Below are 136,272 nucleotides of genomic sequence, written 5' to 3' on the forward strand. Positions count from 1 at the left end.
TCTCTCACAAATAAATAAAACATTTTTAAAAAGTTTTAATAAAAGAAATAAATATTTAATATTTTCCAGTGATAAAGACTTGTTTTAGACATTATTTTTTGACTCAAAAATTAATTTCAAATGTGTTAATAATTTTGTTTAAAAGACATGATTTTGTTTCCTTTTTTTTTAGCATTAGCTGTTAGCCTTTCTCTAGTGCATTCAAGACTTAAAGACCATTCAAGCTTTTGCCAAGAACACAAAAATTCAAGGTAAGAAGAAACGATAATAGTATCAACAATAAAAATAATAATGTTTATAGATTTAAAAAATAGCTTCACAAATATTTCATACAGGGCTCATTTGACTTTTAAGAAAAAAAATAGAATGTAATAATGGCAGGGTTTTTTTTAGCTCTACTTTGTGGGGGAGACACTGAGACTCAGAGAGGTAAATATCTTGCTCAGTATCACATAGCTACTAAATAGTAAAATCAGAATTCAAATCAAGATCTTCCATATCCAAGTACTGTAATTTTTCCTATAGAGTATTAACGGGAAACCATGAAAACTATGCCTTGTCCACCTTGTTAAACCCTTCTCTGTACTGACAGAAGGGCCGGTTAATCTTGTCACCTTTGCCTGGTCCCATGACCCTGCCAAGCTCCAGACTCTCACTGTGGTCCATCCTGCTCCAAGCTAGGGAAACCCAAAATACAACAAAGGAGAATAGATAACAATAAAAAAATGAAAAACAAAAACAGAAACCAAAACAAAAAAGACCTCTTTTGTTAAGGAAAAAAACCCACTGTCTTTCATTTCTTTGAGGCATATTTGGCATTTTAAAATTTGTACAATGGTTTGCATATAAATCCTTCCTAAAATGAATACAAGAGTAACGGTCTGAGACAAATAATGGAAATGACTGAAAATTCACAAGTTTATTAATGCAATAAGTCACATCCACCAGCAGAATAATTGTTTATGTATGAATCTTTTACTTAAAAGTTTTTTTAATGTTTATTTTTTTAATGTTTGTTTATTTTTGAGTGAGAGTGGGGGAGGGGAAAAGAGAGAGGGAGACACAGAATCTGAAGCAGGCTCCAGACTGAGCTGTTAACACAGAGCCTGATGTGGGGCTGGAACCCACAAACTGTGAGATCATGCCTTGAGCCGAAGTCAGATGCTTAACCACTTAACTGACTGAGACACCCACGCGCCCCTTTAATGTTTATTTTTGAGACAGAAAGAGAGACTGAGCATGAGTAGGGGAGGGGCAGAGAGAGAGGGACACACAGAATCTAAAGCAGGCTCTAGGCTCCCAGCTGTCAACACAGAGCCCGACATGGGGCTCGAACTCACGAACCATGAGATCATGACCTGAGCCGAAGTCTGATGCTTAACCAACTGAGCCACACAGGCGCTCCTGCATGAATCTTATACTTATCATTAATGGTTAAAAGCGGGGCACAACTCTCTTGGATGACCTGAAGCAGAACTTCAAGAATCAGCTTCAGTTCCACCTGGTTATATCCTCAAAATTAGTTTTCCCTTCATACTTCTTTTATATGATCCCATTTGGCAGTTACGCTCACTTGCTGGAAGAATTTCTCGTTGTTCTGTGATCAAGGGTATCATTTGTCTTCACTGATACTCTACTGTTCGTCATGCAAACATGATTTTTGCTTTGAACACAACTTTGATTTGATTTGTTCTCAGATTGTTCTTCAGGCATGCATGGGTTCTCTGTATGTATCATTTTTTTCTGCCTGAATTATTAACTTCGCAAGTATACTATTTGGGTATTTGTTCATGCTTTTATGCTAACACCCATACCGCTTTGTTCAGTAAAGCCTTATTGTTGGATAATTTGGATATACTAGCAAATAGCTCATCTGTCACTCTACTATTTTAAAAGTAACCACTGCTTTCTCTAAAGTTTATAACATTATAACATTCTCTAAAGTTTAAACATTTTTCAAATGAATCATTAAATGGATACTAGCTAAGAGGTAGTATAGACAAATTCCAATGGGATGTTACAAAAAAGTAGGAGATTCTAATGTGGTTTTTTTGAGTAATAAAAATAGTTAAAGTCTAGTTGTAAGTTAGAATGTGAAATATTTTAAGATACCAAGTGTAAGCAATAAAAGATAAGCTTAAAGAAGAACTTGTAAAAATGACCAGACTTGATAACGTCTCAGAGAAAGCAAAGAACATCCTCCTGCCCAAAGCCAATCCCTCCTGTATTATTTATCTACTTATGCAGATGGGGTTCAGAACACGCTATCCCAAAATATGAGTACTGAGTGTTTTAAGCTGAAGGAGTTTGAGAAAACAAGCAGAAGCAAGATCACTCTGACCTTCTTCCTACCCTTCTGCCTTGAAACGGGTCATAAAGCCCTCATGTGAGAGGCGCCTTCCCTAAATGTGGTGGAAAGGAGCATCTTTATCTCCAAAGACAAAAGGACACTAAGAAGAATCCGAGCAAACAGGCCTTGCTAAGTATGCTACTACAGTTACCTCATACTCCCTTCATCTATCGTATTCCTCCACAACAATCCACTCTCCAGCAAACCTAGCATCAAAATACTGAGGTCTGTTTCTTTGGGTCTTCATTTCCTTATGAAGGCTCCTGTGTCACATAACACTTGTATTAAATTTGTATGCTTTTCTCTTGTTAATCTGTCTTTGCCGGTTTAATTTTCAGACCCAGCCAGGGACCTTAACAGGGTTGAAGAAAACTTTTTCCTCCCCTACACTGCATAGCAAATTACGGAGACTTAGCAGCTTAAAACAATAAACACTTATTATCTCACACCATTTCAAATGGTGAGGAATCTGGGAACAGCTTAGCTGAGTGTTGCTGCCTCAGAATATCTCATGAGGTTACAGCCAAACTGTCACCAGCGCCGCGGTCATATGAAGACTTAATGGAGCTGGAGGATCCCCTCCCAAGCCTGTCACTTGGTTGTCAGCAAGAAGCCTCAGCTCGTCACCATGTGTGCCCTCTCCATAGGATTGCTTATGCAATGGCAGCTGGCCTCCCCCAGAGCAAATGACGAGGGAGAGAGAAGGCACCAAGATGAAACTACAGTGTCTTTTATAACCTCATCTCAGAAGTGACATAGCACCATTTTTCTTGTATCCAATCGGTCACAAAGACCATCCCTGATACTATATGGGAGGAGGTGACACAAGGGTGTGAATCCGGGGATGCAGGGCTCATAGGGGGACATCCTGGAGCCTGGCTACCTCCCTTCCCTTGTATCCTTTATTCTCTTCTCTGGCTCCCATCACCCTTGTGCTCTTTCAACTTAAACTACTTTGTCCTTACTAGCTCTTCTTCTATCTTGGTTCTAGACACTCTGACACTATCCTCTGAAACTTCACTTGTATACCTTCTTGGGAAAAAAGAAAAAACAAAGTCCTTCCTAAACTGTTCTTCCTAGTTCAACTCTAGTTACCAGTCAGTCTCCATGGCTGAATTCCTGAAAGAGAAATCCACACACGCTTACACTTCTTCACCTGGTCCACAGAAATCTGACCTGCACCCCAACCTGTCCAATGGAACTGTAATCCCAGGTCACTGGAACATTACTAGGCGTTCTTCATTTAAAATTCTAATACATTTGGGGCGCCTGGGTGGCTCAGTTGGTTAAGTATCTGACTTCGGCTCAGGCTGTGAATTCACTGCTCGTGTGTTCAAGCCCTGCATCGGGCTCCGTGCTGACAGCTCAGAGCCTGGAGCCTGTTTCAGATTCTCTGTCTCCCTCTCTCTCTGCTCAAAAATAAATAAACATTTAAAAATGTAAATTTCAACACATTTTCAGTCCTTACTTAATCTCTGCGTCATTTGTTTTCCATGAATTTCTTTTCCCTTGGCTGCTGTGACACCATTCCTCCCTGGCTTTTGTTCTAATTTCATGACTTTCTTACTTCCATTGCTGACCTTTTTCCTTTACCTCTCTGTAAGTATTGGTATTCTCTGCAATTCAACCCTCACCTCTTTTTCTTATTATTTTAAACACTCTCCCTTTTTTCTATTCCAGTGGCTTTTGCTACCATCTGTATGCAGCTAACTGCCAAATCTAAATCTCCAGATTCCTTCTCTTTCTTGAACTTCACACCATTATAACCAACTCCTTGCTTAAGACTATGAAAGCCCCACAGGTTTCTCAATAGATAGATGTGTTGACTCAGTTTGAGGAGATCAGTTACTTCTGAGAACTTGTAATTGGGAGGGGAAACCTTAAGGGGAAACCTTAATAAAAAAACAAAGTATTATATATACATATAGATATAGATATAGATATAGATATAGATATAGATATAGATATAGATATAGATATAGATATAGATATAGATATTTTTTTTTTGAGAGAGAGAGAGAGAGAGATAGAACACAAGTGGTAGAGGGGCACAGAGAGAAAGGGACAGAAGATTCAAAGCAGGCTCCCTGCTGACAGCAGCAAGCCCGATGTGGGACTCGAACTCACAAACTGTGAGATCATGACCTGAGCTGAAGTCAGACACTCACCCAACTGAGTCACCCAGGCATCCCAAAAAAAAGTATTCTAAAGGAAACCTTATCTCCAAACAGAGTTTTATCCATTTGGCACAACCTTTAGTGCAAAGGCATGATGGAGTGTGATCCCAGCAAAGGCTTTCCCTGTCTTCCTAGGAGAAGCCACCAATTTATCCACCAAGCCATTATTCACCATTTTAGTTCAACATAAAGAAGAGTCAGCAGCTCACTGTCAAAATCAGTTCATGCAGAGATTGGTAAAATCAAGAGCTGCATGCAGCTTCATAATCAACTCCCATTCGCCAGCACCACCTTCAGATACTTCACGGTGGCTGTGCCAAGGCTCCCAGGACCTTGCCACATTCTGTCCTCCTGGACAAACTGTCCAGCGAAGACCAGCTTCTCCCTGGAATGCTCAGGGTTTCAGACCTAAACTGCTCCCAAACTATTGTCACGAGACCACACTCTGAGTCACGTCCCACCGTGTGTTGTTAGCACAGACGCTGGGTCCACAACCCGCAGCTGTTGTTACTGCACCTACTCGTGCCGTCCTCACATCCTCACATTTCCACCATATAAATGTGCTATAAGCAAGAGTTCATCATGTTCAATAACGTCATGATGCCCAGACACATGGTCCCAGGCAGCAGCCTGCTGTACATATGCCCACAGGGTCAGAAACATTGAACATTTCCACGTTGGTATGTGCTCCTCTCACGGGCAAAACTAGACGTCAGATGCTTAGGTGTTTCCTTTTATTCAAGCCACAAACCTTATTTTTGCCAGTGAAGTCACTGGCATTGAGACTGAGCACCCAGAATTTCTTCGTATCTTGGAGCCTCCAGAGCCTCATTCTAAGGCTAATGTAACCATCTCTGTACTTTAAGCCCATCTAGTCAAGAGACTGCCAGAAACCAGCCAGCAAGTGCTACTGTGGTTCTAAGGCATAAAACTGATCAGGGATCACAAGAAAAACTCATGTTTCAGGGTGCCTGGGTGGCTCAGTCCATTAAGCATCCAACTCTTGAGTTTGGCTCAGGTCATGATCTCACAGTTCCTGAGTTCAAGCCCCACATCAGGCTCTGCACTGACAGCGTGGATGGAGCTTGTTTGGGATTCTCTGTCTTCCTCTCTCGCTGACCCTCCCCGCTCATGTTCTTTCTCTCTCTCAAAAATAAATAAACATTTAAAAAAATAAAAAGAAGAAGAAAAATTATGTTTCATCCAGGGAAAAATATGAAAACATTGAAAAACTTTAGTAGTTGTGGGGGGAGAGAATTGTAAAATAAAACAAAATTTTAAATAGAAAAAATGTGATGGGGTGCCTGGTTGGCTCAATTTCAGCTCAGGTCATAATCCCAGTGCCATGGGATCAAGCCCCATGTTTGGCTCCATGCTCAGAGTGAAGCCTGCTTGAGATTCTATTCTCTCTCTCTCTCTCTCTCTCTCTCTCTTTCTCTCTTTCTCTCCCCGCCCCCCCGCCCTTCTCCCCTGCTTGTGCATGCATACTCTCTCTCAAGTGGGAAAATAAATAAATAAATAAACAAACAAATAAATAGAATATTTACAACATATGTACTGAGAAAATGCCATGTCTAACAAACTTAATGCTAGCTCTAGATTATTTATGGTGAAAAGGCAGAGAAGAAGAAAGGAAGGAAGGGAAGAATAAGGAAAAGTGAGGGGGAAGGGAAGGAAAGAGAAAAGTATATACAAAAAGCTTCTTTATCTAGAAATTAATAAGAAAATACAAGGTTTGGCTCTAGATACTCTGAAACTACCTTTGGAAGTCAGTCAGGATTCCTTTCTCTTATAGCACTATTTTTTTACTTATTGAGATTGCATAAATTTATGGCTGATGTTGTTTTACACTGATATGCTTGTATTTTTATTATTTTGAGAATGCTTTATAGACTCTTATAACCAAGACATAATTCACAGGTGAAATATAAAATATGAAATATTAATAAGGGGATTAAGAGTATACTTATCTTGACCACTGAGAAATGTACAGAACTGATGAATCATTATATTGTACACCTGAAACTAATACACCACTGTATGTTAATTATATGTCAATTAAAAAAGACATAATTTGCATCCTTTACTACATTAATTATTTAGAGCCACATGTAATCTTGATATTCTGATGTTTGGGAAAAAGGCACAAAAAGTTTCCAATAGTGTCTCTAGTACTGGAATAAACCAGGAGCATTCTGATCCTAACAGCTGTTCAAAGACTGAATAGTACTGACTTCCACACATACCAGAAGCCTACGTTAGAAGGTAAGCTAGCAGATATGACCTTCAAGTCCACCATCATCAAATTAAGAGTAAGAATTTCAACAGCAGAGCAACCCCACTCCATCCATCTGCCCAGTCTAAGTCTGCATATTGCACAGTGGTACCTATATGCCAAAGGAACCACTGAAGCACTCCAAGTATTACTTATTATAGGATGTAGGTAATGGAAAGGAGACTCTTACCATTGTTGTCATCAACATTGTCAATCTGGAATGGCTTTGATCATATATGGTTTTTCAAAAGTTTATTCTCACGAGCTAGGTTTGAGACATCACAACACTGGCATGAATCACAAGATCAATAAAACCTTCCAAGGTTCTGCAAACCTAGTACCTCTGTCTCCTTGACATTCTCCTGTTATGCTTAAGACAGGCTGTTGAGACTGAGTGGGAGGCTAAATGGGCAGCTTGAAGAAAATTATAAATGTTTGTAAAATCTGCTGAGGGAATTTTGGAGAAGCAGATGGCCCAGAACAAATAAAGATTGCCAAGCTCTGTTGGAGTTTCACCTGAATTTAGAGGTCATGGATTTATTGTGGCTCTTACATGCCAGAACCATTAGGTTTGTTTTCACATTTAATGCTCGTGACATCCATGTATGTATATGTAATTTGTCTTGATTACACAGAATTTAAGGCACTAATATAAGCTTCTACCGCTAGCACATTAGGGTCTCATGGTTGCAAACAACAGAAAATTATTCTGGCTAATAGAAGATAAAAAGCAATTTCATTGAAAGGATATGTGCAAGCTATCAAAACAAAGGGGAGGCTAATGAACCAGTATGTAAAGGACAAAATGTTTTCACAGGTCTTGGTAGTAGAAACAAATAGCTGCCTATGTGAATCACTTAATGCTTTGGATCACTCCATTCCAGAGTCCAGTTCCAGAGAGACAGAAACTGTTTGTCCTAGCAAGGCTCATATGCTTAGGGGAGCTGCCTCCAAGCCTAGAGGGTTGGACAGGTAATTCACTAAAGAATTGTGATGCTGTTGCCAAAAGAAAAGGGGTTGGATGATGGTGAGCAAAAATTAATAAATGTCTGCTGTAGATAAAAGAATAAAAGCTTCAGAATTAAGATCTGAATCTATATTTGTCACATGTAAAACCTAATATGGTATGTTCTTTGCCAAGTTGCCTCCTAATGGGAATGAAGAAGACAATTGTCTGGGGGTTACAGTACAGGTGGAACAGGAGAGTAAGAATGTGAGAGGGTCAGGAAGCCTGCAAATGATGATGGGTGGTAGGGCCTCCAAGCTAGGGATGAAAGTGAGGCCAGGGGTGCCTCGGTGGCTCAGTCAGTTAAGCATCTGACTTTTGATTTTGGCTCAGGTCATGATCTCACCATTCGTGGGTTCGAGCCACACATCGGATTCTCTGCTGGCAGCACGGAGCCTGCTTGGAATTTTCTCTCCCTCTCTCTCCCTTTCTCTCTGCCCCTCCCCTGTTCACATGCTCTCTCTCTCTCAAAATAAATAAATAAACTTAAAAAAAAAAAAAAAAAAAGAAACGTAAGGCCAGAAGGGGACTTCAAAACCAGGAGAACTGGAGGGACAGGGTGGTGAAACAGGTGGGGTGAGGGTATTTCTGGGAGTCTTCTGAGATGATTCCAGAAATTCTATGAAGTAAACCCAGTGAGAGACATGTCCTGAGAAACTGAGGTATGTCATGATGGGTCCACAAAGAAAAAATAAAGTTCTAATTGTGTTTTAGTTTCTGATACAATCAAAGAACACTATTTAGCTATTGAAGACTTAAGCAGGAGGGAGACAGTTCATTTTCACAACCATCTTAAAAATAAAATCTGCTCCAGAGATTGAACAAAGGAAAAATGAAATCTATATTGATCATGGTATTTACAAACTTAGTGAAGAATGTCTGAAGGATATTTTATGAATGAACTTATTTTCCTACCCACACCTTTCCCCAGAGAAATGTTTTATGACTGTAGGTAATATGACTAGGTAATATGACTCTCAAACAAAAAGAGTGTTAACACAAGCCTAGAGGCAAAACGTTTTTGGTGCCTAAAGACAGTCCTACTGATACAAAGAAATTGAAAGCAAGTGTCTTTATTTGCTGTGTATTAAAAGGAAGGAAAATACATCAGAGGAAATCTACCATTTATGAAAACAGTAGAGCGCATTAAACCAACCCTTTCTGGAGTGTGGGGGACAAGAAATGAGCATGGTTATAAAAGGGCGAGATGAAGGGTCCTTGTGTTGATGGAAATAATCTGTACCTTGACTGTATCAATGTCAATATGTTGGTTGTGACATTGTACTACGGTTTTGCAAAATGTTACCACCGGAGAAAGCTGGATGGGATCTCTCTGCATTATTTCTTACAACTGTATGTGAATCTACCATTATCTCAAAAAAAAAGTTTAATTAAAAAGAAAAACAACAGGGGCACCTGGGTGGCTCAGTCAGTTGAGCATCTTAGCTCAGGTCATGATCTCACAGTTCATGAGTTTGAGCCCTAAATCTGGCTCTCTGCTGTCAGCGAGGAACCAGCTTCAGATCTCAGATCCTCTGTCCCTCTTCTCTGCCCCTCCCCCACTCATTCTAGCTCTCTCTCTCTCTCTCCCTCTCTCTCTCTCTCAGAAATAAACATTAGGAAAAAAGAAGAAAAACAACGCACACACAAACACAAAATGAGCTTTCCTAGATATAGGGAAAAAGAGTTCTCTCCACCCCTTGTGTTTCCATACACAGTAATTTGAACTAGACCAAAACGATTTTCTAACCTGGCTGCTCATTTGTTCCCTGGTGACCTCAAACTTCCTGGAAAACTGAGAATTACTGAGCTTCTCTCCACCCCTCATTTACTCCTCCCTAGGGAAGCTGGGGAGAATAAACAGCTCAGCCCTTCCCCCACCCTCTCTAGTCCAGTGTTTTGCAGACAGCGTGTCAGCTTTCCTCTCCGGGGACTTTATTCCACTGGGAAGACTGTGTTGTTCCACTGTGCCAGTGACTACTGGATAACTCTGGGAAAAGTGTGAGAGTGCCCACTTGGCCGTGTCTTCCAGTCAGCTTTATGAAGCTGATAGTTTGACCTTCATTTGTCTGATTCTGTATCTCTTTCAACTGATTCTGAATTGGAGAGGAAGAAAGGGATGATTTTTTTTAGGTACTTGGTTCCTGCAAGAAAAGGGGTTTCAGCTGGTCTGAACTCCTACATCAGACCAAGGGACCCTGGGGATATGACCTTAGATTTGCCTTCTTGCCACTCAGCTCTCCAGAATGTAGCAAAGTAAGATAAACGTGGAATGTTAGCAGGTCAGATTGCACCTGGTTTACAGAAGCATTCATTGTGAAATCTCACTGATGGGTTGCAGCTGCACTGGGAGGCATGTGACTTGGCATTTGCTCCTGAAGAGACTGTGTAACAAGCAGGGGATTACACACGCGTAACACGGGGAGGGAACAGATGGGGTGGCTGTCCTAAGGTGAAACTGTCTGCATCAGGTTTGCCCTCATCTCTTGTGACTCAGCCCTGAGGAGTGGAGGAGAGTAGAAGCCACACCTAACCTGTCACCAGGTATTACCTAACACATGTAGCAAGTCGTCCACTAAAATTCTAGCACCTGGTCCCTGCTCTTCAGTAACCGGACAAAGTTCTTTGTTAAGTTCATCTAGTTCTTGCAGTCATTCTGGTAGGTTAGCGCATCTATCCCTTGTTCCAACACGGATCTCCATTTTCCTTCCCTTTTTAGAGATGTAAGAAAGCTAACTTACCTTCTCAGATGTCCTTGCCATTAGAGGTGGTCCTATAACTCAGTTCTGGCAAATGAAATGTAAGCTGAATACTATTTCTGGTACCGCCTCTTCCATTTCATGCTTCTTGCCTGGAACACATGCATGATTCTGGAGTCTGACCGGTCATTGCCAAGTATGGTATACAGCAAGACAGAAGGGTCAGTTGGTGGTGGTGTTGAGCTACCATACCAGTCTTGGACCTCCCTTCAACCAGATTTGGGGAGAATGTCCTGGATTGTCCAGTTGGACCCAATGTGATCATAAAAGTCCCTATAAGGGAAAGAGAGAGGTAGAAGGAAGGATCAGAGAAATATGTGACAACGGAAGCAGAGTCAAAGGAATGCTATGTTGCTGGCTTTGGAGGAGGAGGAAGGGGGCGGTGAGGCAAGGAATGTAGGCAACCCCTAGAAGCTGGAAAACGAAACAGCATCTTCCCCTGAGACCAGAAGGAATGCAGCCTTTCCGACACCTTAGTTTTAGCCTAGTGAGGCCTGTGTCAGATTTCTAACCTACCGAACTATAAAACAGTAAATTCTTGTTGTTCAAACCACTAAATATGCAGTAATCTGTTACACTGGCAATAGGAAATGAATACACTGTATTAAGACCTTTTAATAACAAATTATGGTTAGACTAAGGAAATTGTTTCCTTTTAGTGTAAGATAACCTCTAGTTTTTAAATCCAGGGCAGGCAAAAAGAGACATAACTTATTTTTTTTTTTTTAATTTTTTTTTTTCAACGTTTATTTATTTTTGGGACAGAGAGAGACAGAGCACGAACAGGCGAGGGGCAGAGAGAGAGGGAGACACAGAATCGGAAATAGGCTCCAGGCTCTGAGCCATCAGCCCAGAGCCCGACGCGGGGCTCGAACTCACGGACCGTGAGATCGTGACCTGGCTGAAGTCGGACGCTTAACCGACTGCGCCACCCAGGTGCCCCATAACTTATTTTTTAAGAATAAAAAAATATCCCCAGGAACCTAGGAAAAGATGGATATTTTTATAGCCATGGTAACAAACACCAAAGCTGGTTTTAAAAACTATTTAACTGACAAGTGACAACTTCAGTAAACACACCTCAGGAACAGGAAACATGCTTCTATAACCCATGTCTCTAAGGCTGATTTTCAGCTACTCCTTCCTCAGTGACCAATACCTCCCCAAACAAAATTTCCCATAAAACCTGTATTTGCTTTGCTCAGTGAGACTGTGTCTGATCAGCACAGCCTTCCCTTACTTAAGTAAACAATAAATTCAGTGTCTAGGTTTCACATTTTGGTTGATGATCTCATCCTTTGAAATATTATACATTCTTCTTAAGACAAACTTATTCTTAATTTATCAAGGGTCAAGGAAAACACAAAGTGCCAAGTTTTGATACTGTTAAGTGAAGGTTGTTGGAAAAGCAGTATATAAGAATTTGTTTTCATTATGGGAAGAAATAATTTTATGTGTTTAATATTTATTTATTTTTGAGAGAGGGAGAGAGAGAGCGAGCACACGAATGGGGAAGGGGCAGAGAGAGAGGAAGACACAGGATCCAAAGTGGGCTTTGCAGAGAGCCCAATGTGGGACTTGAACCCACAAACCGCGAGATCATAACCTGAGCCAACATCAAGAGTTGGACTTTAAATTGACTGAGCCACCAAGGCACCCCTTCTATTTGTTTTTTTTAAAACTCTTGATTTGTTCCTATGTTTACATTTGAAAAACAAAAATCCTAAAACTAAATGAAATCACTCATGATGCCACCATCTTCATTTTCTTAATATTTAAAAACTTACAAGTCCTGATCTGCTTCCTACTAACCCCACCCAATAGAGGTAATTGCTAATAACAATTTTATGTATATCTTCTCAGGTGTAAACTTAGGCACAGAGGTGTTATAAAAGGCTATTTTAGCCAGTTGCCATGGTGTTGCTAGGATCTTTGGAACGTATTTTATATGGCTAAGTATAGTTTGGTATTTTAGCACGGTTGTGGGCTTCTTAAGAATGGTAGCCATGATACATTCATCTCTCCATAACAAGTTACATTACGTAATGGGTTTTCAACAAATATTTATTGAATTGAATTAAGAACTAAATTTCTCTAAATAAGATCCCATTTAATTTCTGGTATAAGAATATAATACTTAGTCCTAAGGCAATATAGACAGATCCTGAGTCCATCTGTGGTGGACTCTTTGGGATCTTAATGTTTAATGTTCTAGGACAGAATTGCTCAAAGAGTAGTCAACTAGTGGTGGTTTATCAAATATTCAAAAAAAGTTGGCCATTTCAGGGGGAAAAAGCAAAGAGGTAATTTTGTTCACACATAGTTCATAAATGTGAGGTTAAGATTAATTACTTCTTGGGGGCACCTGGGTGGTTCAGTCAGTTAAGCGTCTGAGTTTGGCTCAGGTCATGATCTCATAGTTCGTGGGTTCTAGCCCCAAGTCAGGCTCTGTGCTAACAGCTTAGAGCCTGGAGCCTGCCTGCTTCAGATTCTATGTCCCTCCCCACCCCCACCTCTCCCCCTCCCCCATTCATGCTCTATCACACTCTCAAAAATGAACATTAAAAAAATTTTTTTAAAGATTCATTACTTATTTTTACAGAAATCCTCTTATATTCTTAGTTCATTATCTTAAAAATAGATTATGATTTTCATGATTCAAAACTGAAAACAGTTGGGGCACCTGGCTGGCTCAGTCGGTAGAGCACATGACTCTTGATCTCAGGGATTGTGAGTGAGACCCACCTTGGGTGTAGAGATGACTTAAAACATAAAATTGAAAAAGGTCAAAGGATAAACAGTAAAAAGTCTCACCACAACCACATCCCCTAGCCAATATTGGTCAGTTTGTTATGTATCCTTCCAGAGATACTTTATTTAAAAAAACATTTTTTTTAATGTTTATTTAGTTTTGAGACAGAGAGAGAGCATGAATGGGGGAGGGTCAGAAAGAGAGAGGGAGACACAGAATCTGAAACAGGCTCCAGGCTCTGAGCTGTCAGCACAGAGCCCGACGCGGGGCTCAAACTCACCGACCACGAGACCATGACCTGAGCCAAAGTCAGATGCCTAATTGACTGAGTCACTCAGGAGCCCCCAGAGATATTTTACAACATGTAAGAAAACACACTCACACATACACACACCACAGATCATTTTAGACAAGTGGTTTAGGCTATAGTCTTCTGCACCTTACTTGTTACCTACATGCAACAGTATGTCTATGGCAGCCTTCCATTTCAGTACACAGAGTAGTCTCATTCTTTTATACAGCTCAGAGAATTCTTGAATGGACATAAAGAAGTTTTCTTTTTTAAACTACTAAGATCTTAATAAATAACTTTGTACAAATGTAAGTTCATACACATTTGAATCTATCTGTAGGACAAATTCCTAGAGACAGAACTGTTGGGTCAAAAGGTATGTGAATTTGTAACTTTTAAAGTTACTGCCAAAATCTCTCTTCATGGGGGCAATTCATCCTCTCATGGAAATTAGAGTGCCTAGTTCCCCACAGGCTCAACCACACAATACATTATTATCAAATTATTTTCTCTGCTAATCAAACAGTTCAAAAATGATCACTTAGCAGGACATTAACTAGCATTCTACTGTGAAAGAAGTTTACTTTTTTTTTTATGTTTGAATCATTTGTATTACCTTTTCTGTGAATTATCTGGTCATATGATTTGTCCATTTTTTATTGGGTTGTTTTTTCCTTTAGTTATTGTAGGTGCTCTTTTATATTAGGAAAATTATCCCTTTGTGATACAAATATAAAATGAATTTCCTCAAGTAGCCATTACCTTTCGACTTACTTTATGGTAACTCTTCCCCTGCAGAATTTTTTTAAAATGTGACTTGAAAACACTTTATCCCATTCTTTGGTTGTCTTTTCACTTTCTAGGTAATGTTCTGGAAGCACAAAAATTTCTAATGTTAATGAAGTCCAATTTATCTATTTTTTTTCTTTTGTTGCTTATGCTTTTGGTGCCATATCTAAGAAACCATTGACTGATGCAAGGTCACAAAGATCTATATCTATGTTTTCTTATAGCTTTAGCCCTTATATCTAGGTATTAATCCGGTTTCAGTTAATTTTTGTGTATAGTGGGTGGTACTTAAGTTCTAAATTCATTTGTTTGTAGATTCCAATTGTCACAGAACTATTCATTAAAGACTATTCTTTCCCCCCATTGAATTGTCTTGACACTCTTATTGAAAATCATTTTACCATAAGTGTATGGGTTTTTTTCTGGACTCTCAGTTCATTCCATTCATCTGTATGTGTATCCTTATGCTAGTACCACATAGCCTTGAATACTGGAGCTTTAAAGTAAGTTTTCAAATGGAGAATTGTGTGTTTGAACTTTGAACTTTTTCTTTTGTTATACATCTGAAAGTCTTTTTTATTGAAAAAATAATTTACATACAATGTTGTATTAGTTTCAGGTATATAACATGATTTGATATTTATATACAAAATAGTCACCATAATAAGTCGGTCATCATATAAAATTGTAACAGTGTTATTGACTATATTCCCTACGCTGTTCATTATATCCCTATATCTTATTTATTTTTTTAATGTTTATTTCTCAGACAGACAGACAGACAGAGTATGAGTGGGGAAGGGGGAGAGAGAGAGGGAGACACAGAATCTGAAGCAGGCTCCAGGCTCTGAGCTGTCAGCACAGAGCCCAATGTGGGGCTCGAACTCATGAGCCACAAGATCATGACTTCGGCTGGGTCAGATACTTAACCAACTGAGCCACCCAGGCGCCCCTATCTTACTTATTTTTATAACTGGAATATTGTGCTTCTTTTTCAAGATGTTTTAGCTCTATAAGGCCCCTTGCCCCTTGAACTTGAGGACCAGCTTCTCCATTTCTGCAAAAAGGCGATTGGAATTTTGACAGGCATTGTATTGTAGGTTAATGTGGGGGAGTAGTGTCATCTTAACATTAGGTATTCCAATCTATAAACATGAGTGTTTGTTCAATTTCCAGTCTTCTTTAATTTCTTTCAATGATGTTTTATTTTTTAACTATGAGCCATTCACTTCTTTTGTTAAATTTATATTAACTTTCTTGTTCTTTTTAATACTATTGTAAATGGAAGTATTTTCTTCAATTTTGGATTGTTATTACTAATGCATAAAAATACAATTATTTTTGTATATTGATGCTGTATCTCTGAAACATTGCTATACTCATTTATTAGCCCCCATGGATTTGTAGATTCTCTAGGACTTTCTATATATATAAAACTATGTCATCTGCAGATAGAAATAGTTTTACTTCTTTTTTAATCTAGATGCCTTTTATTTTATTTTCTTGCCTAATTGCCTTGGCTGAAACCTCTAGTACAATGTTGAATGGGAGCAGCATACTTATTTCCAATATTTTTTAACTTCTAATTTTTCCCCAAATTATAAAGATAATTGCATTAGCTAGGAAAACGTTGGTGAAAATAGTAGTCATTATTTTTTAAACTTTTTGTTAGTGGGAGTGCTTCTAACATTTTTCTATCAAACAGAAGCTGTCTTGGGCATTAAAATAGATTTATGTTAAAGTAGTATATTCTATTCTTATTCTTTTATTAACATTTTGATTCAAAAGTAGATTTTAAGTTTTGATCAAATCCTGTTTCAAAGTCTGTAGTTGATATTCTTTGTATCTATTCATAAAATGTATGTCCTAATATTTAATCACCTTTGTATTCCTGAAATAAACCCATTCTGTCATACTGTTCTTTTAAGATATTGCATGATTCCATGTCCTAATATTTTATTTAGTATTATTTCATCAATAAGTGAAATTAATGGGCATTTCCTTTCCTTATAGTCTTTATCAGATTTAGTATCTAAATTATTCTTGTTTCATATAAAGAACTTGGAAGGTTTCTTCTTTCTCTGTGTGCTGGAATACCTTAAATAATTTTGGAATTATCTATCCTTTAAGGTTGCAGTGTAACAGCCTATAAAAAGTGTTTTTGTGTGTGTGTGTGGGATAGCTCTTTATACTTTCTTTTAAGTAATTAATTTGTTTAGACTTTCAGTTTCTTTGCAGATCAGTTTGGCATATTACAGCTACTTTCTTTTTTTTAAGGTTTATTTATTTATTTTGAGAGCAAGTGAGTGAGAGCATGGGGAGGGGCAGAGAGAGAGAGAGAGAGAGAGGACCCCAAGTAGGCTCCATGCTGTCAGCACAGAGCCCAATGTGGACTCAATCTCATGAACCATGAGATGATAACCTGAGCCAAAACCAAGAGTCAGATGCTTAATTGATTGAACCACTCAGGCACCCTGGGTATATTATAGTTTCTTAAAACAAACCCATTTTACCTAGAATTTCCAAATTATTGCATCATGTATATTTGTGCTTTTTTTCTTAATTAACATACTTAAAAGTTTTTTTTTTTTTCTTTTTTCAAGCAACCAGCTCTTGGATTATTTAATTCTACCATTTTTATTTTATAATTAAGTAGTTTCTACTTTTATCTTTTTAATCTTCTCTGTTTTCTTACATTTATTTTGCTGATCTTTAATTTCATTTGGATGCTTCATTCTTTCTTATTAGTTAATACGGTGAAATATTCTAGCTGCTTTGTAATTTAATGACCTGTGGATAAGACCTACTTTGGAACATTTATAGAGCTATAGTCTAGGATATGTTTGTATCAACATGACCTGATACATATGCAATTTATATCCACTTAAAAAACAAAATCATTTAAGCAGCCACTGATAGCCAGTGACAAAACTGGTCAAACTTAATGCTTGACGTAACGTTAGTTTGCTAAAAGACAGTTAGACACTGACCTTTATGCAAACTTTCTGCACTGTAATTGTTTGCTCCGTCTCAGATGCAAACTCCACCCCATGTGCCTAACCACCAACTAAAATTTCCTACCTTGATCTTTCTGCTTTTGCAATATTTGACACAGTTAATTAAGTTCAAGACCCACCCTCCTTGCAATTTTAGTGTCCCCCTTCCTCTTTCCACAGTCACCTGTCCCCTGGTCTGTGCATATAAAAATTTTGCTTGCCCACACCTTCTCAGAGATGTTTCTCGCTTAGGTTTTGAGTATCTCCCTATTGCAATAGTCCCCCTTAATAAATACTTGCCTTGCTAATATCCAGACTCATATTTTTGTTTTGACATCGTAAGAGTTTGAAAGACACTTTGATTTCTAGAATTCCATTGAGTTTTGGATTATAATTTTGTTGCCAGTGATTTTTGCTTATTAAATAGGATATTTATGTATGTAGTAGGTTTTTGAAATCCCCTAGTACAATCCCTAGCTATTCTAACCAAATTGTGATATACTATAAAAATATTTAAAATACTTTCCTCTGAACACTCTTTTAGCAGTAACACATAAATTCTGATATGTAATGTTTTTATTACTGTTTTATCCAAATAGTCTGCAATTCCATTTTTCCCTTGGGCCCAAGAGCTGTTTAACCCAAGATATTTTATTTTCCAAGTGGGGCTTTTGTTTCCTTGTGATGCTATTGCCTTCTAGTTTTCTTGTATTGCTTCTAGAGAAAGTTGTCTGTACTGTTTGGTTTTTGTTTGTTTTTGGAATTTATTAAGGTTTCCTGTTTAATTGGGAAAATATGAGATATATTCTCTGTTTTCAGAATCACAAAATTGATTAATAACTCTACTATATTATGTTATTTAAGTCTATGATATCCTTATTTGTTTCTTTGTATATTTAATCTGTCATGGACTTGGGGGATGAATTGAAGTATCCTGCCATTAATGTGCTTCTGTCTACTTCTCTGTGTAGACCTTAACTTTTGCTTTAAGGACTATGCTTATATTGATGCTATGTCATATGTACATAGATATCCCTAACTCTTTTTTTTTTAATTTTTTTTAATCTTTATTTATTTTTGAGAGAGAGACAGAACATGAGCAGGAGAGGAGCAGAGAGAGAGAGGGAGACACAGAATCCAAAACAGGCTCCAGGCCCTGAGCTGTCAACACAGCCTGACGTGAGGCTCGAACTCATGAACCGTGAGATCATGACCTGAACTGAAGTCGGACACCCAACTGACTGAGCCACCCAGGCGCCCCTAGGTATCCCTAATTCTTATCTCTGTGAATTGTACCCTTTTGCATATGAAGTGTCTTATTTAATGCTTTTTTTCTTTCAGTTTTAAGTTTCTCTTTCTTTACAGTGTAGAATTACTTTTATTTTGTATACAATCCGACTCTTCCCTTTTACTGGATGAGTTTAACTCATTTATAATTATTACAATTATTTACAATTATATTATAATTATAATTATTACAATTATTTAGTCATAAGAATGCCATGACTGTTTAGTTGTTATACTGTGATATCATTCATGCTCTTAAGGTTAAAAAATTATTTCCTGTGTGGTATTTTGCTTGGTTATACATGCAATTCTTTTTTTTTTTTTTTTTCAATATATGAAGTTTATTGTCAAATTGGTTTCCATATAACACCCAGTGCTCATCCCAAAGGTGCCCTCCTCAATACCCATCACCCACCCTCCCCTCCCTCCCACCCCCCATCAACCCTCAGTTTGTTCTCAGTTTTTAACAGTCTCTTATGCTTTGGCTCTCTCCCACTCTAACCTCTTTTTTTTTTTCCTTCCCCTCCACCATGGGTTTCTGTTAAGTTTCTCAGGATCCACATAAGAGTGAAACCATATGGTATCTGTCTTTCTCTGTATGGCTTATTTCACTTAGCATAACACTCTCCAGTTCCATCCATGTTGCTACAAAGGGCCATATTTCATTCTTTCTCATTGCCACGTAGTACTCCATTGTGTATATAAACCACAATTTTTTTATCCATTCATCAGTTGATGGACATTTAGGCTCTTTCCATAATTTGGCTATTGTTGAGAGTGCTGGTATAAACATTGGGGTACAAGTGCCCCTATGACATGCAATTCTTCTGATAATTATGACTTGGTATTTTTGTCAATGTCTAATCTTCTTTAGACAGGATTATAAATGCCCAATTTTAAGCAACAATTAATTAGTAGTTTGCCTCATCATTCCACCTCCCTTTCTTCTCCATAACTTCCCAATTTTAGTTAATTATATTATCTTTCTTAATGTTTATCTTTGTTTAGTAAATATAATACCCATATTTGTTTTTTACCTTTAATCCTATTTATCAGCAATCCTTAATGTTACCTACCTTATGCTTTCTAGTTATCTATTGTTTGATAAAAAATTGTTCACTGGCAAAATCTTCAAATGAGTCAACGGAAACATTATCCCTAGGATCTTGTGTTTTCAGAACTGTTTACCTTTATACTTCAGCAACAGTTTGACTGGATATATAATTCCTGGGTCACATCTCTTTCCTTGAGGATTTTATCTGTATTGCTCTATCTACAATGTCTTCTAGGAATGAATATTGTGGAAAAATGTGAAGTCAGCCTGTTTTCCTCATTATAAGTGATTTATTTTCTTTCACTTTCAAAGAATGCTAATTTTTGAAATCTAAGAATTTTATGAGGACATATGTTGGTATTGACCATGTGGGACTATTTTTGTAAAATAGTATTTGCCCTTTTATATTTTCAGACTCAAGTATCTTTTTATTTCTGTGATTTTTTTCTTGAATTAGATTTTTAATTTTTTCCCTTTGCTTTTAAGATCTGTGGATTTATGGTTTTTCATCAGTTCTAGAAAAAAATTCACAACCATTATCTCTATATATTGTTTCTCCTCCTTTCTCATTCTTTCTATGTGGAACTCTAAGTGTTAGATCTTATCATTCCATCTTCCATATCTTCTAACCTTTTTTTTTTATTCACATTTTCCATTTCCTTGTTTCTCTTTACTACATTCTGGATCAGATCTTCAGACAGATCTTCTGGTTCATAAACTCCCACTTGAGTTATCTAGTTAATCTCTTTACAGTTTATTATTTGTTTGCTTATTTGTTTTTGCTGCCAACAATTGTATTTTTTATTTCTGGTTTCTTTTGAATTGTTCCCAAAATGTTTCTGTTCATTCCTGGATGTTTTTAATTGAATGATCACTTTTTAAATTACATGCTTTATTTAAACAGTTCACACAGCTGCTTTTTTAAAAATGTTTTATTTTTGAGAGAGCACGTGCACACAAGAACAGGGGAAGGGCAGAGAGAGGGGGACAGAGGATCTGAAGCAGGCTCTGTGCTGACAGCAGAGAGCCGATGCAGGGCTCAAACTCATGACTGTGAGATCATGACCTGAGCTGAAGTCAGATGCTTAAAGGACTGAGCCACGCAGGTGTCCCTCAAAAATATATAAATACATATATTTTATTTATACATATTTATATATGTTTTTATACATATGTTTTATTTATACATGTTACATATATATATATACATATATATATATATATATATATATATATATATATATATATATATATAAAATTCCAATACTTGAAATCTTTGGGGAATCTAAATTGATAGTTTGTTTCTGCTGACTCTTACTCATGGTTATTGCCTTCTTGTGTATTTGGTAATCTTGTTTCTGAGTTCAGTGCTTAGTCATAATCTGTGGGAGTCCTCTGAACCGAACTTGGAGAGCTCTCCTCCAGATAATGGTTGTTTCTATTTCTGTCAGCAGCCAAGACCACTTCAGTCTTCCTTGGGTTTTGGCTTAAGAGTGTCCCAGGTTCAGCTTGTCCACATAGCTGCCATTCCAAGGGTTGGTACGCACAACAATTGTGTTGCTATAGGAACACTTCCTCAGGCCTACACGGTTCTTCCTGGCTTCCTGCGCATTCAGGCAGCTTCCTGTTACTCTGGCTATCTACTGTTTTCCAAACCAACAAGAATTTTGCTTATGACCCAGTATTTTGCTTGACCTTAACTTTTCCCCAGCAAATGGATATAGGCCATATAGGGATATTCACAGTGCAGTCTCTTCTCCCCAAGTGTCACAGACAAAGACTGTTTTCTGAAGGTACAACTTGTCTATGTGATACATATGTTGCTGCACTTTCTCTGATTCTTGAAGTCATGTGGATCCAGGGAAGCTCCTACAACCAACCTGTGAATTGCATTCCTACCTTTGAAATGAAAGATTTAGGCTCTATACAAGAGATTTAAGCTATGTCCTTAACTTTTAAGTAGTATATTTTGCTATTTAATCCTAACCCTGACCCCAATCCAATCTGAAACCCTAAATCTAATAAGATCTTTCTAAAATCTGCACTCTTAACAACCTCCCATACTCTCACTCCCATCCACTTATTTTGTAATTTAAGGATTTGTCTCATAGTTTTTCTTATTCTGTTCTTTACTTTTGAGTGATTTACCCCCCAAAAGGAAAAATACTAACTTTATACTACTGTCTTCAAATAATAAGTCCTGCTACATTCTTTGTGATTATACCATTTTTGGCATACCACATGAACTATAAGAACTGTGTTTGGCAATTTGTCTCCACTAATATTCAGTTATCAGGTGCAATTCATTTCGATTTAAAATATTTTCACACTTTAAGTTTTGTGTGGTTACTACTGTGTGGTCTTATATCTCCAATGTTTAAATGTTATCAAGAACTCGGGAAGCACTAAAGCAAAACTTTAATGATGAAAATAGCAATGTAAATATTAAAGTTCATAATGGCATAAATATAAAAAATGAACAGGATGCCCATTTTTAGAAGGAGACCAATGTGGTAATTTCACAGAAACAAGTAAAAAAATATATGGATAGAAGTGTAAGGGTGAATATATGAAAATCAGCAATGCAGTTATTTTTTCTGACACTGTGCTATCTATCTTCTAAGAAACTTTGTCAGGTTTTGGCATGAAGTTAATGATGCCTTCATTTCAATTTCTAGCGTAACATTGTGACCTCCGGTAAACCAATTAAATTTTTTACTACTACAACAAAGCAATTTAGTACAGAATTTAATAATTATTTTTGCTAAAGTCAGAAACAGACCAAAACTACCAATATTTCATTCAGAGCTGCATTCCTTATTTACTAAACCAGGTGGTTCTCACTGTTGTCAAAAGGTTTGTAAAAGCCAGCTAGAAAGTTCTTGAAAATATGCTCAGAGAAAGCAAAACAAGCTGCTGGCAAAATTCCATGTCAGTGCATTTGGCATCATATAATGTCAATGGCATTTAATGTGAAAGAGGAATTACTGCTCTGTGTTCATGCTAGCAAATATTCTATTTAGAGTTGTATGATGCCACTAATCACAAATGTCTAGAAAATGAGTCAGTTCTAGGCATATATGTGGTATAAGGAGAAGTACTAGAGGACTTTTTGTTCTGCTCATTATTAAAATCCAGTGCTTAAGGAGAACTCTTTTTTTTTTTTTTTTTTTTTAAGATTATCACTATTTTGTAACTTGGACTGGAAAGGGTATGATGGATTTAGTTCTGATACCAGCTAGCTACATGTAAGAAGGCATACGTGCACTGCTTTATAAAGAATTGGTGGTCAACAATATGTCTCTTGATATTTTTTCAGACAAACCGTAAAAAAGAAGAAAGTGAACAAACTAAATGGTGGCCCCTGAGCATTCAACTCCCCAGTGTGGCTAGGTAAAGTCAATCAGGCTTTTGCCTGCTTCCTCCACAAAATATCCCTTATCAAACCTGCCACCCATCTTCACCTTGCCAAATCTAATGATTTGTTCTCCATCTAAATCATAATTGATCTCTGAGCAGTATCTCTTTGAAACACCTTCCTCTCTAAGATTTCCTAAAGCCACACTCTTCTGTTCCCCTCCCTTCTCACTGGCTGCTCCTTCTCAATCTCCTTTTGAGGACCCACCCCTTCCTCTGTCTGGCTTTTAATTACGAACACTCTATCCTGAGTCCCTGGTGCTCTCCACTGTCTCCCTACATAATGTTTGCATTACTACTGTCAAAGCTCTTTGATAATATCAGATTCTTTTTTTCTACTTTTAACAATCTGGTGGCTTATATGGGTATTTGTGTGTGTGTGTGGTTTTAGCATATTTTCCTGGTTGACTAATGAGACTGAACATTTTTTACATGTTTATTGACCATCTGGATTTCCTCTTTGGGGAAACTGGTGACTCAGGGATTTTGCTGATTTTCCAATTGCATTTTTTGGCTTTTATCATATATCTTGTGGGAGTACTTTTTATACTCTAGATACTAGTCTTCTTCAGTTAGTCGTGTTGCAGGTATTTTACCCAAATTTATGGCTCTAAATTGATCTGTTTAAAATGCCTTCCAGGTCTTGTCATGTCCTTGTTTCAAGACTTCCAGTGGCTCCCAACTGCAGTTAGCTGTCAAGGCCCTAAATGATCCAGTCCCGCCTATCTCTCTGTCCCTGAACTCCAGCAACACTGGCCTTCTTTTTGTTCCTCAGTTATGTTTAGGAGATAGATTTGAGCTCCCTCTCTTGCACAGCTTTAGACAAATGCTAGTTCTTAGTAAATGCTCATTTGCACCTCTGCAGAGTGTTAGAAAAGGCCCAGCTGCAAGGTGCAAAGCACTGGCTCTGATAAAAATGCTTTCTTTTTGTATAGAATTGTTGAATCAGTGTGTTTTACCCTGAAACTAATACAACATTGTATGTCAACTATATTTCAATAATTTAAAAAAAAATTTTTTTTCAGATTCTCATGCTGCCATTTATTAAACACAAAGAACAGTTACATAACACTTGTATCAGCTTCCTCATCTGTACAAGGCACTGTACTCCTATCAATGATGAGCACAGTGTTTTCAAAAAAAAATTTTTTTAACTTATTTTATTTTTTTTAATTTATATCCAAATTAGTTAGCATATAGTGCAATAATGATTTCAGGAGTAGATTCCTTAGTGCCCCTTACACATTTAGCCCATCCCCCCTCCCACAACCCCTCCCATAACCCTCAGTTTGTTCTCCATATTTATGAGTCTCTTCTGTTTTGTCCCCCTCCCTGTTTTTATATTATTTTTGTTTCCCTTCCCTTTTATGTTCATCTGTTTTGTCTCTTAAAGTCCTCATATGAGTGAAGTCAAACGATTTTGTCTTTCTCTGACTGACTAATTTCACTTAGCATAATACCCTCCAGTTCCATCCACGTAGTTGCAAATGGCAAGACTTCATTCTTTTTGATTGCCAAGTAATACTCCATTGTGTACATATATATACCACATCTTCTTTATCCATTCATCCATCAGTGGACATTTGGGCTCTTTCCATACTTTGGCTATTGTCGATAGTGCTGCTATAAACATTGGGGTGCATGTGTCCCTTTGAAACAGCACACCTGTACCCCTTGGATAAATGCTTAGTAGTGCAATTGCTGGGTTGTAGGGTAGTTCTATTTTTAACTTTTTGAGGAACCTCCATACTGTTTTCCAGAGTGGCTGTACCAGTTGCATTCCCATTTAAAACTTTTTTTTTAATGTTTATTTATTGTTGAGAGAAACAGAGCAGGAGTTGGGGAGGGGCAGAGAGAGAGAAGAAGACACAGAATCAGAAGCAGGCTCCAGACTCTAAGCTGTCAGCACAGAGTCCAATGCGGGGCTTGAACTCACAAACCATGAGATCATGACCCAAGCCGAAGTCGGACACTCAACCAACTGAGCCACCCAGGCGTCCCTATATTTCAATAATGTTAAAGTGATTTTTTAAACATGTTTTCTTATAATTGTGTTAGGACCAAAAAAAACAAAAACAAAAACAAACAAACAAAAACTAATCCCTGAACAGCAAAAATAATCTCAGCCACAAAAGAGAAAGACAGAAACTAAGCTGGGTAATATCTATCATTGAAGCTTGTATCCAATGGAAAATGATCATCTGAATTAGTAGACCAGATGTTACATGTAAGGAGAATGTAACATCTCCCTCTATAAGCCACAGAAGCAGCCCTTTGGATGAGACAAGATCCCACCTGCTAGTGGCTGCAGGTCTGTTGGAGGCCATCCATGCTGAGTGGTTTGAAGCCTAGGAAAACTGCATTCTTGGGGAAAAAAAAAACAAAAAAAAAAAACACCAACAGGGAATATCACATCTGAAAATACAGGGTATTTCTCTACCTTTTATTAAAAGTTCTGACGCAGCTCTTCCAGCCCATGGGTCCTGTCCCCACGTTTTAATAAAATCACCTTTTCGCACCAAAAAACATAATAATAATAAAATAAAAGTTCTGAAATTGAGTTTCATACCCTTTGTTAATGAATGAATTATAACTAAAGTTTGCTATGAGAATTCTCCACTGAATCTGGCCCAGTGAATCAAACAATTTTTGTGATTCATACCAAGTTTGTCTAGTCTCAAGGCATTGCATTTATTGTTCTTTTAGAAAATAACATCTTTGAGATATCATTCATAGGCCATATAATTCACCCACTTGAGGTATATAATTTAACACATTTTAGTATATTCACAGAATTGTACAAAAATCACCACAATCAATTTCAGAACATTTTCATCACCCCAAAAAGAAACCCTATACTCAGTGCTAGTCCCCAGATTTCCTAAGACTAACAACTACTTCTTGACAAGACTCAAACAAGCATTACCATCTTTAGGGAGGTCACATTACCCTTTCTAATTATTCCCTGCCTCTTTGGATGACAGTTTGTTGCTTATGGTCATTCCCTCTCTCTTTAACAGAATCATCATTTTGTTCATGTATCCAATACCTACATGCTACAAGGGTGGTCAGGCCCATGTCCAACCCCAAGGGATAAATCATGACTGATCTACATCAAAGATGATGTCTCGTTCCCCTTGGCAAGGATGGTTTAGTAAGGATAGAGCTGGAGGGTTCTTCTAGGCAAAGATTTCTATGCCCTTAAAAGAGAGATGTGAGAAAAAACAGATTTTCCCTGCCTACACCTTAGTGCGAGGAGGTATTGCTTAGACCTGTAGAATCATCTTACAAGCGTGAGAAGAAAACCTGCGAGTCACAGAGATGCTGAGCTGGAGCCATGATGTCATCGAGCCACCGAATAACCAACTGTGGAACAATCCTACTCTGAGTTTTCCCATGACATAAAACTCTTAACGTTCACGCCATTCTGAATTGGGTTTTCAGCCAAATATATCCTACCTAATAACCTGTTACATTGTACTCTTTTGTCTTCTTCTTAGCACTTGACATTCTTTGCAATATCTTGCTTGTTTATTGCTTGCCTCCATCAATCAGAACATGAGCTCTTTAACATCTTGTTTGCTCTGCACCTAAAGCATCTTAAATAGTACCTAGTATCTAGTCAATAGCCAATAATTATCAGTTGAAAATGAATGAATGAACAATGCCTTGATTTCTCTCTTTCCCTCATTTCCAATACTTCAGCAAGTCTATTGGTTAAACCCTCAAAATATATCCAAATTTGACTATTCTGACCATACCTGGGACTATCAACAGTGAGTGTCCAGGTTGAAAGTGTTTTACCCTCCTGTTCACCTGGTAATCTCCTTACTCCTTTTCCTGTTTTCATTGATTCCATGTTTACTGAGGTGCATGCAGGGCACTGGACTGCCCTCATGAACCCATAGTCTAGTGGAGGAAGTAGAGAGAGATCCTGTACAGGTCATAACTGCATAAGAAATAGGGGATGCAGGGGTGCTGGGTGGCTCAGCCAGTTAAGCATCCGATTCTTGATTTCGGCTCAGACCACGGTCTCACCGTTCATGAGTTCAAGCTCTGCACTAACAGTGTGGAGCCTGCTTGGGATTCTCCCTCTCCCTCTCTCTCTGCCCTTCCCTCACTCGCATGTGCTCTCTCTCTCTAAATAAATAAATAAACAAACTTAAAAATATATAGGGGATGCAAAGGTAGGTATGGTGATCTGAGCAGGTAGAGATCTGTAGTCCCCATTCACATTGCACAGAAGACTAGGCAAAAAACAAGGAGCCACTCCTCTGTGCTCTGCACAGGGATGAAGGTGAGGTTTTGTATTGGGGTTGGGAGCATTTCCTTTGTGTATATAAGAAAAGGTCAGGCACAACTTACATATGTTCTTCCCCTTTCCAAATGACATTAAAACAAAAATAATCCTTCAGTCTCAAGTACACTTGTCATACCTCTCCTCTCACATATTTAGGTAGGAGGGATCAGCTAGCCCCATCTGAGAGATCAAGAAAGTGAGACTCAGGGGTGCCTGGGTGGCTCAGTTGGTTAGGTGTCCAACTCTTGAGCTCAGTTCAGGTCTCCAAGTTCCTGAGATTGAGTCTGTATCAAGCTCTGTGCTGACAGTGGAGCCTACTTGGGGTTCTCTCTCTACCTCTCTCTTCCCCTCCCCAACTCATGCACTCATGCACCTGCACACTCTCTCACTCTCAAAATAAAAAACTTAAAAAATAATAATAAAATTTAAAAAAAAAGAAATTGAGACTCAGCAAGAAGCCATTTCCCTAGGGTTGTGCACCTCTTCAGCAGTAAGGCCACAAGCAGACCCTATGTCTTTTCACTCACAAGCAATTCACATTATAGCTCGCTGAACACCCAGCCCAAACCTCCCCAGAACAGGGGCTCAATAAACAGAAGTTATTCCCCCAACTCTCTTTCTGGTCTCCGCTAAGAAGCCCTCCTGTTAGAAATGGGGAAACTTGAGAAGCAACTTACAAGGAATAACAGCAGAGAGGCTGACCTGTCCCAGGAGCTCCGATTCTAATCATAATAATAGTCAATCATAGTTTATGGAGTACTTCTTATGTGCTAAATCCTGTTCCAAAACCCTTAACACAGTATTTTTTTCCATTGCCCAGCAACCCTATAAGGTTATATGGTACAAGTCTAAGATCTCTTATCTTAATTTGGAAGCCCAAAAGACCCTGAAAACCAACAGACTTTTCCTATATTTGCTGCCCAAACTCTCCTGATAGCAAAATTTGTCCTGAACAGATGTGAGGCTATTTAGATTACTTATAATGTTTTTTATTTAAAAAATTAAAAATCAGGAAAAAAGTATGAATATCCATAACTTTATTAGTTTTCTATTGCTATGGAACAATATTACTACAAATTTAGTGACTTAGACCAACACATTTACTATCTCTAAGTTTTAAATTTTTTTTATTTTATTAAAAAAGTTTTTTTTTTTTTTTACATTTATTTGTTTTTTGAGAGACAGAGAGAGAGAGAGAGCACAAGTTGGGGAGGGGCAAAGAGAGAAGAGACACAGAATCCGAAGCAGGCTCCAGGCTGCGAGCTGTCAGCACAGAGCCTGATGCAGGGCTCGAACTCATAAACTGTGAGATCATGACCTGAGCTGAAGTCGGACGCTTAACCGACTGAGCGACCCAGGCGCCCCTAATTTTTTTTTTAATGTTTATTTATTTTTGAGAGATGGAGGAAGACAGAGTGTGAGTGGGGGAGGGTCAGAGAGAGAGGGAGTACCAGAATCTAAAGCAGGCTCCAGGCTCTGAGCTGTCAGCATAGAGGCCCACACGAGGCTTAAACTCACCAACCGCGAGATCACGACCTGAGCCCAAGTTAGACACTTAACCGACTAAACCACTCAGGCGCCCCTACTATCTCTAAGTTTCCATTGGTCAGGAGTCCAAGCTGGGTTCTCTGCTGAGGATCTCACAAGGCTTCTATCAAGGTCAGCTGGGGCTGCAGTCTCTACTGGGTTCAAACAGGGAAGGATCCACTTCCAAGTTTACTCATGTTATTGGCAGGATTCAGTTCCCTGAGGTGGTAGGACTGAGGGCTTCAGTTTGGTGTGTGTGTGTGTGTGTGTGTGTGTGTGTGTGTGTGTGTGTGTGTGTGTTTTGTTTTGTTTGCTGCCTGCAAGTCGGAGGCTGCCCTCAGCTTAGAAGTCATATTCATTGCTGTGTGGCATCCCCTACCATGGCCATTTGCTTCCTCAAAGCCAGCAAGGATGAGTGGTAGGGAGAAGAAAAGACGGAGACTGACACTCCAGCAAGACGGATACTACAATCCTGTGTAATGTAATCACATAATCATGCACTTGCAATCATACACATCTTATCTCTGCCATATTCTTTCAGTTAGAAGCAAGTCATAGGTCCTACCCACACTTGAAGGGACAGGATCATATAAGGGAGTAAACACCAGGAAGTGGAGAGTGTGGGGTCACTTTAAGAGTCTGTCCACCATAATACCTTTCAATGCAGAAATATTAAGGTTTGATTTGCCCTAGAGCCCCGTGAGGGTGTCTCATAATATCTGGTATATGTACCATGACAGCATTCTAAAATCTTAAAATTTAGAAATTCTCAGATATATCTGTCCTCATGGATTTTGGATAAGATACTATATTACTATCCTCATTTTACAAGTGAAGAAACTGAATTACCAAGGAGTTAAGTGACTCAATTTAAGGGAAACTCACTTCTGTGTGTTTCTCCTCTAGTCTCAATATTCTGCTACTATGTATCTTCCTTAACTTATGATGGGGTTACACCTTGATAAAGCTACATGTGCTGAAAATACCATGTCAAAAATGAATTTAATACACCTAAACTACTGAGCATCATAGCTTAGCTTAGCCTACTTATTATTATTTTAATGTTTATTTATTTTGTGTGAGAGAGAGAATGCAGGGGAGCGGGGGAGAGGGAGAGGGAGAGGGAGAGGGAGAGGGAGAGGGAGAGGGAGAGGGAGAGAGAGAGAGAGAGAGAATCCCATACAGGCTCTGTGTTGACAGCACAGAGCCTAATACGGGGCTCAATCCTATGAACTTTGAGATCATGACCTGAGCTGAAATCAAGAGTCAAACGCTCAACTGACTGAGCCACCCAGGCGCCCCCTAGCCTAGCCTACCTTAAACATGGTCAGATCACTTACATTGGGCAAATCATCTAACACAAAGCCTGTTCTATAATGAAGTGTTGAATATCTATGTAATTTATTGAATACTGTACTGCAAGTGAAAAACAGAATGGTTATAAGTGTATTGGTTGTTTACCTTTGCAATCATGGCTGGCTAGAAGCTGTGGCTCATTGCCACTACCCACATCACAAAAGAGGATCCTGCCACATATCGCTAGCCTGGGAAAAGAACAAAATTCAAAATTTGAAGTACAGTTTATACTGAATGCATATTGCTCTCATACCACCATAAAGTCAAAAAATCATCAGTTAAACACTGTAAGTTGGGGACCATCTGCACACTACTTTACTTCTGACAGCAGATGTGTGAGTTTTCTTCACATCAAGCAATTCTGCAGCACCAGCTGGGTGTCCTACAATTTCACTCAGATCTGACACTATCTACCTGGGGATAGCACCGGATCTCACAAGTTAAAGGCTCACAAATCCCCTCCCACGCTCACATATGATGCCAGTCACAAGTCCAGGTTGTCACCTGTGTTTCTGACCTACTGGCTATAAATTGGAAATTCCAGGGGCACCTGGGTGGCGCAGTCGGTTAAGCGTCCGACTTCAGCCAGGTCACGATCTCGCTGTCCGTGAGTTCGAGCCCCGCGTCGGGCTCTGGGCTGATGGCTCGGAGCCTGGAGCCTGTTTCCGATTCTGTGTCTCCCTCTCTCTCTGCCCCTCCCCCATTCATGATCTGTCTCTCTCTGTCCCAAAAATAAATAAACGTTGAAAAAAAAAATAATTGGAAATTCCACGAACCCCTTCTCCAGTTTAATTACTTTGCTAAAGCAGCCCACAGAAGTCAGGAAAACATTTTACTTAATAGATTACCAATTTATTATTAAGAAATGTAACTCAGGAACAGCCATATGTAAGAAATGCATAGGGCAGGTTTTGGGAGAAGGAGCATGGAGCTTCCATGTTCTCTCTGGGTGCAACACCCTCCCCAAATCTCCATGTGTTTGCCAACCCAGGAAGCTCTCCAAACCTGTTCTTTTGAGTTTTTATGGAGGCTTCATACACAGGCATGATAGACTCAATCATTGGCCACTGGTGACCTCCAGCCCTTCTCCCCTCCCCAGAGATGGGGGGTGGGACTAAAAATTCCAACCTTCTAATCCAGTAGCTTCCCCTGGCAACCAGCCCCCATCCTTAGAGCCTTTTCAAAAGTTACCAAATTAACATAAACTCAGGTGTGGTTGAAAGGGGCTTGTTATGAAGAACAAGACACTCCTTTCACCTTTAAGGATCTGGAGCTATTTCAGGAACAAAGGACAAAAGACCAAATATTATAACAAAGGCTACTCCCATTGCTCTTAAGAAATTCCAAGGGTTGGGGCGCCTGGGTGGCGCAGTCGGTTAAGCGTCCGACTTCAGCCAGGTCACGATCTCGCGGTCCGGGAGTTCGAGCCCCGCGTCAGGCTCTGGGCTGATGGCTCAGAGCCTGGAGCCTGTTTCCGATTCTGTGTCTCCCTCTCTCTCTGCCCCTTCCCCGTTCATGCTCTGTCTCTCTCTGTCCCCAAAATAAATAAACGTTGAAAAAAAAAAAAAAGAAATTCCAAGGGTTAGGGCATCTGGGTGGCTTCGCAGGTTAAGCACAGGACTCTTGATTTCTGCTCAGATCGTGATCTCACAGTTCCTGAGTTTCAGCCCCAAATCAGGCTCTTCAGAGACTGCTTGGGATTCTCTCTCTCCCTCTTTCTCTGCCCCTCCCACATGCACGCACATTCTCTTTCTCTAAATAAATAAATGTAAAAAAAAAAATTCCAAGGGTTTTAGGAGCTCTGCCAGAAACAAGATGAAGACCAAATATATGTGTCCTATTGATGAGGAAGCTTGCGGCAAACTGAGGGCAAAGTACAAGTTAGCCCACACCCCCTCCCGAGGTAGGAAATATATGATATTCCTTGGACACTCCCAGCCACACCAAAACAGGAAACGACAAGAAAACAAAAACAAAAACAAAAACAAAAACAAATGGTTAAACTGATAAGAGTCTCCACCAGTTTACCAGAAAAAGGCAACCTCATCACAGCCTAACATCCAGGAACTCCCTACCGTCTTAATGTTAATGACTTGAGAGAGAGAAGAGGAGGGGCGGGGAACCTTACCTTGATAATAGCTAGGCCTCCAGTAAGTCTTTAGTATATGAAAGTCTCTTTGGAAACTCCCTCTTGACTTTATCTCCCCTCTTAACTTCATCTCCCCTAACTCCATAAAATGGTCACTCCCCACAACCCCAGTGCAGCTCTTCCTGCCCATGGGTCCTGTCCCCATGCTTTAATAGTCACCTTTTTTTGCCCCCTAAGATGTCTTCAAGAATTATTTCTGGGCCATCGGCTCCAGACCTCATGAACCACCCATCACCCCAAAACTTCACCATTGTTACAAATCACATTACATTCACCGTGGAATAAATAAGCGTTCCAACTCTGAGGTTACAGCCCAAGCTCTTCCCATGCAGGCTTCATGGCTCTGAGATTTAACAGTCTCAGATTCTAAATGCTCTCCTCAACACCATGACCCCAACCCAGAATTGAAATCCCAGAAGTCCCAGGCATGAAGGTCCTATGGATGTTCGTGCTCACTATCACCACAGTTCTTCTCTTTCCCTGGGGCACCTTCCACCTGGCTCCTTCAATCCTTCGAACTTTACCAAGCACATTTTTTGCTTCAGAGCCTTTCTTTTCCTTCTGTCCCCAGATCCCTTCATGGTTAGCTCCTTTCATCCTTCAAGTCTGTTAAACTAATTAAACAAGGAGGCCATTAGACTGAGGTGGCTCTAATGCCATGGTGGCCTACGTATGCAAGCCAAAATCTAAGCCTGTAAATGCCTCAAGGTTCCAATATCAAAACACTAAGGATAACCAATCACAAAAAGCCAACTAGACTTTAACATATAGCCAATCAAATAATTTCCTTTCTTTGCTTCCGCACTTTCTCTATACAAGTCTTTCTTCTGAATTGTTGGCTCAGCACTCATAACTACTTTTGGTTTGGCACTGCCCAATTCCAATCCATCTTTGCTCAAATAAAATTTTTAATACCCCTCAGTTTATCTTTTAACAAATCTCAGCAAAAATGTTACAGCCTTAAAGATGCCTGCCTTGACCACCAGAGTAAAACTAATCCCTCTCATTCTGTCTCTCCCCCTTCTCCCCCATCTCTCCCCCATTCTATCTTTATAGTTCTTTATAGCCCTTATCTCCATATATTGCTTTGTTTGTGTGCCTGTTTTGTAGCTCTCACACTAATGTGTAAACTCCAAGAGAGACATTTGTTTACTGATAAACTGCCTGGCAAATAATAGGTATTAAACAGTTATTTGAATAAATGTAATTAATGGGCTTTTAAAGTCTATCTGACAGAAATAACAGGCACTAGATTCTATTGCAAATGACTAATAAATGTGGGTTACGAATTGTATAGTTTTATAAAAATAATGAAGCTAACTAGGAAAAGGCAACACTTAAGCTGCTGTTGCACTGGCTCTCAGCATCATGATTAAAGACCACGATTGCCATCCCTCTCACTGTTATAAAACTACAACAATTATTACTTCGGCTCAGACTAAGCTATTACTCATTAATTTTCAAAATGTTTATGATATTTAATTATTTTATATAAAAATCAGTGGCTTATGAATCCGTTATTTTCCACTCTATCCTTCTCTACTTTGGGCTCTAAGAGGCTGACTTTTGTAGACTGCACCTCTAATTTCTGGGTGTGTTGAAACTATGCACAGAAGCACCAGGAGATCTAAAGGGGGATGAAGAATGGGGTTAGAGCATTTACTCTTCCAGGATCCCTGCCAGCTGTGTTGCCATAGGCTGACTACATCCCTTTACTGGCCCAAAAGCCATAGCTGCTTCTAGATGGCCTCACCTATGGCCACTCTCTCTGGATTTGGTAACTGTTCCCTTCCTGGCTTTCAGGACTAGGAGAGGTAAGGGCTTCCTGCTATTGCTAGTCTAGGTATTGAACCACCCTTATCCCTGCTTTCCCTAAATTCTGCCCACATCTTTATAAACAGCCTCTTTATTAATATCTCCTTGCCTATCCTGTTTGAACTTCTGCAGCTGTTTCCTGCAAGAATCCTGAGTCATACATTTTATGCCTCAAACTCCTGAGAATTTGAAAGACCTGGGTCTATAGCCTATATACAAATTAAATCAAGGGCTCAGTCAATGGAAAATTTTAACAATGCACAAGAATTCATGAGCATGGGCACTGTTGTTTCCAATTTAGAGTAAGACACAGTATGAGATAGAAAAAGAAATTAAATATTTTCACATTGGCACCAATTAAGGACATTCCTACCTGGAAATAACCTGCACATGGTAGGATAATAAAGTAGTCACTCATCTGGCTTCTCTTTATTCTGTTTGTTTTCAGCCCCCTTTAGAGTTACAACCTAAAGAGCTGAGAAATAGAAAATGTACTGGGCAAGGAATTAGCAAACATATTCTAGTTCCATCTTTGCTCAGAAATCTTGAGAAATCAGTCAACTTTCCTGAAACTACAAAATTAAGATGATGGAATGAGTTATAGCTAAGATACCTTTTAGTTCTAAATCTCTGATAACTATATTTTATAATTATGAAGAACTATCAAGAGTTTTTATTTTAAAGAGGTAGAGGCAACATTATAGTATTGTTTAAGAACCCAGCTCTGCAGCCTAATTGTTTGGCTTCAAATCCCAGCTCTACCACTGACTAGCCACATGGACTTGGGCATGTTTCTTAATCTCTTTGGGCCTCAGTTTCCTCAACTGGAAAATCGGTATGATAACAGTAAAAATACCTGCCAATGAGGATTTCTTTGAGGGTGAAATGAGTTTGACCCTGTAAAATACTGTGTGCAAGGCACTATTCTAGCCACCCAGCAAGTATTCACAATTATCACTGATACTGTTAACAGAGTTTTTTCCATAATTTAATGATCTAGTAGGCTTTTATTCAGCAACTCATACATGGGGCAACATCCAGTCTAGCAGATAGAAAGGAGCTCTAAAGAGCTGTACAAGGCAAGAAATATTTACAGACCAAAGTGAGAAGGAACAAGGAAGTTGTACTAGGCATTTGCTGATTGGTTAAAGCAGGATTACTTCCCTTATATGGAGCAAAGGAGAGTCTTGGAGCCAGGTTAGATAACTTGTGCGGACAGGCAAGCACTGATTGGTTGGCCTAGGCCCACTTTTTCTGGGAGAGCCAAGCATAGAAACTTAGTTAAATTCCAGTTTGCTGATGTGGGCTTAGCATAAGTGGTTCCATCTTGCACCTGGTCTGGACACTAACACCCAACTGAAGATTTGGAGTTAACAGTGGATGATGAAGTATAGATTATACAGAGCTGAAAATTAACTTTAGAAGAGCAATTGCTATTTTGAATCTATATATAAGCAATATGGGGCACCCGGGTGGTTCAGTCAGTTGAGCATCTGACTTCAGCTCAGGTCACGATCTCACCATTCGTGGGTTCGAGCCCCGCATTAAACTCTGTGCTAACAGCTCAGAGCCTGGAGCCTGCTTTGGATTTTGTGTCTCCCTCTCTCTCTGCCCTTCACCTGCTCACACTGTGTGTGTCTCTCTCTCAAAGATGGATAAACATTTTTTAAAAAATTTATTTATTTATTTTTTAACGTTTATTTATTTTTGAGACAGAGAGAGACAGAGCATGAATGGGGGAGAGGCAGAGAGAGAGGGAGACACAGAATTGGAAGCAGGCTCCAGGCTCCGAGCCATCGGCCCAGGGCCCGATGCGGGGCTCGAACTCACGGACCGCGAGATCGTGACCTGAGCTGAAGTCAGACGCTTAACCAACTGATCCACCCAGGCGCCCCCAAAAAAAATTTTAATTAAAAAAAAATATATAATATGGTTTAAGAGTGAAGACCCTAACTCATAGCCTGTTCTTATATTTTGATATGACATGTAAAGATGATTTGAACAACAATTTATTTCTATCTACTTGTATGCCTATACGTTCTTATAAATGACCCAAGATTTACTACATACATGCACACACATGCACACACACAAAAACACACATATACAGTTGACCCTTGAATAATGTGGGGGTTACATGCCCCTACCCACTATGCAGTCGAAAATTCACATATAACTTTTGATTCCCCCAAAACTCAATTACTAATAGTCTACTGTTGACCAGAAGGAAGGCTTACCAAAACATAAAGTTAATTAACACATATTTTATATGTTGTATGTATTATATACTGTATTCTTATAATAAGCTAGAGAGAAGAAAATATTATAAGTGAAGAAAAACATAAAGAAAATACATTTGCAGTACTGGAAAAAATCCACATATAAGTAGACTTGCATAGTTCGAATCCATGTTGTTCAAGGGTCAACTGTGTGTGTACATATATACACATACATACATAGAATAAGGTATACTTAATCATTTTATCTGTATACATTTATTATATATTTTTCTTTACATACACAAACACACTAGGAATAAATAGCATAATTTAAGGAAAGTAATGTTGCTTATTATTCTTATATAACCTGCCCAGAGAAACATGTAACCTGCCCAAAGAAACATATAAAGTTTTCTTTATATGGTAGCTAGGGTAGGAAATGGAAGAGGTTTCGAGCTAGAGGAAACTATAGCAAAGTGGGCACAGCAAGCAAAGAGGGGAGAATGGGAAAATGACATCCTGCCCTTAGCCTAGCACTGTCCACAAATCACTTACCATGCACCAGAAAAGACATATTCCTAACAACCTTGCATTCCAAGATAAACCATGAATAACAGGAACCTCCCAAAAGCATTTACTAACAGGAAATCCTGAAATCTTTGCCTCTTGAGATAAGCCACAAAAATAAGAACATCCTGTTTTCCTTTCAAAAAGACAGGAACATCTTGTTCTTATCCAATCTGAACTGTCAACTGCCATATCTGAGCTATAAATATCCGCCATATCATCAGAGCTATAAATTCCTCCTATTTTATGAGATGAGCCACTACTTCTGAAGGCCTGGTTCGCTTATTTATTAGCAAATAAAAGGCAAAATAGGTAAAGGGGATAAAGAGGTAGAAACCTGCAGTTATAAAAGATAAAATAAAATAAGTCACAGGGATGAAAAGTACTGCATCGAGAATACAGTCAATAATATTATAATAACTTTGTATAATGACAACTTATGATGAGCACTACGTAATGTACATAACTGTCAACTCACCATGTTGTACACCTGAAACTAATATGTCAACTGTACTTCAACTTTTTAAAAAAGTTTCCCTGTGTTCACATTTCTTTCTGAATTTTATTCTGACAAAGAGTTACTGGATAGACAGTAGTTGGAACTGATTTTCTTGGTAAGTACTGGATATACCAAGGCCAGCTTCATGGGCAAACTAATGATGCAGTCATACAAGGCCCAGCCTTGGTTTAATGCTCTGCTATCCCCATCTTGAAATTCCTAATAACCTTTTGAAAAGGAGTTTTGCAAGTTATATTGATGGCATTGGATGCATCATAAACCTCTCTCCTGGGGTTCCTGGGTGGTTCAGTTGGTTAAGCGTCCGACTCAGGCTCAGGTCATGATCTCATGGTTTGTAAGTTTGAGCCCCGCATTGGGCTCTCCACTCTCAATGAAGAGCCTGCTTTAGATCCTCTGGCTCCCTCTCTCTCTGCCCCTCCCCAGCTTTCTCTCTCTGTCTCTCAAAAATAAAATAAACCTCTCCTGAGCACCCAAATAAAGTAGGAAGAGCATGGTCTTTGGAGTCTGACACGGCTATTTATTTAGGTAAGGCTCACCTTCATCTATAAGATAGCATGATATCTCAGACTTGGTTGATGATTGACTACATGAGATCATGTAAGTATTTACCATGTTTGACACCTAGAAGGTCCATAAATCATCCTGAAATATCCCATTTTACCTTCTTTGAAAAAGAGGTCTATGGGGCACCTGGGTGGCTCAGTTGGTTAAGCGTCCAACTTCGACTCAGGTCATGATCTCATGGTTCGTGGGTTCAAGCCCTGCATCAGGCTCTGTGCTGACAGCTCAGAGCCTGGAGCCTGTTTCAGATTCTGTGTCTCCCTCTCTCTCCGCCCTTCCCCCACTCACACTCTGTCTCCCTCTGTCTCAAAAATAAACATTAAAAAAAAAATTCAAAGAGCTCTACCTTTATACAATCTCCTTTTCTTCTCAGCATGACTCTTAATAGAAGCAGCAATTCATTTGAACAAGTATGTATTGTAAGTGAGAGATGGGCTACTTGTGTGTTTATTTCTTCTCTTCCCCTTCATTCCTCCCATTACATCAGACTACATCCTTTACCATCACCTCAAGGACCCTCAATGACCTTCCTGTGGCTAAACTACCTTCAAGTGTTATTCCACTTGACATCTCTTCAGCATGTGACAATTTTGCTCATGTTTATCTTCTGTAGCACCCCACTGTTTTTTTCCCCTACCTTTTTGGCTGTTCCTTCTCAGTGTCAATTGCCAGTCAATTGCTGTTCTCAGCTGCCTCTCCAAGGACTTGTTGTTCTCACTCTATATACATCTGATGGGTGAGCTCATCAATTCCCATACCTTCAATTTCCATTTATATGCTGGTGACTCCTGTTATGGATACATAATTGTTAGGATGTTTTGGCAGCAAGAAACAGAAAATTCAACTCCACTAATTTTATCAACAACAAAGGGAATTAACTGAATTGTGTGACAGCACAAAATAAAGCCACCCCTGCCCAGGTTGCCACATCAGCAAAACAAAACTTGGATTCTAACTTTCATGTTTCTGTAAATGCTCTGCTTCACCAGAGTTTGGTATATCCAGTCAGCCAATCCCCAACTGCTAAGAATCTGCAATGATTTATTTGTTCTCAGATATGCAACTCCAGCCAATCAGCTTAAGCCAAATATTCTTTCTTTATTCCCTGATTAACATACTAGCCTTATAAGGAAATCCCTGACCCACTAGCCAATCATTCCCTGTTTCCTTGTTGCTGCTTCAAACACTATAAACGCATTCCTGCCCAAACATCCCATGGCAAGAGTGCTCCACTGCTTGTGGGACACTGATTCCCTCAATCTATGGATCTTTTTCCCTCAAGTAAAGAATATCAAACTCGATGCTAAATTGTTTTATTTTTGTCATTTCATAATAGAGAGGAAGGGTGGTGTTCAGGCACAGTTCAATCAGGACCCTAGCTGCTCTCCCTTGATTCTCTTAATCTGTCTTCCTCTACATAACTTCATTCAACGTGACAATGCTGAGAATGTTGATTCATGAAGCATTATCATAAATTTGAGAAAACTTCTTTCTCAAAAATCTGCAGCAAAACTTTTCCTGCTTCTTATTGGTCCCAAATAAGTCACATGCCCCTGGGCCTATTTTTTAACCCAACTCTGTGGCTGAGGGAATATGGTGATTTCTTGATTAAGGTCTGCTTATCCCTGAATCAATTACTGCAGCAATCACTGATTAGCCTAATCTAGACCCACCTCTGAAGATGGGGTCAGTTCTCCAAACCACATGGCTGCCATAAAAAAGAAGAAGAAGAAGAAGAAGAAGAAGAAGAAGAAGAAGAAGAAAAGAGAAAAGAAAAGAAAAGAGGAAGGGATGAAATAAAACTGTCAAGGCAATCACAATGTATATCAGATCTATCTTATTCAGTGGAGACTCAAAATAATTCTTGATACAGTATGCTAAATACCGGAGAGGCTGGTTTGTAGACACCACAGGTCCTAAAAGCTGCAGGAAATCATAATCAAAATAGTTCTAATAATTTTCATATCATGAGGGCTTACACATCTTTGACCTTTAAAATAACTGGCTAGAAACAACTAGAACTTTGTCATCCTATCTCATTATATAATTATTTTCTTAAAAGAAAAAAAACAAAAAAACAGCTGTGATGACTTCCTTTGACCACTGAGAACAATTCAGGCACCCAGGGCTGAACATCTCATAATGATGGGACGTGGCCTACATTTTCCTGGGCTTGAAGAATCAAGTAATCAGTGGGAAGACCTAGATGGACAGATGTGCAGCACTCAACAGACAGAAAAGACCATGAAGTCCTACCTTATCTGCTCTGTCAAGCTCTCTTATGGTCTTCCAAGGTGTAATTGGCTCCCAGAACAGCAGAGAATTCTTCCAAAAAAATTACTGTATTAATAAGTAAATGGATGTATTGTCATTGCTATCCAATCTCATCTTTATTATGTTTTTAATTTTTTTCAACGTTTATTTATTTTTGACAGAGACAGAGCGTGAGTGGGGGAGGGGCAGAGAGAGAGAGGGAGACACAGAGTCTGAAGCAGGCTCCAGGCTGAGCTGTCAGCACTGAGCCCAACACAGGGCCCAAATCCACGGAACCATGAGATCATGATCTGAGCCGAAGTCAGAGGCTTAACCAACTGAGCCACCCAGGCACCCCTCAATCTCGTCTTTATAAGCAAACCAGCACAATTTGCAGATCTAAAGCTCCATGCCTACATTTTCCATAGATACTTCAAAATCCACATGTCCAACATTTAAATACCCTCCTCTCTTCAAAAAGCTCCTGTAATCCTCTCAGCTCAATAAATAGCACCACCATACACCACATAATTCTCCAATCCCAAAGCCTAGAAATTAGCCTTGAGTCTTCACTTTCCCTCATCCCCACCAATCTCTGTATCCTATCAGTTCTACTTCTATTACCTCTCAAATCTGTCCATCCATTCCACTGTTACTACTTTAACTTAAGCTGTCATCAAAAGACTCCTATCTGGTCTCCACCTGTGACCTCTACAGTTTTTAATGCTTAACAGCTAGAGTTCTTTCTAAAACTCATTTTACCTATGCATGCCCTGTCCTTGCTTAAAACTTATCTATGACTCCACCCAAAGCCTAAATTGTTTAATATAACACAGATCATCAGGCCCCAGTTTAGCTTTCGGATCAGGAGAGGACATACTACCAGCCAGCCAAATCCAGCCCACTGCCCGTTTTTGTTTCCAATGTAAAGCCTTTACACTTTTTAACGGTTGGAAAAATCAAAATATGATGTGGCGGCTGAGTGGCTCAGTTGGTTAAGCGTCTGACCCTCAGTTCTGGCTCAGGTAATGATCTCAGTTTCTTGAGTTTCAAGCCCTGTGACCGGCTCCACCCTGGCAGCGAGGAGCCCGTTTGGTATTCTCTCTCTCCCCTTCTCTCTCTGCCTCTCCCCAACTCATGCTTTCTCTGTCTCAAAATAAACAAAACTTTTATATATACATACATATATATATGAAAATTCAAAATACTAATAATATTTCATGACAGTGGAAACTACATGAAATTCAAACTTCAGCATCCATAAAAAAAACTTTACTGGAACACAGCTCTACCCATTCATACTGTCTATGGCTTCTTTTCAGCTACAAGTTGAGTAGCTGTGACCAAGGCTGTATGGCCCACAAAACCGTAAAATCTTTACTGTCTGGCCCTTAAAATTTGCCAACCCCTGCTCTACTCATTTTTCACCACTCCCCTTCGTAGCTGCCACCCTGAGCCCTCTGCAGTCCCTAACAGACCACCATTTTCCCTCCTACCTGCCTGTTCTCCCTACTCTTCCATGGGTGCTCACATAGAACCAACTTCATATCAGCGTTTAACAGTTACTCTGATTGTCCTTCTACTTGTCTGGTGCATATGTTCACCACTGAATCCTCAGCACCAACACGATCTCTACTCTCCTTCAGTGCGTGATAAATGAAGGGTGTCCCTCTGGAATTCCTTCTGATTTGAATATAAGCACCCCCCCCCCCCCAACCACCATAATGGAATTCTTACTGAGCTTTTTTGTTGGCCTGTAGTGTCATCTGTAAAATAAGACTAAATAATTCCGACTTCATAGGATTAAATGAATGTGGCTAATTATTGAGAGCACGTAGCGCAGTGCGTGCTTCAGAGAAAGTGCTCGGTAAACAGTGGTCACTCTTGGTTGCTCTAAAACTCTCCGTTTGACGTTAATGGTGTCCGTATCCAAGAGAGTCTCCAGGGTGTGTCGCCAAATGCATGGACCAGCATCAAACACATCCCTACAGTAACAGCAGCAACCTCCAAGCAAAGCGCCGCCGGAGGCGTACTAGGCCAGGCTGCACGCAGGGCTAAAACTACTGGGAAACCGCCCGGAAACGGAGCCCGCGAGGTGGAAGAACTACAACTCCCGTCGTGCCTCACCGAGTTTAGGGCTACTCTACATTTTATCACCTCCAGCCACTTCTCTTTCCCTCTGTAGTCCCGAGGGTGGCTGCGTCCTGGTCACCGGAAGAAGCCGTGTGACGTCACGAGGGCCTACGCGTCGCGCGGGTGGCAGGAGTTGACGGACGGTCTCTGGCTGCGTTTGGGCGGCCCCGGGACCACGGAAGAGGCTTCCCTGGTCGGCCGCGATGCCTAGCTCGCGGCGGGTCAGTCAGCTCCTGGATCTGTGAGTTCACCCGGTCCCCGCCTCCCCTTCGCCCCGCCCTGTGCTCGCTCTCCCTCCCCGCCCGCTTTCCACCTCTGGACCTCTGAAGAGGGCTCGCTGGTGTTTCTGTTGCTGGGTTCCTGACTTGTCTCCTCGTAGATGACAGTTGTGCCAAGTGTGCTGCTGGGGAGGCTTGCCCCTCTGTCCTCCGCCCCGGGCGCCGCCAGATGGGTGGTGGTCCGAACTCTGTCAGCCTTGACCCTCGATGCTCTGGTAGTTGCTGGCAGTGACCTGTTTCTGAGGAGAGCTGAAAGCCTTGGTAGAACAATAACAACAAAAACACTACATGTGGCTCTCAAAAGCCTTCAGCAGAGTTCCCCCAGTTCCTGTAACTGGGATAGATATTGATTCTTTGAGGCAGCACGGCTCCGTGATTGCGTGACCGCGATTGCTGGGTTCAGCTCCCAGGCTGCCGTTCACCAGCTGCGTGACCACGGAGAGTAACTTAACCTCTGTGCCTGAGTTCTTGATTTATCGAATTAGTGTAACAACAGTACGTATCTCATAGAATTGTAGTAAGGAATAAATTTAACGGATGTAAAGTCCTTTGAAGGATGCCTAGTGTCAAAAGAAATTTCAAAGAACTTTACTTGATAAAAATATTTTAGTGAGGGAGAAACAAGAATCTGAGGCATGTCGTTGCAGAATGACTTATACACTGAGAATGACTATATTGTTTATCCTTCGCAGTGATTGGTTATTACAATGGTTGGTTACTACAATTTAAAAAACCTCAAGGGATTGGTTAAAAGTGGTCGTCTTACACTATTTTAGGAAGATGATTTAAACTTTGTTTATGATTGGGGCGCCTGGGTGGCTCAATCGGTTGAGCCTCCCGACTTCGGCTCAGGTCGTGATCTCACAGTTGGTGGGTTCCAGCCCTGCATCTTGATCTGTGCTGACCGCTTGCTCAGAGCCTGGAGCCTGCTTCAGATTCTGGGTCTCCTTCTTTCTCTGCCCCTCCCCTGCTCACACTTTGTCTCACTCTGTTTCTCAAAAATAAATGTTTTAAAAAAATTTTTTTAAATAAGCTTTGTTTATGATTATCAGAGGGATTTACAAGAAATAACCTGCTAAATTTCACTTTGTTCGTGAAATAAACCAGATTTAGCTTCACTTATGTGACCTAACTGGTTGGGTCTGCTTAGGGAATTTTCAAGCATGGTCTCTTTTATTTTATTTTATTTTATTTTATTTTATTTTATTTTATTTTATATTTTATTTTATTTTATTTTATTTTATTTTATTTTATTTTAATTTTTTTATTTTATTTTAAAAATTATCCCCTTGGGGTCATTCCCTCAGAAAGCTGAAAGTGTGAGCCGATATACTGTTACTGTATACCCATTGACGTATGCCCAATATACTGTATACCCATTGATGTAGTCATTGGGCTGTATGGTCATGTAGTTGCCATTACCAACAGTTGCATAGTCATTGAAGACATGGGCAGTGGGACCACTGAGTTCTTTGAGTTGTGTAATCCTGATGGCTATCATTTGGTGTGTGAGTGGCTGCCGAAAGGCATTTAAAACTCTTGAGAGGATACAGTGCACTAGTGTTAAAAGGTGGGGGAGGGACAGTAAAGTATCCTCCAGACTGAGTAGGCACTTGGAAGCAGAAAAATGAAGCCAGCCTCTCCATTACTGTTTACACAGACTTTTATTCAGGGTGACCTACTGACAAAGGGGAGCCAGTGGATAGATGATCCTGTGGTAGAGCCCCTCCCTAAGGAATGTGGTGAAAACCTCAAGGGAAGGCAACCTGGCTATGTGTGTGTACGTGACATTCCTCACGACTTTGTAACATAGACCGCCCAATCAGACTGTATGTCTATATGTCACCATTTATGGGAGACAAAGAAGTAGAAATTGCATAAAAGGCTACCCCCCGCTGTGCTCGGTGCTCAGTTTCTCAGGTACAAACCCATTGAGCCCATGCCGGCACAATGAATAAAGTTGCTTCCTGGAAAGAAAAGCCTGAGTGTCTTGACTCTCTGTGTGGACCTCGGTCCCATTACAATCCAGGTGCTATGCAGCTATTCTCCACCCAGTCCAAACCTTAACTTACAGCTTTTATAGAGCAAAGGGCATTATGGTGCAAAGTGTAGTTATCTAAAGTGGCGCCATCTATTCGAGATCATCTCTCCTGGTTATCTAAAGTGGTGCCTTTTGTGCATCAGTCATCACTACTAGTTATCTAAAGTGGTACCTTCTGTGTACCACTTTAGAGAAGATCAGAGCAAGCCTTTCTGCATTCCAGTCAGGGCATACTCTAACCTCCAAGGGGCTTGGAACATACAGCTCCAAGGGAGGTCATTGCAAGAGCAGAAACAAGATGGAGGGCCAAAGATGGAGTCAGTGTTGTCAGCGCTGCTACAGCTAGGGATGTTAATATGATGACTATGAGATGGAAATTCAAAAATTCTGGGAGAGATTCCCAGGAGCCAAGGTTTAACCCACTAAGTAAATCAGTGGAAGAAGCATCACCTATCTGATGAAAGATTGACATCGGATCTTTAAGATCTTTTAAATTAGGGGTAATAATTCCTAATTTATTAACGTGGAAACGGGGCACCTGGATAGCTCAATCAGTTAAGTGCCCGACTCTTGATCTCAAGTCAGGTCTTGATCTTGGGGTTGTGAGTTGGAGTCCTGTGTTGGGCTCCACAGTAGGCACGAAGCCTACTTTAAATTTTTTTTTTTTTTTTAAATCCATGGAACCTTTTTTTTTTAACCAGTTACAGCATATGCATCTCCTTGTTAAGTGGTTAGGGTGTCTAAGGCTGTGCAAGAGTTTACAGATTCTTGCTGTAATGGTAGGGATTTTGCAGAAGATAAGATCTCTCCTGAAGAGATTTAACTGTAGTCTTTTGTGAGTATCCTTTCCAATAAACTATGTCTCTAGGAATGTTTTCTTTTGGAATGGATCACATTTTTAAATCTGGTGAAAAGTACATTTCTTAATATTGCATTAGTGCCTTGCCCTATTGAATCATGTTATGATCACCGAAGATAAACATGAGGATGTCTTATTTCAGGAGTGTTATAGGTGCGCTTCCATCTAAGTTACGCCTCTATGGTGTGAGCAATTAGGCATTTCTATTGAAACTAAAGAAAGATACAAATTAACACTTGGAGCAAATTACAAACTCAGTTTCTGAATCTGGAGAGCAACCAGTCAAGAAAATTTCTAGATTTGAGCTCAAAACATCTTTATTTTATTTTGTTTTATTTTCATTTTTTTCAAAACATCTTTAGATAATGGAGTGAGGAGGCAATTTCTATCTGTTGTATTTTCCTGGTTTACAGTTTGAATGATTTTGATGACATCATTGAGTATTTTGGTGAACTCTCTTGAGTGGCCTGAAATAGAAGTAGGCACGAAGGTTGTCTGTACATGATCTGTTGTGGTGATTTCTCTGAAGTTTATATCAAGTTGTCTGACTTTAGGTTGTAGGACTTGAGGAAAAGGGTACTTTTAGTTTTTATTCCAAGTCAGAAGGGTAAGAGAAAATTGGAAAAGTTAGGTTGGAAAGTTGTAGCCAGATGTTGGAGGAAACTAGAAGAATTCAGGATCCAGTCCAGTTTACAGAAAGATAACAAAGCCTCAAAGATAATGAACAGGACTAGAATATAATAACAGGTACACTATAGTTTTCTATTGAAACATAATTTTTCTCTCTATAACCACTTTGTTTTTACCAAAGATAATCATAATAAGACCAATTTATTTGTAAAATGAATCTGGTCCCATTAAATTCAGCTCATTATTTATATAAGTGCAGCACAGTAGTTACTTTATGCACATTTTCAAAAATGATATTCAAGTCCAAGCTTTGGTAATCCAAGGGTCTTTGTTTGCTCCACAAATCCAATGTTAGTTTCTTAAAAACTGTCTGGTAATAAGAAATCTCAGATTAGATCTTTAAACACCCCTTTAGGCCAAGAAGTCAAGCTAATGGGTTGTCCAATTGTGTTCTGTTACAAAGAGAGCAAATTCTGATTGAATTTGTGCTAATACCTACACTGCCATGAAAATAAGAATACTCAATACTCAATAAGAGTTCTTTTGTCTTAACTCTGAAGGGATCAGGTAGAGAGAACAAGATAAATGTTTAATTTTTGTTCTCAAAAGTTTACCACATTGTTATGTTATATAGTTTTTATTTTATTTTATTTTATTTTATTTTATTTTATTTTATTTTATTTATTTTATTTTAGAGAGAGGTAGAGGAAAAGAGAGAGAGAGAATCTTAGGTTCCATGCTCAGCAAAGAGCCTGACACAGGGCTCCCTCCCAAGACCCTGGGATCATGACCTGAGCCAAAATCAGGAATCAGATGCTCAACCACCTGAGCCACCCAGGCTCCCCAGTTATATAGTAGTTTAAAAGAAAACAGAAAGGGGGTTCTTTAAATTTGGAAAGCAAAACATTAAAGAACCAGCAATGCTTCAAACAATGTCATAAAAATGATAATCATCTCTATTAGTTGGTTTAGTCCCATGTAATCAATTATTTTTTTCTTGCTCTTGGGTTAGCAGTTTTATGAATCAATCAGTTTCTCCATTAGCATGCTAGAAATTCTTACCCAGTTAAGTGGTATGATCTTAAAATTATCAGAAACTTGTATTCTACAGTATTTGTCAGGGTCTTTTCCATGAATTTCCTTGAAGACAAAGCATTTTGGCCTGCAGTTGGTTATAAATGCTTTCATAGATGATTCAGTGTATAATAATAGCTGTTTGTAAATGACAAAAGATAAAAATAGCCTTTGTTACAGCTCACTACAAAAAAAAAAAAATGATATGATTGACTGCTAAGTTTGGCTATTTTTGTGGTATACAACATTTAAAAATGATTAGAACTATGACTGATAACATTATATCAGGGCATATCAGATTCCTAGGAATTTCATGCAATTTCTGGAACACTTATATTAATAACATGTATCCATACAAATACAATCTAAGAAGGTTAAGCATCCGCTTTACTTGATAATGTTTTCCATGCAATTTCACATTTAAAAAGCCTATAGTTTAATGTCTCCCTTTTTATAAGAAGAGAAAAAAAACTTCAAGATCTTTAGGAACCCTGAAAGTTAGCTCAAAGTCAAAAAGACTTAATTTAGAATTTGATTTTGCAAAGTTTGTAAAAAATGCCAAAAGGTTTAAAACACTTGATTAAATAGGATCACAAGTCATTGTGAAATAATACTTAGTTATCTATTCAACCAAAGTGACAAAAAGATTTCAAAAGCAAATATAGAAAGTACATAGTTTTAAAAAAGTACCTTAGCTCTTTTAATATTGAAAAGACTGTTTTCCTAAGCAATCAAAAACCTGATAAAGACAAACTGAAACACAGGAAATTACTTTAATAAGACACAGAATCTTTGTTTCCTAGACAAAATACACAAAGGTAAAGAAAAACCTTTCATAATCCCTTATTAGGAGCAGACTAACAACCTAAGAAAATTTGTTCTTTTACAGAGAAAATTAAACTGCGGTTTTGTGTCAGTATATTATTCAGCTCAGTTTTGGAAATCTTTGTAAATAAATCCATTGAATTTTAGCTAACTTTGACCATGCAACATGAAATTTCTTTACAAGCTTTTTGCAACTTTCTGTATTCATTTAGATTTTTGTTTTATTCCTTTTTTCTTTCTCATTTTACTTTAAGACAAAATTACTTTTTTTCCTAATAAAAACACATCCTATATTCTTTGCTTACTCTTACAAAAAACACATCCCATTCTCCTCTCATACTTTGTGTACAAAGTTGTTTTCTTTCACTCTTGTTTTTAGGAGGCTTATTTTTATATATGGATTATAAGTTTTAACCATTATTAATCTTTATTTTCCAGTGAAAACTAGGACAGGAAGTTGTGAACTGCCTGGCATATATCAGCATCCTGTAGTAGGTTAGCAAATTTATGAATATTTAATTATAAAAAATATACTTTTGGGGCACCTGGGTGGCGCAGTCAGTTAAGCGTCCGACTTCAGCCAGGTAACGATCTCACGGTCCGTGACTTCGAGCCCCGCGTCGGGCTCTGGGCTGATGGCTCAGAGCCTGGAGCCTGTTTCCGATTCTGTGTCTCCCTCTCTCTCTGCCCCTCCCCCGTTCATGCTCTGTCTCTCTCTGCCCAAAAATAAAAATAAACGTTGAAAAAAAAAATTTAAAAAAATATATATATATATACTTTTTAGAGACATGTGCTTCTTCATAGTACATTTTTTTTTTAATTTTTTTTTTCAACGTTTATTTATTTTTGGGACAGAGAGAGACAGAGCATGAACGGGGGAGGGGCAGAGAGAGAGGGAGACACAGAATCGGAAACAGGCTCCAGGCTCCGAGCCACCAGCCCAGAGCCCGACGCGGGGCTCGAACTCACGGACCGCGAGATCGTGACCTGGCTGAAGTCGGACGCTTAACCGACTGCGCCACCCAGGCGCCCCCATAGTACATTTTTTTAATGCAGCAAAAGGCCACATTAAAATAGATCCAAATATCTTTTGTCTCATAAAAATTAAGCAGCCAAAAGTAAATAAACTTAATCATATGTTTAGCAATTAATATTTCAGTATATTAGCTTGTTATTGAATGATCTACATATTTAACAAATACCCATCATCTAATGTAATCTACTTAATTTGTTTTTAATAATCATATTTGTATTAAACATTAAACACTTAACTAGCATCTTAAGTTTTTCTTGCTTACAAATTTAAAACTATTTTAAAGTTTGTTTATTTGAGAGAGAGAGAGAGCAGGGAAGGGACAGAGAGAGAGGGAAAGAGAGACAATCCCAAGCAGGCTCCTCACTCTCAGCCCAGAGCCCAGCGTGGGGCTTGAACCCACAAACCATGAAATCTTGACCTGAGCCAAAATCAAGAGTCAAACCCTTAACCAACTGAGCCACCCAGGCACCCCTTGCTTACAAACTTTATAACAGAGATAGCACCAGCATATCTGACTAGTAAACTCAGGTAGAAAAGATTGTATATTTGCATTGTGTTTAATGTTGACTACTGTGAAGACATGCCTATTTTTATTAAACCAACACATTTAAATTATTTCTTTTTTTTTAACTTTATTTATTTTGAGAGAAAGGGGGGGTGCAGAGAGAGTAGGGAGGAGAGAATTCCAAGGAGGCTCTACGCTATCAGTGCAGACCCAATGTGGGACTTGATCCTACAAACTGTGAGATCATGACCTGAGCTGAAACCAAGAGTCAGACGCCTAACCAACTGAGCCACCCAGGCACCCCTAAACTATTTCTGAAGCTTTTATAATTCAAGATTCTCCAGATCATATGAACTTGAAAAGCATTTCGGTTAGTTTATATTTCTGAGAGTTTTAAGAATCCTTAAACTTATATAAGCACTTATTTTTCTTTAAGCTAATTAAATAGAGCTCTTTTTGAAATCACATATACATAACATACATACATATATACATACATATACATTAGTATACAGACAGTTGTAAACAGATCTTGTAGCTTTCATTTAAAAATTTTAGCTGTATGTCAGGTACAACAATACAAAACTCAAAAGAATAGTTGGACCCAAATTGTGTTTTTGGCTGATGGGATAAGGTTATGTGCTGCAATGACTTAAGCTTTTACCACACATTTTTCATTTGCTGTAAGAATTCTCTAGAGAAGCTATTTTTGGAATCATTTTGTCTTTTAGAAGCTTTGACATACCAACCAATGAATGCATTTATTGCCTTTAAGAAATTTGGGATCCTCTTTTTTTAAAGATGCCCCTAACGTGGGCTATTTTATCTAAATTAAAGATTTTCCCAAAATGGTCACTGCAGTTCCAATTATTCTTCGTAAAGTTTACCCATTTTTCTAAAAAGGTATAAGATCCTGATCTGAGCTTTGGACCAGATGGAACCCATCTTTGCCTTAGATTCCCTAAGAAAACTTAATTATCAGGGCTCCTGTTTTTCAACAGTTATTCCAAAGTAGAGGGAATCACACATTCCCCCCTCTTTTGAACAGAATATCATCACTTACTGAAAAGCTTCAACAAGTGTTGCTCGGTAAAATCAGAGGAGTCAACACAAAGGGAGTGGAGTTTAGATCTGAGGAAGATTTTCCCTGGAGTCCCATGGTTGGCAAGAAAGCAGTGTGCATTGGGCTCCATGGATGCTGGCACCTAATTACTCACTGGCCTAGGAGCTCATCAGGAGTAATCTTTACATCCCACTTTTGACACCAAAAACTTTCAAAAGAAAATTCAGAGATTTTTAGTTGATATGAATGTTTTACTGAGTGAGAAACAAACTGTTAGTGAACAGGGAGACTTCAAAAATGGTTAGAATCTCGAGATGTGGTCATAGGATGGCTCATAAAGTGAGAATGAGGAAGTTTTTTAATCTTTACAATGATTGGTTATTACAAGGGGAGTTTACACAGTATGGAGGTTTTTCAAAAAATTAAAAATAGGATTGCTGGATGATCCAATAATTTCACTACTGGGTATTTCCCCGAAGAATATGAAAACGCTAATTCAAAAAGATATATACACCCCTATGTTTATTGCAGTACTGTTTACAATAGCCAAATTATAGAAGCAACCCAAGTGTCTATTGAGAGGTGAATAGACAAAGAAGATGTGATACACACACACACACACACACACACACACACACACACACACTCACACACTGGAATATTATTCAGCCATAAAAATGAATGAAATCTTGCCATTTGCAACAACATGAGTGAAGCTAGAAAATGTAATACTAAGTGAAAGAAGTCAGAGAAAGACAAATACCATATCATTTCACTCATGTGTAATTTAATAAACAAAACAAGCAAAATAAGAGAGAGAGAGAAGGAGAGACAAACCAAGAATCAGACTCTTAACTATAGAGAACTGATGATTACCAGAGGGGAGGTGGGTGTAGACATGGGTGAAATAGGTAATGGAGATTAAAGAGTGCACTTAACATGATGAGCACTGAGCAATGCATAGAATTATTGAATCATTATTTTATACACTTGAAGCTAATATTACACTGTATGTTATGTATACTGGAATTAAAATTTTTAAAAATTAGAGTTTACATATAGAAGGGGATTGGTTAAAAGTGATTCTTTATACCATTTTAGAAAGGTGGTTTATTTATGATTATCAGAGACATTTACAAGAAATAACCTAGGTTAAGTTTCTCTTACATTCATGATATAAGCTGGATTAAATTTCACTTATATGACCTGACTGGTTTTGTCTGCTTGAAGAATTTTTAAGCCTGGTCTGCATGTTATTTTAACCCTAGCGAGTAGTAAATACTACTAAGTGTTATTTATTGTTATTAATTATTTCACTGAAATATATGCTGGAAGTTGTAGTTACAATAGCAATTATTTCTCTCTGGGAGTTTTCAGTCTGTTAATATTACATTAAAAAATTGCCACTGGGGCGCCTGGGTGGCACAGTCGGTTGAGCGTCCGACTTCAGCCAGGTCACGATCTCGCGGTCCGTGAGTTCGAGCCCCGCGTCAGGCTCTGGGCTGATGGCTCAGAGCCTGGAGCCTGTTTCCGATTCTGTGTCTCCCTCTCTCTCTGCCCCTCCCCCGTTCATGCTCTGTCTCTCTCTGTCCCAAAAATAAATAAATGTTGAAAAAAAAAAATTTTTTTAATAAAAAATAAATAAATAAATAAATAAAAAATTGCCATGTAAAAATTAAGGCTGAGGAGAACAATTATCTTTATCTGCTGAATGCTATTGAAATCAATGCTTTTGAATTGATATTTACATTACATCTCATTACATTACATCTCAATCCACAGTCACTTGTTTTAAATGTTTTTTTACATGTTTATTTATTTTTGAGAGAGACAGAGCACGAGAGGGGGAGGGGCAGACAGAGAAGGAGACACAGAATCCAAAGCAGGCTCCAGGCTCTGAGCTGTCAGCACAGAGTACAACACAGGACCCAAACTCACGAACCATGAGATCACGATTTCAGCTGAAGTTGGGCGCTTAACCAGCTAAGCCACACAAGCACCCCTCACAGTCACTTTTTGTAAAAGACAAATCTGTTGACTCTCCTTTGTATAACTCAGGCTTGTGTAGAGTCCTGAGAAAAGTATTTGCTTTCATTCTTGGCTTTAACTTTATACCTGATCCAAATAAGATTTTCTTTCTGTCAGTAAAGACAGAGAAATAGTTAAGAGTGCAAGTTATGAAGACAGATGAAAGCCTAGCTATCTTCCTGTCTTTTAATTCCTGCCTTTGTATTGAAGATTCCCTGAGGCATCCATATAAATGATCCTCTGAACTTCTGTGGCCAGAATCAAGTCTTTTATCTCTTCACAGCCACAGTTCCTTATTTTTAGGAGTTGCTCAATATTCAGTTAAGCATGTATTTAGCATATGAAGCACTATGCTGATTATTATGACAAATATCTAGCGTAAAAGAGGTACAGTTTTATGGGGCAAGCATAAGGCAAGTATATAAATAACTATAATATTGGTAGAATAATAGCACAAAAGAGAGATTAACAAAGAATTTTGAAATTTCTGATGAGAAGAATATACAAGACTAGGAGAAGGCTTTGTAAAGAGGGTTGTATTTGAAGGTTGGTAGCATCTGACGTTTGCAAATGGGAGGAAAAACGTCTAAGAAGGAGTGGAATAATAAGGGCAAAGGCTTGACAAGCAGGAGTTAGAAATATGTGAGAAGACCAGACAGTAGTATTTCAATTTGGCTAGAGAATACAATGTGAATAGCAGAGCAGTAAGACATAAAGCTGATAATTAGAAGTGGAACTTTGGGGATCAAAATGATATTAGACTGTTTAATTTCGTAGCAGTAGGGGTCTGTAAAAGGTTTTGGAACTGTACTGGGTGTAGAGAGAGATTTGCATTAGGGAGAAGTTGGGAATAAAGAGACAATTAGGAAACTGTTGCAAAATCTTGGAAAGAGGTAAGGAGTGCCCAAACTAGGAGACATGTATGAAGATGTTCATTGCAGAATTCCATTGTGGAGAATTGGAATGTCCATTGCTGGGAGAGGTGCCTTCAAGTATTATGAAGCTGTTAGGAAAGTGAAGAGTACATGAATATATATTCAAATGGATGGAGCTTTAAAATGTAGTGCTTAGTGAGCAAAGAGGAAACAGAATAAAACATGGTAAGAAAAACTATCTAGGGGCACCTGGGTGGCTCAGTTGGTTGAGTGTCTGACTTCGCCTCAGGTCATGATTTCACAGTTTGTGAGTTCACACCCTGCATCAGGCTCTCAGCTGCCAGCACAGAGCCCGCCTCAGATCCTCCATCCCCACCTCTCTCTGCCCCTCCCCCACTTGGTCTCTTTCTCTCTAAATATAAAATAAAAAAAGAAAAACCATCTAGAAATTGGAAGTAAAGTAAAAAGATGACCACATGACCTTCACTGTCATACTAGGGTGTTGTCCCCCATGTAAGGGTCCATATATGCCTTGAGAATCATATTTGCAAATCCTTTGGGGACAAGGTATGTTCAGGCTGGCACTTGGTGAGCAGTAAGCTATTTCTGGATTGTAATGAGGAGCTTGATCCAGAATAGCAATCAACCCTTTTACTAAGTGCACTGTTTGTCCAGAGGATGGGACTTCTCCATGAAAGAAACTGCTTGGTTACATCCTTGCATGAGCTCCTAATCTCACTGACTAGCATTTTGAACAGCACTGCCTTAGAGAATCCTTTGGATCTGGGAAGTGGTGAATAATTTTGAATAGAAGGACCAAGAAAAAAGAAAAAGCAAAAATTACTCTAAAGTTTTCAGCGTTCTTGACCAGGAGAATTGTGATATTAGATAACTGTGGAGAAGTAGGTGTCTTATGAGAAAAATGAATCCAAATATCCAGTAGAAACATCAAACAAGCAGACTGAAATATTAGGACTAAATTTCTAATAAATGGTAGATGAAGCCATATTAAATTTATGAGAGAGAATATGGGGAGAAGAAAAGGAAGCTAAGGACGAAATTTTGTGCAACACTCATATCAGTAGACCATTTTGCCAAAAATCATTTCTTTGTTACATTACTTCACCATATAACTGATGGTTATATTAATAAGTTTAAGTATAAAATGTAGAGCAATTCATATTGAATGAGAGATCTATCCACCGCCCCCCCCCCTTTTTGTCAATAACTTTTAAAGATTTTGTTAAGTTCTAGCTGGCCAGTTTTCATTTTGTATTGAGAACTTAGACCACCTATGTCAACTGTTGGGACTGAGAACTGAGATTGCTTAACGTCAATATAACTTTTTGCTCCAGGAAATTTTTGCAATCAGTTTATCTAAACAAATGTTTGGTTATTAGGGCAAACATTTTGATTGTTAGAGCAAACATTATGTTTATCAGGATAGATTGTTTCATCGGGGCTTACTTTGAGAACCTGTGTCATGTCCATCAGTCTTATACTATTATGTTACAAATTTTGTCTCATCCTAACCCATTCCCCATCTTGGAGGGAGAATCCCAAATGTACTCTTACACAGCTTTCCCCTATTGAGACATTACCCAGACCCTGTTAAACCCTTGCTGCAGTAAATTTAATAAACTTTCTTTGACCAACAGACTTTTAGATAGTTTTTGTGAGCCATTTAGTAATTCTCATAGCAGCATTTTTCAAAATACTAAATTGTTTCTGTCCCAACTCCCTTATGTTGCTGCTGGAGGGAACTGGAGCAGAAAGAGGAAACCGTTTACTGTGGGGAATACGTGGCACAGGCTGCACAGCTAAGCTCAGAGAAGAGGACCCTAAAGGCCAAGATGACAAAGACTGAGGAAGAGACATGGGGAGCAAAAAAAGATGGCACCATGGAAAAAAGTTTAAAATATAGCTGAAATCTGCTTAAGGAAAATATAAGGGGAGTGACTGTCAGTGTAGAATTTGATTTTACCTGTCTTATATATAAACAAATACATTTTTAGCCTGGTCTTGTTTCATGGATACTGGTAGAAGAACAAAGTCTCCTAGGTCAAAGGCACAAAGGACTTTATTATTCATTGCACAGCAAGCAACATGAGCATTCGCATGTTTATGTCACTTCCTCTTGACCTCCAAGATGCACAGATGCAACACAAAGGGCTCAGATGGATGCCAACACAAACAATGGGTTGCATTCCAGGAGAGAAACACAGCCCAAATGAATGTCTACTCAAGCAACGAGTTACATTACAGAAAAGAAACACTGAATTTAGGGACTCTGCCAATGTATAGTAAGCAGTAAGCAACCTCTTTGTCCTGGAAGGAGATATTACTTTATGGCACAGGTCTGCTTATTATAAACACAACTCTGTGGATGGCCCGGATAAAGCATATCAGGGCTGTGTATTCTTGTCATTCCCAGCAAGACTGGTAAGATGATGAAAAACCCATAAAGAACTGCCTTTCCTAACATTCCACTTTTTGGTCCTACCATCTTGGCTTCTGACAAATCATCACATGAGTATGATACTTTTTCAGCCACACTGATTAATTTGATCAGCAGAGGCTAGGACCAAATGTAATGAGTTTGTAAAATACAACATTTAACTGAGTCTATTAATAGAGCTCCAAGAAGCAGGGTGAGGTCAACCTGCAATATTGACCTCAGCTGTGTTCCCAGGAGCCCAGACTCAGCTGTGAATAAATCCCAAGGGAAACCGGTAGGTCTTAGGCAAGAGGTAGTATAAGCCCAGGATAGTATCCATTATGACCTGCACAAGGAAATTGAAGCTTACCTGTTAATCTTTAGTGATATGGTCAGTAATTATGGGGATAGTAGATGAGCCAAAAAGAAACCCTCAACCCAAATGAGAGATATTCCATGGCCTATTCTTCTCTACATACAACCATATAAACCAAAGAGACACAGGTCACTCTAGTCTGGATTTATTGTTAAACTCGATTTGGATCACTATGACATCGTTTTGCTTCTGCCATCTGGGCAGTGTTGCTGAGTAACTGCAACCTTCCTTATAATACACAGAAGTTCAGGGCCACCCATATCCACAGACATTTTTCTGTTACTGCACATGGACAGAGATAAGAAACCCAGCAGCAGATCAAATTGACAGCTACAGCTGCTGCTTGCCTCAGGTGGATCATAAAATTGCTTTCGCTGGAGGTGGAGAAAGCAACAATTTTTTAAAAATATTATTTTGGGTGACAGCACAGATTGCTGTAAATGGGGAGAACATTTGCTACCAGATCGCAAGGAGTCTCCTCATATCTCCAGACCAGGCCCACAGAACCTTTCTTCTTCCTCTTCCATAAAACTATGTTTCCATCAGTATCCAATTCTCATCACAATATTGTTAGATCTAGGATTTGATTTTACTTGATTAGACTATTACTGTTTCATGGATACTGGCAGAAGACCTACGATTTCTGGGCTAGAGACAAAGGACTGTGTTACAGCACAGCAAGCAGCACAAGCAGTTTGCCTCAGTTACCCTTCTCCCCCAAATCCCATGAGGATGACACAGAGGTCTCAGATGGATACCTGCACAGTGGGTGTATTACAGGAAGAAAAACACTGAGTGTTTTTTGTATCACACAAAAACAATTGTGTGATACAATTTTATAACAAGCAGTAAGCAAGCTTTCCTTTGGGTTGGAGGGAGATGATACCTCATCTCTCAGTTTAGTTTGCTGCAAACACAACCCCCTTGAGAAATGCTCCAAATAAAGAGCGGTTGGGACCTTACATTCATGGCATACCTATGGAAGTATGAAAGATTGAACTGTGAACACCAGCCACAAGTAGGAAAACTATCTCTCACCTCAATTTTTAACACAATTTAGCAAATTTATGTATTTTTAAAAATACATGAATGTCTCTCTCTCTCTCTCTCTTTCTCTCTCTCTCTCGCACACACACACACCATTTCTTTCCAAGAATTGTTGTAGAATTAATGGAGATAGAAAGAACTTTTACTGAAAAGTAAGCAAACTTAAAGTGAACAGTTTATTTTAAAAGAACCCAAGTACATATTTAAAAGAAAAGGAGTCACCATATTTCTTATTAATGGCATACAGGTATTTGTTAAATGGATGTGAACATTGATGATATTTGGAAGACTTACAAAAGGCAGCATGAGAAGCTCCAAGAATATGTCCCCCAGTAAAATAAGCATAAAAGTTGAAAATTATAAAAACAACTGCCTCAAGTCTCCAGACAGCTTCCTAAGGGTATACAGCAAATGAAGAAACATTCATTCAAGATAATCTTTTAAAACTCAGTAAGAACAAGAGTCTGGCATTAGAACTATAACTCCACTCCAGGTGGGTATGGCCAAGGTGATGGGGTTACCTCTCCCCCCAGCTCCTACTCAGAGGCCTCAGTGTTTTCCTGGGAAGGACAGGATGCCAGCATTTATCATCACACTCCACCCCAGATACTTGTGCACAGGCTAAATTATGGGTGAGTATGGTCAGTGATTGGGGGATTGCTACCTCCACCTAGCCCCCACTTATCGGGCAGCTCATTTGTGGGTGGAGGTTCCATCCTAAACGAGACAAGCCAGGAAGACCAGAAGCTAATTCCCAGCACCCTGCTCCTAGAGTAGGGGTTTCACTCAGATGAAAGTATATCATCATCCTTGTTCCCAGTTCTGAAATTCTGGCTTAAAGATTTTTCCCAGGAAGAAAGACAGACTGCAAAACACAGAACTCCAAAGCTGTCAAGAAAATGACTTTATTTGAAACAGAGGGTGGGGGGAGTTTAAATAAAAGTAATTACAAAGAGCCTGAGAGCTTCATGTGAGATGCAAGCTAAACCATAGGCCAGGAAGTTTACCAGAGAGAACCGGGGAAAGGAACATATAACAAGAGCCTGCCTGGGGTCAGAACAAGCCTTAAACACTGACCTCTGAAACTAATCCTACAAAGGAGTCCAAAATGAATTGGATGACATTATGGAGCAATTTATACCCCATGCATTGTTGAAAACATTAGAGTAATCGATCTGTAATGAGTGAAGGCTGACAGCGGGTGTGATACTAATACAGACTTAAAATAATCAGAGAGAGAGATAGTCAAAGAGACCCCTACTACAACCGCTGACATCCCAGGGTAACAATGCTTACGTCCAAGTCGTGCCCACTAAGGAGCAAATCAGAGGTTGCATACAGTCAGGAAAATAGCCTTAGTCCAGTCATGTCACTAAACAAACAAGTAAATAATCACAAATCTGTGGCATCAATATCCAGAGTTACTGTATTATAGTATCTAGACTATGCTGTTTTTGAAAAAAAAAAAAAAATTGCAAGACAAAGAAACAGAAACTGTGACCCATACACAGAGAAAAAAAATAGGCAAAAGAAACTGCCTTTGAGAGGACCCAGGTGTTGGACTTAGCGAGGGCTTCAAAGAAAGTATTATAAATGTGTTCAAAGAACTAAGGGAAGTCATATTAAGAAGTAAAGGAGAAAACTACTTGGCAGTTCCTCAAGAAGTTAAACATAGAATTACCATATTACCCAGCTTCCACTCCTAGGTATATACCTAATAGTACTGAAACTAGGTACTCAAACAAATACTTATACACATATATTCATAGTAGCAGTATTCACAATAGCCAAAAAGTGGAAACAACTAAATGTCCATCACCAATGAATCAATAAACAAAATGTGGGGATGCCTAGCTCATTCAGTAGGGCACAGGACTCTCAATCTCGGGACTGTAAATTCTCTACCCACGATGGTGTAGAGATTACTTCAAAATAAAATCTTAAAAAAAAAAAAAAAAAAAGCAATCCCTATCAAAATAACACCAGCATTCTTCACAGAGGTAGAACAGACAATCCTAAAGTTTGTATGGAACCAGAAAAGACCCCAAATAGCCAAAGCAATCTTGAAAAAGAAAACCAAAGCTGGAGGCATCACAATCCCAGACTTCACACTGTATTACAAAGCTGTAATCAAGGCACAAAAATAGACACTCAGGTCAATGGAACAGAATAGAGAACCCAGAAATGGACCCACAACCATATGGCCAACTAATCTTTGACAAAGCAGGAAAGAATATCCAATGGAATAAGACAGTCTCTTCAAGTGGTGCTGGGAAAACTGGACAGTGACATGCAGAAGAATGAACCTGGACTACTTTCTCACACCATACACAAAAATAAACTCAAAATGGATGAAAGACCTAAATGTAAGACAGGAAGCCATCAAAATCCTCAAGGAGAAAGCAGGCAAAAACCTCTTTGATCTTGGCCAACTTTTTACTCAACATGTCTCCAGAAGCAAGGGAAACAAAAGCAAAAATGGAACTATTGGGACCTCATCAAAATAAACTGACAGCAAAGGAAACAATAAGCAAAAACAACAAACTAAAAGGCAACGAACGGAATGGGAGAAGATATTTGCAAATGACATATCAGATAAAGGGTTAGTATCCAAAATCTATAAAGAACTTATCAAACTCAACACCCAAAAAACAAATAATCCGGTGAAGAAATGGGCAAAAGACATGAATAGACACTTCTCCAAAGAAGACATCCAGATGGCCAACCGACACATGAAAACATGCTCAACCTCACTCATCATTAGGGAAATACAAATCAAAACCACATGAGATACCACCTTATACCTGTCAGAATGGCTAACATTAACAACTCAGGCAACAACAGATATTGGTGAGGATGCAAAGAAAGAGGATCTCTTTTGCATTGCTGGTAGGAAGGCAAACTGGTGCAGCCACTCTGGAAAACAGTATGGAGGTTCCTCAAAAACTTAAAAATAGAACTACCCTACAACACAGCAATTTCACTGCTAGGCATTTATCCAAGGGATACAGGTGTGCTGTTTTGAAGGGGCACATGTGCCCCAATGTTTATAGCAGCTCTATCGACAATAGCCAAAATATGGAAAGAGCCCAAATGTCCATCGATGGATGAATGGGTAAAGAAGATGTGGTATATATATATATATACCATGGAGTATTACTCAGCAATCAAAAAGAATGAAATCTTGTCATTTGCAACTACGTGGATGGAACTAGAGGGTATCATGCTAAGCGAAATTAGTCAGTCTGAGAAAGACAAATATCATATGACTTCACTCATGAGGACTTTAAGATACAAAACAGATGGACATAAGGGAAGGGAAGCAAAAATAAAAAACAGGGAGGGGGACAAAACATAAGAGACTCTTAAATATAGAGAACAGAGGATTGCTGGAGGGGTCATGGGAGGGGGGATGGGCTAAATGGGTAAAGGGCATTAAGGAATCCTCAGATTGAATAACAATCTAAATTCCTTTTCATGTTTCATAATAGCTGATATATTGGACTACATCCTGTCTGTCTAAATGAGACTGACTAGTCCTCCTCCCCCCCTCCATACTTATTCACAGTTAGCTGAGTCTGGGACTCTGGGGGGCACTGTTGAGGTCATTACTGCAGATTGGCCTTATCTTACTATTTAGAATACTATTGATAGTAGCCTTAATTAAATGCTTTAAGAGACAAATTGAACAGATTTGGTTTCTCCCTTTGTTGGTCAAATTAGAGTAGCTGACTGAGTGGTGTACTTATATAAATATTTGAGTTCAGCCAAGAACATGTTGGGTGGATGTTGGGAGAGGCAATCTGCCATGAACCTACTGGTTATGCCAAGAATGTAAGGCTTTGACTACTCTTTACCTAGGGCATTTCTCAAATGTGTTTTTGCAGCAAATACTGTCTCCTTCCAAAAAAAAAAAAAAAATGCAAACTTGCTTCAGTTTACCATAAAAGTTGTGAATCACCCAAGCTCGTTGTTTTTCTCAAGCATTCATCTGGGCCCTACCTATATTACACGGTAGGACTTAGAGGGCATGAAGAGCCAGCATAAATGTGAAGCTCTGACTACTGCTCTTGTCATGTGTAATAAAGTCCTTTTTCTTTGACTCAGGAATCTATCTTCTGCTAGCACTCATGAAATGGTAGTAGGCTAACTTGCAAGCTTGTAAGTGGGGGAAATTCTCAGACTCTGCATAGTTCTTGACAACTGCAAAATTCAATTCCAGGTAGTTTTTAAGTCAAAAAGTGAAAAGCCGGGGTGCCTGGCTGGCTCATTCAGCAGAGCATGATCTCAGGGTTGTGAGTTCAAGCCCCACATTGGGCACAGAGATTATTTAATTAAAAAAAATTTTTTTTAAGTGAAAGATAAAACAACACATTTAGTTAATTTTTCCTAGAAGAAAGCATAGCAGATTGGCTTCATGAACTTAGGACAGTGAAAGAGTTCATAAACAGAATGCAAAAGAAACTTGCCATAAAGAAAACATTAGACTATACTTCAACATAAGACATGGGAAAGAGAGTGAAAAGGCAGTCCACAGAATGGGAGAATATAATTGCCACATATATAACCAACAGAAAGCTCATGTCCAGAATGGAAGAGGAACTCCTACATGTCAGTAAGTAAAATGTAGACCCAAAAGAAAACTGGGCAAGCTACTTGAACAGATACTCCACGAGAGACTATCCAAATGAACAATAAAGAAATGAAAACATGCTCAAATTAATTCATAATAAGGGGTTGCAATTTTTTTAATGTTTTTTTTATTTATTTTTGACAGAGAGAGAGAGAGACAGAGAGCCTGAGCAGGGGAGGGGCAGAGAGAGAGGGAGACACAGAATCCAAAGCAAACCCCAGGCTCTGAGCTGTCAGCACAGAGCCCAACGCTGGGCTGCGAGATCATGACTTGAGCCAAAGTTGGATGCTCAACCAACTGAGCCACCCAGGCGCCCCAATAAGGGGTTGCAATTTAAAGTCACATTGCATTGCTGCCATATATTCATAAATTGGCTACAATTAAAAAGACTGATAATGCCATGCTGACAAGGATATGGATTCCAGGAACTTTCACTAATTGAAGATAGGAATCAGTACAATCACTTCTGAAGACTGTTTGGCATGAAGCTAAACATATGCATACCCTATGAGCCAGCAATTCCACTTGTAGACATATACTTGATTAAAACAGGCACATGTGGGGCGCCTGGGTGGCGCAGTCGGTTAAGCGTCCGACTTCAGCCAGGTCATGATCTCGCGGTCCGTGAGTTCGAGCCCCGCGTCAGGCTCTGGGCTGATGGCTCAGAGCCTGGAGCCTGTTTCCGATTCTGTGTCTCCCTCTCTCTCTGCCCCTCCCCCGTTCAAGCTCTGTCTCTCTCTGTCCCCCAAAAAATAAATAAACGTTAAAAAAACAAAACAAAACAAAAAACAGGCACACGTGCACCAAAAGACCTGTCCAAGAGCATTCATATGAATATAATTTATAATAGTAAATTATAAACCACCCAAATGTTCGCTGACAATAGAAAAGACAAATTGTTCAAACAATGGAATAGTATACAGTATTAAAAATGGACTTGAACAAACTCAAAATTAAAATCAACTTGGGACACCTGGGTGGCTCAGTCAGTTGAGAGTCCAACTTCAGCTCGGGTCATGATCTCACAGTCCATGTGTTCGAGCCCCACGTCGGGCTCTGTGCTGACAGCTCAGAGCCTGGAGCCTGTTTGAGATTCTGTGTCTCCCTCTCTCTGCCCCTTCCCTGCTCATGCTCTGTCTTTCTCTGTGTCTCAAAAATGAATAAACTTTAAGAAACAATTTTTTAAATCAACTATAGCTACCTGCAACAATGCAGATGAATCTTGTAAACATGTTAGCCAAAGAAGCCAAAGAAAAATGGTAGAACAATGTTAAAACCAGACTGAATACAATCTAATGTGAAAAACATTAATGTGGATAGAGAAATTACTTACTGAGGAAAGGAATATTCTAGAAGAAGAAGAAATAATGATCATGAATTTGCAACTAACACCAAAGTCTTATTAAAAGGAATGTCATCACATACAAAGACAATTGACACATTCAGCCATGGTAGGAAATTTAATATACTACATTTTACAATTATAGAAAACAATACTCTGTTATTTACACACATATACTTTAGTAGTAAAAATATAATAAAATCATGGACAGAAACTGTTTTAAAAGCTGTTTAAAAAAAAAAAACTTCATGGTTGTGGTTGCCTCTACCAAGGGCAATAAAGAGTAAACCTATGTAGGTGTACAAAGGAGGCTTTAATTTTATCTGAAATGTTTTATGTCTTAAAGATATTTGACACAATATGATAAATAATAAATTTTAAAATTCTAGATTTATGATGCAAGGATTTTATATCATTCTATTTTATTTTTATGTATTTAAATTTTTTCATTATAAAACAGTAATGTACAAAAAGCAAAAACTAGTGGAAATGAAAGTAACTTCATACGGGATTAATCACTGGATTCTACTCCTGAAATAGTTATTGTACTATATGCTAACTAACTTGGATGTAAATTACAAAATAAATAAATAAAATAAAATATCCCCCCCCCCCAAAAAAAAGAAAGTAACTTGATTTCAAAATACAAGCATTGTATTGTAAACTAAGAATTCTACAAATTTAGTAGAAAAAATAAGAACGTAGATGAGTTGGGGCGGCTGGGTGGCTCAGTTGGTTAGGCATCATGCTCGGCTCAGGTCATGATCTCATGGTTCACGGGTTTCAGCCTCACATCGGGCTCCGTGCTGACAGCTCAGAGCCTGCAGCCTGCTTCAGATTTTGTGTCTGCCTCTCTCTCTGCTCCTCCCCCACTCGTGCTCTGTTTCTCTCTGTCTTAAAAATAAAAATAAACATAAAAAAAAGAATATAGAAGAATTAATACTATCCATAAACAATCATATATGTCCACATAATATATTTGTGTGCATACACATATACATACATGGAGAGATATAGTTAGACAAACATGCATAATGGAGAGAACATTACATCTCTTAGAGAACATACATTCTCTAAATGTTTATAGAGCAAATACAAATTCAGTCATATATTTGGCCACAAAAACAACTCTTACAAATTTAAGTCAAAAAATAGTAAAATAGGCAAAGGATATGAATAGACAATTTAGAGAAATAGGCTATCCAGGTAGCCAATAGGTTCATGAAAAGATGTCAAATTTATAGTAAATAGAGAAATGCAAATTAAAGTAATAATGTACCACTTTTCACACATAAGATTTTCCAACATTGAAGAGTAGGTAGACTTTTAAAGCAGTGGTGAGTGAAAAACTAGATAAATCTATGACAAATACCACATATATAAATTAGAAATACAAGCATGTTAAAAGGACACATACATCAAAAGGGTACATACTAGACATTAGATTCCTGGATGATGGAGGATGTGATTGGGAAATGGAGATAATGGAAATGAAAAATTAAGTAAAATAAACCTATTTCCTGAGGGATGTAGAGAAATAGGGTAGATATAATAAATATGAAGTGTTATAGACTTTCTAGAAAACAATCTGACAGCATATGTTAACATGTCCTAGAAGCAGTGGAATATCATATATAGGAGAATGACTAAATAAATCATCCACACTGTGAAATGTTATATAGCCATGAAAGGAGCATTAGAACTATACTTGATGCTTTGAAGAATTTTGTAAGATATTATTGAGTTAAAGAGGGTATAGAAAAGAGTACACAGTGATGCCATTTTAGGAAACAATGATCACCCACCCCCCACAACCCTTTAAATGTGTATGTGTGTATGTTTGTGTGTGTGTATGTGTGTGTGTAAAAGCATAGAAAAAAATAAGAAAGAACATACACTAGATATTAGTGGGAGGAAGGAAGGGGAAAGGATCAGAGAGGGAAATTCACGAATGTAAAATTATATATATGTGGGGATATTTGTAGTCAGAAATTTAAGTAAGGTTTATATTTATTTGTTTGTTTAAAGTACGAGGTTCTCAGATAGTTGGAATTTCAGGCCACATATGAGATATGTTGGTCATATGGGTCTTGGTTATTGCCTGCTCTGATAACCCTACTCTAGGTATATACAACCCTGGTTGTTATCTCCATGATTTGTACTATTTGTGCAGTCTTCATGGTCATAGTTCTTTCATGATTTCATTACACAAATAATTTTTAAGAAAAATCATGAAAAGTTTGCTGCATGAATAGATAAAACTTGTCAATTAACAGGCCCTAGCTCACTGTTTATTTAGGAATATGTAACAGAAATGTTAGTAGTATGTCTTAGGAATTAGAGAAAAACTTAGGACTTAGAAAAAACTTTTTTTGACATTTAGAATGCATTTTAGTAAATGAGGTATGCTGAGAAAAAAAATGTGAGGGAAGAGCCTCTGGTCCACAACTGAGTACACACTAGGCTTTTAAATCTTACCAAGCTTATGTTGCAAATATTTATATTAAATGTACACCCTATTTATTGAAAGGACTAAGTGCTAACAAACAGCATCAAATATTAGGAATCAGTATAGGTACCATGTAATTTACTATATTGTTTTGTATTTCAGATGCCTTTGGTGCTTCATGAAGAATATTTCCAGATATATCACAGACATTAAGCCTTTGCCTCCAAACATAAAAGACAGACTGATTAAAATAATGAGTACCCAGGGGCAGATAACAGATTCAAATATAAGTGAGGTAAGAGTATGTATATTTGTAAAGCAAGCATATTATATTTTACTATTTAGATATGGTTTCAGATTTTTAGAGCAATGGCATATAGTAGGTTAGTAATAATGGTTTTTTTTTTAGGTTTAGTAATAATTTCAAAATATAATAAAACATTGGGGTTCTTTTTTTCTCTGCATATAACCAAATGTTTATGTGTAATAGTTACCTAAAAATCTTCTCCCACCATTCTTTCATCTGCTTCCCTTGTCTTCATCATACCAGCACCCTTGATCTCTACATTTTTTAAAAGTTTTCAGCTTTTTGAACTATTATAGCTCAATAAGGCTGGAAAAAATTAAAATGCAGGGTGAATACACAAATGGCAAAAAAAAACAAAAAAACCCACAGTAGGAAATATATGTTCTATTATGCCTCTGGTACACAAACCACATTTACATGTAACATACTGTGTGCAGTACACTTGAATATTTTCTATTTTGTTCTATTATGTCTTATTTCAATTTACAAAAATGTTGATCAGAGTCCACTACGTTGGTTTTATCCACTCATGGCTAACAATCAGCAGTTAAAAGCCACTCCTCTAAACTCATTCTTCTGGATACCTCCCTACTGCTAACTAATGCTCACTCTCCCTCCTTACAGCTAAGCTAAAATTGGCTATTCTGTAAGGCAATAAGTATAGTAAAGGCCTCCAACCCGATTTGAAATCCTAGCTTTGCCACTCTCTAACATTGAGCGTCAGTGCCCTTAACTATAAAATGGGTTTGCAGCCATCATCACTGTCTTCGGAGACTCTAGTCTAGACTAGACTAGTCTACTATAGAAACTCTGGTTCTAACTACCAATTGCTGACTTTAGTACACATTCTGCCCAAAGCCCGGAATCAAAAGGGAACAAACTGTGGTGATAGCACTCCAGCACATGACTGTCCCTGTGACCTCTCTTTGTAATTGCACTTACATGTGCCATTAGTGTTTCTTTTAACAGCCTGAGGTACCTGTAATGCTTTGATTTCTTCATGTTAGCTTGCACTGGAACATAGACATTTTAGTGTTGCAGTCTGCTTGACTCAATGGAGGTAGAATAATATCCCCAGGTTCTTACTGCCAGTGGTTCTGTGGATATATATAGTTTGTGTATGGCTCACAGAAGAAACATTATGAAACTACAGAAAATTGATGCTTTTCCTCATTTCCCCACTATCCCCATTTTGTTCTAACCCTTTAGCTTATATTGGAGTGGCTTAAATGTTCATTTTATGACCATCCTTAATATTCATTTAAACTTCATTTTACCTGAATAGGAAAGGGCTAAGGGGTGAATGAGATAGAGAAAAAACAGAAGTATGCTTTCTTTAGTGCTCTCTCTCAAATCCCTGTCCTATAAAATGGAGTCCTGCTTATTAAATTATTCAAAAAGCCAGATCTAACATCTGTTGCAAAGTTGAATGCATCATTGGATGGCTCTTTTTGAAATATTTCCTAAATCTTTTTATAGTTAGATGGAGGAGGCCTTTCTAAACATGACACCAAAGTTAGAAACCAAGAAGAAAACTATTGATGGATTTGATTACATAATAATATGAAATTTCTTACTGCAAGAAGAAAAAAAAAAAAGAAACAAAGTCAAGTAACAAACTAGGAAAAATATTTGCAATACACATGTAATTCTATAGATTTGTAACAAACCAATAAGAAAAATCAAAACAAATACTAAAACAGAAGAATCAGGAAATACTCAAAGGAAAAAATATAAATCACTATCAGTGTATAAAAGTATATTTAACCTCATTAGTAATAAAAGTCACAGTTTGTCTTTCAGTTTGGCATTGCCAGAGACTTAAAAAATAATAACACCCAGTGTTGACAATAGTGTGGGCAACAGTCACTTTGTCTCCTGTTGGTGGGAGTGTAAATTTATAAAAACCTTTTAGGAGGACAGTGTGGCATTAACTATCAAAAGTCCTTACTTACTGTGGACTCAAAAATTTTAGTCCTAGTATTTTTTCCAGTTTTATTGAGATATGATTGACATGTAACATTGTGTAGGTTTACAGCCTACAACATAATGTGATGATTTGATACATTTACATATTGCAAAATGATTACCACAATAGGGTTATTTAGCATCTGCATTTACCGTTTACTTCTGACATGAATCCCAAGAAATAATAATCAGGAAAGTACACAGTTATGCTCATCATAATACCATTTATCATAATAGTTGACAGTTACATATAACACATAAGTGAGACACCTTTATTTGTCACAAAATATTCTACCAATTTTAATAAAGAGGGTATTGAGGCGCATACACACACACTCACACACACACACACAAACCAGAATTGGATCACACTCAAAGGGTTCAAACTCAGGCAGTCTGCCTCCAGAGGACATGTTCTTAATTACTATACTATATTGCCTCCTAACTCAGCCTAAATGTTCAACTGAAGTGTTTGTCAATGTAGGATGCATTTAATACATTATGGTGCATTCATAAAATGGAATCATATGCAACCACAATAAGTTGTTTTTGTAAAAAATGCTCATCTTATATATAATCTGATCCCATTTTTCTTCAAAGTTTTTTTTTTTTTTTTTTTTTTTTAAGTCAAAAACCACCAAAACTAAAATGCTTTTCTCTGGGCATTGGTATGATGGGTAGTTTTAGTTATAGTGGATAAAATCATAGCCTTTGGAATTGGAAAGACCTGGTTTTCAATCTTAGCTCTGCTTCTTTTTTGCTGTGTACTTTGTGTTACTATTCAAGCTCTGGATGCCTCTGTTCCCTCCTTTATAATATGGTAATGACGAATCTCTCAGGAGTGTTTATGTGTTTGAGAAAGAGAGAATACTAAATGGCATCATGTATATAATGTACTTAGTACTCTTCTTATTTTTATAATTTGTCTATATTGTCTAAATCTTTTCAGTAATAATACATTACTTTTACATTCAGAAAAGTAAAGTTAGTTCTACTTTGGAAAAAATAAAGTAAAAAGAACGCCCAAGAAAAGAGCTCAAAACCCTTTGAAATTGATTTGCTATATTTGTTGCTTTCAAGTAAACATTCAGAAATACTGGGTCTGCTTGTACTAGCTCCCAATAAGAATGAAGGAGGTAAATGTTGTAGATAAGTAATATTCATATCCCATAACCATTCAGTGTCTAAGTGATTAAAGACTCATACCTGCTGAGCAGAGGCATGTAGCCAGGATCTCTAATAATAGTCAAGATCTACTGAAAAAAGATAAACACGTGCCACCACCTCGATCCTGCTTCTCAGGTCCCAGCAAAGATTTTGGGGATGCTAGAAGCTGCACCTCCAGTTAGAAGTGGGCTTGTATTTTTCCTGCCTTACATATGTGTCTCCACACAGATATGTCTTTGTATTCTCTGCTACATTTTCCATCCACCATTTATCTGATGGGACCACCAAAACACTGAATATGGAATAAACATTTATATGCATAGGAAAAATTAATTTTTAAATCATGTATTTTTTATAGATTTTACATCCTGAAGTCCAAACTCTAGATCTACGGAGCTGTGATATTTCAGATACTGCTCTCCTGCACCTGTGCAACTGCAGAAAGCTGAAGAAATTAAATTTAAGTTCCTCAAAAGAAAACAGAATTTCCATAACTTCAAAAGGTATGTTTGTTAACACTGAATACATTGGTAGACTACTATTCCTCATCTAGTATAATTTTGGAACAAAGAACGGGAAGGAGGGGTAGTAAATATGTCAAAAGTGAGTATGAAGATATCAAAGAAACAGAAACTGTATTTATCAATAAAAATATTCAAACTAAGGGGTGCCTGGGTGGCTCAGTCAGTTATATGTCTGACTTCAGCTCGGGTCATGATCTCACGGCTCATGGATTCGAGCCCTATGTCGGGCTCTGTGTTGGCAGCTCGGGGCCTGGACCTTGCTTCAGATTCTGTGTCTCCCTTGCTCTCTGCCCCTCCCCAACTCAAGTATATATATATATATATATATATATATATATATATATATATATATACACACACACTCTCTCTCTCTCTCTCTCTCTCTCAAAAATAAACATTAAAAAAATATTTAATATTCAAACCAAGCTAAAGAATCCAAATTAGAGTTCCTGCTTATAACCTTTGCTGAAAGTTAAGAATACACTAAGTCACTACTTGCAATTTAAACATATTTAAAATAAACATGGATGTTTGTTTGGATGTCTGTATTTTAAATATTTTTCCTGGTATAACAGAATAAGAAACGACCAGTTCATACTTTAAGGCTTTCTTGATGTAAAATTACAACAGAAAGTTAAATCATCATCAGAGTAAGCTTACTAAGTACTCTGCTATCAGTCTGTACAATGCATAGTTTATTTTTTGTTTTTATGTCTTTTGATTAAAAAAAATTTTTATTGGAGTAGGATTGACATACAATGTTACAATAGTTTCAGTGGTACAAACTTAGTGATTAGACAAGCCTGTATATTATGCAAAGCTCACCACAAGTGTTGCTTCCCTCTGTCACCATGCAAGACCATTACAATACCATCAACTATATTCCCTACGCTGTACCTTTCATCCCCTACAATGCATAGTTTTTAATAGCCAGTCAGACTGCATTTTTCAGTGTCACTATTGCATGAATTACAGAGTTTTTGCCCTTTTTTTCTATCAATATAGAATTTTAACCTTTCCCTTCAATATAAGAAAGAGAGACTATCGATGGATGAATGGATAAAGAAGATGTGGTAGGGGGAAGGGGCATTAAGGAATCTATTCCTGAAATCATTGTTGCACTATATGCTAACTAACTTGGATGTAAATTTTAAAAATAAATTAAATTTAAAAAAAAAAGAGGGACTAATTTGTCTAGCTAGGTTTCTAGAAAGTTTTGTGAGTAGTTGGCTATATTTTGCAGTCATCTTGGTTAGCAAGTTAGGCTACCTATAATATTACAAAGAAGCTTAAGTTTTTTAGATGTTTACACAAATAGTAACTCACTAAAAAGAACTTTCATGCTGGACACTGATAAATAAAATAAAAGTTCTTTTGGGGGGTAAAAAAAATAAAAAATCTAAGTTCTTAAGATACAGAGAACAGTAAAAATGACCTACATATGAATTTACCATCTTCCCTTTTGTGTACTTTGCTCATAAAGCTATCTTTTAACACTGTTGTAATGTGTGTGCATGATTAAAGGGCCCAGGATTCCCAAAGTACTCTCTTATTTATGTGGCTCATTATCATGTACCAGTCTCCAATGTGCATTTATATCAGTTTAATTGGATTTAAGAGTCAAAGGGGGAAGAGAGAGTGCAGAAACATATGTATGATTCCTAAGGATAACAATGAAAACTATTACCTAAGACATTGGGGTAATTTAACTTTTGATTTCCCTTCAGAGTCCACAAGAAAATTAACTCTATTACTTTAAAACTTTTGTTTTAACAAAAAGACTTATCTACTATTCAATTGCCTAATTTGGTTCTGAATAACTTTTGGCTGTTTCCTAAAGGCAAATCTACTTGTCAACAATAAAGCCTTGCCATTCATTACAGATATTCTGAATGATATACTACAGACTATGTAGAGAATTCCTGAAACTTTCCAAAAGAGTTTTAATAATGGCAGCATCACTGGAAAATAAGTATATCCTCACAGACGGACTACTTTGCAAAAGGCTAACATACAGTTGGATACATCAATACTGGTGACTGCTAAAATGAAAATCAGTCACATTTCTCATATATATGAATATATAGCTCATTGATACATAATTATGTTTCCCCTCAGGAATAAAAGCAGTGGCTTCCTCCTGTTCATACCTGCATGAAGCTTCTTTGAAAAGATGCTGCAATCTCACTGATGAAGGAGTCCTTGCTCTTGCACGTAACTGCCGGCTACTAAAGATAATTGATTTAGGTGGCTGTTTAGGTATTACTGATGTGTCCTTACATGCATTAGGAGAAAACTGCCCATTTTTGCAGTGTGTTGATTTCTCAGCTACGCAGGTAAATGAAATACAGACTTACTATATAGAGACTGTATGTGTTTGCCCAGTGAACTTCCATGACTCATCAGAAAAGCATAATTAATTCTTTTGGTTGTTGTTGAATTTGTTGACTACCTCATGCTTCACTGTTTATATAATTGCAATATAATTTGGCACATTTCCCTCAATTATTTTAAGTAAGGGTGAAAAAGATAAGTGTGGCTAAAACAAATGTTTGCTAAATGGGAGGCGATAAAACTATACATAAATGATTAATAATATTCAGAAAATTTTAGTTCCATCTTTCCCATTTGTGTGCTGTGTTGCTTTTTCTCTTTGCTTAGGTGTCAGATGATGGGGTGGTTGCGCTTGTTAATGGACCTTGTGCCAAGAAATTAGAGGTAATTTTTAAATATCTATGAAGTTGGTGCTGACTAAATTCTTTATATTATCGTCAGAAATTATTTTTTGAATGTAGCAAACAACCAATGCCTTATAAATTAGGTGTTTCCATGGCATTATTTTGATTGGGTTTGCTTTGGGTTTTTGCCTCCACCTCTTTATTTCCAGAGTGAAGAAAAACAGTAAAGTTAGATAAAGCATGCTTCAAATAAAAACCTATTCTGCTTCTAACAAAAGGTCTCATTTTCCATAAGTTTTAGTTTCTAACACATTTAAGGATAATCTTATTATGGGCAAAGATTATGAAAGTTTATCAGTGTAAAAATTACATTCTTTAGAATCTTCATTGCCAGGACTACTTAGTCCCTTACTATTCTATTTTCTTAATATACATGAAGGGATTCAGAATATGCCAGTCACATAAAACTTATTTTGAGCTAAAGATGTTTAAAAATCAACAGATGCAGGCGCCTGGGTGGCTTAGTCAGTTAAGCATCCGGCTCTAGATTTCGGTTCAGGTTGTGATCTCATGGTTAGTGAGTTCGAGCCTCACATCAGGCTCTGTGCTTGCGGTGTGGAGCCTGCTTGTGATTCTCTCTCTCTCTCTCTCTCTCTCTCTCTCTCTCTCTAACCCTCCCCAGCTTACTCTCTCACTTTCTCTCAAAGTAAATAAACTTAAAAAAAATCTACAAATGCAAAAAGAGGCTTTGTCTGAAACACACACACACACACACACACACACACACACACACACACACACACCCCATCTGCCTAAAAACAGAGACTTCCAAAAGCACTCAACTGCCTCGAACCCCTTTCAAGGAAGACTACCCAATACCAGGAAGATTGCTTCCATCACTGGAGGAATCAAATGAGAAATTACATAAACAAACATTATCACAAGACTGTCATACCTCCTTTACTCTCTAAAGGCCCATTTTGTTTTCCCTAAAAGTCATCTGTTTTTCTCTAAGTGTCCTATCTCCCCCTCCCTTTCTCCTGTTAAGATGATATATAAACTCAAAATCATAGCCATTTCTTTGAGCCACTTTCTTTGTGAGCTAGTGTGTGAATAAACTTTGTCTTTTCTCTTGCTAGTCTGTCTTTGTCAGTTTAATTCACAAGCTCCCAAAGATAGAACATAATAGAATAGAGAAAAAGGTTTCCTCCCCAACAGCTGCATTGTACAGCTATTTAAAAAGATCCTAAATTAGTGTGCAGCCCTTCCATTCAGTGACTGATGTGGCACCTATAACCTGTTTCTAAATATATTAAGAAGCCTTTTATCCCAGGATTTTGATTTCCGCCTTTCCCAGTTTATATTGGGGTTTTTTAAGTCTTATTTAATATAGATGTGCTTTATATTAATAAGCCACATCAAATGTTTTTTGGAAGTAAACAGGCTGTAAATGAATTATAAATGTTAATACTAACTATCATAATAGAATAGCAGTGCCATGTTTTTGCCCAAATATTTCTCCTTGAGTTATTGCCCTGAGATATTTTTTTGTTTTTATATCTGCATGCTGCTTGTATGTATGTGTGTTTGCATGTGTATGTGTATATATACATACATATAGCATATATATTTTTACAAATCCTTTGATTAACAAATTACCGTATTTCTTATACCAAGTTCCAATATTCCAAATTGCATCCTAACTGTAGGGGTAATAAACTCTGCCATAACGTTTACTGTTTGAAATACTAACATTTGTTGAGCACTTACTATATATTACATACTGTTGCCTTATATTCATTAGGTTATCTAATTCTTACAACAACATTATCCTATACTCATCATAATTTTTTTTAAGTTGAGAGAGAGAGCATGAGCAGGGGAGGGGATAGAGGGGGGCGGGGAGGGAGAGAGAGAGGGAGAGAGAGAGAATCTCAGTCAGGCTCTACACTCAGCACAGAGCCTGATGCAGGGCTTGATCCCATGACCCTGGGATCATGACCTGGGCCACAATCAAGAGTCAACACTCAACCAACTGAGCTACCCAGGAGCCCCCATCATCATTTTTGATAAAGTTCCCAAACAGTTAATACAGTTTACCATTCCCAAATAAAACTACCAGGAAATTAGATGTTATGCAGTGATAGGCATATTTACTTCAGTGTTACAAAACTAGGAGCACCAACCTAAGCAGACTTAGGAAGAGATTCAGGAACCAATAAGTGTTGGCAATTATACTGCCATATCATTCAATTTTTCATATTTTCAAACTTACAAATCTTATTTCTTTAAGTGCCAAAATATTTCAATGGAAATATTTCTAAACTTTATTAGAAGTTGGGTCACCTGGGTGGCTCAGTCGGTTAAGCCTCTGACTTCAGCTCAGGTCATAATCTCACGGTTCAAGCCTCACATTGGGCTCTGTGCTGACAGCTCAGAGCCTCGAACCCACTTCAGATTCTGGGTCTCCCTCTCTCTCTGCCTCACCCCGACTCACACTCTGTCTCTCTCTATCTCTTAAGAATGAATAAACATTAAAAAAAATTTTTAAAGAAGGGACACCTGGGTGTCTTAGTCGGTTAAGCATCCAACTTTGGCTCAGGTCATGATCTTGCAGTTCATGAGTTCGAGCTCTGAGTCGGGCTCTGTGCTGACAGCTCAGAGCCTGGAGCCTGCTTCGGATTCTGTGTCTCCCTCTCTCTCTGTTCCTCCCCTGCTCACGCTCTGTCTCTCTCTCTCTCTCTCTCTCTCAAAAATAAACATTAAAAAAAATTTTTTTTTAATTTTTTAAAGAAGAACTTAAGTCCTTCCTTAAAGTAAATATACTTTGACTTTTGTCTGATAGCATCTAGTATTTTTGTGACCACAATTTCTGGCTCACTGAAACACAAACTTTTTCATCTTTTTTACTGATTTTTCTCTTGTGGGCAATATGTATTCCTACCTTTTATCACATGCTCTGTTTTAATCTCTTGCTTTTTATATGTTCTCTTCCTGGAAATTATATTATCAATGTTACTGAATTGTTTATAACTTGAAAATAAATTTGGGGATGCCTGGGTGGCTCAGTCAGTTGGGCATCCATCCTGCCCTTGATTTCAGCTCAGGTCATGATCTCATGGTTTGTGGGATTGAGCCCAGCATTGGGCTGTGGGCTGATAGCATGGCGCCTTCTTGGGATTCTCTTTCTCTCTCTCTCTCTGCCTCTCTCCTGCTCATGCTCACTCTCTCTCTCTCTCTTAAAATAAATATATAAGCTTTAAAAAAGAAAGAAAGACAAGAAATTTGATTAAAACTCTAAGGACTTCAGGTACCTGGCTGGCTCAGTCAGTAGAGTATGCAACTCTTGATCTTAGTGTTATGAGTTCAAGCCCCACATTGAGAATAGAGCTTACTTAATTAAAAAGAAAGAAAGAAAGAAAGAAAGAAAGAAAGAAAGAAAGAAAGAAAGAAAGAAAGAAAGAAAGAAAGAAAGAAAAAAGTCTAACAACCTTTCCTAAAGACTGAAAAACAGTTATACAAACTTATGTGACAACATTTATTGAATGTCATGATTGTTTTTGAAATTTCTGTTGATTTAAGTTCCCAGTGGGCAGAGACCATTTTGTTCATCATTTTATCATCATTTTATCCCTATGTATTACTGCAGTTCCAGGCACATGATAGTACCTCAATAAATGTTATCATATTAACTTTATATTACAGTCATTTTGTAAGTTTCTACAGTCTTCATGGTTAAAAGTTTTTTTCCTGTAAAATTTCATTTATTCAACAATTATTTATTAAGCACTTGCTATGTTCTAGGCATTGGTGTATCAGAGAACAAAATCTGTTCATACAATGTATCATTCCTTACTTTAATCATTTTTTCTGTTATTGGTAATCCAGATTATTTCCAGTTTTTAACTGTTAGAAATAGTCATATGTTGGGGCTTACAAATTTTTTCTTCCATTGCTGTAACAAACTCCAAAAAATGGAATCAGTGGGTCGATAGGTATGGATATTTTAATGCTCCTAAATTCATATTGTAAGATTGTTTCCTATAAAGGTTATGTTGTGAATTCACAATTTTGCCAAGACCCCAGTTTGCAACATTGAATCTTTTTTTTTCTTAAATGCCTTAATATATTTTAAATGGTACCTGGGTGGAGCGCTATTCCTTCCATCTGTTCTCAAATTGTATTTCTTTGTCCGTATCCTTTGCCAATTTATATCATAGGCTACCTTTGCCAGTTTATAACAGAAAATGCTTTTTTCCTCAATTTTATGAGTTTTCGATATACGCAGGTTTCCTTTACTTACATGATATGATTGATTATAGTATGCACACCAACTTAATATCAACTTTTTGGAAGGAAAAAATATTAATGCCATAAATAAATGTGTCAACCATTATATAACCTTACTTCCAAAATTCTTTTTTTTAAGTTTGTTTGTTTGTTTGTTTGTTTAGAAAGAGAGACAGCATGAGTGAGGGAGGGGCAGAGAGAGACAGAGGGAGAGAGAGAATCCCAAGCAGGCTCTGCACTGTCAGCGCAGAGCCCAATGCGGGGCTCAAACTCACAAACTGTGAGATCATGACCTGAGCGGAAATCCAGAGTCAGGCAGTCATCCGACTGAGCCACCAGGGTGCCCCCTTCCTTCCAAAATTCTTAAAATATTTTTTGCTGTGGTCAAATATACACAATGCAGACTTTACCACTTTAACCATTTTTAGTGTACAATTCAGTGGAATTAAGCACATTCACATTATTGTGCTGCCAACACCACTATCCATTCCCAGATATTTTTCCTCATCCTACACTGAAACTCGTTACCCATTAAAATAGTAATTCCCTATTACCCCTTACCCCCAGCCTCTAACTATCTCTATTCTACTTTCTGTCTCGATGAATTGCCTATTACAGATAACTCATATATAAGTGGATCATACAATATGTGTCCTTTTGTGTCTGACTTATTTCATTTAGCACAATGTTTGCAAGGTTTATCTCTGTTGTTGCACATATCAGAATTTCGTTCCTTTTAAGACTGAATAATATTTCATTGTAGATATATGGTATATTCATATATATATGCAGAAACATGTGCATGCTTATATATGAATATGTTTATATATGTATGCTTATGGGTGTGTATATATAAGTACATAAACATTTCATTTATCCATTCACCTATCAATATTTGTTTCTACCTTTTCACTATTGTGAATACTGCTGCTATGAGCATAGGTATACAAAAATATGTTCGAGTCTTTGCTTTCAATTCTTTGGGCATTTACCTAGAAGTGAAATAGCTGGATTATATGGTAATGCTATGTTTAATTTTTTTAAGGAACTGTCATACTATTTTCATAGTGGCTGTACTATTTTATATTCCCACCACCAATGCAGAAGGATTCCAAATTAAAACATCAAACAAGGGGTATATAATATTTCAAACATATGAAAAAGTATAGAAAGTAATATTAACATAAACCTGTGGACCAAACACTTGAATTTTAACGTTTTCTTTTTTTTTAATTTATTTATTTATTTTGAAAGAGAGAGCATGAGCAGGGGAGGGGCAGAGAGAGAGGGAGAGGAGAATCCCAAGCAGGCTTCATGCTGTCAGCACAGAGCCCGACGTGGGGATCGATCCCATGAACCATGAGATCATGACCTGGGCTAAAATCAAGAGCTGGATGCTTAACCGACTGAGCCACCCAGACACTCCTTGAATTTTAACATGTTCTGCACTTACTTCAGTTCCTAAAAATTATATGTTACCTATAAAGTTCCCATGACATTCATTCTCCCTTTCTTCCTGCAGAAGTAACCACTATTCTAAAGATGCCTGTGTATTTATCCTTGTGTGTTTGCATACTTTATCTATATATGGATAGAAACATATAGATATAGATCTATAAACAAGATAGAGTATTGTCTTATGTTATAAATTTTCAAATGATAGCTTCATAATATATGTGTTCTATTACAATTTGCTTTTTTATTCAAAATTGTTTAATTTTCCAAGCTTTATTAAAGTATAATTTGCATACAATAAAATTTACCCATTTTAAGTGTAATGAAGTTTGATGAATTTTGGTAATTGTTATACAGCCTTGTAACCACCACAATTATATATAAAACATTCCATCATCCTAAAAAAGTTTTCTCCCATCCCTTTGCAATCGTTCCCTGCCATGCCTCCATCCCCAGGCAACCAGTGATTTACTTTGTCATTATAGTTTTGCCTTTTCTAGAATTTTATATAAATGGAGTCATGAAATACTGTTCTTTGTTTTTTACCTTTTTATTTTACTTCCTTCACTTAGCATAATGTTTCTGAGATTCATCCATGTTGTTGCATGTATTAATATTTCATTCCTTTTATTTATTCATTTTGCTGAGTAGTATTCCATAGTGTGGATATGACACAGTTTGTTTGGATATTCACCATTTGAGGGATATTTGGGTTGTTCTAATTTTGGACTGTTATGAATACTGCTATGAAGATTTGCATACAAATCTTTGTGTAGACATACATTTTCATTTTTCTTGGGTAAACACCTAGGAATGGAATTGCTAGATATAGAAAGTACACATTTGGCTTTAAAAAACACAACCATACAGGTTTCCAAAGTTTCTGAACTAACATTCTGTTTGAGATTTATGCCTATTAATACAAGGAGATATTTTTCATTTTAACTCTTTTTTCTGTCCCATTAATAAACCACCATTTGTTTATTCATTACTCACTTCTTTACTATTACAAATAATATTAAAATGAGCACATTTATAAGTTATTTCCTTGGGCACATATACAAGAGTAACTCTATGTATAATGGACGCTTGCAGTTGGTACTGCTGGGTTCTGGGGTATACTTGTCTTCAGCCTTAACAGATTTTGCCATATTGATTTATAAAATGGTTGGGCACTTAACTTTTAAGTCATCTATACTTTCCAAATTACTACATACTTACATTAGTCCTTTCTATAGGATTTTTCTTGCAAGTAGATATTTCGTTCTTTTTGTTTGTTTGCTGTTTAAGTTTTATTTATTTGAGTAATCTCTACACCCAACATGGGGCTCAAACTCATGACCAAGAGATCAAGATGTTCATGCTCCTCCAACTGAGCCAGCCAGGCGCCCCTGGTTCTTTTTGTATCAGAGTATTTCCCATGCTTTTTCATACTGTCATCATAAATTTTTTTTCTTTTAACTGTCCTTTCTTTATTTTTAAATAGGAGATTCATATGGGACATTGTGTGAATCTGACTGATGAAGCTGTAGAAGCTGTCCTCACTTGCTGTCCTCAGATACGTATATTACTCTTCCATGGATGCCCCCTAATAACAGGTTAGTATGATAGACTGCTTGGGTTCAAATCCTGGCTTCATCTTTTAATAACTGTGACCTTGAATAAATTACTCAACTCATTCCATTATTCACTTTCCTCATCTGTAAATGGACATGATAGTAGTAAACTTGATTGTGAAAATTATCTGACAGCACTTTATATGGTGGCTAGCACATAGTAAAGGCTCAGTAAATGTTAGTCATGATGTTGGTGGTGCTGGTAATGCTAAGTGTTCAATAAGTGTTAACTATGGGGGCGCCTGGGTGGCTCAGTCAGTTGAGCATCTGACTTCAGCTCAGGTCATGATCTCGCAGTGCGTGGGATCAAGCCCCACATTGGGCTTTGTGCTGACCATGCTTTAGATTCTCTATCCCCCTCTCTATCTGTCCCTCTACTGCTCACACTCTCTTTCTAAAATAAATAAACATTTTTAAAAATTAAAAAAATGTGAACTATAATGAGGATGATAGTGGTGGTACTAGTGTTGACATTAAACATGATGTTTTATGTAGACACAAAAAATTCAAGCTTGTAATATTACATCTATTAAATATGCTAAATGACCTGTTGACTATAATCTCATCAAACTATAGCCAATGAGATTCAGAGCAATTTGGACTCAGGCTAATGTGATAGATACTTCGCTGAAGGAGAACAAAGTAGTCACAGGCCATTTGGCCTGTGGCTGGAAGCCATGACACTGGAAATAAAAGGTACAGCATAGGGAATATAGCCAATGATGTTGTATGATGACAGATGGTAGCTGCACTTGTGGTGAGCAGAGCAGAACATAACGTATTCAGAACAATTTGGATTCTTAGGCTAATGTGATACATCACTGAAGGAGAACAAAGTAGTCACAGCCCATTTGGCCTGTATAAGAGCCATGATACTGGAAATAAAAGGTATAGCATAGGGAATATAACCAATGATATTGTTGTGTGGTGACAGATGGTAGCTACATTTGTGGTGAGGATAGTATAACATGCAGAGATGTTGAATCACTATGTTGTACACCTGAAACTAATGTCACATTGTATGTCAACTCTATTCAAATAAAAAAAAGATTTTTTAAGAAAAAATTTTACTAAAGATAGTAAAATATAAAGATTTTACCTTTAAGAATATTTTATTGTTTATAAAATATAATCGCAATAATAGTAATATATAAGAACATACATTTTTAAATGGCAAAATGTCATTTTGGTATCACAATTTATATAAAATAATGAATAAAATATTTTGTTATTGTGAAAAAAAAAAGAGCCATGATAATATACATGACCATGTCTTGAAACCTTAGCACCTCAGCCATTTTGCATCACCTCTGCAATGGCCCACATACTACAATATAACCTGGACTTCACTTGTAAGTCAGCATTGATGCCCAGTCCTTCCATGTCATTTCTCTAGTTACAGTCTAAACAGTTATTCTCCGGGTTGAGTTATGATCCTAGAAGTCCTTTTAGCAACTTCTGTTCTTATGTTTGGACTGTCGATGTAAACCTAGCCGACAACAGGTTGTATGTGGTATCAGTGACATCTATAATGAAGACTAAATCTTTTTTTTGGCCAAGACATTTCTCAAAAAACTAAGGCCAAAAAGGACATCAGGAACTGTTAACGGGCACCTGAGTGACTGAATTGGTTGAGCATCTGACTCGGTTTCAGCTCAGGTCATGATCCCAGGGTTGTGGGATCGAGTGCCACATCAGGCTCTGTGCTGACAGCATGGAGCCTGCTTGGGATTCTCTCTCCCTCTGCCCCACTTCCCTGCTCACACTTGCACTCTCTCTCTCTCTCTCTCTCTCTCTCTCTCTCTCTCAAATTAAAAAAAAGAAAGAAAGGAAGTGTTAACAGTGCTTACCTCCAGGGAAAGTTGTGGAGGGACAAGAGCAAGAAAAAGCCTATACTATATACCCTTTGTACCTTTTGAATTTTGTATCATGTGGATGGTTATATCTATTAAAATTAGTAATAATATTTTTTAAAAAATCACTTAGAGCAAGAAAAACTCATGGGACTGAGTGCAGGGTATTGGTACCTGCGTACATTATCCTGGGGGTTGTGAGAAGGCAAACAGAGGTTCTCTGGTTATCAAATAAGGCAAAAAAAAATGTATTCTAACAAGTAGGCTCTTATTTTCAGGTAGAGAAGACCACAGAATATGGAATGTAATAACAGCAATCTTTGATAATCTTTCCAGAATAACAATCTAAGTGTGTATATCTACCCCCTGAGCTATGTGTGCATTTGATCAATAGATTGAATAAGCAAGGGGTACTCATAGTCACTCTGTTTTCCTCACACTACTTTATTACAAATCTGCTCCAAAGAGCAGATTTTCCCTACTGCCAGATGAAATCCCAGGTGCCATTGGCTTTTCTTATCATTCTCAGAGAGTTAAAATGCCTTGTCATTTCTTATCACTGAAACCTCTCATTTTGGTAACTAAAACGTCTTCAATCCATGCAGTACTCCAAACAAGTTCAAGTGAAAGCTTTTGCTCCTCTGGTCAGCTCAGATTTGGCCTGCAGTGGATAAGCAGACATTGTTAGTTCCTCTCTTTTACCAGCCCTCAGTTTCCTTCCTACCCCCAGCTTGCCCACTGCAGTTTCTGATCCCACCGATGTTAGTACAGGGTGGGCCTGGGATAAGCAGGAACAGAGGGAAGGGAAAGAAAAGGCTTACTTATCGGTGCTACTGTGACTGAATATCAGCACTCCAGGCCTGTGGAAAGCTGATCTGTACTCTGTCAACAGTGGGGCACTTTTGAGGTTCTTCAGGGCCCACTTCCTACTACCCACCCCCATGACTGCATATATCTCCTATCTGCAGTTCTCTTGATTCAAGCCATGGTGCCTCTTCTGGCTAGTAGCTACTGTTTTCTTTCTCTATCCCCAGGAATCCAGCATATATCTTCAGTCTTTCTCTGTTTCAGGTTTCCTAACTTATCTCAGTTGCTTTCATGAGCAGAATATAAGGCAAACCCATGGCAGCCCACCTCTGTCCACAGGAAACACATACTTTCAGCAATGAGAGTGTGGGTACTTCCCAACCCAGTCTTCTCTTTAGCTGTATAGACTCTCACCATAGCTTTTTGTCCTTTATTTTTCTCAGATATGGGTCTGATATTGGTGTCCTGTGTCCCCCAAGCTCCAAGGGACATATCAGACTCACCGACTGATCTCCTTAGAATTTCCTCTCACTAGGCTTGAAGGGAAAAGCAAGCACCTCCAGGCTTCTTTCTAGAACTCCAGTCACAGCTGTCTTCAAAGAAATCCTCTCTTCAATTTCCTACTCTCCATCCCTTCTAACTTTAACACTTTTGTATCTTTGAATGGATGAAGTGCCATGGATTCCAAAATCAGATTTTAGCCAAGCATTTTCAAGTCATGTATACGTGGTCTGGAATCTCACCAGAATCAGAGAGTAGCTGGTAACTCTACTCCTGGAACATTAGCTGAAATAGTTCTATTTTAATGTTCTGTTATTTTTGTCTCAGGATAACTTGGCTAGGCAACATGTCATAAAATCAACTGTTGCTCATTTTACCCTCATTATCTTTCTGGTTACCCTGTGGATGCTCTTCTTTGATATTACCCCAAAACTCAGTAACTGGTAATTTCTTAAAGGTTAATTGCAGTGTAGGAAATGAAAACATATTAATGAAATTTTTATATACTTCCATTACAATCCTTCGGTCTGTCTTGCATTTGATTAGATCTTTGGATCTTTTACCCATACATGATTTTGTAATGTCATGCATTGGCAGTTTAGACAATATTGGTTCTGTTAGTAATATAGATCTTCCAATGTTGACACATTTCATCAGACAAAAAAAAGTCACATTTGTTAATATCACCATTGGGTGGTTGTCAAAATCATAGTGGCAGCTACAAATTTTCCAAAATTCACTTGGATGCTAAAATTTTTCATTGCCAACAAATTCTGTCACTTGTTTTCTTTGAAGTGACAGGTGCATTTCGCTCTTTTTCAAGAAATCGTCTGAGAAGCGCCCAAGTCTGAATAACCTTAGGCTAACAGTCATTCTTTCAAATAAAAATGGTGCGCTATGAATAAAATGACTAGCTCACAACCCTAAAAAGGTCTGACTGGAGGATCTGCAGACCACACTTTGAGAACCATTGCTTTACAGTAAAAAAAAACAGTTATCAGTTAACTTCAGCATTTGGAGCAGGAACAAATATCCCTTTCAAATCACTTCTTATATTTTCATGTGACTACTGGAAGTGAAAGTAGACATTAAAATGACAGAAGTTCAAAATACTTAGGATAAAATAACTATAGTTTGACCTGGAAGATTATCTAGGCCAGCATTTACCAACTATGTTACTGTTATGTAAATGAACCAAAGATGACTTCTATGTTGTTTACTTCTTCACATCAAATTGGGACTGTTAGTTCAAAAGCCCACCGGCACTGAATCTTTGTTTATCCAGTGGTTTTAAATACAGGCTAAGAAAGCAGATCTTGGGGGGCCTGGGTAGCTCAGTTGGTTGAGTGTCTGACTCTTGATTTCAGCTCAGGTCATGATCCCAGGGTCATAGGATCAAGCCCCTCATTGGGCTACACGCTGAATGAGGAGACTGCTTGGGATTCTTTGTCTCCCTCTGTCCTTCTCCCCAACTCACACACTCTCTCTAAAATAAAAAAAATAAAGGGGGTACATGGGTGGTGCAGTCAGTTAAGCATCTGACTCTTTTTTTTTTTAATTGTTTTAACATTTATTTATTTTTGAGAGAGAGACAGAATGTGAGCAAGGGAGGGGCAGAGAGAGAGGGAGACACAGAATCTGAAGCAGCCTCCAGGCTCTGAGCTGTCAGCACAGAGCCCAACGCAAGACTCAAACTCAGGAATTGTGAGATCGTGACCTGAGCCGAAGTTGGATGCTTAACTGACTGAGCCACACAGGCGCCCCAAGTGGCCGACTCTTCATCTCAGCTCAGGTCATGATTTCACAGTTCGTGAGTTTAAGCCCCACATCAGATTCTGTGCTGATGGCGTAGAGCCTGCTTGGGATTCTGTCTCTCCTTCTCTCTTCCCCTCCCCCTGCTTGTGCTATCTAATCTTTCTCAAAATAAATAAATAAACTTAAATTTTAAAACAATTAAAAAATTAATAAATAAAATAAAATAAATAAAATAAAATAAATTTTTAAAAGAAGAAGATGATTTTTAGCCATCCAGAGCTTGCCTGCTTTGCATACCCTGAAAAACTTCATTCAACATCTACCACCATAGATAAGATGAAACCTAGGGGTGTGAAAGACCCCCTTGCCTTTTGGAACTCTCTGACCCAGAGACTCCTTATCGTAATGCTGAGCAACATCATGAGACCTAAACCTCCTCTCCTGTCCTCTGAGAGTTGCCTTACCCTCCTTCCCTTCTCAGTAGTGCCCCCCCCCCACCACACACACACACACACACACACACACACAAGTTGTCTTTGGAAGGTCTTATGTTGTGAGGGACTTCTGTGAACAAATCTGTCAAAGCACTGCCCAAATAAAGCTCGTTGTGTCCTACTGCCACCGTGTGGTCATATCTTTTTCCTTGCTCTACCCTGAAATCCCTTAAACTTACTACAGTGACCTGGTATGGTATGGTGTTCTAGAAAATACCATAGATATAGTGTTGGGCTCAGGGCAGGCCACCCAAAAATATGCCCTGGAGTGTATTTATTATTTTGAATTAAAGTTACTTAAGAGTGGCACCTGGATGGCTCAGTCAGTTACGTATTCAACTTCAGCTCAGGTCATGGTCTCACAGTTCATGACTTTGAGCCCTGCATCTGGCTCTCTGCTATCAGCACAGAGCCCACTTCACATCCTCTGATTCCCCGTCTCTCTGCCCCTCTACCCCTTGAGCTCTCTCTTTTCTCTCTCTCTCTCTCAAAAATAAATAAAAGTTTTAAAAAATAAAAATAAAAAGCAGAGTTACTTAAGAAACAGCCCGTGCAAGAACACTCTGACCGTCTTTTGTCTCTAGAAAGCAGGAAACAAATCTCCCATGTGAAAGGTACCCTCCCTGTACCAGGAGATAGAAAGACATCCTTATCATCAGAGATGCGGAACTCAGGACCTAAGAAGCCTATGTAAACAAACCTTGTTTTTTTACTTATTTACTACCCCAGCCCAAATTCTGTTTAGAATTCCTTATTAATTCAAGCTCCCAAACATAAGTTTCTTTTTCCTGTCAGTTCCCCACAAATTTATTGTTTCTCTGTCAAAAAAGTATAAAAGCTGCCTGTCTTGGTCACTTGTTAGGTCCCATATCTATGAGACCTCCATACATGGAAATTAAATTTGATTTTCTCCTGTTAATCTGTCTCATGTCAATTTAATTCATAGATCAGCCAGAAAAATCTTGAAGGGTAGAGGGAAATTTTTATTCTCCAACAATAGCATAGAACTAAAAGTGTTTATATGTCCAAAAAGTTTGAGAAATGCAATATACCACTATAATGAATTTTAATTTATCAACGACTCTGAGAAACACTATAGCTAAGAATCTTATTTAACTTTCTTTATCCAGGCATTTCCCAAGATTTTTTAGCACAGAACACTTTTGTGGACCTCAGCTTTCCCTTGCGTATAATTGTCAGACATAAAATTGGGAGATCTGATAATAATGCAAAAGATTTCATATACCATGGTTTTATTAATAAAGGTTTATAAAGAGAAGAAGCTGAAGTATTTCAGCTACCCAGATCATCTCTACTCCCCCCCCTTTCCTGTCAGCACTACAACCATTGTATATTTTTGCTGCTGTCATTGAATGAGAATAAACTGAGGTAATATATTCACTTTATATTTAATTTTTATTTATTTTTTCTCCAAAGAATTTCTTGGCCTGGTAAATGAAAGTTTTTTGTCTTTCATGTGACACATTATATAACATTTTTTCTTCATGCTCATATATATCTACGTGGTTGCTTATATATGAATATATAAGATAATATGATTTATTTTCCATAAAAACATATATGCACATGTATGTTCAATTATAATGTTAACCTCAAAGTAAGCAGACCCCAAAATTGGCAGTGTCTGCTGTAGTTTCTCATCAAATTCCCTCAATTAATAGGTTTATCTTCTCTACTATAATTCTTAGTATATTTAAATTTTCTTAACCTTACGGTCAGACTATAAACAGAACTCCACATTATAAATTGGGTCTTGAAACTTAGAAACACGCTGATTTTATTACTGCAGAAGAGAAAAGAAAAAAAACTATGCTGTTATTTAAAATATCGTAAATTATGATTGTTAGAAAGCCACAGGTCAAAGGTAGAGTCACTTGCCCCAGTACAGCAAACTAAGACTTAACTGAAGTTTCAACTTCTCCAAGAGTGAAATTTTAAGCCAATCAATGTGAGTTTTCTGGTCAGCACCACTGAGGTAATCTGTCATATGGGCCCTCTTCATCCCCCAAAGAAAGATGAGATAATCCACCTAATAAGACCCCTTCCTTGCCTTTCCTCCTATGATAAGGTGAACTTGCCTGAACCAATCCTTTCTTTTCTTTTGCTAATAAGTTCTTGCCTTACTCTCCTTCCTATAAAAATCTTCCATTTTGTACAACTCCTTAGAACTCCCCTCTATACTTGCTAGATGGGATGAAGCCTGATTAATGAACCGATTAATAAAGCCAATAATTTACTCGGTTGAATTTTGTTCTTTCACATAATATATTTTTTATACATGTTATGGAGGCAGGAAAATAATTTTACAACTTATTAAGCTATTTTTAATTCAATTATGTCTGCAATGATTATCAGTAAGTTCAACTCATACACCTTTACTAATCTACAACAGACATGCATTTCAGTTTCACAGTATTTGCAGGCATGGAGGTTTTTGGGTTTTTTTGTTTTTTTTTTTTCAACGTTTATTTATTTTTGGGACAGAGAGAGACAGTGCATGAACGGGGGAGGGGCAGAGAGAGAGGGAGACACAGAATCGGAAACAGGCTCCAGGCTCTGAGCCATCAGCCCAGAGCCTGACGCAGGGCTCGAACTCCCGGACCGCGAGATCCTGACCTGGCTGAAGTCGGACGCTTAACCGACTGCGCCACCCAGGCGCCCCAGGCGTGGAGGTTTAGATTTTAGAAGGGCAATAAAGCAATGAGACGGCACTAGATTAATTTATGTATTACACTGAAAGACAGGAAAATCCAACAGGAAATCTGCCACTTTTTATTGAACTGACCCAAATTTTAGTCACATGTGAGAATATGTTTCATCTTGATTACTATACAAGGAAGTTCTTTACTTCAATTCCTGGATCATAAATATGTCACGATTTACCACATAGAGCCCAAAACAAAAGTATTTTAAGGGGCACCTGTGGCTCAGTCGGTTAAGCAACCAACTCTTGGTTTCAGCTCAGGTCATTATCTCCTAATTCATGAGTTCCAGCCTCTCATCAGACTCTGCTGACAGCACGGAGCCTGCTTGGGATTCTCTGTCTCCCTCTCTTTCGGCCCCTCCCCAGCTCATACTCACTTGCCCTCTCTCTCAATCTCTCTAAAAATAAATAAACTTAAAAAATATATATTTTAAGACCCAAGTGTTTTGCTTCAGAGTTTCCTTTAATTAAAGTTGATTCCTTGCTTAAAGGACAACTCTTTTTTTATTTTGTATTTTACTTTTTCTAAACCCTATATTATTGTTTCCTTCTCCTTATTTATTCATCCATTACCAATCCCACATGATAGAACTTTTTTTTTAATGTTTTTAAAATGTTTTTATTATTTATTTTGAAAGAGAGAGAGAGAGTGTGTGTGTGTGTGCAGGGGAGGGGCAGAGAGAGGGAGACACAGAATCCAAAGCAGGCTCCAGGCTGTCAGCACAGAGCCTGACAGGGGGCTTGAACTCCCTGAGATCACCTGAGCCTGAGTTCGCCTGAGCTGAAGTCTGATGCTTAAGGGCTTAACTGACTGAGCCACCCGGGGCGATCCCCACCCGCCCCACGCATGACAGAACTTCTTGCTGCCAGACACAAATGAAGCTTTAGAACTTTGAAGCATTAGAACTATTGTTTGTAAAAATCTTCCAGCCTCACCTTTTTCACTGTGTATTCTACAAAAATATCTAAATTACATCTTCCTTGATCATTTGAAAACATTCATTAATTTATATTTCCCACAGTTCTCTTCTTTTTCTTGGTGCTTTAAAAGCCCCTGCCATGCATCTCTTTCAAAAAGTGGCCTCCAACTATGTTAGTCATAGATTTTGAGAGATGGTAGAAGCTTCCTTAGACTTCATCTATACAACACCCTTGTTTTAAGGATAAGGGAACAGAGAATGAATTTAAGTGGAAACACTTGATAGTAGAACTGGGAGTAAAAACCTAGGTCACCTGATTCAGTCTCTAATTCTTTCCCCAACAGAGCAATTTCCTGAGCTTAACTGTTACTAGAAAAGGGAGGGAAATAGGAGAGTGACATCAAGCAACAGCAGTGGGATTGGTTTGATGACGTTTTGAGTCTTTTTCAATGTTGAGAGTTTGTGTTTTAAAGGGTGGCAGAACATGCCACCCCAAAATATGCTTCTTTAGGATAAGGATTTTTTTTTTTTTTTTTGAGCTGATTGTGTCTGAGAAACAGCAGACAACCAGAGAGCTCTGAAAATGGAGAAGTTATCCTCTTGTAAGAGAAACTTGCATTTATAAAGGAAATCTCCATCTGTAAGGATCTCCCCCTCTACACCGGGAAGGAAAAGGGTAACTCTAAATCCAAGAGAATCTTACCAATGGAGGAGACACCAACCTAAATGTGTATAGCAAATCTTACCTTTTACTCCTTACTGTGCTTTTTCTAGTAACTTCCTATAATTGGCCTGCCCACTCCACCCCAATATCTTTCTTTTGTCTTTACCTGAAGATGGGATTTGACGTGGTGGCTAGGGCTGTCTCAGGGAGTTTACTTATTTTCCCTGGGTATCTCTCATGCATACATGAAGTAAGTAAACATATTGATAAACTATTTTTTTTTCTGGTTAATTGCCTTTTTGTTTTACAAGAGTGTCTCAGCCAAGAACTTAGAGGATAGAGGAGAAATTGTTTTTCCTCCCCTACAGTTTCTACAGTGTTCTGGCAAGGGATCACTAAATACTTAGAGAATCCACAGTTTCTCCATATAGCATAATAAACTCATAGGCACCAAATACTCCTCCTGTTCAAACTCACAGTCCTAAATACTCTATTTTCTCAGGAAAAAGGTGCCTGGGGAGGCTTTGAGTAATATAATACTGCCATCTAGCCTCAAAATCTTTAAATTACATAAAAATATATTGTATGGTTACTATTGGAGGGAAAAGTGTCCTCTTATTTATGTGCAGTAATAAATTTCTATAGAAGAATGACTCAAATAGAGTTAGAAAACAAACATGTATGTATAATGTTTGATAACATATTCCTAACTAGTAAAAATGCCAAAATAATCCTAAAAACAACTAAAATGAAATTGGGAAGTATAGTTTCCAATTTTGTTCTTTTTTTCAAAATTGTACTGGCTGTTCTGGGTCCCTTGAATTCCCATATACATATTAGTGATGAAGTTTTGGGGTTTGGAGCTGACGGCCAAGAAAGAATTCTTGAAGATGTCTTTGGTGCAAAAAGGTGATTTTATTAAAGCACAGGGACAGGATCCATGGGCAGAAAGAGCTGCACTGGGGTTGTGACCGGTAACTCATTATATACCCTCAGGTTGGGAGAGGGTCAGGGACAGTGTAAGTCTCTAAGAAATTTTGGAAGCAAGGTTTCCAGGACCTGGTGGGGGGGTGGCTAACTGTTGTTAGGAAAACACCATTTATTACCATCTAGTAAAGCCTCAGTCATGAGACCCTTCAGATGTATATGAGGAGGCCATAATCTTGAAGTATGATTGACAGCATATATGTTGGGGCAGTTGAGATAAAGGAAGTAGACTTACAGGATCCTTGAGGTTGGGATAATGTTCAGCTAAAATTCTCTTTTGCCCCCAGCAAAGTGTCATCTTAGAGGCAGCTGAGCTCGTACTGGGAGGTCACTCTGCTGGTTTCAAGGACTTGTCAGTGGGCTGTAGGCAGTAAGAGAGTTTAATTTTTCATTTGCCTTAGTTTCCCACATCACCATGGCAAGCACTTAAATCCCTTTCCTTTTGTTCTTCGATAGCCAGGAGTGTCCATGGAATATCACACGTATTCCACCGGGGGGGGGGGGGGGGTGGGCGGGATGCAGAGTGTGCTGTTAGCCTATACCTTGCCCTCAGTGTGCCCCATGCTCCCTCATCTTTAGGATCATCTTCTCAATTTTTTTTAAAGATTTTATTATTTTTAAGTAATCTCTACATCCATCGTGGAGCTCAAACTTACAACCCTGAGATCAAGAGTCACATGCCCTACCTACTGAGCCAGCCAGGCATCCCTTGTCAATTTCTAAAAAAAAAAAAAAAAAAAAAAGGCAACCGGGATTCTGGGAAAGATTGCATTGAATCTGCAATCAGTTTAGGGAGTATTGCCATGTTAATATTATCTTCTGATCTGTGAACACAGATGTCTTTCCATTTATTTAAATCTTGAATTTCTCTCAACAATGTTTTATAGTTTTCAGACTTTTTCACTTCTTTTGTTAAATTTATCTCTAAGTATTTTATTCTTTTTTATTGGTAACATAAATGGAATTCTTAATTTCATTTTTGGATTGTTCCTTGCTAGTGTATATAAATCATTTGATTTTTGTATATTGATCTTGTATGTGGAGACTTGTTGAACTCATTTACTAGTTCTAATTTTTTAGTGTATTCCTTAGGACATTCTGTATACAGTATTACATAATGTACAGGTAATGATAGTTTTACTTTCTTACCAACATGGATGCCTTTTATTTCTTTTTCTTCCCTAATTTCCTTGGCTAGAACCTCCACTGCAATGCTGAATAGAAGTGGAAAGAGCAGACGTCCTTATCTTGTTTCTCATCTTAGTGGGGAAACATTAGTCTCTCATCATTAAGTATTAGCTTTTTCCTAGATGTTCTTTATCAGGTTGAGGAAGTTCCCTTCTATTCCCAGTTTGTTGAATGTTTTTACCATCAGTGTTGTAAAATGCTTTTTCTGCATCTATTGAAATGATGTGGTTTTTGTCCTTTAGTCTATTGATATATATGTTATAGGCAGAATGATGCCCCCACCCAAAGATGTCCACATTTTAATGCACAGGACCTGAGTATGCTATGTTACATAAGATTGCAAATGGAACTAAAGTTGCTAATCAGTTGACCTTAAAATAGAGATTATCCTGGATTATCTAGGTGGGCTCAGTGTAATCATAAATCTTTGTAAATGGAAGAGGGAGGCAGAAGGAGAATCATGGAGATGGCAACATGGGGACTCTGTCCCATGTTGTTCCATTTGAATATGGAGGAATGCAAGGAATGTGGTGGCCTCTAGAAGCTGGAAAAGTCAAAGGTAAATCCTCTCCCTTGAGCCTCCAAAAAGGAATGCTGATCCATTTTAGCCCAATGAGACTTAATTTGGATTCTGACTATATAATAATAAATTTGTGTTGCTTTAAGCCAGTAAGGTTGTAGTAATTTATTACATTAGTAATAAGAAAGTAATACAGTGTATTACATTAATTCATTTTCAGATGTTAAGCCAACCTTTCATTCCTGGGATAGATCCCAGTTGATCATGGCATATGAGCTTTTTTATATGTTGTTAGATTTGATTTGCTAGTGTATTGTTGAGGATTTTTGAGTACATATTTACTAGAGATACGGGTCTGTAGCTTTGTGTGTATGTGATATCTTTATTTGGCATCAGGGTAATACTGGTCTTACAGAATGAGTTAGGAAGTATTCCCCATTTCGGCTCTTAGTAAAACCACTCCAGCTTTGTTAATAGTTACTGTTTTCATGATACAGCCTTGTCCATCTTTTTGCTTTCAAACTATTTAAAACCTGCCTTTAATCTAGATTTCCTCTATAATAAATGATATTTTTAAAATTTACATTAGAGAGGGGTGCCTGGGTGGCTCAGGTGTTTGGGCATCTGACTTCAGCTGAGGTCATAATCTCACGGTTTGTGGGTTTGAGCCCTGCATCAGGCTCTGTGCTGACAGCTTGGAGCCTGGAGTCTGCTTCAGATTCTGTGTCTCTGCCCCTCCCTCACTCACATTCTGCCTTTCTCGCTCTCTCTCTCAAAAAATAAATAAACGTTGGGGCACCTGGCTGGCTCAGTTGGTTAAGTGTCGGACTTCGGCTCAGGTCATGATCTCACAGTTCATGGGTTCAAGCCCCACATCGGGCTCTATGCTGATAGCTCAGAGCCTGGAGACTGCTTCAGATTCTGTGTCTCCCTCTCTCTGTGCCCCTCTCACACTCGCGCACGCTCTGTCTAAAAATATATAATAATAATTAAAAATAAATAAATAAACGTTGAAAAATTTTTTTTCTAAATTTACATTAGAGAGAGCAAGGGGAAGAGGCAGAGGAAGAGAGAGAGGAAGAATCTCACTCTGAGCATGGAGCCTGACATGGGGCTTGATCCCACCACCCTGAGATCATGACCTGAGCCGAAATCAAGAAGAGTTGGACATACCTGAGCCAGCCACCCAGGCGCCCCGATACATTTTCAAAATGTTTATTTATTTTTGAGAGAGAGAGAGGGAAAGAGAGAGCACAAGTGGGGGAGGAGCAGACAGAGAGGGAGACATAGAATCTGAAGCAGACTCTGAGCTGTCAGCACAGAGCCCGACGCAGGGCTCGAACTCAGGAATGTGAGATCAGGACCTGAGCTGAAGTTGGTCGCTTAACTGACTGAGCCACCTAGGACCCCCACCCCTGATATTTATAACAAAATAACTACATTTGTTCACTTACAAGCTGCTTTAAAAAAAAAAAATAGCTGCTGATATAAACCTTTGTTTTTTGAACTATAATTCTCATTTCATACACTCTGGTTCTCTTGCTTGCACTAAATCTTGGCATTTTGGCTTATTTTTGTACTGTTTAAAATCAAATTTAGGGACCATATATTGGGCCCAATTTTTTTCTATTGGTTTGTGAAATCTGTAACTAACAACCACTAACCTAGAAACTTTCCAAGACTAGTTTGGAGATCTGTTGTATATACAACATAGGCTGTATCTATGGAACAAGTTTGGTAAACTTGTGAATAATTTTTAAAGCAATAACATTTTATCAGTATTTTTGCTTTAATTCATATTTTTAAAAGATCTTATAAAATCAATTTCGCAAAAGAAATGTAAACCATATTAAAACTGCTGCTATACATGGGGCGCCTGGGTGGCGCAGTCGGTTAAGCGTCCGACTTCAGCCAGGTCACGATCTCGCGGTCCGGGAGTTCGAGCCCCGCGTCAGGCTCTGGGCTGATGGCTCAGAGCCTGGAGCCTGTTTCCGATTCTGTGTCTCCCTCTCTCTCTGCCCCTCCCCCGTTCATGCTCTGTCTCTCTCTGTCCCAAAAATAAATAAAAAACGTTGAAAAAAAAATTTTTGTTTAAAAAATTAAAAAAAAAAAAAAAACTGCTGCTATACAATATGAATAACTGAGAACATCTAAATGTCCAATAATATAGATTGGTTAAATCATAATGAATTCATATAATAGTTATCGATTAAAAATCATGCTTTATAATAATATTGTATGATGTGGAAATGTTTACCAACCGGTCAAATTGTCCTAGTAACTGCTCCTTCCCCTAACCATTTATATTGCAGCTTTCCACGGTGCTTTACCACACCTATAGGTTTTCTTTAATCCTGCTCACTCCTTTGTAAATAGTTGTTTCGTTAAACCCTGTTCAAGCACATCACTTTAGTATGTCTGTTTCCCACCAGGACCCTGGGAAAGTTCATACACAGACTAATGGTGAAATTATACCATTACTCTCTGGTTGGTGAAATTAAGATGAAATTACAGAGAAAATAACGAATACCCATTTTTAAAAAGTATTACTATGACATGTGCACTGCAGCTAATAAATGAAGGTTACCATTAATTAAATGTTTTTAGTTGTATGCTATTCTTTGTATATCATGCCCTTTAATCTTTTAAATACCCCTATGAGATATAATAGTTATTATCACCCCTAGTTTATATTGAGGACATATTAAATATTTCTGATTATTGTGAGTTAATATATTGTCATTGTTTTCTTTTGTAGATCATTCACGAGAAGTCCTGGAGCAATTAGTAGGCCCAAACAAACTAAAGCAAGTGACTTGGACTGTTTATTGATGCTTATTGAAGCTTATCAAAGCAATGATCTTCATACGACATTCCCAGGAAACAATGGTTTTTGAGATTGGCTTTCCAATAATGTGGTTTTTGCTTTGAAGTTAACCAGACTCTTAAACATTTTAATAGTGGTATTATTCTGTGTTTGTTTGAGGAGTCATTGTTTTTGACGTGGTAAGCCTAGCATGCCCTCTGATGTATTCGGGGTGGGGGTGGGGGGAGTATTGTGTTTGTTTCTTAAATAACAAAGTTTTAAATTACCAGTTTTCCCTGGAGATTTCCTTCTCCTACTTACATATTTGAGCCATTGTAAGAGAAAATTTACCAATATGAATAACCATTAGAATTCTAAGTATCTCTAAAGGCATAATTACCTTCCTAACTATTTTCTGGCCCCTACCTTCCTGAAGTGCTCATTGGCTAAAAGGAAAGCTGAACATCAGGCCTTTAAATCTTCCCAGAATTCATTTCAATAAAAGAAAGAAATATAATAGTTTAATGCCATAAACCCATGACATCATACACCTCAGCCATTCAGCATATGAATGTTACTGAGGCCCTTGCCCAGCCACTTACTTTTTATGGCTACTTTTTCCAAATACGTGCTATGCATCTATGAAATTTCTTCCTTAAAAACTGCATTCAGGAATTTGTAAGAATGAGTAGCTACAAAATATCATTATAGAGGCTGTTTCTAAAGCTCTGTTGGTTTCACATTGTGAAACAAATAGCACAGGTCTTAGTTTTCAAACGTATTGCTCTTTTATTGTTATACGTATACAGTGATATATACAGTGTTTAAACTACCCCCAAATTCAGAATATTCCCTGTGCCATGAGCCTGTCTCAGTGGGACTTTCTTAAAGATTTTCTATTTTAACTCTGATGTAGTGCAAAAGAAGGGAAGTATAGCATAGGCAAAATTCTTCTACATGTTTAGAAGGAGGGTTTACACAGTCAACTCTATTTCTTGACCTTACTATTAATTACTTTATAAATATGGTATGTTTACAGTATGGATATATATATTGCCCCTCAAAGGTGGTACATATGTATATGTGTAAAATGGGTAAAGCCTGTTTTACCTGTGAATTTTCTTTTAAGTAGGTTCCACCAATGTGGGGCTTGAACTCATAACCCTAAAATTAAGACTCACCTCCTCTACGAACTGAGCCAGCCAGCTACCCCTAAAGACAAATTCAATAAAATTTAATAGTAAATATCAAACAAAGTAGCTTTTTCCTCTCTTGGGGAAACAAGTTTTAAGATCTGAAGATCAGCTTTTTAGGGTCTGTAAAGGATTATCTTCCTAAAGCACTTTGCAGTTTAATATTCTTGACTTTTTATATTGCTGGTTGTATTAGCTATTTCTATTTAAAATTTCAGGACCCCGTGCCTATCTGTCTCTATCATCCTCACCTGTTACCTTGATCTCTATTTTTCTCCTTACCATCTATCACCATCTGACATCTTGTCTATTTTTTGTTTGCTATCTGTCTCCCCACCCTAGAATATAAGCTTCACGAAGACAGAAAAATTTTTTTTCCCGTTGCTGTATTCCCAGTACCTAGAACAGTATCTGGTACATAACAAGCACCCAATATTTGTTGAATTGATGGACACAGAAAAAAATAAAGGACAAAAATAAATAAATAAAAATAATCTCCGTACTTCCAGTTTCCGGTCTGATGTTATAAAGAGATTGGAAGTCATCACTCCTGTCCTCGAAAGATAAAAGCTGAACAAACTGAAAGTCATTAAGTGCTATAATACTGCTTGTACTATAAGTGGACTTGGCCTAGTTATAAATGTATACCACTAAAAAAAATTTTTTTTAGTATGTATAATTGATATCCTAAGGGAAGAGAGAAAATCATAGAAAATGCTCAATTAAAAGCAGAGAAGGCACAGGGCACCTGGGTGGCTCAGTCAGTTAAGCGTCTGACTTCAGGTCAGGTCATTATCTTGCAGTTGGTGAGTTTGAGCCCCACTTCACGCTCTGTGCTCACAGCTCAGAGCCTGGAGCCTGCTTCGGATTCTTTGTCTCCCTCTCTCTCTGTCCCTCCCCCTGTGCTCTCTCTCTCTCTCAAAAATAAACATTAAAAAAAAAAATTTTTTTTAAAGCAGAGAAGGCAGGGGGCACCTGGGTGGCTCAGTTAAGTGCCCAGCTTTGGCTCAGGTCATGATCTCACAGTACATGAATTCGAGCCCTGCATCAGGCTCTGTGCTGACAGCGCAAAGCCTGAAACCTGCTTCAGAGTCTGTGTTTCCCTCTCTCTGCCCTCCCCTGCTCACACTCTGTCTCTCGCTCCATCTCTCTCTCAAAAATAAACATTAAACAAAAAAAACTTTAAAGCAGAGAAGGCAGGACAAGAGTAGACCACCAAAAGGAAACCAGGAACTCGGGCAACAAATAGGAAACAGTTACAAATATGGAAGATATTAATCCAACTATATCAATAACCACTTTAAAATTGAATGGTCCTTTTTTATTATTTTTTTTAATGTTTATTTATTTTTGGGGCACCTGGGTGGCTCAGTTGGTTAGGTGTCCAACTTCAGCTCAGGTCATGACCTCACAGCTCGTGGGTTTGAGCCCCGCATCTGGCTCTGCACTGACAGCTCAGAGGCTGGAGCCTGCTTCGGATTCTGTGTCTCCCTCTGTCTCTGTCCCGCCCCTGCTCATGCTCAGTCTCTCTCTCTCTCTTTCTCTCAAAAATAAACATTAAAAAACATTTAAAAAATTTAAAAATAAATGTTTATTTTTGAGAGAGAGCACACGCAAGCAGGGGAGGGGCAGAAAGAGGGAGACACAGAAAGAGGGAGTCAGTTAAATGTCCAACTTCGGCTCAGGTCATGATTTCACCGTGAAATCATGACCTGAGCCGAAGCTGGACATTTAACTGACTGAGCCACCCAGGCGCTCCCTGAATGGTCCTTTTTAAAAAAAAAAAAAAAAGGATTTTTTTAAGTAATGTCTACACTCAACGTGGGGTGAGATCAAGAGTCCCATGCTCCGCTAATTGAGCCAGCCAGGCACCACTAAATGTGAATAGTCTTAATACAAACCTGTTTGTTAAACTATGAAGTCATTCACGGCTCACCATTATATACATGGGAGATTTTAAAATAAGTAACATTTGGACACCTCAACGACCTTCTTGTGCCCTCCAAATAAATCATCAAGAGAGGATAATAGAAGCAGGGTTCCTAGATATTTAAGCTTAAATCTTCTCTTTGTCTCAGGTTAATTTCCACAGTGCTCCAGAGTGTAATTTTCTCCAATTTTCTCTTTCTTATCTTGCTAAGAAGGGCAATAACCATCAGAATATTCTGAATCTTCAAAGGATATGTCAACAAAACTCTTTCCTCTCAAATATCATCCAATGCCATTGTAGCCTATAATTTCTATTAATTTTAACCAAAGCTGAATAAAAATTTACAGTTGATAATGTTTGAGACCCAGTAAACCAGCAGGAATTAGATGCACAAGAGTTGTTTCAGTAGGCTGGAATAAATTCTGACTTCCAAGTTCAAGAATCCCAAGTTCCTCTGCAGCCCCAGCTCCAAAATTCCCATCTAATTATCTTATTTTCCTATTTAAGCAACAACTTGTCCTTTACTGCTTTCTGCACATTTCTGCTGTATGACTATAACTGATCACATCTCCTTGGTACCCTAATCCCAGTGGCATGCATGTATTATTAGAAAGCTTACATATAATGCTTATGTTATAAACAATTCCTAAGCAGTGTAGAAGAACGTGAGAGCACATTAGAAAGGCTGCATCTTCTACTTCACTTGTAACATATATGATGCTGGTGTTTAGTTTTAAATTAGAGAATAGAAAATATAGTACATAGGGGCACCTGGGAGGCTCAGTAGGTTGAGCGTCTGATATCAGCTCAGGTCATGATCTCATAGTTCATGAGTTCAAGCCCCGCATTGCCTTGCTGCTGTCAGGGTGGAGCCCGCTTCAGATTTTGTCCCCCTCTCTCTGCCCTTTGCCCACTTGTGCTCACTGTCTCAAAACTAAACATTAAAAAAAGTAAAAAAAAAAAAAAAAAGGAAAAGAAAGAAAATGTAGTACATATAATTAGTACAAAATTATAAGACCCAAAGGTAAAATCTAGGTCTCCCTCCCACCCCAGTCTACCAGCTATCTGGTACCCTACCCCGAACGCAACCACTGTTACCAGTTACTTATTTACCTTTTCAGGGATAGTCTATGTATGTTGCAAGCAAATACGTATTTTATATGTGAATATATATGTAAGTACATATGTATATCTTTTCTATATAAATAGTGGTATACTGTACATATTCTTCTTTACATTCTCATTTATGTCATAGGGTTTTTTCTGATTTATCAGATCCTGACAACCTGGGACATGTAGTGGTAGCATAACCAATTTCTAGCTAACCTTAGCGAGACATAAAGAGGCATCATAAGGTGTCACAGTACAGAGTATGTAGGAAATTCTAGAATCTTTATTTTTATGCATGACTGTCCATTGAGGTCCTATTATATATTAAGTACTTTATGCTTTCATTTAATATAATAGCCTTTGAGGTGAGGTTTACTAAGTTTTGTTACAATTTTATAGATGAGGAAATTAGAGCTCAGAGAGCTTAACTACCTGAAAATCCCAACTAGAAAGTGACAGAGTTGCCTGACTCCAAAGCCCATGTACTCTGTACCATGTTAAATGCATCTTTGATCTTTACAGGTAATTTTTTGGAAATACAGCATTCTTATGTATTTTGTATTGTGTTTAATTCAAAGATATATCATATAGTTGTCCTCAACTACACAAACAGACTTTGCTACACTTTCTCATTTCTCTCCACTACTTAAATTACATGTTGCTACCATTTTGGTACTGTCTTTTATAGTTCTATCCCTACAGCAGTAAAACTAGAAAATTGCAGGTAGAGATTTGTATATTTGGCATAATGCAGAACTACGTGACAACGGCTGACAAAACTTTAAGCCTTCACATTTTGGAAACAAGATTTGCCATTTAACAGGAACGGCATGCTCTAAACTGGCAGGTCTCTTAGGAGTAAACCCAAACATAGCTATATTCATCTTAGAAGCACTTGGACAACTCAAGGCCGAAAATCCCATACTGTGCTTGTTGTCAATCCATTGTTTTCCTTCCTAGTAGGCTCTGGAAGTGAATATTCTACCACTTTGTGCAGCTGATGTTGAACGCTATGTCCACTGAACTGGGGTCGCCCAGGGTCACCAATCAGTACTCGAGTTCTGTGAGTCCAAAAGCAATTCTTCAGCCATTGATGAAGACTGTCTGCAAGGTCTTCATCATAAAACATGTCTCCAAGCACAACAAGGTCCCACTTATCTTGTTCCAAATCCAAAATGTTTTTGGTTAAAATTGGAAAAGGATTCAGTTGGTTCAATTCACAATTCAGTGTGATAGCCATTCCTGCAACTTTAAAAAGAACAAAATGCATTGGTATATGCTGGGCAGTTTTGATTCCCTATTGGTTCATTTAAGTGATTCAGAAAATCTCCTAACAATATTTTTTCCCTTTTGTTGTAAGTTGTTTTTTAGGTAAAGCAGTTTACACCAATAGAAACCATTTACTGCTTCAGATATATGAATGGATATCCTGAAAACAAAACAAAACAACACAAAACACCTAAAACTGTGGAGGTTTTAAGGAACATTTGCTGACCTAGAAACCAAGAGGTTTGGTTTGTTAGTCTAGAAGACAGGGAAACAAACCTTGGGCTTGAGCAATGTGGCAAGTTAGAACTGAGACCCCTGTATAAAACAGGATCTTCAAGAGCTAAATCCTCGGTAAAACTGAAAACTAAAAGAAACTCAGATGAAATTAAAACTTACCTGTCTCAACTTGGGTTTTAATGGACTAAAATCTCCCTTAAGAACCCAAGGCCTCTCCTCACTTCGGTTTGGGGTCAAATACACACAACCTACATATTTCAGGAAATTCGCAGCCCAGAAATTAACAGTGAGTGCTCCCAGGCTCCCAAGTGGTATCGCCTTGGGATATCTGACAGACATAAATATAAATCCTGTTAAGAAAAATGTACTTAATTCAGGCCTCACAGGATCCTCACAGATAATATCAGTATCCCACTGAACATAAGTTCACGATATCAGATTACAAAATACGCATGGAAATAAACTATCACGTTGAGGCATCTATAGATATTTATCCTGAAAGAAAATAGAGTTTTAAATATTTTTAAATATGAAATCCTTACTAGGGTCTATGTCGTTGGCCAAGATCCTCGATGCCCCACCCATCTTAGCAGCAATAGCTGTAGCTCCACATCCACTCCCAAGATCCAATACAGACCTTCCTCTGACAACATCAGGATTATCCAAAAGATACCTAAATAGAAAGAAAGAAAAAAAAATACTATCTGAGATGGGAGAAGGTCAGTAAGAAGTATAAAAGAAATGGCAGAGTGCCTGGGTGGCTTGGTCAGTTAAGCGTCCGACTTCGGATCAGGTCATGATCTCACGGTCCAGGAGTTCCAGCCCCGCGTTGGGCTCTGTGCTGACAGCTCAGAGCCTGGAGCCTGTTTCAGATTCTGTGTCTCCCTCTCTCTCTGCTCCTCCCCTGTTCATGCTCTGTCTCTGTCTCAAAAATAAATAAACGTTAAAAAAAAAAAATTTTTTTTTAAATAATAAAAGAAAAAGCCCTTTTTTTTTTAAGCTCTACACCAACATGGGGCTTGAACTCATGACCCTAAGATGAAAAGTCACATGCTCTACCAACTGAGCCAGCCAACCACCCACCAAAAATGTGTCGTTTTAAAGTACTGAGCACTTTACTAGGATCCAGAAACTGTTAAGCACCAAGAATATAAGCAGACAAAATACTGCTACAATCAGGACTCAGTAAGTGAGATTCGAAATTCACAGTCTCCTCTTGATTGTTCATCCTAGAATGGTTTTACCTACTGCTAACATTATAATGACCTCTCTGATAAGGCACACAGTCCAGTTCAACTAAAGAATTTGGACCAGGGATAAATTGTTATGAAACAATGAAGATGGATGAGAAACCCTGAAATAATAATTATCAACTGACACTCGACCTTACTAGTGGAAAGTGAAGAACAGCAGGGACTATGGCAAAGTAGGGGTGTCCATGGCCAGGCTAAAGGGAGAGCTGCTACCCCATCTTCAGCGCACTGTTGCCACACAAAATCCCATGTTATCACATAGTCCTGTTTTTCAAGTCAGAGTAGATTTTTACATGAAGTTTTCCAAGTTGTAAAATGTTAGCAACTAATTTTTTGTTTTAAGCTTACAAGGCCAAACAAAACACATCTGTGGGTGCACCGATGTGCAGCCTCTGATTCAGTCTGTTAAGGAATTTGTATTTGAAGTTGATAAACAATCACTTTAATAGACGTCATTTAAAATGTCAATATTTTTAAGGTAGGATGTAAGTGAAGAAAGCGTGAAAATTTGCCAACAACAACCAGAAAATCAGAATTGTTTATTAACACCTAGAAAGCTTTCCAATCTTCATTCTCTGAAGAGCCCTATATTTACATTTATTTAATTTACATTTAAAACTATAAGCAACATTAGTTCTGTTAGGCCATATGATACCTATGAATGAGAAGTCCTTATCCTTTTCATTTCAGAGCTCTAGAACCTCAAGGCATAAACAGGTTTAATCATTTACCAATCCAAGAGCAAAGACCAGATTGAAATGCTGCAAGGTCTTGCCTTTGTTTCAGCAGCTGTGTTTTAATAAAAAGCATAGTGTGAATGTGTGAGAAAATGTTCTAAAGAACACCTTTGTGGGTGCCTGGGTGGCTCAGTCGGTTAAGCCTCCAACTCTAGATTTTGGTTCCGGTCATGATATTGAGGTTCATTCATGATCTTGAGGTTCGTGGGATGGAGCCCCAGGACTTGAGCTGACAGCACAGAGCCTGCTTGGGATTTTTTCTCTCCCTCTTTCTCTGCCCCTCTTCTGCTCGAATGTGCTCTCTCTAAAAATAAATAAATACACTTAAAAAAAAAAAAAAAGAACACTTTTGCAGTCTGGGGAATTAGGAGACCTTAAAAAATGCAGATTCAGAGGCGCCTGTCTGGCTCAGTCAGTAGAGGTGCAACCCTTGGTCTTGGGGACATGAGTTTAAGCCCCACAATGGGCATATGGCTTACTTAAAAAAAAAAAAAAATGCTGATTCAAGTCCAGAGTTCACTTGAGACGTCAATAGGCCACTACAGAAGAGGGAACCTTTGTGGGGCCCACTCATATCTCTTGTTCTTTGAGAGATTAAGATGCAATGATGGAGGGAGTGTGAGGCTCGAGGAGCAATATTTATGAAATTAAACTAGGAAAGCTGAAGGACTGGGGCTTTAGTTTCCATCTAGGAACTCTGCACTGGCCATATATTATGAACCATGAACCTGAGAATAGTGTGAAATTTCCAGATCATTTATAGCTGGCGATGGTCTTCACAGCTGACCCTAGGGTTTCTCTTGGAGAGAGAACTGTCTATGGGGAATTACCTTGATAAGCCTGAAGTAAAGTGTTCCAAATTAAACAAACAAGAATTTAGGGATTTACTCTGGTTTTTTGTGAGAAGGAGAATGCAGAAAAAAGGATCTGTAGAAAACAGAAAGGATCTGAATGGTCCTTAAAGGTTCCCATTTCAATTAGGGCAGTACCTAGACAGGGCTTGGCCTCCTGGCCAGTAGATTGCCCAGTAAGGATCGCTGTAGGGCCACAGGTCAGCTCTTTGCCACCAGAACTTGCAGCTTGGCGTCAAAAGCCGCAACCGGATCTCAGGAGTGAGGCTGCCTCTGTTGGTGACTTCAGTGTTCTCTTCCAGGAAAGCTTTCATCTCAGGATCCAAAACGTTTCCAGTTCTTCTCCAGGGGCTGTGGCTCCAGGGAAACAAGGGAAGACCATTGCTTCTCACAGCTTTCAGAAAGACACCAGAGTGGTTCACAGGAAATGGTGCAAATGTTCTCCCACCCAGGCTCAAAGCCATCAGTCCTTTTCCAAAACACAGGTTCTGTCAGTGATGCTGTTGACAAGAGCTGCCGCTCCTCATGAGGAAGGAAGGGTCTGGCTGCCACACTGATCTCAACTGGAAATCTGTGCGTCTCTAAAAATAGAAATAAAGCTGAAAATTCCAAGGCTCACTGACACGTCCAAATCCCATTACACAGTGAGAAAATATTACGGTGTAAGCTCTGTAGCAGATGATTCACAAGTGCAAGTCCATTTCAGATGGAAGTGTTGGTGCATCAATTTAGGAAAATACAACCTTTCAAAAAGGAAGCCTTTCACAACAAAAGCCTTTTAATAATTTAGAACAACAAATATACACGTACTTGAATCTGAGAGAAATCCTTGGCAACATGCCTGTTACATAAAGTAAGGTTTACCTTTAAAGTGCTTTCACACATTGAATAAATCACTTACCTTTAAGCACGCACCCTGAACAAAATAAAAGTCTGCGGCTTCAGGAAGCTTAGATTCTAGTGGGTGAGGCAGAGTTATTACCAGGGCAAACACTGGTCTTGCTTTTATGAAGCCTTGCCAAGAGTTGTGGAGGTTAACAAACTATAACTGCCTGTGGACAAAGACATATAAATCATACTGAGTACACTCTATTTCAATAAAAATTGTTGTAGCATAAAACATCAATGTAATCAAGATTCAGATGTTTTCCTTAAAAGAAAACTTTGTGGATTTAATTGTCACAAAAGAATATCAACTCCCAAATATCTTTCTGTAAATATCTCTGATGACTCATCTTTCCCAAGCCTGGGCCAAAAACGCTTGTTCCAACAGAAAAACACCTTGAATGAGAATAAGCGAGAGTAAGGAACAGCAGTTTAAACACGAACTATACACCCAGTTACTTGGGACCTCTGATCTGTTCTACATAAATGTTTTAAATAGTCATATATCCATCCACTCCAATATTTAGAGGAGGGGCCCCAAACTCAAACCCTTACTAGGGTCCAGACTCGTGATGAGTGATGCCAATGGTTGTAACAGAAAGACTTTAGCGAACTGGAGATGGTTTCTCAATAGTCCAAAGAGGCCAGCAAACTGGTCAGGGAAGAACACACTGCCAGATCTTCCCAAGATAATAACCCAGATATTTACACATAAACTCCCACTTGTAAATGCAAGCGATCAATTAAAATATCAAAACACAGGGCAGGCTAAAATACCTGTCAGGCCACTTGTGTGAACTCGGTACAGACTTCCATCGGGTGTTAATCATCTCCGGATCGTGCCCTCGGGATCCCAGGTCTCTAACAGCCTGCCTTCTCACTGGACTCCTTCTATTAGAAGTATCGGGTCAGCCCTTGAATCGCACAAGCCTAAGCTTAAAAATACAGCAGAACAAACGTGAAACTGGTTTTGGTTTGGGACACCATGTCTTCTAGACCGACGTTTCCCCCTCCCACTCCAGCACCAATGAAGCATCTGTTATGAACACGCGACTTACGTAGAGGATACTTGGTACTACTATGCACTGTTAAGGAAAGAAGGGGAAGTTCAAAAGGGTAAGTCCCAAATGTGTGTGTGACCACGTTATTTCCCTCCAAGGAGAACAGGAGTCAGCCTTAAAGGGGCAGACACAGTCCTCTTCTTACCAGGCTGGGCTAACAGGGCCCAGGGAAGCTAAGCCCCCGGCCCCAGTGCGTCTTTTCCTGCGTTTTTTAGAAGCGCGCCTGGCGCTTGCGAGCCCCCGCGTGGAGGTTGACGCACTGCTCCGGGTGGCAGAGGGCCCCGCCCTCCTTCCCAGCAGCCTCTCTCTCCCTTTTCCTACCTTTCTTAAAGGGACAGGGCTTCCGGAGGAGGTGGCGCTCCACCTCCCTCTGGGAACCGGGGACCGCCAAACTCTGATTTCTACAAAATCCAGTCAAACTGGAGCATCTGCTTTGTGCCAGGCACGTGTTGGAGAGGAAATAGGTTTCTCTTCCTTTCCTCTACCCTTCAAAGCTTCTTCCAGCTGATCTTAGTCTTAAATTGACATTAAATACATTAACAGAAGAAGACCAAATTGAATTTTGTACCTATGGGGAATGCCAGGTACAGGAGAAATGAAAAGGCAGGAAGATAAAATGAGGATATATGTCATCCTGAACTGAGGAGAAGGGAGTTTGGGACTTCAAAGGGAAGGAAAGCAATTCACAGAAGATGAAAAGGAGTAAATGTTTGGTAAAGAAATGTTTGCTGCCCCATAGGAAACAATGGGACATAGAGAGGAATTTTAAGACTGCTAAATTCCTCCCTAATCACATCTAATTCATCTTATACTATAGTCATCTATGGTGATAGCTCTCTTCTGGAGCAGGTCCTCTTTTTAAATTCTTTTAGGCAGTTAGGGGAGGTCAGTTTCTTCCTGAGTCTTTTTTGTACCTTGATTGTTTTCAGCTCAGAAATAATCTGCAGGCCAAAGTGGCATACCTTGGGGCAATTCCTTCTGAGCCCTTTCACACACTTCTAGGCACCCTGCATAAAATGGTGAGCAAAATAGTCACAGTATAAGCCTTTTATGACGCTTACCTTCAACTGAGATTAAATCATGATGTATGTCTTCCCTTTTACAATAATTTTCATAAATGTACAATGTAAATCTGTTTGCAACCTATATCACTCGAGTTCTGGACCCATATGTCCATCTTCCAACCTTCAACTAAATATAGTCCAAAATCAACTCACCATCCCTCCTGACAACAATTAAAACCTGCTCTGCTGTGCCAAAGGAAAGGAAAATTGACCCCAAATGAAAAAACAGACAAACCATGTTTCTGCGTCTTAGTTTGCAGTATCTGGCAGCCACCTTTCAAAATTAGAGCTCGTTGCTTCTGTTTTCCATTTCTGCCCTCAGTTTATGGGGTTTCCCATTTTCCCTGTAAACTGGAACTTCTAGGAACTACTAGAAGGGAATGAAACTGTTACTCCAGTTAACAAGCCCAGATGCATCCTTATCGTTTCCTTCTTGCATGAATAGCTATACTTATTTTAAATTGGTAGGCTACACACCTAGCGTTTCTGAGTCATTCTGCCCTAGATTTCCTCTATAAAACTAATGACTGTGAATAAAACTCTATTTATTAACTAGCTACTTTTTAAAAAATTAGCTGTTGATGTAAACCTTTGTTTTCTCAACTATAACTTCTTATTTCCACATGCTCTCCCATTCCCTCACTAGCAATAAACCTTAATACATGTTCAAGATCAATTTGTCAAAGAATTATTTTTAACTAGCTTCTGTGTTCTATCCCAGTGAATAGCATGAACAACCCAATTGTTGCCCAAGACACCAGGGAGAAGAAGCAAGCCTAATGTTGCTACAAAAGAGGATTTGTAGTAAAAATCTAAGTGCTCAAGGGGCGCGTGGGTGGCTCAGTCAGTTTAGCATCAGATTCTTGGTTTCAGCTCAGGTCACCATCTCCCGGTTTCAAGAGTTTGAGCTCTGCGTAGGGCTCTGCACTGACAGTGCCGAGGAAACTGCTTGGGATTCTCTCTCTCCCTGTCTCTCTGCCCCTCCCCAACTCATGTTGTCCCTGTCTCTCTCAAAAATAAATCAATAAACTTTAAAGAAAATCTAAGTGCTCATCACTGAAGATGCATTTAGTAATGTGAAGCTACTTTAACCAACACTTGGAACTAGGTAAAGGGACTGCTCAGTGTCCTTTCCCCACCTTAATATTTTTTTAAACGTTTATTTATTCTTGAGAGAGCTAGCGCATATGAGTGGGGGAGGAGAAGTGACAGGGAGACAGAGGATCCAAAGCTGGCTCCGTGCTGACAGCAGAGAGCCTGATGTGGGGCTCCCAACTCATGAATCCTGAGATCATGACCTGAGCCGAAATCAAGAGCTGGTAGCTTAACACACTTAGCCACCCAGCTGCCCCAGCCCACCTTAATAATTTTAAAATTGATCCACTTTCTATTCTTAGAACTAGTCTCTCTCCAATCCTGCCTTCCTCTCTTTCTCTATGGTACAACTTAAATGTTTTTTCCTGGGCTATTGTATATTCTATAGTCCAGAAAAGGCCTTACATTCCTATAAGATAAGATAGACCAGATAAGTCATGAAAAACAGACATGGATTTTTCTTTCTGTTGTTGCTTGGTGTTGATGTATTATTATTTCTTAGTTAAAAGAAAGAACTGTCTTGTTTTTATTAAAATTGACCCAAATGCTACCAAGCAGACTTGTCAAGTGTCTAATAACAATTGAGCTATCATTTGACTTTATGATTTTTACCTCTAAATATCTGCCTACATTTTTCTTTTTCTTCAGAGAGCCAGCTCTCTAATAAGCAGACTCTCTTGCAAGTGCAAGTAAAAAATCTTGTTCTGTACTGAAATTTGTCTTCAAGGGTTTTTTTAGTCAATTATACTTATTAGCTAAATGACCTCAGGTACATTAAAAACCTCCCTAATGAGGGGGACCCGGATATGCCACCCCAAAATATGCTACTTCAGCATAAGAATTCTTTTGAGCTGAAGGGATTTGACTTCCTGAAACCCCTTATCTGCCCAAAGCAGAACATCCCAAAAGAACTCAACTGTCATAAACCCCTTCCTGGGAGCAACTAATCCTCTTACACTTGAGAAATCAATACCACACCCAAACAGACATTGTCTCAAAATTACCTCCTACCTATTCTCCTAAAGAACCACTGATGTTTCCAAAAAGTCATTCCTGTAAGTGCCCTCTCTACTCTTGCCCATCACCTACTGAGTTAGATGTAGGAGTGCCAAATTCTAACCACCCCCTTTGAGTTACTCATGAGTGAGTTCTGTATGTGTTGCATGTTTACGTTCTATTTTTTTTCCATTCATTTATCTTCTCTCAGTTAAATATGAAGATCCCATAAGAGGTAGAGGAAAGCTTTCCCTCCCCTACACTAAGAATCAGTTTTCTCAGCTGTAAAATAGTGATGATGATAATAATAATGAATTGGAAGGATTTAATGAAAAAAAGTAAAGTGCTTAGCACAGTTCTTGGCATATTGTAAATGCTTGATAAGTACACTGAAACTGATTATCGTTGGAAATGTGGAGATAGTGTTGGTAAGGCACAAGACTGGAGGCTGAAGATCAGGTTTTCAGTTAAGACTGAGAGGATCAGATTGAGTTTCAGAACAATGTTTTAAGCTGCAGGTAGAGCACAGAGACAGGACAGAGGACAAGGAGACCCCTATCGGAGGATGTAGTGGTAATCCAAGCAAGTAATAATGAGGACAGAACTAAGGTAGTTGTGCCAAGGATGGAAAGAATTGGACACATCTGAACAGATTCAGGAAAAGTTCCTAGCAGGGCTTGGAGGCTAGTTAAATATACTTGTGTAACCATAATGATGGAAAAACCTAAGGGCAAAAATGTTGGTGTTTCTTTCTCAACTTGACCTGTCCATGCTCTTTAAACCATGCTATTTGATCATGTTCTCCCTTGCTTAAAATCCTCCCTGATTCCCCAGACCTTCCCTATCAGAGTCCAGTTCCTGCTCACAGCTTCCCAGGGTCTTAGGGATCATTCCCTATCTCTCTAGCCTGCCTGGTTTCAAAACTCTCCTTCTCTCTCCTACAGTTTGCTCCCCTGCCTCTGGGCCTTGTCTTCTCACCCTAAGCCTTGATGAAGACAGCAAGCTAGGGCCACCCCCACATAGACAACCCATCCTCACTGTCTCTAACCACCTCCTCATCCTTCAGAACTCAGCTCAGGGTCGAGGCCCTCTGAAACGCCTTCCCCAACACACATACACACTAATCTCGACATTTTCTTAGCTTCTTACGGGTCTATCCGACAGGAATATCATGCAGCACTGTCACTGCCTGGCTCCTCTACTAGACTGAGAGGCAGACCATCTTTTTCCTCTTCTTTCTTTTGGCACGGTTAAGAGATTCAATAAATTCTGCTACATGAAAGAGAAAGCAAATAAATGAGTAAATTAACAAACATTACACATCGGTGTCTCATTTTTAAATTTTAACAGTTTTATTGAGGTGTAATTAACATGCAATAAACTTTACATATTTCAAGTGTACGATTTGATGTTTTGATGTATGTATACACTCATGAAACCATCACCAAAATCAAGATAGTGAACATATTCGGTGTCCCCGTGTTCTTTCCCCCCCCACCCCGTCCCTGCCCACATCCCCTCCTCCATTCCCATGAAGCCACTGATCTGCTTTCTGTCACCACAGATTAATTTGTATTTTCTAGATTTTTATATGAAAGCAATCATACAGTATGTACTCTTTTTCATCTTTATTTTCACTCAACATGATTATTTTGAGATTCATCTATGTTGTTTGAGCATCTTTTCATATGCTTAGTTGCCATCCATTCATCTTCTATTCAAATCGTCTCATTTTATTTTTTAAATAGTTTTAAAGTTTATTTATTTTGGTGGGGGGGGGCAGAAGGAGAGGGAGAGAGAGACTCCCAAGTAGGGCTCCGCACAGTCAGTACAGAGCCCAACGTGGAGCTCCATCTCATGAACTGTGAGATCATGACCTGAGCCAAAACCAGGAGGTGGATGCTTAACTGATTGAGCCTTGTGGCTTATTTTAAATCGAAGTTGTTGCATTGTTTTCTGTTCTTACACAATTCAGGTACACCAAAAATAGGGGCTTTCTATCTTTGTTTTTCCTCAGTGCCGGGAGAACAATAAAGCTAATGGAATTATATGGAATGATGAGAAAAACATAACTTCTTTTGCCACATTGGGAGAATATTGTTTATAAATATAACATAATTTTTAAAAATTTTTAAGTTTATTTATTTATTTGAGAGATAGTGTGTGTGGGGGGGAGAGAGAGAGAGAGAGAGAGAGAATCCCAAGCAAGCTCTGCACTGCCAGTATAGAGCCTGATGCAGGGCTCAAACTCACGAAACTGTGAGATCATGACCTGAGCTGAAACCAAGAGTTGGACTCTTAACCTACTGAGCCACCCAGGTGCCCCAACATAACATAATTTTTAAGTATTTATAAATACAAATTACAAATAAGTTTGTAAATATATTTCTAATAAAATATTGACACATCAGTTTTGTTGTAAAAATAGCCTCAAGATGCAAAGAACATAAATTGCACCCAAGGAGGGGTGCCTGGCTGGCTCAGTCTGTAGGGCATGTGACTCTTGATATCAGGGTCTTGAGTTCAAGCCCCATGTTGGGTGTAAAGCTTACTTGCAAAAAAAATTGCATGCAAGGAAGTGTGATTTGCCTCTGCCATCCCAAAATGTGCTTCTCCCCAGACGTTTGAAGTGTGAAGTTGAGGGGTTTCTAGAGCTTAAGCTTCCTTCTAGGTTCTCTCCACCAAACTATCCTTGCAATCATTGTGTAGGACCATGTCGGTGTGAATGTGTAGGTTTTTCTTTTCAGTTCCTCATCTGAGGTTGCTGCTCCTTCAGGAGGCAAACTTACAAACCCAGGTCACTTAGTCACGCCTAAAAATCCTGACAGCTGGCCCTTTAAGACCAGTTTGCAATGAAAGGGATTGAGCTGTTACTGAAACATGCAATCTTCTGCCAACTAAAGCTACGGTGCCATCTAGTGATAAGCAAGCTTAACATCAGCCAGGTGTGTCAGCTAAATGGTCAAAGAAAAACAAAAACCAACAAACCCTGCAACTGTGACATAGGCTTAATTCTGTGTAAAGAGCAGATTCTCACTCACAATGTTACCATACACTCGTTCAGTTGTAAAATACGGTGGAAACACTTATCACCGATGGTAGCTAAATCCTAAAGTTTAAGAAAGATTTGGTGTCACCCATGACACATTCTCTGCCTGCTTTCTCTCTCACTGCTCTCTTCTTCTCTCCTGCTTTCTCCTTCTCTCCCTCCCTCTCCCTCTCCATCCGTCTCCCTCTCTCCCTCTCAGTATCACCTCCCTCCCTCTCTCTCTCTCTCTCTCTCTCTCTCTCACACACACACACACACACACACACACACACACTCCCCACAACTAATCCACCACCAAATCCTATAGACTCTACCTTCAAAAATATACCCAGAATCAGGGACACCTGGGTGCCTCAGCGGTTAAACCTCCAACTTTGGCTCAGGTCATGATCTTGTGAGTTTGTGAGTTCGAATTCTGTGACGGTCTCTGTGCTGACAGCTCAGAGCCTGGAGCCTGCTTCAGATTCTGTGCCTCCCTGTCCCTCTGCCCCTCCCCACTCACAACTCTGTGTCTCTCTGAAAAATAAATACACATTAAAAACTTTTTACATAAATAAACATTAAAAAATATATGCCCAGAATCTTACCACTTCTCACCACCGGCACTGCTTCTCTCTGGTACAAGTCACCATCACCTACCATCTGGATTATTGCACTAGCCCTCCTAACCTCTCCATTTCCACCCTTGCTCCTTGTGGTCTGTTCCCAACAGAAAAAGCCAGAGGGATCCTTTGAAAAGGAAGTCAGGTCATGTGAATGCCCCCCTGTATACCCTCCAGTAGCACTGCACCCACCGTGCCTTCCCATCACACAAGCCTGGCCCCTTCTCTGACTTCCACTCCTATCATCTGCCCCTTCAACGCCTTTTCAAACATGCCAGACCCATCATCTTGCTGTTTTCAAATACATTTGCTGTTTCCTGCTTCAGGAAAGTCCTTACACTTGCTATACCACAAATGGTCTTCCATTGGACCACGTGGAATGGTCTTCCCTTGGACCACGAGCACAACTAACCCCTCAGTTGTCAAATGCTTTTTCTGTATCAATTAAGATGATTGAGTGGTTTTCCCCCCTCATTCTGTTAATGTGGTGTATGACATCGATCAATTTTTGTATGTTGAAGCTTTCCAGCAATGACTACCTGCCCAGGAGAACATGCTCCTCACAAAGGACCTCCCGCACCCGTCCCCGGAAGAGGAGAAGAGAAAGCACAAGAAGGAGCACCTGGTGCAGAGCCCAAGCTCCTACATCATGGACAGTGGTTTTGTGTGTGGGCTGCTCCACTGTCCTGTACCAACCCACAGGAGGAACAGCAAAGCTTACAGAAGGATGCTCCTTTAGTACCAAAATCACCCCAAATCATCATGCATGGAAACTATTCCAATAAACAGATTTTAGATTAAAAAATTTTTTTTTGTATGTTGAATCATCCTTGTATTGCAGGGGTAAAATCATGCCTAGTCATGGTGTATGATCCTTTTACTATGCTGTCCAATTCAGTTCTCTAGTATTTTGTTGGAGATTTTTACCCCTCCTCTCTTTTAAGTCTGCTCAAATGCTACCATCTCCATAAGGTCTTACCAGTCTACTTAAAATTGCAATCCTTCCTAAATAAATAAATGCATAAATCATAAAATAAAACAGTAATCCTTCCTTTCCCTGTTTTGCTTTTCTCCATAGGTATTCATCCCTTATTTTGCTTATTGAACTGAGGACAGGGCCTTGCCATGAGGACAGGGATTTGTTTCCCTTTTCTCCCCCTCTGGTTGAGGCCTAATTCACATTCTCTGAAATGCACAAATCTTAAGCGAACAGTTTGATGAGAGATCTTTTTTTTTAAGATTTTATTTTTAAGTAATCTTCACAACTGACGTGGAGCTTGAACTTAACAACCCCGAGATCAAGACTCACATGCTCACCGACTGAGCCAGCGAGGCACCCCTGATGAGAGTTTGAATAAATATATGCATGCATGTAACCCACGCCTGTCAAATATAAAACATTCCCATTGCCCCAGAAAGTTCCTCCTGCCCCTTCTCATCCAATCTCATTCATCCACCCACCCACTTCTAGGCAGCCACTGTTTTGATATCTATCACCATAGGTAACTATTACTTGTTCTAAAGTTTCACATAAATGGAATTACGCCGTGTGTAGGCTTTTGCATCTGGCTTCTTTTGCTCAGCATAACATTTTTGAGATTTGCCATGTTGTCACTGATATTGGCACTCCGTTCCTTTTGTCACTCAGTAGCATTCCATTGTATGAACATACTTTATCACTTTCTCTGTTTATTGACATTTGTGTTGTTTCCAGGTTGAGATCATTACCGATAAAGCAGCTGCTCTGAATATTCCTGTAGGACTCTTCTTGTGGACATGTGTTTTCATTTCTCAGGTAAATACCTAGGAGTGGAGTTGCTAGACTATAGGGTAAGGGATAGGGTTCAGGGCAAGCTGCCTCAAAAGGTGCCTCTTTGGCACGTAGATTATTTCCAGCTGAAGACAACTGAGGCCCAACAGACTCAAAAAAGAGCTTTTAACCTCCCCGCTTAACTGCCTAAAAGAATTTAGATAGGGGGCCTGTACCAGAAAGAGAGCTATTACCAGAGAGAATTTTTACATCGGAAAGACTTCTCTGCGTAGCATGGCAACATTTATTTGCCAAACATTTGATCTTCCCTTCTCCCTGTGAATTGTCTTCCTTCTCCTGAAACCTGGACCCCAGACTGATATGAAATCCAACAGAAAAGCTTTAGGACAGCCAACAAGAGAGTTGAATTCTTTTTTTTTTTTTTTTTATGTTTATTTATTTTGGGGAGACAGGGGTGGCAAAGGGAGATGGAGACACAGAATGCGAAGCAGGCTCCAGGCTCTGAGCTGTCAACCCACAGCCTGACACGGGGCTCGAACTCACAAACCATGAGATCATGATCTGAGCCAAAGTAGGATGCTTAACCGACTGAGCCACCCAGGCACCCTGAGTTGAATTCTGAGACCAGTCTTTTTTGTTTTAAATAATAGTATTACAAACGAAGCATTAAACGTGAACTGTTTTTAATGTTCAGTACGGCAAAACAAGGTCTCTTCTTCCCAATTTCTCAATCATAAAGCTGAAAGGAATTTGTCCCTTGCCAAAGTCCTCATTGCTCAGCAGAAGTTCAAATTCAGATCTTAAGAAGATAAAGTGGTCTTCCTGAGAGCAGTGGGGTCCCCAGGGCTAACCTGAGTCTCTTCAGCCATAAACCCCTCCCAGCAGCCTCACATTAACATATACCTTAAGGAGAAACAGTTTGCAAATACACTTTCGACACAGCCCCCAGCATTCCTTCTCACCATATTGTAACTCCTACACTCTGAACCCCAAGCCTCGCTCACACACAACCCCATTTCTTCCACAGCAGCACTTCCCTTTGCCTATTTCCAATGTCCTCATCAGCAAAACCTGTTTTCAAAACAAATATTACCCAGAACCCAAAAGTTATGCTGGGCTCCTTCTCACACGTGGCTTGGTGCCTCCTCTCTGGACAGAGGCCTGTGCTGTCCCACATAAAGTTGGGAATGAAATACCTGCCCCTCCAAGTACCCCAGGGTAGTGCTTCTCAAACCTCGATATGCATATCAACCGCCTAGGAATCTTGTTAAAGGTCAGATGCTGGCTCACCACGGAGGCACCTGAAAGTCTGCATTTCTAACAAGTTCCCAGGGAAGACAGCACCATCAGTGGGTATCACCTAAAACGAAATTTAAATTACACACGCACTCTTCTCCTCACTATACATTTAGGTGCAAAATCCTCAGAATGGAATCTGGGAGCTGTAACTTTTAAAGCTCCCAAAGCCAATTCTATTTACAAACACAATTCTAAAACAATGTATTTCAAACTCCCTCATGATAAGACCCACCTGAGACTCTTTATTAAATTCCAGTCCCCAGACTCTGGCCCAGAGATGCTGACTTAGCAGGTTTGGGGTAGAATTCAGAAATCTATTTTATAAGAGACACAAATGATTAGGAGGCCAGAAGTTTGGCAGACAGTGGGCCTCAAACATGATTTTAAAACCATTCAATTCTTGGGGCGCCTGGGTGGCTTAGTCGGTTAAGTGATTGCCTTCCGCTCAGGTCATGATCTCACAGCTCGTGGGTTCAAGCGCTCATCAGGCTCTGTCCTGACAGATCAGAGCCTAGAGCCTGCTTCGGATTCTGTGTCTCCCTCTCTCTCTGCCCCCCTCCACTTGCTCTCTGACTCAAAAATATAAACGTTAAAAAAAAATTTTTTTTTAATAAAACCATTCTGTGTTCTAGTTCTCAGATTTCTCCATTCTTTCATTGTCATTGTTAACTTCTGAATTATCTCCTACAGGTGTTGATAAGCTGCTCCGTTTCTTTATCTTTACCTTAATGAGACTTTCCAGCGCTGAGTCTAAAAGGAGCCCAAGCATTCCCAGAGGGCAGTTTAGAACGTTTAATTATTGTTTATGTAGGAAAAAAAATAACCCAAACATTTCAGCATGAGCTTTTATTAGAGAAGGCCTGCATGAGAAATCTCAAGAGGAGCAGTCAATTTAGAAGAAAAGAGTAGAATGCTTTATAGGACTTGAGCAAGAGGGGTCTGTCAACGCTCAGATTGTTTTGGGAATGGAGAGGAATTGTTCTAGAGACTTAGCAGCCATACCTTGAGCAATCTGGATTTTACCTGGAGTGATGGAGAGGATCAAAAGGGGCTAAAGTCCTGTACAAGAAGGCAGAAGAGCTGCAGAACAGACACCTGCCAGGTCCTCAAGGGAAAATGTACAGTCTCAGTGTCTCGAAAGCTCTCGTCTTGGTCAACAGGGACACCAAGTTGCGTATCTTGGTCTGACCACATCTAAGTTTGCTTAGTTCATGAGGTCTACACTACTCCTAAAGACTGCTATCTCAGACTCTGGTAAGAATGAGCATCAAGGCTCCCCATGACTTTTACCTTTGTGGTGAAATTCTAATCATTTGTCAAGTGAGTGGTTGCCCAAAGGAGAAAATGGAGAATGACTGTGGAGACAAATATTAGCATGAGACTTATCTGAAGGTCTTGAACAGTGCCTCTAAGTCACGTTAGTACTGACTGCATGGTTTGCATGTTTATATCCCCCCAAAATTCATATAGTGAAACCCTAATTCCCCATGTGATGGTATTTGGAGATGGTGCCCTTGGGAGGTAATTATGTCATCAGGGTGGAGTCCTCATGATGGAATTAGTGCCCTTATAAGAAGAGATAGGAGACAGCTTGCTTCTCTTTCTATTTACCACCATGTGAAGATAAAGCAAGACGGTGGTCATGTGTAAAACAGGAAGAGGGACTTCACCAAGAACCCAACCATGAGGCTCCCTGCTCTTAGACTTCCAGTCTCCAAAACTGTGAGAAACATGTGTTTTGTTGTTTAAGCCATCCAGTCAATGGTATTCTGTTAATTCTGAACTACCCCACCTGGGGTTAGGAGGGAAACTAAATCTCATTCCCATCCTAAGTCTGTAGAGAAATGAAATTTGATATTAACAGTTTTGTGTAACACTTTCTTTATCTTCCATATTTACCCAAAATACCATATATTAAGGAAGGAAACCTTAAGTATTTAATTTTAGTAATAAAAGCTCTAAACTAACAGAGAGAAAAGAAAGCCAAGAAATGGAAGGGAAAGAGACTAAGAAGGATATGACAGTCAATGACTCCCTAGGTTTGCCTAGGCCCTGTTTTCAAGATCTTGGGTAGAATTTGTTCATGTCTAGCCACTTGCTGTGTAGTCTGAGGCTCTTGGAAAAACCATCTCCTACATGATGTTTTCTGTTTCTGATAAAGTTGCTCCTGGTGCTGTTAGAGAACAGTCTTACATTGATATGCTTTTCAATATGCCCAAGTCTCTGGGATGAAGGTTTATGAAGGGATTCTTGTGGTTTATCTTTTGGATTTGATTAGAGAACACACTGGGGCACTTGGGTGGCTCAGACGGTTCAACGCCTGACTTTGGCTTAGGTCATGATCTCACGGCTCGTGAGTTTGGCTCATGAGTTTGAGCCCTGCGTCATGCTCCGTGCTGACAGCTCAGAGCCCGGAGCCTGCTTCAGATTCTGTCTCTGTCTCTCTCTCTCAAAAATCAGTAAACATTAAAAAGAGTCTCTGATTACAGAACCTAATTTGTATGATTTTAATACTTTTAAACCTATCAAGACTTATTTTTTCCCTTAGCATATTGTCTCTGCTGGAGAATGTTCCATGTGTATTTGATAGGAATGTATATTCTGCTGTCATTGGACGTAGTGTTCTATCACTACCTGTTAGATGTAGTTGGTTTGTACTGTAGTTTGTCTTCTGTTTTCTTGTTGATCTTCCATCCAGTTGTTTTATTATCAAAAGTGGGGTATTAAAGTCTCCATTTATTAAATTTTCTATATCTCCTTTCAGTGCTGTCAGTTTTTGCTTTATGTATTTTGTGGCTTCATTGTTAAGTGTGCATAAGTTTATAATTATAATACATTCTTGATGGATTGGCCCTTTTGTGATTATATAATATCCTTCTTTGTTGCTCATAACTATTTTTGTCTTCATTGTCTGTTTTGTCTAACACTGTTTTAGCCACTCCAGCTCTCTTCTGTTTACTCTTTTCATGACAATTTTCTGTTGTTTACTTTCAATTGATTTATGTCTTTGAATCTAAAGTGAGATTCTTGTAGACGGCATGTACTTAGATCATGGTTTGGTTTTTTTTTTTTTTTAATCCATTCTATCCATCTCTGCCTTTTAATTGGAGTTTTAATCAATTTATATTGCATATATACTGATAAGGAAGGACCTCTACCATTTTGCTACTTTTTTTTTGTCTCGTGTCTCTTTTGTTCTTTCATTCTTCCATTACTGCCTTCCTTTGTGTAAAGTAGATATTTTAATTCCCTTATCATTTGTAATAGTATATATTTTTTGAGTAACAACAGTCCCCCCCTTATCCAGGATTTCATTTTCCATGGTTTCAGTTACCTGTGGTCAATCTTGGCACCTATTTTGAGAACAAAATCTTTGTCCTAATTGAGTCTTCTTTTTTCATGGAGTACACAGATAAAATAAATAAAGGCATATAATAGCTATTGATAATTTCTAAAGGGGAAAAAAAAACAGAATAAAGGGATTAGGGAAAAGTAGGTCGAGGTCAATAATGTTTTATATGGAGTGTCAAAGGAGGCCTCACTGGTAAAATGACATCACTGAGGAAACGCGTGGTAAGTGGCACAGGATGGAAAAGGAAGGAGAGAAAGGTGAGAAGAAAATCAGAAAGAGTCCTGTCCTAGAAACTAAGGAGAAAGAGAATTAATAGTTGTAAATGCTGCAGAGAGGCCAAGAAAGAGAAATGTTTTAAAGTGTCTAATGATGACCTTGACCAGGGCAGTTTCAGCAGAGCTGTGTGGGAGAAGCCATCCTGCTGATGCCAGACCCAGGCAGCATTTTACCATAAGTTTTCAAGGCCCTTGCTGTGCAAATCGAAGGGCAAAATAGTGTGACTGCTGGATGAGGAATACAAACCAGAGGACAACATTCTCAAATTGGTAACTGCACTTTAATTTGTTTCAAATTGAGGAGAAGTGAAGAACAGCATAGACAGAAAAGCTAAAGTTACAGGGCTTGACCGATGGAGATAGTACCCAGGACAAAAAGACATGTCTGTAGGAATCACTTTTCTTCTCAGAAAAAAGCCAAAGTCCTTACAATGGGTTTTAAGGGCTGTCCCTGATGTCACCCCCAACCCCCTTGCCCTTACCCTGTTGAGGATTTAGTCACCCTGGGCTTCTTTAGTCTCCCTTCACCCTGGCTGCTCCTCACATGAGCTAAGCCAGCATTTCCGCTGCCCTTTCGCTCCCCACCCCAGACAGCTGAGACTCTCCCTTGCTTCCATCAGGGCTCGGCTTACCTTTTCATGGAGTGTCCTTGAACACCCTCGATAATGTAGCAACACCGCCATGCCCACCCCAGCATACCCAACCCCTCCCCTAATTTTTCCCATTGTATTTATTACCATCTGACAAACTCTATGTCTTGCTTATTTCATTGTCCACTGCTTATGTCCCCTTACTAGAACATAAGCTCCACGAAGACACGGACTTCGCTTTGTTACAACACTGAGGACATTGTGTGGCACATAATAGGCACCCCACAAATATTTGTGGAATTAATGAATGTGCAAAGAAGCAGCAGAGACAATGTATGAATTTAGAAAAAAGAGTCGTCATTGTGAAAAGGCTCAGGTCAGAGAAGGCAACATGGATAACAGCTGAGCGGACATGCTTTGGTCACACTAACCAGTGGATAATTGGTCTAAGTACTTTACTCGAATCGTCTCCTTTAAGCTTCAAAATAAGTCTAGACTTATTTGACTTCTGCTTTACAGGTAATGGAATGGAGTTACAGGGAAATTAAGTACCACGCTCACTCGAGGTCTCATAACTAATTCCCAGGGGAGCTAGGATGACAGACCCAGCCAGTCTGGTTTGGGCTGTGCCTATGTAGCTGTGCACCAGGCTTTATCCCCTCAGCCTTCTAGGATCTAGACTTGGTAACAAGAAAGAAGAAAGATGTTTTAAGCACCGAGTGAAGGGCAAGAATTTACATGTTTGTTTGTTTGTTTTCTGGAGAGAATAAAGAGCTCAGGCCAGCTAGAAGGGAGCATCCCTGCACCAGGGACTAGGAGATGAAATTAGGAGAAGGTGGGGGCCAACTGGTGGAGGGTCTCAATGGCTGGGCTTAGAAGCTTGGATTCCATCAGAAATTTTAACTGGGAATCCCGGTAGGTGTGTGATCAGAGGAGTAATAAAATGAAGATGGCAGCTTTGTACCTTGTCAACCTGTTAATGGCCTCGGAAAATAAAGTACACAAAATAAGGAACGTTGGGAAGGTGAAGGAAAAGCTTTCTCATCACCAAGCTCAAACTACTCTGTATTTTAATTACGTATTATAAAAAGACGGAAATATAGCCAGGTGTCCTTACCAACTTTCCCTGTCTCTAAAAGACAGACTCAGATGTACAAGTCAATAGCCAATGTTAATGGTGGTGATGGAGTCGTGACCTGGCATCACCCATGTTACTTCATTTCACGTCCTTTACATCAAGTATTTCATTTAATCTGTGCAGCAGTCTGTTCAGAAGAGGAACACAATGCTCAGTTCTAGAATCTCAGGCTGTTAGAACAGAAAAGAAACTTTCATGTCACCCACACTAATGCTCAGTTTTTTTTCTGCAACACCTGAAGATCAGTAGAGTCACTATGATGGAGCTTTGGCATGGTGGGGGTGCGGAGCCAATGGCCAAGGAAGAATTCTTGAGACATCTCCGGTGCAAAAAAAGTGATTTTATTAAAGCAGGAGGACAGGACCTGTGGGCAGAAAGAGCTGCACTGGGGTTGTAAAGAGTGACTGGTTATATACCATGGAGCTGGGGGAGGTAAAGTCAAAAGGGAGGCTTCCAGAAGGACTTTCATATGTTAAAGAAGACTCCTAAGATACCTGAGGCCTAGCTATTGTCAAGCTAAGGTTGTTTTCCCTCTAGTAAGGCATTAACATTATGACAGTAGGGGGTTCCTGGAAAAAACTCTACACTCTGTATTTGCCTCAAATAGCTATCAATGGGCTGCAGGTTATAAGGAAATTTAATTTTATCTGCCATCTCCTTCTCTCTTTGTTTCCCACATCACTAGGGAGGGGAGGGTGATGTTGGGGCTCCAACATCCTTAGTCCAAGAAACTAAGTCTATAGGTTTCTGGAGACTAGGTTATTGATAAGATTGCCTTCTTATAATTTACTAAGATATGTGTAAACTGATAGAGACTCCTGTCTTGCACGATTGTGATCTCTATCAGTTAACCATTTGTTTTCGTTCCTTTTTTTTTGTTCTTGGGCAGCCAGGTGTGACTGAGGAATGTCACACACATCCCACCTGGGGTGGGGGAGGGGGGGCGGGTGTTGTTAGCTTGTGCTTTGTCCTCCCTTGCCCTATGCTCCCTCATCAACCAGACTCTAGTGTTCTGCCTAGTGAGCCATGTCTGCTTCTGAGGCAGCATTTCACAGACTGTCCCCAACCCTCAGCCTGCAGTGATCCTCAGAAGCTGAGGGTTGGGGACAGTGCCCGTGCCCCTTTGATTATTAAATCAACATGTATGGCACTGAGTAGGGCATGTCCCTCAGGGGCATATGGCAAACATAGAAACCTTGTGTATGATGGCTAATAATGAACATTAGAGAGATGCCCCAGCTAACTCAGTTGTCAAAACTCTACTGAGAATCTGCTAGGGGTAGACAATGTAGGAGAAGCAAAATGGATGAGACTTGGTCCTTGCCTTCAAGGAGCTTTAATATGAATCTCAGAAGTAAACTGAGATTTTGAAATATGCCTATGTTCCAAAATAAGTTCTGTAAAAAAGCAGAGCACAGCAGCTCTAAAGTCAAACTAGTCTACCACCTAATAGCTCTGTGAGCTTATGATGAAGTGACTTGGCCTCTCTCTGTTCCAACGTCCTTGTCCGTAAAATGAGACAGTGAGAGGTAGGTACCTGTGTTGTAGGATTGAGGTGCAGATTGAATGAGTCAATGCATACAAACTTTTGAAAGCAGGGCTTGACCATAGAAAACATTCAGTAAATGTTTATTATTATTATTATTATTATTATTATTATTATTATTATTAAACTACCAATGAGTATTCTATCCCTGCATGAGTCAAATGAACTAGAATTTTTATGAACTCAGCACAAGAAGTCCTTGTCTGTTTGTTATTTCAGGAGTCAGAGTATATCTTTACACAGAAACATTGTAATAGATGATGCTTAATTCCCAGGCCCTGAACAAAAGGCTCATTAACCCCACGCTATCACTTAAGACTTGCATGGTTGTAGCTTAAAAACAAATTTAAGGCCATTCTATTGTAATAGCAGAAAGTAAATGGAACAATGATTAAAAATATAAACAGTCGCTTTTTATTTATCTTGTAAGTTGGCACTTGAAGAAAAACAGGGTAGAATTTTAAAAGGATGAAAAGTGTGGAAATTTGTAACATGAGGGAAAGAAATATCTAAGTACTTGAAAGGTTTTAGAGGTTGACACTCTAGTTTTTTAGAAAGTCTTATTTTATTCACTAGTTCTATGGCTTTTGTTTTTCACCACTATTAGAAGTGGTTTTGCACCTGTACGTGGAATTTAAAAGGACAGAAGAGGACTAAAAGAAGTTATATTTCCCTTATACCTATGTGTATACACATGGGAGAAAAAAAAAACTATCTGTAATGGAATTAAGAAATAGGGCAGGCAGGAACCTGGGTGGCTCAGTGGGTCGACCTTCTGGCTTTGGCTCAGGTCATGATCTCACAGTTCCTGAGTTTGAGCCCTGTGTTAGGCTCACTGCTGTCAGTGCAGAGCAGGCTTCAGATCCTTTGTCCCTCTCTCTGTCCCTCCCCCATTTGTGCTCCCTCTCTCTCTCCCTCAAAAATAAATAAACATTAGAAAGAAAGGAAGGAAGGAAGGAAGGAAGGAAGGAAGGAAGGAAGGAAGATGGGCTAGAGTTCCCCAAAAGAAAACATATATATCAGCAGCTCTTGTCTTTCATAATTTCAACCACTGCATGTTTCAAACCTGCACTTTTACGTGGTAAATATTGGGACACAGCAAATGATGGAGTTAAGCCCTTCTGCAGAGGTTTCTGCTGGTCAACAGTACAGTCGCCATCTTTGTTTGGCATTGCTTGCCATGTGATTTCATACCCTATTTTGTTTTCCCTCGTTTGAATTTTAAAAATGTGAAGAAAACATTAAAAATGTGAGAACACTTAAAAATAAAGAAAATATGTAGACCACATAAGTAGAACACAATTGAGATAGAGAGGACTCTCAAAGGAACAAATCCTAAATCTCAGTCAAATATCCACTGATCTACCTGTGAAGGAAAAGAAAAAAAATTAAAGAACATGTGCCAACTAGTAGAAATATATATTTGAAGATTGTGAAATAAAAGTGAGAATTCGACTACCATTTGGCTCTCTGGAAATCAAAACTCCCATAACATATAAATTGATACAGATTACATAAATACAACTTTTTTTACTCTTAATTTTAAGAAATGCTGCGTATAGGCACAAGAATAAGGAGATTACAAGCACAAAGCGAGGAGGCGCGCTCTGCCTGGTGATTCCCTGTGCTGGCCACCAGGGGGCTCCATCAGCTCAGAACTGCCTGGCACTGGGAGCTATGAATGGGGAAGGGCTGTTTCCAGGGCAGTTAAAGAAGGAAAAAAACCAACTTGCTTTTCATGCATTCATTCAGCTGAGATTTTTACAAATTAGCATTTGTAACCTAGAGACTGCCAAAGATTTGGGATGTAATTAGGTTTTTGCTGTGTCACTAAGATACCTTGTATACATGTTTTTAAATGTAGTCTTGGGGGTAACTGACTTCATTTCTCCGTTCTCTCCAGAGCCTGTAGAAATATTCCAGTTCTGACATGGCCCTGTAGCTTTTATCTGCCAGAGTAGATAATCTCATCTCTATGAACTCTGAAACACCAAATCTAAGTAAGAATCTGACCTTAGATTTTTATGTCTTTAAATTAGATAAATTAGGTGCGTAAGTACTATTTATGTCAAGAAGGGAGTTAGATTCTAGACCAAACCAAACCCCCAGTCAAGAAAATGGCAGCCATCCAGCCCCACTCCGTTTCCATGGCTCTGCTCCTCATGAAGATACATACTGTTACTGCACAATAGGTATGGGGACCCCTTTTCTTGCATTAATGCTGTTCAGTAGTTTGCTTTTGCCTTTCAGCTGTTTCCTCTTGCTGATGATCTGCTTTTTTAAGGCCTAAGTTCCTTTAAACCACTTAAAAGACAACTGGGCTGCATGAGAAATTGTAGCTGGTAAGCCTCGCTGGCTGCTAACGTAGGTCGTGCTCAAAAGCAGAAAGCTGGTGGGGACCTCACATTCCAGGGTCTGGCCCTCCTTGACACACAGTCTAAAAATCAACTTAGACAGGGCATGATGGTTGAGTCTTATACTACCACATTCTCAAGAGATTGTTACACAAAAAACAATAAGTTGGAATTTATTAAGTCATAATGAACAACTAGGGCATAGGAATAATGATGGAGGTACACAGTTTAATGGAAAGAGCTCTTGGGTTATTAAAGTTGGGTTGCTGAAGTTACTTTAACAGATGGCAGCCTAATCTATTAAATGTGAGTTTTGTTGGTTGATTTCTCAGTAGGTACATTATTTACAAGTATGGGGAATACATTTACCTGTAATATCCCATATGTACTACAATATGAATGTGTCTTATTTTATAGTCACTTACCACACTGTATATCCCTGAACTTTCAGGATCTTAACACCATAAAGGTTTATTTCTCACGCATGTTGGTGTTCTGGGTCAGAGGGTTCACCAGGCAGCTGTTCTCTAAGTAGCAAATTAAGGGATTGATGCTTCTCTATCATGTGCCTCCGCCATCCTGGAACCTTCACTTCCAGCCATGCACAAGGAAAGAAAGCCAGCCTGAAAGATTGAGAAGTGTTTTATGCAAGTGGTGCTGGGAAATGTAGTCTTCCTCAGAGCTCAAAAGGACAATGAAATGGTTCCATGAACACATGGAACTGCCTTTGCCACAATTGTTAATCATTGTTTTTTAACAAAGGAACTTCCTATAAACATCAATTTCATCTTTCTGTGTCAATTCCACCTTCTGGATTCTGCAAAATTTCTAGTGACTTTTTTTTTTTAATTCCCCTTTTTTTTTTAAGATTTAAGATTTAAGACATTTTTAATTTTTATCTTTTTACAGATTGCATTTTTAAGTAATCTCTGTACCCAATGTGGAGCTCAAACTCACCTCCCCAAGATCAAGAGTCTCTCACTATTCTGACTGAGCCAACCAGGCGCCCCCTTGGATTCTGTAAAATTTCTTTTTTTTTTTTTTTTTTTAATTTTTTTTTCAACGTTTATTTATTTTGGGGACAGAGAGAGACAGAGCATGAATGGGGGAGGGGCAGAGAGAGAGGGAGACACAGAATCGGAAACAGGCTCCAGGCTCTGAGCCATCAGCCCAGAGCCCGACGCGGGGCTCGAACTCACGGAGCGCGAGATCGTGACCTGGCTGAAGTCGGACGCTTAACCGACTGCGCCACCCAGGCGCCCCTAAAATTTCTAATTAACAGAGAGAAGTTAAATAAAACTTTCATGTTCTTGTGACATTATCAAAGACATGTTAACCTACATACTTAACCTGGAGGAACATTTTAATTATAAACCACTCTCCATAGACAAAAGAACCCTCCCCCCACCATTCTTACCTTTAGGCTTCAGGCCATGTTATAGTTAGAACCTAGAAATCACTGGTAAGTTCTTGCTTCTCTGCAGTTGTAAAGCCTTAACCCTCCTACACATAGCTAAGAACATTAAGCTAGAGTCATGTTTCCAAATTCCTGACAGATACTGTCTTTGCGATTCAGGCATGAGAAATCAAAGTTCCCAGGAATTCCAGAAACCTTAAGTTCTTCTTAAAGTACTGCCAACATTCTTCCTATTCTTTATGCATTGTTACGGCTATCTGGCAAAATTTAATAATTAATAGACAATAAGTTTAGTAATATTACGAAGAATTGCCGCCTATAGCAAAGAGTCAAACACTGAAGAACGATGAGCGAACATTAGTATTTGCATAATGTGACATCAAGACCTGTAATAGCAGTACCCAGGGCACCTGGCTGGCTCAGTGGGTAACGCATGTGACTCTTCATCTCAGGGTTGTGAGTCCGTGCCCCACATTTGATGTAGAAATTACCGAAAAATAAAATCTAATAGCACTACCCAAATCACATGTGGAAATTGTCAACTTAAATATTTTATTTTGCTTCCAAAATGTGTTATTTCTGTGACACCACTCATAGGATTTGCGTAAGGTATACCATGCACATAAACATGTTAATATTTACTTTATATGCAAGGATGACTTCCTGTTAGCAGCAGATAGGGCCATGAATATGCACAATAACATGGCAAGAGCTACAAGCAACACCGAGTGGTTACATGGAGACCACCTCTAAGTGCTGACGTCAACCGTTGGCTCCATGTGTCAGCAAAACCTTCCAAAGCAAAGCTGGAAAGGAATTCTGACTCAGACACAGTAAATCGGGGCAAGTGCAGCTAACACCTGCACCAGGACTAGCAATGGTAACCTGGTTGCCAGTTCACTCCCGTTGACTGCCAGGCTCCTGCACTGAGGCTGATCTTTTGAAGAGTTCTTTGCCTCTCATCCTCTTCCCGGTATTTATTAAGTAGTTCCTATTCACTTTCTGAGTCTTCCAGCTCCGAATGCTCTTCCAAGTCAGGTTCTCTACTTGTTCCTTCTCACGCTTCATACACACTTCTCCCTGCCCTACATAAGGAGCCTTGGTTCCCCCCACCTACCTTCCAGACCTGAGGACTGCCAGCTCCCATCGACACACTCATGTTGACAATTCACCTTACTTGTGTGGCCCTTAATGGGAAATACATATATAAAAATATCTTAGGGGCCCTTGGCTGGCTCAGTCAGTAGAGCATGAGACTCTTGATCTTGGGGTTGTGAGTTTGAGCTCCACATTGGGTGTAGGGATTACTTAAAATTACAATCTTTAAAAATAAATAAATAAAAATTAAAATGTCTTAAATCCGGAGCACCTGAGTGGCTCAGTAGGTTAAGTGTCCGACTTCATCTCAGGTCACGCTCTCGTGGTCAGTGAGTTTGAGCCCCGCGTCAAGGTCTGTGCTGACAGCTTGGGGCCCGGAGCCTGCTTCGGATTCTGTGTCTCCCTCTGTCTCTGCCCCTCCCCCACTCACACTCTGTCTCTCAAAAATGAATAAGTGTTAAAAAAAATTTTTTTAATGTCTTAAATCTATACATTGAGATAAAATACCTAATATATGATCTTAGTCTCATGACATCTCTGAGAGGCTGAAAAGAGGGGGGACGTTATTCTCTCTTAAGATGAGAAAAACACACATACGGGAAGTGTGATAAGTTTAAATAAATGTCTCAACGTGTAACAGAGCTGGACTGGGACTAATGTTTCCTTTTTATTCTTTGAATAGGTATTTGAATGCCTACTGTGTGGCAGGCACCTAACGCAGCTTTTACTTTACTGCTCTGCACTCCTTAGAAGGGAATGCACTTAGAGTAGCAGAGAAGCATAGCATTCTGCCATTACAGTATTTCAGCCAGATATTCATAACAAGAGGTTACAGAGGTAGAGTCTGTGATGTTTGAATGTTCCGTAGAAAGCACTAATCATCTCTGATCACTTTCATTCATTATTTCATAATAATTGAAGCACAGAGCTAATTCATCCATCTTCACAGCCCGAGAGGAATTCACGGGGGCACAAGTCAGAGATAGTGGCTTGGAGTTCTTCCCAGTTGATAAAGTGCCTTCAATTAAATATCCTCTAATATCATCTCCACAATTTTCTGAAGGAACAGGGCCAGGATTATTCTCACCACATAGATGAAATCGGGATGTGGCTGCTAAAAGGATTCAAAGACAAATCTACTCTTTCACCCTTGATGAATTGGAACAGTATCTGAAGAACCCAGTTGGGTGTCAGGAATGCGGCAAGAAAGTGGTTGTGATGAACTATTCCCAAATTTAATTTTACCCGACCGACAAATTGTGACAGTTAAATAAATCTTGCAGTTTCATTCAGAAATTCACCGAGTTTTTGATAACACATACAGGCTTAGATGGGCTGCATTTGTAGCTTCAAGCTAGCAGCACTTTATTATTTTTTTTAAATTCCTGTATAGTGAACAGTGTTACATTAGTTTCAGGTGTACAATATAGTGATTCAACAATTCCATATATTCCTCAGTGCCCATCAAAACAAGTATTCTCCCAATCGCCATCACCTATTTCTCTCATCCCCCCTACCCATCTCCCCTCCAGTAACCCTCTGTTGGGTCTAAAGTTAAAGTCTAGTTTTTGGTTTGTTTCATTTTTTTTCCCCTTTTGCTCATTTGTTTTGTTTCTTAATTCCACCTATGAGTGAAATCATATGGTATTTGTCTTTCTCTGACTGACTTATTTCTCTTTTTTTTTTTTTTATTTTTTTTTTCAACGTTTTTATTTATTTTTGGGACAGAGAGAGAGCATGAACGGGGGAGGGGCAGAGAGAGAGGGAGACACAGAATCAGAAACAGGCTCCAGGCTCTGAGCCATCAGCCCAGAGCCCGACACAGGGCTCGAACTCACGGACCGCAAGATCATGACCTGGCTGAAGTCGGATGCTTAACCGACTGTGCCACCCAGGCGCCCCTGACTTATTTCTCTTAACAGGATATTCTCTAGCTCTATCCATGCTGCTGCAAATGGAAAGATCCCATTCTTTTTCCTTTATCTATTTATTTATTACTAGGCACTTGGGCTGTTCCCATAATTTGGCCATTGTAAATAATGCTGCAATGAACATAGGGGTCCATATATCCCTTTGAATTACTGTTTTTGTGTTCTTTGGCTAAATACCCAGTAGTGTGATTACTGGATCATAACATAGTTCTATTTCTAACTTTTTGAGGAACCTCCCTACTGTCTTCTATGGTGACTATACCAGTTTGCATTCCCACCAAGAGTGCATGAGGGTTCCTTTTTCCCACATCCTCACCAACATCTGTTGTTTCTTTTTGATTTTAACTTATTCTGTCAGGTGTGAGTGGTATCTCATTGTGGTTTTGATTTGCATTTCCCTGATGAGTAGTGATGTTAAGCATATTTTCACGTGTCTGTTGGCCATCTGGATGTCTTCTTTGGAAAAATGTCTGTTTATGTCTTCTGCCCATTTTTTAATTGGATTATTTGGTGTTTTGGGTGTTGACTTGTATAAGTTCTTTATATGTTTTGAATACTAACCCTTTATCACATATGTCATTTGCAAATATCTTCTTCCATTCCATAGATTGTCTTTTAGTTTTGCTGGTTGTTTCCTTTGTTGTGCAGGTTTTTATTTTTTATGTAATCCCAATAGTTAACTTTTGCTTTTGTTTCTCTTACTTTAGGAGACATATCTAGAAAAATATTGCTATGGCTGATGTCAGAGAAATTACTGCCTGTGCTCTCTTCTAGGATTTTTATGGTTTTAGTCCTTAATCCATTTAGTCTAATGGATAGACTAATCCTACATTTAGTCCTTAATCCATTCTGAGTTTATTTGTGTGTGTGGTGTAAAAAGTGGTCTAGTTTCATTCTTTTGCATGTAGCTGTCCAGTTTGCCCAACACCATTTGTTGAAGAGACTCTTTTTCCAATTGCATATTCTTATCTCCTTTGTCAAAGCTTAATAGACCATGTATAATTGTGGGTTTTTTCTCCATTTTTTATTATGTTTCACTGATATATGTCTCTATTCTTGTACTGGTACCATACTGTTTTCATTGCCATAGCTTTGTAATATAACTCTAAGTCTGGGATTGTGATGCCTCCGGTTTTGTTTTTCTTTTTCAGGATTGCTTTGGCTATTTGGGGTCTTTTGTGGTTTCACACAAATTTTAGGATTGTTTGTTCCAGCTCTGTGAAAAATTTCTCTTGGTATTTTGATAGAGATTGCATTAAATGTGTAGATTGCTTTGGGTAGCAGACATTTTAACAATATTTGTTCTTTTAGCCCATGAGCATGGAATGTCTTTCCATTTGTTTGTGTCTTCTTCAGTTTATTTCAGTTTTATGGTTTTCAGGGTACAGATCTTTTGCCTCTTTGGTTAAGTTTATTGCCAGGTATTTTATTCTTTTTGGTGCAATTGTAGCTAGCAGCGCTTGCAAATTAGTTCCTCTTGTGTTTATTACTGCAGGGAAGTGTCCCAACAGTTCTGATTCAGCTGCACGAAGTTGCCCAGTAGTTACCAGTGCACTGAATATCTACACAGAACTTGCCTGTAGTCAACTCCTCTGACTAGCAAACCAAACAGTAGCTGGGATGATACTGAACTTGCCATTGGGAGGCAGCACAATGTAGTGGTTGAGAGTTTGTGACACTGAACAGACAGCTTGATTTCAACATCTGGCTTCATTATTTACAGCGGTACAACTTGAACAACGTAGTTACCTCCTCTGTGATTTGAGCTCCGCAGCTGTAAATGAATAAACAATGGCCCCAGCCTCAAGGTTGTTGCAAAGATGAAGGGTGTTATGGAGATGAAGTGTGGCATAATATGCCACCCCAAAATAGGCCACTTTGGCATAAAGATTATTTTGAGCTAAAGGCACTTAAAACCAAGGTGGGTGCAAGGAGTGCTGTCTGTCCTTTTTCTTCCTAATGGCAGAAGATAAAACCCCCATGTGGATGATGTCCTCCCTATACCGCAGAAAGTTGAAGGCAAAAGAATTTTGTACAGACCTTGTTCAAATAATTCTATCTTCATTTAACCTCCCCTATATTTAGTTGCTTTTCCACAATTGCTTCTTTTTGTCCAACTTGGTATGAACACATTTAGGTCTTGCCACTTCTTTGGCTCTTCATTTCCTTATGAGGGCTCCCATGTCACATAAACCTTATATTAAATAAATGTGTACTTTTCCCCTGTTAATGTCTTTGTCTAGTTAATTCTCAGGCCCAGGTGAACACTCTAAGAGGAGAGAGGTAAAATTTTGCCTCCCCAACATGGATTAAATAAGATAACAATGTATCTGAAACAACAGTACGGAAGGAAAGTTTACTATTATTACCTACCAAATATATGCATATACATGGATATAAATGCAAAACACATGATCTGGAAAGAAGCATGCAAAACTAGAAATAGTGGTTATTCTAGAGAAGTGAGATTTGGGGGGAAGGGGTCCAGAATGATGACTGACATTAACCATTTACTCCATATATTTCTGAATTTTACTTTTTTACAATGAGAATTTATTTATCAATGAATTATTTGTAGAACTTTAAATGTGATGTGTAGATATGCATGGTCATTGCAACACTGTTAGAAAACATCACATCACATACTAAAAATATCCATCATTTCATTAAGTAATACCGGTTTTCTATTTTCTAAAATTACCTGAAAATATCTGGAAAAAAATACAAATGCGTTTAAAAATTGTATTGATTCAGGGGCACCTGAGTGGTTCAGTCAGTTAAGTGTCTCACTTTGGCTCAGGTCATGATCTCATTGCTTGTGAATTTGGGCCCCACATTGGGCTCTGTGCTGACAGCTCAGAGCCTGGAGCCTGCTTCAGATTCTGTGTCTCCCTCGCTCTCTGCCCCTCCCCCACTCACCCCCCCCCCTCTCTCTCAAAAATAAATAAATATTTTTAAAAATCATACTGGGGTCGCCTGGGTGGCTCAGTCGGTTAAGTGTCCGACTTCGGCTCAGGTCATGATCTCACAGTTCACGAGTTTGAGCCCCACATTGGGCTCTGTGCCGACAGCTCAGAGCCTGGAGCCTGCTTCAGATTCTGTGTCTCCCTCTCTCTCTGCCCCTTCCCTGCTCATGCTCTGTCTCTCTCTGTCTCAAAAATAAATAAACATTAAAAAAAAATTTTTAAAAATCATACTGATTTTACCATAAGGGATTGCTTTAGGAAATATCTAAAGCAGTGTCATAGAAACCTGCATTAACGTGTTCAATCACATCACTTTAGAATTCTCATGTAGTATAATTATAACAGAAGCCAAGTGCATGACAATGTTATCCATTTTCCTTACCATGTTCCTGCATAAAGTCTTCAGTCTACTACAGCCATACCATGTGTATTGGAGTTTCGGCGTCATAAACTTACATTCATGTGATACAAAGCGTTACAGATATGTGTTTCTGTCATTATTTCGTATGGGCCACAGCTATGAGTTTTTACATAGGACATTATCTACAGATAATAAAAGAGTTTCAACAAAAATAAAACGTTTTAATTTAGAGCCAATGTCCTGCCCCTTAAACAAAAAAATTTTGTGATTCTTATGATCAGTATTTGGGAATATTAGTAAGAACAATAATTTAGGTGTTCAAATGGTTTTCTCCCTCACCTCAAGGGCCCAACTTAATTTAAATTACATAACTCAAGAAGTAAACTGGGAAGAGATGCTTCTGGAGTTCCTATTGCACACATGGAATCTGAATACACCAACAGAGGTCTCTGTTGACGCCTCTCTTTCATTTTCAGATGTGTCAAGAAACCGCAGGGAGACTTAGCGTTCTCCAGCTGGCAAAAGTGAGTTGAAGATAACCAAGTTAGACCTCTTCAGTATGGTAAACCATTTGCAGTATCTCAAAGGAAATAAAGCCTTTTCCAGAGGCAGTTGAAGGGTAAGATGGTGGGGGTGGTGTTGGAGGGGATGGTTAAGAAAAAGAGAAAGAGAAGAGGAGGAGTGCTAAGCAGAAAGGAGCAAGCAACCCCAGGGGTGGCCTTTCCGGAACCAGCCCAGGTAGAAACTCCTGCCATTACAAGATGTAACCACCAGGTGGAGCCTAGGGAAACATCAAATCTGAGCCCTTCCAGAACTCCAGGTTTGTGCTAAAGCCCACCAGCCTACCAGGTGCACACCTGCAATCACATAAAGTAGGGTTTATTACTTGCTGTAGCAAGATAATTATAAATCTTGGGGACTGAGCAGCATCTAGATAAGAGGGAATTAGGAGGGGTTTATATTAGGACTTGGGTTTCTGTTAGATGGTTTGGGGGATAATTCAGGAGAGTGAAGTTTGTTCTGAATTGGGAGCTGTCAGAAAATAGGAGTACCATCGTGATTGAGCATCTTGATTTTTATCAAGGAGGTGGCAGGAGTGGGATCAAGATAACACTGACATTGATAAAGAACTAGCAGGTGCTCATGTTAGCCAGGAGAGTGAGATGTTTGGTTGTTTCTATGGTTCACACAAGGATCTTGTTTTTGTGCTAAACGCATGATTGTGGAGTGGGCTGTTTTGTGTCACTCTATGACAGCCACAGAGGGACCTTACTAGACATGCTGCTATGTGAAATGGTTTGTGTTTGCTAAGTATTGAACCAGTTCCCAGCTGTTGATACCAGGCCACTTCCCAGCTTACACTTGTCAGGACTCTTTTTTTTTTCTTTTCACATGCTTTCTATCCACAGATAGAAAGGAGCAACCACGAGAAGGAGCATCCCCATGAAGCCATCCCTGAGGAAAGCTGGGGACGTGGTGGTTAAATGCCAAGCTGTGGCCTTGGACCAACCTGAATTTGTGTCCCAGCTCTGCCACTCATTGGCTATGTGACCTTGAGTAAGTTATTTAACTTCTCTGTGCCTCAGTTTCTGCTTTTGCTTTTTTTTTCTTTTAAGACTTATTTTATTTTTAAGGAGAGAGAAAGAGAGCATGTGAGCAAGGGAGACGGGCAGAGGGAGAGAGAGAAAGAGAAAGAGAATCTTAAAGCAGGTTCCATACTTAACACAGAGCTTGATGTGAAGCTCAATCCCATGACCCTCAGATCATGACCTGAGCTGAAATGAAGAGTCAGTCACTCAATGGACTGAGCCACCCAGGTGCCCCCCCCCCCCCCCGCTTTTAAAGAGTTTCTGCTTTTGTAAACAGAACTAAAAACAATACCTAACTCTTATGGAATTTGGGAAAATTAAGTGAGATAACACATATAAGCACTTAAAACAAGTGCCCAGCACATGAAAAGCATTTAACTTAGATTATTTACCCTTTTCATCATTTGTCAGAGGTCACCTTCCCTTGGTAAGGCACAGTCACTCCGGAAACCCATTCAGGTGGCTGAAGAACCAAAAAATATTCAGTTTCTATAAACTTCTATAGATAGAAGGAGCTCAGAAAGGGAGTTGATGGGTTGTCTTCCACATCTGGTTTAACAAATTAAAAAAAAAAAATTGCCTGACTTGGTAAGAGATTGTATCCAAAAAGACTATTGCAAAACAACAACAACAACAACCAAAAACCAAAAGGATTATTGCAAGAGGGGAGGAGGGAAGGGACCACTGCAATAGGAGAATGCTGTGAACATGTCTGCCAGCAGCTTAAGAGTCAGGTAAAAAGAGTTTTTCGGTTATAGAGAAGAGTAAACAAGGCTAAGAAGAATCCGTGGGGAAGTGAGATGGAAGAGTGGCATGATTGGATAGTAAGCCAGAGAGTGTTTGATCCTAAGGCCTACCCATTCTCACAAGGGGCTGTGTGCGGGGGCTCAGGCTGAGAGTGGGCCAAAGTTCAAGCGCCCAGAGGTAGAGAAGCTTAACCAAAATTTGGTTAACAACATTTAGTTGCAATTGATCAGTGAGGACAAACAGTTCAGCTAATCATTTATGAAGCAAACAAAGGGAATTTAAAATCCGTGTCCAGCTTTGTCACAGATAAACAAGGGGACATTAGTGACTCTTATTTAAGTCATATGGGGAAGGGTGGTTCTTTGCAGTAGGCCCTTTTCCAGAACATAAAGGGTTGGGGATTTCTTAATCCCCATTACTCTTTTCCAGGAACACAGGGCTCAGGTCAAATTCAACATGTTTCCTAATTCTCAACGTGTTCTATTCCAGATAAAAGACAACATTTGGGTTTTGATATGACCTGAGACATTCTGGATCCTTATGCAGAGGCAAAGTTCTGTAAGCGAGAGGGCTTGGAGAGAGGACTTGTTTATTTGTGATGCCCTTGGCAAACTAAACTGTTTGGAACATACTCGCTTGTTGCACAGCTTGTGTGGCTCTGCATTTCTTCTGACCCCCCAGAGGATCCATGGGAAATAAAACTTCAAATGAGGCAACATCAGCACAAATGCTGAAACTGTACTTGAGTTCAACCCATATTGAGGGAACAGCTCTCTCTCCGTCGCTTTAGCCCATTGTCTGCCTGTAGCTCAGCATTGAAATGCTGCTCACCGGCAGACTTCCCCTGCACTCCCTCTGCCTCTGCTACATGGCTGAACGTTTTCCTGTGTTGCTTACTGTGCTTCCCTTGTACGAATGCAAACATTTCACTTGCAAGTTGGGGCTTTCTCAACCACTTTGCCCCTATAACTTCTCCCCTCTCAGTCTTTCCTTTTCATTGCTTTTGTTAAAAGTGACATGGCTTGAGGGCTGATCATTCATTCTGCAGTAGAGCCTGGCCATCTTGCAATTCCTACAACTTGCTGTATTTTTCTGGAAGCCAGCCTGGATGGGAAGTAGGGCCTGAGAGATGACTGCAGATCCTCAAGCCTGCCCCCACCTCCCATGAACATCTTTATTAAGATTTCCTGTCAGGTTCTGAGCAGTCAAGCTCTGATTTACTTTCCCCT

The 136,272-nt window shown here is 39.0% G+C and overlaps 2 protein-coding genes, 1 long non-coding RNA gene and 1 pseudogene across 8 annotated transcripts; 2 read left to right on the forward strand and 2 right to left on the reverse strand.

Moving 5' to 3' along the window:
- Window positions 1-24,443: 24,443 nt before the first annotated feature.
- LOC147579235 (uncharacterized) lies at window positions 24,444-42,537 on the reverse strand. Of its 2 annotated transcripts, none has more exons than XR_015253679.1 (4): window positions 40,425-42,537; window positions 38,806-38,956; window positions 30,443-30,525; window positions 24,444-24,946 (listed from the first exon to the last, which is right to left on the reverse strand). It is a non-coding gene; the product is annotated as an uncharacterized LOC147579235 (long non-coding RNA). The 2 variants fall into 2 exon arrangements; XR_015253680.1 differs by lacking the exon at window positions 24,444-24,946 and adding an exon at window positions 24,954-25,518.
- Window positions 42,538-42,631: 94 nt separating this feature from the next.
- AMN1 (antagonist of mitotic exit network 1 homolog) lies at window positions 42,632-96,972 on the forward strand. Of its 3 annotated transcripts, XM_086713697.1 has the most exons (8): window positions 42,680-42,795; window positions 55,528-55,679; window positions 66,215-66,347; window positions 69,853-69,997; window positions 72,137-72,354; window positions 72,680-72,736; window positions 79,928-80,039; window positions 95,230-96,972. In XM_086713697.1, the coding sequence occupies exons 2-8, from the start codon at window positions 55,645-55,647 to the stop codon at window positions 95,301-95,303; spliced, it is 774 nt and encodes a 257-aa protein (XP_086569823.1). In that variant the 5' UTR covers window positions 42,680-42,795; window positions 55,528-55,644; the 3' UTR covers window positions 95,304-96,972. The 3 variants fall into 3 exon arrangements, with proteins under 3 accessions (XP_086569822.1, XP_086569823.1, XP_025786437.1); XM_086713696.1 differs by lacking the exon at window positions 55,528-55,679 and having other exon boundaries at window positions 42,632-42,795; XM_025930652.2 differs by lacking the exons at window positions 42,680-42,795; window positions 55,528-55,679 and adding an exon at window positions 57,787-58,121.
- Window positions 96,973-99,773: 2,801 nt separating this feature from the next.
- ETFBKMT (electron transfer flavoprotein subunit beta lysine methyltransferase) lies at window positions 99,774-106,087 on the reverse strand. 2 transcript variants are annotated; one of them, XM_086713698.1, is made up of 6 exons: window positions 105,829-106,087; window positions 105,520-105,677; window positions 104,759-104,909; window positions 103,996-104,438; window positions 101,559-101,689; window positions 99,774-100,758 (listed from the first exon to the last, which is right to left on the reverse strand). In XM_086713698.1, exons 4-6 carry the CDS (start codon window positions 104,319-104,321, stop codon window positions 100,415-100,417), a joined length of 801 nt encoding a protein of 266 aa, XP_086569824.1. In that variant the 5' UTR covers window positions 104,322-104,438; window positions 104,759-104,909; window positions 105,520-105,677; window positions 105,829-106,087; the 3' UTR covers window positions 99,774-100,414. The 2 variants fall into 2 exon arrangements, with proteins under 2 accessions (XP_086569824.1, XP_086569825.1); XM_086713699.1 differs by lacking the exon at window positions 105,829-106,087 and having other exon boundaries at window positions 105,553-105,712.
- LOC112867823 (small ribosomal subunit protein eS27 pseudogene) lies at window positions 105,734-113,603 on the forward strand (annotated as a pseudogene). Its single transcript, XR_015253681.1, has 2 exons — window positions 105,734-105,858; window positions 113,131-113,603. The product of XR_015253681.1 is annotated as a small ribosomal subunit protein eS27 pseudogene (transcript).
- Window positions 113,604-136,272: the final 22,669 nt, after the last annotated feature.

The sequence above is a fragment of the Puma concolor genome, chromosome B4 (genome assembly GCF_028749965.1).
Source record: "Puma concolor isolate L17-30 chromosome B4, mPumCon1.1.hap2, whole genome shotgun sequence".
NCBI lineage: Eukaryota > Metazoa > Chordata > Mammalia > Carnivora > Felidae > Puma > Puma concolor.

Coding starts and splice junctions, on each gene's coding strand:
- AMN1 (XM_086713696.1), top strand. CDS start 42,758: ATGCCTAGCTCGCGGCGGGTCAGTCAGCTCCTGGATCT. Junction 42,796..66,214: donor GTCAGTCAGCTCCTGGATCT/GTGAGTTCACCC, acceptor TTTGTATTTCAG/ATGCCTTTGGTGCTTCATGA. Junction 69,998..72,136: donor AATTTCCATAACTTCAAAAG/GTATGTTTGTTA, acceptor GTTTCCCCTCAG/GAATAAAAGCAGTGGCTTCC.
- ETFBKMT (XM_086713698.1), bottom strand. CDS start 104,321: ATGGCTTTGAGCCTGGGTGGGAGAACATTTGCACCATTTCCTGTGAAC. Junction 101,690..103,995: donor GGAGGCCAAGCCCTGTCTAG/GTACTGCCCTAA, acceptor CTTTCTATTTAG/GTATCTTTTGGATAATCCTG. Junction 100,759..101,558: donor GGCCAACGACATAGACCCTA/GTAAGGATTTCA, acceptor TTCTTTTTAAAG/TTGCAGGAATGGCTATCACA.